This window comes from Hippopotamus amphibius, chromosome 4 (assembly GCF_030028045.1).
Source record: "Hippopotamus amphibius kiboko isolate mHipAmp2 chromosome 4, mHipAmp2.hap2, whole genome shotgun sequence".
In the NCBI taxonomy this organism is placed as follows: domain Eukaryota; kingdom Metazoa; phylum Chordata; class Mammalia; order Artiodactyla; family Hippopotamidae; genus Hippopotamus; species Hippopotamus amphibius.
In genome coordinates, this window is record NC_080189.1 from 61,453,271 (window position 1) to 61,597,449 (window position 144,179).

General features: G+C 37.9%; 1 protein-coding gene and 1 pseudogene across 4 annotated transcripts in view; one reads left to right on the forward strand and one right to left on the reverse strand.

Annotated features, from left to right (window-relative positions):
• Window positions 1–13,261: 13,261 nt before the first annotated feature.
• On the reverse strand, window positions 13,262–60,148 carry LOC130851879 (ATM interactor-like; annotated as a pseudogene).
• An 82,818-nt stretch (window positions 60,149–142,966) lies between these two features.
• The window catches only part of TAC1 (tachykinin precursor 1), an 8,888-nt gene continuing 7,675 nt past the window's right edge, over window positions 142,967–144,179 (forward strand). The window contains exons 1-2 of one of the 4 annotated variants that reach the window (XM_057732148.1): window positions 142,967–143,249; window positions 143,706–143,837. In XM_057732148.1, the coding sequence (XP_057588131.1) occupies window positions 143,715–143,837 (123 nt within the window). In that variant the 5' untranslated portion in view covers window positions 142,967–143,249; window positions 143,706–143,714. The remainder of the gene's footprint in view (window positions 143,250–143,705; window positions 143,838–144,179) is intronic. The other 3 variants (XM_057732146.1, XM_057732147.1, XM_057732149.1) reach the window with 3 other exon arrangements.

The following is a 144,179-nucleotide window of genomic DNA, read 5'->3' on the forward strand; positions in this document are numbered from 1 at the left end:
CAAGTTCCAGTATGACATATCTATACTGATAATGATATATTATAAATGATCTATACATCTACATTATACCAGAGCTTGTAGACTATATAACTAAATTATATATACATAAAATTGCATAGTCATGATATATATATCTTGCAATGATGATTACCTTCTTTTATAGTTATAATTATGATTAAGAATTTGTGATATATGTCTTAACACTGACATATCTTATAATTTACAGTATCTTTTAAATTTTATATATGTAATTTCATAGTCATACCTTATATATCACAATCATATATGTACAAGGGTGAGTCAAAAATTATCCAGTTATATTAAGATGTCTATAAATTCTGCAGCCAGAGTGCGGATAATTTTTGGCTCACCCTGGTAATTTTGTTTGTGTGTGTGTATATATATATATATCTTTTTTTTTTTGAATATTTCTGTCTGACCTTATTTTTGGCTCAAACCTCTCATTTGTCTAATGCAGAAAATTTAATGTGGCTGTTTCTAAGTGAGCTCTGTCAATTTCTGTGTTTTCTCAGGCAATGGAGTTCTAAAATTCAGTCCTTCCAGACTGCACCACTCCTTTCCACCAGCGTTGATGCCTGGCTCAAGGTTTATTGAATGCCTCCACACAGCTTCTGCTGCTCTTGTATGCCTCCTCCTCCAGAGGAGCCAGCCTCCTCTGTGTTCCCTTCTGAGCTGACCAGCAGCTGCAGTGAGGCCAGGTGAGCAGTCTACCCTGCCTCAGCTTTTCAGTCACCCCCCCAGGGTGCCAAGCACACTGACCCAGAATGTTCTCTCTGCTCCGGGTTATATCCATGGCCAATTTAGGGGGCATGTGGAAGACTGTTCTTCCCTCTGGGGGCACCGGAGGACTGCAAGACATCACACTGTCCTCACATCCCTGGCAACCGTTGCTACACTGAGATCCCCCCCACCTCACTGGGGCATCAGAAATGAGCCTGAGAACCCACCAAAAGGCAGCCCAAGCTCATCTCGGGGGCTGTATTGCCATCTCCCATGCCCTCAGCTCTGCCCCTTGGACCACAGTTAGGTGGTGGCAGTAGGGGAGGCAGGTTACCAAAGGGGAAAGATGGAGGAGAGGGATAAACTGGGAGTTTGGGATTGACATATACACACTACTATATATACAAATATAAAATAGAAGATCAATAAGGACCTACTGTATAGCACAGGTAACTCTGTTCAATATTGTGTAAAAACCTAAATGGGAAAAGAATTTGAAAAAGAATAGATATATGTATATGTATACCTGAATCACGTTACTGTACACCTGAAACTAACACAACACTGTAAATCAAGATAAAATAAAAATTAAAATAAAAAAATAAAAATTTTTAAGTGATATTAAAAAATTTGCTGTGTTGGACACAGAAATAGGCTGCTATATCTACATACCGTGGCATTCCATCACATTTATAATACAAATTAGAAGAAAATAATTAAGTAATAAAAATGTAGGGATAGATGCAGCAACTGTTTCCAGAAAAACCTATTACTTTCTAACATAGCAAACAAAAACTTCTCAGATTACAAACACATTGTTTTTACATAATATTTTGAGATATTCATTAAGCAGGCTTGCATTGCAATTCTATTTGGCAATTCAGGGAAATTAGCTAAATTATTACAATTTGTTTTATTTCATAGAGTACTTTTTGAAATCAGTAATTGTCTTGTTCCCGTAAAAGAGAGCCTTCAAATTAGATTTGGCTTTGTAAGTTCTGCTCCACTCTTTACTGTCTATGCACAGAAAGGGCAGTCAGGAAACCCTCTCGGCCAGGAGAGGAACTGGCTACAGATGGAACACTGGAGGCTGGGAGGAGTTAGGCTGCCCAGGAAGAGCTGTGGGGACGTGGCCGTGGGGACTGGGTGCCTTCTGCTTCTCCACCCACCCACCTTTCATGCCTTTGTTCATATTGTTTTTGGTAAATATTTGAGAGACAATAAAAGCTGTTACATTGAAAAGACAAATTTCCTGGTAGGCTGGAGTTTGAAAACAAAACAGAACTAAACAGCAATGCTTAAGTAGTTTTGCATGAAATTGGGGAAACTTTTGAATTTATTCTAGGAAGCATAACTGTATCCAAAAGACCAATTAACTACCAATCACTAGTAGTGAATGAATCCACTTTAGTCCAGTGCCTCCAAAGACCTTCTGACAGGGGAAGAATAAGGAGTTTATATCCTGTTCCAGACCAGGTCTCTGACAGGGCTTCTGACTATAGAAGGAAATCTTCCTTTTCAGGTTTTACTGTTGATCTTGGTACACGAAACCCATGATATTTTTGGTGGCAGAACATCAAGTAAAGTTCCTAGTGTCTTGGTCCATTCGGGCTGCTATAAACAAAACACCACAGATGGGTAGCTTGTAAACAACAGCAACTTATTCTCTAGGTTCTTGAGGGTGGCAAGTCCAAGGTCATGGCACCGGCAGATCCAGTGTCTGGTGAGGAGCTGCTCCCGCACTGATGGCTGTCTTCTCACTGTAACCTCACATGGCAGAAGGGGCAAGCAAGCTCTCTGGGGTCTCTTTTATAAGGGCATTAATTCCATGCAGAGGGCTCTGTCCTCATGACCTAATCACACCCATCACGTAAAACCATTATGCTGGAGGTTAGGATTTCAACATATGCATTTGGAAGGGACACAGACACTCAGAGCATAGCACAGGCAAGTTAAGAGGAAAAAAGGACCATGCTAGCAGGATAGCCTTTAGCCTCTGTGGGATAAAGCAGACAGACAAATTGCACTGGGCATGAGTGCAACATTATAAGAGTGTCCTGCAGGTGGTCCCAACAGAGGAGGAGATACTTTGAGGCAAATGCTGAAATTACATATTTATCTAAAAGCAACTCTAAATCCTGCTAAAACTCTCTTATCGTGTTAATATATTGGATATAACTTGCTTAAAACCACTCCAGCATAAACAGCCTGATATCTTTGTGAACAAGGAACTTACGTTGTTGTGGACAGTTAGCCTTTAAGGTGTTCTAATCACAAATATACCCACCAGAGTGGTTAACAAGCCTTCGAAATGCCCTTGTCAGAAGTCCTGACCCAACTACCGTTAAGTGCTTCTAATCTTTCTATCTGGATCCTCATTACCAAGTCTGTAAATCAGTCTAAATGTGAGAATTAGTGTTTCATTGGTTCCATAAACTGTGTTTAAGGCATATGGGTTGACTTAAAATTCTGTACTGAATACTTTCACCACTGCATGAAGATAGCATAAGAAATTGAAGAGTCCACCAGCCTCCTACCTTAGGAGTAATTCTTTATGTCTTAAGTTCCATGTGGCCCCACGTCCATCCCTTAATGAAGTGTCTGTTTCCTGAGCCAATCAAAAGTTCACTTCAGCCTTCTTAAAATATCACCTTTTCCATTGGAGAGAACCTCTTAGCAACTGTTTAATGAAGTACTTAAAGGGACATGGAACAGAAATTCAGAGTCTGCAGAAAATGTTGATTTTTGCTCTGGGCCTGTTAGCCTCACTGATAGCAAATGTTTGTGCTGTAATAGAATTTGGTTGAGGACCTGCCTTCACTGTAACATGCCATCTAGTAGGAAAACTGTGGGAGGAGAGACCTATAGCATTTCCTACTTCACTTGATAGAGGGTACCTACAATTTATAAACAAACACAAATCGGGACAATTGCGAAGAGCTAAAAAATACATGATTTGGTTCTTTTCAAAGCACGTGTTCTCATCTCAAAAATAGTGGGAGAACACTATGACCCATGCTAAATTTTGGATTGTCCCCACACAAATTATATGATTTCCCCCTTGAAGACTTATTTTGTACAAATTTCTGACAACTACCCTAGTAGCACCGTCCTTGCAAATTGCTAAACCCAAATTCAATTGAGCATAACAATGAATAATTAAACCAGAAATTATAGAAGAAATTAACTCTGATGATGACCTGGCACCCTCAGTAACGATGTTCATGTTCTCTTTAAAGCAAAGAATATGAATCACCTTTTTGAAGACTTTTATATCATTTCCATCTTATAGACACATTAACACAACACTGATTTTTCCCATATCAGGTGCTGCCTTGCAAGCCTAATTAAGACCATATTTAAAGTTTTATTGAGTTTTCTCATTAGATTACCCAGAGGCAAAGGCAGTAATGATCTAGTTATTTTCCATCGCATGAGGCTGAAACGCTGTAAAGAGAATCAAAGTTGATTTAGAAACTGGGGGAATAGAGGTGAGATGGGACCATGTCCACGCTTACTTTTATTCCATTACAGGTGCTTGAATTTTACTTATTTGTTTCAAAATTACAAAACTGCCTTAGAATGTTGTGATGGGATGTTTAAAAAGAGGGTGGTAGAAGAACACAATCAGCAATTTTTTTTAAGCTCTTTAGTGGAGGATAATTGCTTTACACTGTTGTACCAGTTTCTGCTGTACAACAAAGTGAGTCAGCTGTATTTATACATATATCCCTGTATCCCCTCCCTCCCGCAACTGCTTCCCATGCTCCCTATTCTACCCCTCTAAGTCATCACCAATCATTGAGTTGATCTCCCTGTGTCATGCAGCTAACATATAGACCAATATATACATTTTTTAAGCCCTTTATTGGAATATAATTGCTTTATACTTTTGTACCAGCTTTCGAGGTACACCAAAGTGAATCAGCTGTATTTACACATATATCCCCATATCCCCTCCCTCCCACGACTCCTTCCCATCCCTCCAAGTCATCACCACAGGGATAGCAAATTTTTGATGTATCTATCTGGAGCGCCTTTTTTTAGAACTGGCCCCAGACAAATTATGGATTAAAGTTTGTTTGGAGGTGGCTTTCCAACTTCCCGTTAAGTAGCCTATAAGGGTGAGATGACAGATGCTCTCATCATAATTTTGGTTGATAGAGATTAGTCGAGATACATAAGCTGATATCTGTGAAATACCATATGCACCTCAACACAAGATCCTGAGGGCTATTTCCGGTAATTCTCTGAGTAAAGCAAGTTTCAAGCTTTTGGGCTTACTAACTTAAAAGCAAAAGCAAAAATTATCTATCCATATTGACCTCAGATTTGATGGCTGCATTCAACGAACACTTAAAACACTTACTGGGTAATAACTATGTTTGAGGAATCTTGTTAAGGGCTAAAAGTATAAATGTTTCAAATGTACCAGATGTACGATTAAATCTTAAAGGAAAGTATAAGAAAAGAGAAAGATCTAATTCAAAGAAGGACAAATGCAGGTAACTGTCCAAAAAATAACCCCGAGTGTGTATGTCTCCCTTTCTGTGAACCTAACATGTAGTTCTTCACTTTGGCTGCTCAAGACGACTGCCTGTAAAGTGTTTGTCATAGTGCTCACAGTCATCTCTTCTCCCTCTTCCAGAGCTACCTAGACAGAATTTCAGGAGTAGGGAGCAGGTTTCTATACGTAAGAAAGCTCTACAAGTACTCATGGTATGCGCTGGGGGTTGAGAACCACTGGTCCAGCCAAGCAGTTGGGAAAGGAACCTTAATTTGCCCGCTTCCCCTCCCATCTTCTGAGGCTTCATTACTAAGTTCAGTGTAAGGATGGCAGAAGAGCTACTTGTCAAACCATCCTTCTTACTTGGAAGATGGGGCATGTTCCCCAAATCTTACTCTCCCTCAAATGCTAATAACAACCATGGCAGTCAAGAAGAGCAGAAGACAAGAATTTGGACTACAGTACAAGCTACCCAGAGAAATCTGATTAAAGGACAAACATTATAACCCCAGATCATAATTTGCTTTTGCTCTGTCTTAAAGTGACAACAGGATCTCCAATCACTCCCACGGTAGAAATCGCAGGAAGCACTGTACTTTCTATGAAATCTTTTATGACATCTACATTTATGAAATCTACATTCAAATTCTTTGGAGCATCATTTTTTCCACAGTCTGTTCTTATCCTGGGAATTGGTTTTCCCAATTTATGCCTTTTTTGAAATCCATTAATACTTTGTGTTTTATTTGCTGTTATTTTAAATTTTAAAATGGCTAAAGTATTAGTATTTACTTATATTGTATGATTGGAGGGAAACACACCTGGCCTAATTGCTTATTCCCCTTACCACAAGAAATTTCCCTTTGAAAAGCCTCCAGGTCACAATAATCACCTCCCCTGGCCCTTCCTAGCTCTTCATGGTCTTCTTTGTTTTCCATAGATTAACACTTCCTGTGTTCTCAGTCCATTGGGTGCAGTTTAGAATTTGCCATAAGAGCATGTGATTCTGAATGTATAATAAATGCTGCCATTGTTATCAATTTTTGTACATGTTTATGCTTTGTTTCCACAGGCAGATGTTAAACTCCTTTTCTGCAAGTTCAAGAAGAGACTGTATCTGTGTAAATTTTTACTTATCAAAAACCCTGAAGTTGAATTGCCCTTGCCCATTGATACTTAATTACCATTGGTTTTGCAAGAAAATAAGGAAAAAGAAATCACTTTCTGAAATTTCTACTTAACAGCACAAAATTTTCAGCTTTTTTCCAGGCATAAAATGCTGCTGCATGCACTATTTACAATAGCCAGGACATGGAAGCAACCTAAATGCCCATCAACAAATGAATGGATACAGAAGATGTGGCATATATATACAATGGAATATTACTCAGCTATAAAAAGGGATGAGATGGAGCTATATGTAATGAGGTGGATAGAACTACAATCTGTCATACAGAGTGAAGTAAGTCAGAAAGAGAAGGACAAATATTGTATGCTAACTCACATATACGGAATCTAAAAATGGTACTGATGAACTCAGTGACAAGAACAAGGATGCAGATACAGAGAATGGACTGGAGAACTCGAGGTATGGGAGGGGGCGGGGGGTGAAGGGGAAACTGAGACGAAGCAAGAGAGTAGCACAGACATATACATACTACCAACTGTGAAATAGTCAGTGGGAAGTTGTATAACAAAGGGAGTCCAACTCGAGGATGGAAGATGCCTTAGAGGACTGGGGCGGGGAGGGTGGGGGGGACTCGAGTGGGGGGAGTCAAGGAAGGGAGGGAATACGGGGATATGTGTATAAAAACAGATGATTGAACCTGGTGTACCCCCAAAAAAATTAAAAAAAAAATAAAAATTAAAAAAAAAAAGCTGCTGCATGAATCCTATCATGTCCAAAAAGCATGTTCAAAAAAGTACAGCAGACTTATTCTGTACCCATTTAAAATAAAATAAAATCTCCCAATATTGCACTATTTTTTTAGTACGTTTTCGTAAGTCACAGGAAAACTCGGCTTTAAAGAGATCTCTAAAATCCCTTAGTTGGACATTCTGAAAAGTGCTTTTTCAAGAAGATGATTCCATTATGGACTCCGTGACTTGGTTTCTTGTGTGGTTAATCACAAACAAGCAATGTAACATGAATCAAGAACTTGATAGATTTATGATGCTTCCTTTCCTTGGGATGTTTCAAAGGCATTTTATTGCCTCATGTGAGGCCTCTATCTGAAAGTTTACCTTAGGAAAAAGATCATATAATAGTATATGTCTGGAAAGAATTTTCTGAATCCAATGACTCAAGCATTTTGTCTTATTTTTACCCCTAGTTCCAAGTATTCGTTTATTCATTAAGTACTCTAACCTACTGTGTTATAGACACTTATAAATAAGGATGAACCAGAAGTAAATTCTCCCCTACAAGGACTATGGCCCGATGCCAAGTCATCAAGTTTGATAAAATTCTGATATTGGATTAAAGTAATATTTAGGCTAGAGATTACAGTGCCACAAGTGCATGGCAGAAGTAAACAAAAATATTTTTTGAGACAAAGATATCATTACTCAGATCTCCAATTATTTCTACAAGCAATGTTTCAAATGAAGTGTCTGGAATGCAAACAAAGATAACCAGGCAATGATAATGCAACCAACGATAACACAGAGAGACAGAAAAATATGCATATGAACCAGGAGAAATAATACAGTTAATGAGACTCATTGAAACTGGTCCATATAGCTGAACTAATAGACACACTTTAAATGGACCTTAACATAACTATATTGGTTATATTCAATGAGATAGTAATGTGATTGAGAATTTCAAGAGAAAACTGGAATCCAAAAAGAAAACTTACATAGCATATTTGAAAAAGAACAAAACAGAAATATTAGGGCTAAAAATTCTAACAATTAAAATTGAAAACCCAATGGATGAGTGTAACAACAGATTAAGTATAGCTGAAAAAAGAATCAGTTAGCTGGAGAGGTAGGCCAAAGAAATTATGCAGAGAAAGAACACAGACGAATGTAATGTAATTAAGAAGGGTAAGAGACATGGATAATACAGTGAAAAGAGCAAACATATATTTAATTCCTTTTGCAGATGAAAAGGAAAGAATGTGGAAGAAGCAATTTTTAAAAAGATAATAACTATGAATTTCCTAAAAGCAATGAAAGACATCATCCACAAACTAAAGACATCATCCACAAATTTGACATCCAAGCGTGAAAAATGCTACATATGCCACACCTATACATATCACAGCAAAACTTCAGAAAACCAAATAGAGAAACTCTTAAAAGCAGCCAGAGAAAAATAGATACTATTTTCAAATGAGTAACAATTAGAATGAGATGACCCCTTATCAGAAAAAATAAATATAGTGATATCTTCAATGGACTGAAAGAAAATAATTGATTTCTATGCCATGGAAAATATCGCTCAGCATTATTCTGGAGTGATCCATAGGTCAGAACCTGCCTCACCAGTTATCCTTAAGAGAAATCTACTAAAGACCGAAGGCAGAAGTGTTTTATTTTGAAGCTTAGGAAGCTTGTTGCTAAAATGTATCTTTCCTCACTCCACATTACCCACACCTCCACAAGAAACAGGACCAAAGCAGTCAAGAGGACTGGCATGTCTCATTCTTCCAAAGACATGTATAAAGGTAAAATCCTGGGAAATGGGCTATGAGTACTAACCCCATTTCCCTAGCCCAGCGGCAGTAAGCCACAGTGGGAAAGCTGGCTGGCAAAGAGAGGTTGTGGGCAGGGGAACCCCTCAAAGTTTCCTGAATTCTGTATTGACAGTCCAGGTTGGTCAAGACCCATCTCTTACACAGATATGCAGGTGTCTTAAAGCCCCAGAAAAAGAGAACATAGCATTGTCTTTTAACATTTAAAAGCAGAAGTATAAATGATTACCTGGAAGTGTTTACCAGTTTTAGAAGAGGAAATATACATATCTACATTTAAGTTTATAAAATTTTCTTTGTGAGAACACCAAAATGATATTGGTTTTTTAACCATAGTTTATATGCCTCAAGCAGAAATATAAATCTTCAATGTTGCAATTTGTGTATCATAAAACAGCCCTATAGTCCATTTGCAAAGAAATAATGGTTATAATTGGGCTTATATTACTTTCTCCTCTCAGAAATTTCATTTTTCAAAATAAAATACTATAATTATTATAGTGAAAACATAAAAAGAAAAATATAAACACATACTTGAACCTACAACTTTCTACCATCTTTCTGATTAATGTCTCCCTTTCTAAAATTGGGCTGATATGATCATTTTTAAAGAGACATGATGGGAAATACTCAAAGTTAGAAGAAATATCATAATTGTTTAATAGGAGTTTATAGATGTCGAATACTAAATCATAGGTGACACAACAAACATAACTTTTCAGAAACATTTCAAAATAATTTTGGCCTAACGCATTCTTTCAGTTGAATTAATTAAAAAGTTTTCACGTAAAGAGAAATATAGTTGGACTAATCATATGAAAGTTGATTGCGTTTTTAAATTTGTTAAACACCCAGGTAGATAAACTTCATTGAAGTCTACATAATAAGTAGAGAAAGCACCTGTTATCTAAGAAATATTTATATATAAAAGCTAAGGGGATAAATTGGTTAACTGTGCACAGAATGCACTATTTCAGTGAATGCTACATTTTTGTAAAGAATATTAGGGTTTAAAATAATGATAACTGGGTATTAATTGAAATCCCATGGGAAATATTTACTGAAATATATAATGTTTTCTGAAGGACAGCACAAAAATTTGGTACTTGCTAAAGAGAACCAATAGAGACAATTTCATTCTCAAACTACGGAATTGTATACCTCTCTTGATCATCTGACAACTTCATAATCACTCTAAGAAAACTGAATTAGACACTTTGAAATAGACATAAACTTCCTTCTGCAGAGTTATCAATGACAGGGATAGTGTTAGAGATTGCAGAAAAGCGCTCATCAACTAAAATGTATCACAATTTAAAATTCCAGCTCTGACATATTGTAACCATGGCAGCAGAGAAACCCTCCTCCAGTTGTACAATAAAAAGAGGACCTTTCAGCATGATAACCATCTAAAAGATTAAGTAATGACACAGGACATATTTCTGTCACTTCAACATCTGCCTGCTGTGCAAGTACACAAAGAGAGAAAGAAGCCGTCAGTTTGAGTAGCATCTTCCAATCTGGAAGCTTTTAGGAAAATTACAGGGCACTGAAGAATTACAGTTCACATTAGAACTGATTGGTGTCACAGTCAAAAGAGGGAAAGATTCCTTGTCCTTTTGCAATAGGGATTTTCCTTCCATGAGCAAAGATAATCACCTCCTGTAGTGACAAAACTAAAGTTATAGCTTATCAGAAGAAATCATCCATTGAGGTAAAGCCTTCATTGGCTCTTGATTTAGTACTAAACTGATTTTGATCTTCATAAAGGCCAGGCAGCTTTGACCGTGTTGTCAAGAAATAATGTTGCTGAACCAAGGTTTCTCCAAGGTTCTATCCTAGAAAGATGCTTGGCTCTTGATAATATTGGTAGTGGCTCTGATTCCAAATAAAGTATAATTTTTCAATATCCAGGGTAGCATAATTAGGGTGATCATATTAAACAGGACTGGCTTCCTGTCTTTCCCTGTCAAGGAAGAAATGTTTGACAATAGCAGCCTCTTCACTTGGAATCACTAATCACAGCTCTTGGCCCTGCTTCCTTCTGAATTTTAGCTTAGAGCTAACAGAGAACAACAAACATATAGCTGTGTTATTCAGCAAAGGAAGGGGAAGAGAAAGTAAATGGGCAATTTAATGTTTTTAACAATATCTAAATCAATTGTTTACTGAGTACAAGATGTTTTAGCAGCAAAATCATTCAAAAAAGCCTTGAGGAAATCTGACAAAGCTAGGTAAGGCACGTTTATACCTAATAAACACACTTAAAACTGATTGCCATCTGTTTTCTGAAATAAATAAAAACGGTGGTGCACTTAGCAAGCTATCCAGTCTAAATTTTATGAAAGTGCTAAAGATAAGCACATAAACCTACAGGGATTCATGGGCCACAGAACTGAATTCTCTATTATTCTTGGTAAAAGAAGAGAAAGAAATCATAGAAAAGTCAAAGTCACAATTAAAACAGGCCAAAAAGGGACTTCCTAGGTGGCGCAGTGATTAAGAATCCGCCTGCCAATGCTGGGGACACAGGTATGATCCCTGCTCCAAGAAGATCCCACATGCAGCAGAGCAACAAAACCCATGTGCCACAACAACTGAGCCTGTGTGCGGCAACTACTGAAACACAAGTGCCTAGAACCTGTGCTCCGCAACAAGAGAAGCCACCACAATGAGGGGCCTGTGCACCACAATGAAGAGTAGCCCCCGCATACTGCAACTAGAGAAAAGCCTGCGTGCAGCATAAAAGACCCAACACAGCTGATAAATTAATTAATCTTTAAAAATTAAAAAAAATAAAGGAGATGGAGGCAAAGCAATATTTTTTAAAATAAATAAATAAATAAATAAATAAATAAATAAATAAATAAATAAATAAAACAGGCCATCTAAGGCATCACCCATCATCGAGTTGATCTCCCTTTGTTATACAGCAACTTCCCACTAGCTATTTTACACTTGGTAGTGTAAATATGTCTGTGCTACTCTCTCACTTCCAGGGCCAGGACAGGGAGGGTGGGAGGGAGTCACGGGAGGGAGGGGATATGGGGATGTATGTATAAATACAGCTGATTCACTTTGGTGTACCTCAAAAGCTGGTACAAGAGTGTAAAGAAATTATATCCCAATAAAGAGCTTAAAAACAAACAAACAAACAAAACAGACCAAAAAGCTGCACAAAATATACATTTGAATGTCTAAGTTAAATTTCATTCAGTATTAGAAATACATTTAGCATTCTGAAGATATCCCCCAAAAGAGTAAAAATAAAATGTCTAAAGCAACTCTGTGTATGTTGCTTGATGGAAAATGGTTAAATGACAGCAACTGAAAAATACGTTCTCAGATGTTTTAGCCTAATTCATTTTGTTTGGTTTTAATCTTAGCAAGGCAGAAGTGTTGTACGCAATGGGGAATATTGCACAAAGATCAAGGTGGATTTGTCTTGGCAGGAAACAGAATTTCATTAAAATGGAGCAATTTAAGAGACCTTAGCAAAGGAACTATTTACAGAGTGCGTACAGAGTTAATGAAAACAGTAAGAGATGTTGAAGTACCCAGAGATAGCAGAGCAGGAAGCTGTTATCACCCTAAGCTGGAAAGAAATAAAAGAGTAAATAACATTATCAGAGCTGGAGCTTTGGAAGAGAGGTTGCCCAACAAAAGAAGCCATAGTCTTGAGTACCCAGAGCCACAACCAGAACACTGAAGCAAAGCAGGGAAGAAATACCACTACCTCTTCTTCTTTTCTCATTTCAATGTTATGTTAATGGCTTTCATTGGCTAAACTCAACAAGTTTATCCAGCTGACAAGGGAATCTGGGCAATCAGTGCTAGCCCTAAGGGTTAGACATGAGGGGCAACAAGGAAAGAACAGAAGGCTAGAGAATGAGGATAAGGGAAGCAAATGTGGAATAACCAGCGCACAGTGTATGTGTGTATGTCTATTGGTTGTTAATGGCCTCATTTTGAGCTGTGAACTAACAAGGAAATACTTTTGCTGATTTGTAGTAATTTCAATTATTCCTTCCTCTGATCTTTTATGGCTGTGGTGTATTTAACTCTTCCCATACTATTAGATTATTTATTTCTAATTTTTCTTTTTTTTTAGATCAACATCTTACAGTTTATAATATACTCACAAATTTTTACACAGATTTCATGTTTACAAGTACAAAAGGCAAAGACCTCAAAGAATCGAAGTAACTGTATCATCAACTACATTCAATAGAGTTAACACTGTTGTCCCCACTCTCCATCTTCTAAATCCAGAAGGGAACCTCAAATGCCATCCCCCATGTGGACTCCACTTTCAGAAGCTGGAGACTGGGTGTAGTTCTGCACACGTCTGGGTTTCAACAGAGCTGAATTGAGATTCCATTGTGTTCCAGGCCAAATCAGCCAGAATAAAGTCATCCATTGCTGTCTGAGTTTCATTGCTGGTGAAGAATAAGCTCCCCAAAGTCTCAAAGCCAGAATTCATGGTCTGTGTTTCTGCACTGTTCAACTGAACTTTGCTTTCTAGAGCAGGTAGGTTTTTAGCAGCAGAGATTCCTTCAGTTTGGGTCTCTGTGTCAGATGAACCAGTACTCATGGAAAAGCTGGAGTGTTTCAGAATACTCCCAAGAGACAGATGAGGGCTACTGTCTAAAAAGAAGTTCAAGTCCATCTGTGTCTGCGTGTCAAACATTTCAAGGCCTAAGAAGTTAGAATTTCCCCTACAACCATAGGACTGGGCAGAGGTATCTGCAAGTAGGAAGTCAGTTTGGGTCTCTATGTCCAGTGATTCCAAGACTGGCTCAGTGGTCATGGTGCTAAGCTCACTCTCTTCAGTCTGAGTCTGGATATTTGAGGCCGAAAAGAACTCTTCAATATCAAAATCAATTGCAGGGTTCTGGGTTGGGCCAGATGGGAGCTAGGTGTCAGGTCCAGTATTTGTGTCAGACAAAAGACTATGATTGTCTAGTGTCTGACCAGGCAGATTACTTGACAAGATGTTTTCTAGATCACTTAATAAATCTATGGTTTGGGTCTGATTATCTGTCATGTTCTGTGAAGAAAGCACACTATTCTGTGCACTGAAATTTATAATTGGTGGAGATTTCTCAATATCCGGATTTAAAGTTTTAGGGTGGTTCTGAGGTAACAAACCATGAGTCACAGTCTCTGCTACTAAACTGCTGCTTATAATACTGTCTGTAGAAACACCGTATGACGAATGCACGCTCTCAAAAATGTCTCCACACATTACAGCTTGGTCCACCTATACTCGATCATCTGCTGGACTCTGCATTCCACTGGTCTGAGTTTCTCTGGAGACCCCACCTGACTGAAAACTGGTATCTATAAACGCATCCGTCTGAGCAGCTATAGAGGAGGTTACCTTAGAATTGGGCAAAAAGGTTTGAGTATGAACACTAATGGGAAGGGAAACTTGAGAGCCAAATGTCAAATCAGTTTGAGAACAAGACGAAACAGAGGAATCAGGGCTAGTCCACTGTGCGGACGGTATAAAGTGTTGTGTGGTGTAAGACAGGTCTGTCTGTACATTGATTGAAGAAATGCTGTTCTTTTGACATGTGTCCCCTAGTTCTTGTAATGGGTTCGATGGACTTTTACCCAGGTTCACTTGAACACCTGTGCGAGCTGGCTCAACAGCAACAGGATTTACAATCTTTGAAAGAGGGAGGCTCTCCTTGAGAGAGCAAGCCTCTGAATCTAGGCCGAGGATCAGGGTTCCGATGGACAAGGGCAGTAAGTGCACAGCACCCGGGGCAGAGCCCTGATGATCGGCACCCAACGCCACAGGCTGGGCTGAGGCGTCTGCTGTAGGCACAAAGACAGGCACAGGAGAAAACTGCATAACAGGGAGTTTAACCAAAGCCACTTTGGGCTTTCGTAAAAGTAACTTCTGAGGATACCTTGGAGGTGCTGGAAGAGTCTGCTTTCTGGCATTTGAGCTGCAAGAGTCTTCAAAAGAAGCCACTAGCTTTATTTCTGAAGCTTCTAGTTCTTGAGCGTCTGGTCTTGGGGTTGGTTGGTTGCTCAGTGATTCAACAGTCTTACCGGACAACTTCTGGTTGTGCAGGCAGTTTTCCATTTTCCTTTTCTTACGAGGGGGATCCCTGTGTTCTGCAGGGATCTCATGGCCAGTTCGGTATATGTGGGACTGCAATGCAGTCCTGCTGGCATGGGGTAGCCACAAGTGCACTGGAAGGTCTTGCCACAATCCTCTGCGTGTCTTTTCAAGTCCCACTCAGTGCCACACGAATTGCTGCCCTTCCTACATTGATGCTTCTTTTCGGCATGCATTTTCCTAAAGTGCTGCTTCACAAGAGAAAACTGAGAAAATGGTCTGTCAGGGCCTCTAGGGCATCCTTCCACTGGACAGCAGTAGAATGTCGGTACAGTTTTCAAATCTTTTCTTATTGTTGGATTCACTATGCCATCCTGCAGGCGGTGGCTCTTGACCAGGTGCATGTTGAGCGCGGGGCTGTTGGCCAGGATCTTGCCGCAGCCGCGCACCGTGCACAGGATGTTGGTCCGCACGGCCCGGGACAGCTCGCTCACCGAGGGCTGGATGAGCTCCCGGGCTGGCGGCGCCGCGCCCGCGGGCTGCTGCCTCGCCCCCATGGGTCGCGGCCGGCTGCCCCTCAGCCGCCCGGGGGGCCCCCGCGGGCCCGAGGCGGCGGTGGCTCCCCTCGTGGCCGCCGGGACGGCCGGGGCGCCGCCGCCTCAGAGGCCGCCATGGCTCCCGCACCGCAGCCGGGACCCTATTTCTAATTTTTTACTCTTGTAAACAACATTGCAATAAACATTCATCACTGAGAGATGATAGAGTTATAGAAAAGTTGTTTTTACTATTATATATAGAATGGACAAACAACAAGGTCCTACTGTATAGCACAGGAAACTATATTCAATATCCTGTGATAAATCATAATGGAAAAGAATATAAAAAAGAATGTATATATGTCTGAATCAGTTTGCTGTACAGTAAAAATTAACACAATATTGTAAATCAACTATACTTCAATAAAATAATTTTTTAAGTTGTTTTTAAAATAAATTTGATTGAGGTTATAATATACTTACAATAAAAACCACATATTAAGTGTACAGCTTGCTGACATTTGACAAGCGACACCCTGTGAACACTATACCAATCAAGATATAGAACGTTTACATCCTCCCAAAAAATGTTTCCTTGTGTCCCTTTGTACTCAATCTTCCCCAACTATTACTCACTCTAGGCAACAGCTGATCTGATTTATATATATTTCTATATATAAATCTATAAACTAGACTTGCCTATTCTAGAAGTTTATATAATTGCTCAAATGTCGATGAATGCAGCCTTTTGTTGCATATGCCAGTAGATTTCTCTTTTTTATTGCTGAGAAGTGTTCCATCACAGGAATAAATCATAATTTGTTCATCCAGTCATCTATCAATGTTTTCAGTTTGGGGTTATCATGAATGAAGGTGTTATAGATATTTATGTTTAGAAGTATTTCTGCTACAATATAGGCATACATTTTTATTTCATATGGATAAGTACCTAGGAGAGGAATGACTGAGTTACATGGTAAGAATAAACCCTAAAATAGATAAACTGTTTTCAAAAATGTACCATTTTACACACTCACTGGGGATGTGTGATAGTTTCAGTTGCTTTACATCCTCACCAATACTTAGTCTTGCCAATCTTTTCAATTTAGCTGTTCTAGTGAGTAAGTAGTGGTACTTTATTTTAATTTGCATTTCCCTAATGACTAATGACGGTGAGCATCTTTTCATGCACTTTTTGGCCATTTATATATCTTCTTTAATGAAAGGTCAGTTCAAATTTTTGTCTTTTTAAAAAATATCAAGTTGTTTATCCTTATTATTGTAAGAGTTCTTTATATATCGGGATGAAGTCTTTTATCAAATGCAAGGTATCTTTACAGAAGCCTAAGTTTTCAATTTTGATGAAATACAACTTAATGGTTTTTGTTTTCCTTTATGGGTATTTTTTTTAATACATTGTCTTAAAACTCTTTGCCTACTTAAGTATCATGAAGATTTCATTCTACCTTTCCCTCTATATGTTTTATACTTTAGTTCTTATGGTTAGGTCTATGACCTATTTTAAATTAATTTTTATGTGGTCTGAGGTAGAAGTTGAAGTTTTAAAAAATTTTCCATACATTTCCCATACATTGAAAACACTATCTTCTCTGTCAAATTACCTTTGTGTCTTTGACAGAAATCAGTGTGTGTGTATAGCACTATTTTTGGACCCTCTACTCTGTGCCATTGACTTATATGTCTATTGTAAGACATACAGTTCTACACTGATTATTGTAGCTTTACAGTAAGTCTTAAAATCAATTTAATTTCTCCTTAGTTTTCTTTTCAAAAAATTATTTTGACTAGTCTCAGTCATTTGCATTTCTATGTAATTTTTGGTATTAGCTTGTCAATTTCTAAAAAACTCTGCTGAAACTTTAATTAGGATTACACTGCATTTATTTATTTATTTATTTATTTATTTATTTATTTATTTATTTTTATTTTGTGTTGGGTCTTTGTTGCTGTGTGCGAGCTTTCTCTAGTTGTGCCGAGCGGGAGCTACTCTTCATTACAGTGCATGGACTTTTCAGTGTGGTGACTTTTCTTGTTGCGCAGCATGGGCTCTAGGCACACGGTTCAGTAGTTGCAGCATGCAGGCTCTGTTGTTGTGGCACATAGGCCCTAGAGCACATGGGCTTCAGGGCTTCAGTACTTGTGGAATGTGGGCTCAGTAGTTGTGGCTCATGGGCTCTAGAGTGCAGGCTCTGTAGTTGTGGCACATGGGCTTGGTTGTTCTGTGGCATGTGGGATCTTCCCAAACCAGGGCTCAAACCCGTATTCCCTGCATTGGCAGGAGGATTCTTAACCACTGCCCTATCAGTGAAGTCCCCTACACTGCATTTATAGATAAATTTGGGAAGGATGTATATCTTAACATTACTTGCTCTTCTAATACATGAATACTGTATACCTTCCTAATGATTTAGATCATCTTTAATTTCTTTCAGCAATGTTTTGTAGCTTTCAATACACAACTCTTTTACAGGTCTTGTTAAATTTATTTTGAAATATTTTTGTTTATTTTGATACTATAACAAATTGTATTGTTTTAAACTCTTCATATTCTGATTTTTGCTGCATCCATATAAAAATACAAATGAAAGTTTGTAAATTGAGCATCCTGCAATTCATTTATTACTGTCACAAATTTATTTATTTTCCTAACAGTTTTTTAGCACCCTCAGGATTTTCTACCTAGCCATTTATGTTCTCTATGAATAAAAACAGTTTTATTTCTTCCTTTCCAATTTGTATATCTTTCATTTATTTCTCTTGCCTTATTGCAGTGGCTAGAATAGCCAGTAAAATGTTGAATAAAAATAGTGATAAGGGGCAGACTCTCATTGTTCCTGATCTTAAAGAGAAAGAATTCAGAATGTCACCATTAAGTATGAAGTTAGCTATAGAATTTTCATCAATACCTTTTATCAACATGAGGCATTTTCCTTTCAGTCCTATTTTTGGAGAATTTTTACCATACATGAGTCTTAAATTTTGTCAAATGCTTCTTTTGCATCAACTGAGATGATATGTTCCTCCTTTACTTGCTCAATATATATTAAGTGAGTTTTGAATGATGAACCACCATGAGTGGTTTGAGCCACACACTGGGTGCCCCAGCCATGGGGTCTGACACTGGGAAGATGAGTCCCTTCAGTGGTTAGAAAATCAGTGAAACTAACAGGAGGGCTGTAATAAACTGAGACCCTGCTCATGAAGAGCACACATACACTTGCTTATTCCAGGAACAAGGTGGAAAAAACAGAGTGAAACAGCACAGGTTTCTGTGGCTCTGCTGTTTCCCGCAACCACCTGAAAACAAACAAACAAACAAACAAAAAACAACTAAGAAAACCAAAATATATTACCAGATAAAGAGTTCAAAGCATTAGTAATGAGAATGCTAACTAAATTATGGGGGAAAAAACAGATGAACATAGTGAGAATTTTAATAAGGAACTAGAATATATTAAAAAAAAATCAGTCAAAATTGAGGAGTAGACTGAAATGAAAAACACATCAGAAGGAATTAACAGCTGACTGCTTGATATAGAAGAACACAAAGTCATCTGGAAAACAGAATAAAGAAAATCATTCAATGAGAACAGCAAAAAGAAAAACATATACAGTAAAAATGAGAACAGTTTAAGGTACATCTAATACAAAATTAAGCATACTGACATCTGCACTATAGGGGTCACAGAAGAAGAAGAGAGAGAGAAAGGAGTTGAAAATGCATTTGACAAAATTATGGCTGAAAACTCCCCAAACTAGAAGGAAATAGATATCTAAATACAGGGAGCACAGAGGGTCCCAAAGATGATGAACCCCAAAAGATGCATACCAAGACATATGATAATTAAAATAGCAAAAGTTAAAGATAAAGATAAAATTCTAAAGATAGCAGAAGAAAAACAAAGAGTCATATACTAGGGAGTCCCCATAAAGCCATCAGATGATTTCTCTGCAGAAAATTTGCAGGCCAGAAAGGAGTGGCATGATATATAAAAAGATCTGAAAGAGGAAAACCTACAATTTAGGATACTCTACCCAGCAAGATTATAATTTAGAATCGAAGGATATATAAGGACCTTCTCAATCAAAAACTAAAAGAGTTCATCAATGCTAAACCTAACCTAAATAAAAAGTTACAGGGTCTTCTCTAAGTGGAAAAGAAAAGGCCACAACAATAAGTAAGCATCTATAGGAAGGGAAAAAATCTCACTAGTAAAGGCAAATGTATGTAAAAGCTGAGGATCAACCACTTACATAATCTGGTACAAAAATCAAAAAACAAACAAAAAAATGTAAAATGAAATATAACCACAACAGCAGTTAAGGTATAAACATGAAGATGTAAAATATGACATCAAAAATGAAATATGGGGGGAGGGAGTAAAAAATGTAGATCTATGAGAATGCATTTGAACTTAAATAACTACAGTTTAAAACAAGTACATATAGTGATATGTCTACAGATAAGAACCTCATGGTAATCACAAAGCAAAAACCTACAATAGATACACAAAAGCTAGAGAGTAAGGAACACAAGAATAAAGTCACCAAACCACAAAGGAAGAAACTAAAAGAAGAAAAGAACAGAGAAGAATGACAAAAACAACCAGAAAACAAGTAACAAAATGGGAGTAATCAATAATCACTTTAAATGTCAATGGATTGGGGGGAAATGAACTGGGAGATTGGGATTGCCATATATACATTACTAATAAGGAAAAAAAAAATACCAAATTGTACACTCTAAATATATGCAGTTTATTGCATGTTAACTGTATCTCAATAAAAGTTCTTAAAAAAAAAAGTCAATGGATTAAGTGTTCTAATCAAAAGATATAGGGTAGCTGACTGGATAAAAAACAAGACCCATCTATACACTGCTTACAAGAGACTCACTTCAGAGCTAAACACACACACACAAACTGATAGTGAGGGGATGGAAAAAGGTATTTCATGCAAATGGAAACAAGAAAGCAGGAGTAGCAATACTCATATCATAAAAACATAAACTTTAAAATAAAGTGTGTAACAGAAGACAAAGGAGAGCATTATATAATGATAAAGCAATCAATAGGGGAAGACAAAATAATACTCATTGACATATATACACCAAATATGGGAGCACTTAATACAATTATGAATGGATATAAAGGGAGAAATTGACAATAATACAATAATAGTACAAGACTTAAATGGCCCACTTACATCCATGGACAGATCATCCAGATGGAAAATCAGTAAGAAAACATAGTCTTAAATGACACATTAGACCAGTTGGATTTGATAGATATCTGCAGGACATTCCATCCAAAAACAGCAGAATAACATTCAAGTGCACATAGAATGTTCTCCAGGATAAATCACATACCAGGCCACAAAACAAGTCTCAGCAAATTTAATAGGACAGAAATTATATCAAATAGCATTTCCAACTACGATTGTATGAAACTAGAAATTTCAGAAAGAAAAATGGTGAAAACACCAACACATGGAGACTAAACAACATGCTACTAAAAAAAACAATGGATCGAGAGATAGGATCAAGATGGCAGAGTAGGAGGACGTGTGCTCACTCCCTCTTGCAGGAGCATCAGAATTACAACTAACTGCTGAACAATCATCCACAGAAAGACACTGGAACACCTAAAAAGACACCCCACATCCAGAGACAAAGGAGAAGCCACAATGAGATGGTAGGAGGGGCGCAATCACATTAAAATCAAATCCCATAAATGCTGGGTGGGTGACTCACAAACTGGAGAACAGTTATACTGCAGAAGTCCACCCACTAAACGGAGGGTTCTGAGCTCCACGTCAGGCTTCCCTACCTGGGAGTCCAGCAACAGGAGGAGGAATTCCCAGAGAATCAGACTTTGAAAGCCAGCAGGATTTGATTGCAGGACCTCCACAGGACTGGGGGAAACAGAGACTTCACTCTTGGAGGGCACACAAAAAAGTGTGCTCACCAGAACCCAGGGGGAAGGAGCAGTGACTCCATAGAAGACTGAACCAGACTTGCCTGCTGGTGTTGGAGGGTTGCCTGCAGAGGTGGGGGGCAGCTGTGGCTCACCAAGGAGACAGGGGCACTGGCAGTAGGGGTTCTGGAAAGTACTCATTGGCATGAGCCCTCCCAGAGTCTGCCATTAGCCCAACCAAAGAGCCTGTAAGCTCCAGTGCTAGGTAGCCTCAGGCCAAATAACAAACAAGATGGGAACACAGCCCCACCCACTGGCAGACAAGCAGATTAAAGTTTTACTGAGCTCTGCCCACCAAATCGGATTAAAGTCTTACTGAGCTCCACCCACCCAGCCCTACCCACCATCAGTCCCTCCCATCAGGAAGCATGCATGAGCCTCCTAGATAGCTTCCTCCACAAGAGGGCAGACAGAAGTATCAAGCAGTATCAGCAGTATTTTGTCTTGTGGAACTGAAAACCACAGCCACAGAAAGATAAAGAAAATGAAAGAGCAGAGGACTTTGTACCAGATGAAGGGACAGGATAAAACCCCAGAAAAACAACTAAATGAAGAGAAGATAGGCACCCTTCCAGAAAAAGAATTCAGAATAATGATGGTGAAGATGATCCAGGACTTTGTAAAGATTGGATGCAAAGATCGAAAAGTTGCAAGAAAAGTTTACCAAAGACCTAGAAGAATTAAAGAGCAAACAGAGATATGCAACACAATAACTGAAATGAAAAAAACACTAGAAGGAACCAATAGCAGATTAACTGAGGCAGAAGGGCGGATAAGTGACCTGGAAGACAGAATGGTGGTAATCACTGATGTGGAAAAGAATAAAGAAAAAAGAATGAAAAGAACTGAAAGAAAACAATGGATCAATGAAGAAATTTAAAAATCAGAAAATATCTTGAGACAAATGAAAATGGAAATATAACTTTCCAAAATCTAAGGGATACAGTTCTCAGAGGGAAATTTAGAGTGATACAGACCTATATCAAGAAACAAGGAAAAATCTCAAATAAATAACCTAACGAACTATTTAAAGAAATTAGAAAACTAAGAACAAATAAAGCCCAAAGTCAGCAGAAGGAAGGAAATAATGAAAACCAGAGAAGATATAAATAAAAGAGAAACCAAAAAACAATAGAAAAGACCAATGAAACCAAGTCTGGGTTTTTGAAGAGATAAACAAAAAAACAATAAAACTTTTTGCCAGGCTCACCAAGAAAAGAAGAGAAAGGACCCAAACAAACAAAATAAGAAGTGAAAGTGGTGAACTAACAACCAACATCATAGAGATACAAAAAAATCATAAGAGAATACTACAAACAATTATATGCTAACAAATTGAACAACCTAGAAGAAATAGACAAATTTCTAGAAACATACAGCCTTCCAAGACTAAATTAGGAAGTAGTAATGAGATCAAATCTGTAATCAAAAAACTCCCAGCAAAAAAGACTAGGAGTACATGGTTTCACAGGGGAATTCTACCAACTATATAAAGAAGAGCTAATACCTATCCTTCTCAAACTATTCCAAAAAAAATTGGAGGAAGAAATACTCCCAAATTCATTCTACAATGCCACCATTATCCTGATATCAAAACCAAGAAAAAGACATTATAAAAAAAGAAAATTACAGGCCAATATCTTTGATGAATATAGATGCAAAAATCCTTAACAAAATATTTGCAAACCAAATTCAACAATACACAAAAAGGATCATACACCATCATCAAGAAGGATTTATTTTAGGGATGCAAGGATGGTTCAATATTTGCAAATTAATCATAGTGATACACCATATTAACAAAAGGAAGGATAAATATCACGATAATCTCAATAGATGGAGAAAAATCATTTGACAAAATTCAACATCCATTCATGAGAAAAACTTTCATCAATGTTTTTATACAGGGAACATATCTTGACATAATAAAGGACATTTATGACAAACCCACAGCTAATATCATACTCAATTGTGAAACGCTGAAGGCTTTTCCTCTAAAACCAGGAACAAGACAATGATGCCAACTCTTATGAGTTCTGTTTAACACAGTCATGTCCTAGACAAAGCAATCAGACAAGAAAAAGAAATAAAAGGCATTTAAACTGGAAGGAAAGAAAAGTCTGTCACTATTCACAGACGACATGATACTATATATGGTACTATATATACATACACATACATATATATATAAAAACTTAAAGTCTTCATGCACAAAAATTATTGAACTAATAAATGAATTCAGTAACATTACAGTATACAAGATTAATATACTGAAATCTGTTTTTTTTTTCCTACAACACTAACAATGAACTATCAGAAAGAGAAAGCAAGAAAACAATCCCACTTAAAATTGCATCAAAAAGAGTAAAATACCTAGGAATAAACTTAACCAAGAAGGAGAAAGACCTCTACTCTGAAAACTATAAAACACTGATAAAGGAAATTGAAGATGACACAAATAAATGGAAAGATATCCCATGTTCATGGATGGAACAAATTAGTATTGTTAAAATGTCCATATTACCCAAAACAACCTATAGGTTTAATGCAATCCCTGTAAAAATACTGATGGCATTTTTCAACAATTTAGAACAATTTAGAACAAACAATCCTAAAATTTATAGGAAACCACAAAAGACCCTTCCTTAATTGCCAAAGAAATCTTGAGCAAAAACAACAAAGCTGGAGGTATCACACTCCTTGATTTCAAACTATACTACAAAGCTACAGTAATCAAAACAGTATGGTACTGACATTAAAAACAGACACAGCTCATTGGAATAGAATAGAGGACCCTGAAATAAACCCATGGACTTATAGCCAATTAATCTATGACCAAGGAGGCAAGAATATACAATGGAGAAAAGAAGTCACTTCAATAAGTGGTGGTGGGACAAACTGGACAGCCACATGTATAAGAAACAGATTAAAACATTTCCTCACATAATATACAAAAATAAACTCAAGATGGATTAAAGACCTAAATGTAAGACCTTAAGCCATAAAACTCCTAGAAGAGAACATAAGCAGAACACTCTTTAGATCTGTCTACTAAGAGACAAAAGCAAAAATAAACAAATGGGACCTAATTAGACTTAACAGCTTTTACACAGCAAAGGAAACCATCAACAAAACAAAGAGACAACTTACTGATTGGGAGAAAATATTTGCAAATTATATGACTGATAAGGAGTTAATATCCAAAATACATTATAAACAGCTCATAAAACTCAATATGAAAAAACAAACAACCTCATTACAAATGGGTAGAAGATTTAAATAGACATTGTTCTAAAGAAGACAGACACATAGCTAACAGACACATGAAAAGATGCTCAACACTGCTAATTATCAGAGAAATGCAAATCAAAACCACAATGTGACATTACCTCACAAATCTCAGAATGGCTCTCATCAAAAACTTTACAAATAGCGAATTCTGGTAGGATGTAGAATAAAGGGAATGCTAGTACACTGTTTGTAGAGTAAAGGGAATGCTAGTACACTGTTTGTAGCAATGTAAATTGGTGTAGCCACTATGGAAAACAGTATAGCGGTTTTTCAAAAAACCGAAAATAGAACTACCATACAATGAAGCAATTCCACTCCTGGGAATACATCTGAAGAAAACGAAAACAGTAATCTGAAAAGATACATGAACCCCAGTATTCATAACAGCATTATTCACAATAGCCAAGATATGGAAACAATCTAAGTGTTCATCAACAGAAGAATGAATAAAGATGTGAGATTATATATTTAAAATGAAATATTACTCAGTCATAAAAAAAAATGAAATTCTGCCATTTGCAACAAAGTGGATGGACCTAGAGGGTATTATGCCCAGTGAAATGTTAGAGAAAGACAAATACTGTATGTTATCACTTATATATGGAATCTAAAAAATAAAACAAATGAATGAGTATAACAAAACAGAAACAAAGACACCGATAAAGAGAACAAACCACTGGTTACCAGTAGAAAGAGGGAAGAGGTGAGGGGCAAGGTAGGGGTATGGGATTAAGATCTACAAACTGCTATATATAAAATAAGCAACTAGGATATATTGTACAGCACAAGGAAATATAGCCATTATTTTGTAATAATATTAAGTGGGTATAATGTGTAAAAATTCTGATTCACTAGGTTATACACCTGATACTAAAATAATATTGTAAATCAACTAACTTCAATTTAAAAATGCAAATTAACACTACATGGGGATATCTTTTTCTCACTTGTCAGTCTGATTAAAATCCATATTTCATAAATATCTGTTAGCAATGCTGTGGAGGAAAGGCACTCTTGAATTGCTGATTGGGATTGTAAATTAATACAACTATTATAGAATAGAGTTTAACTACATGTACCAAATTATGTCTGCCTTTACCTTCCTAAAAATACTGTGTCTATGAATCTATCCTAAAGATGCATGACAAAAAGACAAAAAGGTATATACAAAAAAGTTACACAAATATATGTTTATCTATTCTTTGTAACAGTATTTTGCAGTTTTGAAAACAACCCAAATGTCTATTTAGCAGAGCTGGCTAACTGAACTGTAGTACATGCACCCAGTAGAATGCTATGGAGTAGTAAAAGGAATAGAGAATATGTCTATGTATGTCCTTGGAGTAATTTCCAGAAAGTATATCTGAGTAAAAAAGTAAAGTGGAGCAAAGTACATAGTAGTATATTGTACTACTGTTTATGAAAGAAAGGGAAAGGAACACATGCATTTGCTTACACATATATTTTTTAACTGAAATGTAATAAAATAAACATAAATAGTTACTTCTAGGAAGAGGGATGAAATATGGTAAAGAAGGTAGGGTAGAAGCCACATTTTTGCAGGAGGCAGACATCCTACCCTTTGTGCACATTCTTATTCTACCAACACTGTGGGTTCAACAAAGAAGAGGGTATTTGAGACCCAATTCTTAAAGAAGGCATAGGAGGGGAAGGTCATGTACTTTAGTCATTGACATCAGGGTTGGGATGCTGGTTTTTCCTTTATTGGCCAGTGGGACTTTGGGCAAGTTACTTAACTTCTCTCAGCTTCACATTTCTCATGTATAAAATGAAGATAAAATTAGTACCTACCATAGAAGATTGTGCAAGGGATTAAATCAAATTGAAGTGACTTCACTAAGCAACACTTACCAATGGGAATATCAATGCCCAGTCATGATCAGTTTGGAGGTGAGGCTAGAAATAGTTTCAAGTATAAAAAATGTGAATGATTTAATTTAAATTTTTTTTTAGTAGATTTAAGATTTTCTCTGTGAAAGATGTCACTGTTGTAGTCAGTTGCCTTCTTGAGTAGAAGGGAAAGCAGTGCAGTTACCCATTGGGAATGTGAGCCCATGACCAGAAATATGTCATGTATATGAAAACTTACATGCATACTGGGTCTTTGTGGAGCAGGGGCTCCTCATTGCAGGCTTCTCTCTAGTTGCGGCATGTGGGTTTAGTTGCCCCATGGCATGTGAGATCTTAGTTCCCCAACCAGGGATTGAACCCGAGTCCCCTGCACTGAAAGGCAGGTTCTTAACCACTGGACCACCAGGGAAGTCCTGCATACTGATGTTTATCAGAGAAAAAATGTTGAGAATAGATGCTGTAGGCTAGAATTCAGTGGTAAAGAATGTGTGAATGCTGAACACTGGTTAGCAATCAGAATGGGCCTGTAGGTATGCTGTGATTACCTCATTATTTTACCCTAATCAAGGTAGTCTCCAAAGAAAAGGAAATTCAGTGAAGAAGGAGGGAGAGACACAAGGGTTATCATAAAAACAATTAAAACATATTAAGGAACTGTTTTGTAATTAGAAAATTGGCTTTCCATGTGACCTAAGAATTTCCTAAGTTTTCTCTCATTTCTCTCCCTCTCTGATGTTCCTCTTCCAAGAAAAAGAAAAAAAAGTTGTTAAAGGAAGTTGAATTAGAGGTTCATTAAAGACTTTCTCAGTTCTGACATCTTGTGCATTGATGATGCAATAATCCCAAACTTTTAAATTCCCATCTAGCATAGTCCTCAGAATGACAGAGGAACAGGCATTACTTATTGATGCAGTAATATGCTTGTCATATGAAAATGAGGCTGTGTGATTTGCCATCTGGTATGAAATCCTATGAGTTTGGTTGTTACATAAGTATAATCTGTGCAGAATTGTCATTTATGTTCCTGACATGTCGTTACCTTTCCTTGGCCTTTAAATTTGAGATCATTGGGTTTTTGCCGTGTTTTTCTCTAAATGAAAGAGTCAGATCAATCATCTCTTCACAGTTTTACGTACATATAAGTAGAAGACAATATAAGCACTTAACGTTCTTACTGAAAAAGAAATAACCTAAAAACAAATTAATTTCTCAGTGGTGGCATTCCATATCATCAACTATCAACTTTGTTTTAGAATAAAAGGATGGGATACATTAAAACATTTTTGATGTAGTTTCATTTAAAATTTTTATACTTTTATTAGTCAACCAAATTTCACTTCCATTTAACAGTAGTTCAAATTACATATAAACATGGTTTGGGTCTTCCTGAACACTCAATGACAAAGACATTTTTCCTTTAATATCCAAGATAGTGTTTCAGAAATATAGGCCAAAGAGCTCCAGAGGAAATCAGCTGTGTAATAGTCTGTATAGTTCAATCTCTCTTTAAGATTGGGTTCAATAGTCTCTATGTTGATTTTCAAATGACTAGAATATTCTGTCCTCTATAGAGACAACAATCTACTTACAACAGGACTTGGTCAAAACATAATCCGCATTAGCCCAGGTACGGGGGAGTGCTTCTGCACACAGGCTGAAGAAGCTTGAAAGATTCTCTCTACCAGACTAATCACCCCAAATTTGATGGCTCTTCATGCCTTCAGTATGATTGCTTTCATCCCAGAGTTCTACTTTGCAAGGATATCACTGGAAAGGTATTAAATTGTAACTTCTCCCATATCATTCTCCTTGTAACACCTCCTTCAATTTTGCAAAGCTAACCTAACCATGGTTTATACTGCTTAATTTTTAAGACTTATGATGTCACTAAAAAGACGTGCATAGGATTAAGCATATTAAATGAAATTACGTTGCCATTGATAAAGCAAATATTTTACTTAGATAATCCACCAAGCACCCTTCTGTTCCAGTTTAAGGTGCTATTCCATTAGTGCTTAAAATATGAAAAATTTTGTGGGAAATTATTCTAAACACCTTCACTGTCAACATTCTCTATACTAAATTGCATCAGCAGTCCTTACTGGCAGAGTTTTGTTTCTGCACATATAAAACATTTTTCTTTTGACTATAAAAGTGATACACGCTTATTGTAGGACCTTTGGAAAACACAAAAAACACGAGAAAATAATACACAGTGCTTATAATCCCTCTGCCCAGAGATCATAAATTTTGATATTTGGTGTTTTTCTTACTTTAACTGCCTATCACTTCACACGGTTTCAAATACATTCTTTAGAGCAATCATGGTTTCCAAAACCTCCCTTGTCAGCTCTTGAATTTGTCAGGAGATCAGTACATTTTCCTTGGCTAAAGTGGACTCGAGAGTTGAAGCTTCAAGAGTGAGAGGAGAGAGAGAAAATAGAGCTCAGAATCTGTTTCAGTTATGAACTTCTCACAGTAAGGAATTAAATGGCCCCCTTCAAAGTTATTCCCTGAAGCCTCTGCTCTCAAGACCTCATTATTGCCTTAATCTGCTCTTTTATCATGAGAGTTCAAATATTAATATCATTGTCATGTTCTTTTTTATTTTTCATTTGGATAAAATGCCACCGCCCAGTTTATTTTCTGATACCCAGGCTGACCCTTCATTATTTTGCCTCATTCTGAGCCCTCTGGGCATCCTCTTGGTGCTACTCTAATCTCCTCCTACACTGCTGATTAGCTAATATAGTTATACACACAGCATAATATGATCCAAGAGAGCCTGCTAAATACACTTTAATAAACAGAATAACATGTGTTTGGTATAGTAATAGTTGTATACTAATAGAAGTTATATCAATGGAATCCATGTTTCCGAGAAGAATTTAAAAACAAACTGTATAAGAAATATCATGGTAAATTTTACTATACTAAGCAAACTTGTCCCGGTTGTCTTTATTTTTAAACTTAGTGAGTTGCCAGTGATTTGCCCATGGTGAGTTTCCTATCATCTGAGAAATTTGACCACTGAATGAATTTTCACCGGGCAATGGGCATAGACATAGCAATTGGCCATTGTACCATGACAAATATTCAATGGTCTGACAAAAAAATAGAAAATATAAACTATGCAATTAGATATCTTTCTTTATAAAGATTTGGTATTAAAATATCTTTTAAGAACTCAATTTAATGATGGATGTAGTAGTTATTTGATATTTTTATCTTCTAACAGGAATAAATGAAAATTTGACAATCCTTTGTCAGTCTCTCATTTTTATTTCTTTTTTCTGAAAATTTACTGGTCTGTGAAATCCTCAAGTCTGGGAGCCACTGGTATGGCTGACTTCTATGATTTCTCTGAATTCTCAAAGTATACAATTATATATATGTAGATATTAAATGTAATTGAGATAACACTTTAATTTTTCTGTAAAATCCAACACTATTAAAGTGGTCTTAATATTTCTTAAAAGTTGTTTCCCAAATGGCCAACAGGTACATGAAAGGTGCTCAACATTATTAAACATCAGTAAATGAGCAAATTAAAACCACAATAAGATATCACTCATACCTGTTAGGATGGCTTTTATCAAAATAATAAGTAATAAGTGCTGCATAGGATGTAGAAAAAAAGGAACCCTTGTATCCTGTGGGTGGGAATGTAAATTGGTACAGCCATCATGGAAAACAGTATGGAGCTTCCTCAAGAAGTTAAAAATAGAACTGCCATACAGTCCAGCAATCCTACTTCTTAAAAGAAATGAAACCACTATCTCGAAGAGCGATCTTCACTCCCATGTTCACTGCAGCATTATTCACAATAGCCAAGATACAGAAACAACCTGCATCCATCAATAGACAAATGGATAAAGAAGTCACACACACACACACACACACACGCGCACGCGCACTAGATTATTCAGCCACAATGAAGAAGGTAATCCTCCATTTGCAACAATATGGATAAATCTGGAGGACATTATGCGAAGTGAAATGTCAGAGAAAGATACATACTGTATGATCTCACTTATATGTGAAATCTTTTTTAAAAAAAAAAAGTCAAACTCATAGAAATAGTGACTAGAATGGTAGTTACTAGGGGTTGGGGTGGGTAGGGGAAATGGGGAGATGCCCATCAAAGGGTACCAGGCTTCAATGATAAGATGACCAAGTTCAGGGGATCTAGTGTATTACTACAGCATGATGACTATAGCTAGTAATACTGTATTGTGCACTTGACATTTGCTAAGAGGGTAAATCTTAAGCGTTGTCACCACACACATACGCCAAAGGCTGTGGGGTAATTTGGATATGTTAGCTAATCTGACAGTAGTAATCATTTCACAGAGGATACATATATCAAATCATCACATTTCACACTTTAAATATATACAATTTTATTTGTCAATTATACCCCAACCAAGCTGGAAAAAGAAAGCTGTTTGCTGAATTTCATTGGTAGTCAAAATTTTTAGCCTGCAATCTGGTTTATCCTACTAATTCAATTAAAAGACTAATTGTATTAAAATTGGCTTTATAATTAGTTTAAATTTTGGGGACCACACCTCTGAAAAGTAATACTTCCATTTATATAGCAGACTATGAAATCTGTTTTATACACTATTTAATCTTACACTATGAGCATTATTACAGCTTAGGAATCAGGGGCTTGGAGAGGTTAAATACTTTCTGAAGTTCATTGCCGCCTCCCTAGATGATTCTCATGGTTCCCTCACATATAAGATTGTGTTAATTTAAACATTTCTTAATCCATTCCTTTTCAATTAATTTTTACATAATGGATTCAAGTTACAATACTTAATAGAGGAATTGTTTCAATGTTTCATGAAATATTCATTGATTGTCTTGTTTCTATTTATATATTACTTTCATTTGTTTTTGTGTACTCTGTATTTAATATTGGGCTTTCCCTTGTGGCTCATTTATCCACAAAATATTTCCAATAAAATATACTGTAAAACAATTAAAATTATTATAATGCAATGCATCTTCTGATTCATAAACAATATGAACCTAATATTATTCCCCCTTTAATAGCTTTCAAATACCAAATATTACAAATAACTACAATTAAGGCAGGGATACACTTTATGCCATTAACTTTGGTGTAGTTTTATAGTCTAATAATTTAAATTAAGCTCTCTTCAAGTTGGTGAAAAAAAGTTTTTATTTTCTTTATAAAATAATCTATTCTTCAAACTACATAATCATCTCTTCCGTGAAGACTGCTAGGGCTTCTGACTATCCTTGAGACTCTTTTCCCCACACTTCCAACATCCACCCCTGCTACTCTACATCCAAAATACATCCCAGATTTATCCCTTTTTTACTATCTCCAATGCAACCATCCTGACCTAAGGATCATCATTACTCATCTACATTAATGCACAGGCTTCCTAACTGGTCTTCCCCAATTTCCAGGCCATAATGAACACTGCACCTAGAGTGAGCTTACCATAACATGTGTTACAGCCTATTCTTCCTCTATTTAAACATCTCCAATATTTTCCTACCATGTTCAACACTGAATCTGATACCCTTACACGGATGGCCTCAAGCCTTCCCACACTAGCTCCCTCCTACTATTTTAACCTCTTCTGCCCCCCACCCCCCCCACACTTCCCTCCACCAAGCTCATTTCTGACTTCTGCCCATGATCTTCCTTCTGTCTGGAAAGCTCTTCCTTCAGATCTGTATTTTGGACTAACTTTTTCTCATCATTCAGAGCTCAACTTCCCCAGAAAGCCCATTTTTGGAATATCCTCACCCCATGACTCTCTATCAAGTTACATTTTCCTTTCTTGTAGCTTTTCCTTCATTGCTGGCTAGAACGATCTTGCTCCCTTATTTGGTTATGGGCTTGCTAATGGTATCTCCCTTTAAGAGAATGCAAGCGTCACAAAGTTAGGGCCTGTCTGCCTTTTTCACCACTTTATCTTTCCCCAGTGCCTAGAAGAGTCAGAACCTTATCATGACTTCCACCGACCAGAGATGCTTTTGCCTTCCTGAGCCCTTTCATCCATAAAAAATATTAAAAATTATATTTTAAGACTAAATTGGTATAAAGACAAATATACTAATATTTTTTATTAAAACTTTTATTTGATGTAAAATTTCTTTTTTTTCCTTCTGCCCTAAAAGAAATTAAAACTTGTTTGTGGGCCCTCCTAATGCACTGAGAACAGTGCCAGAGGATGGGAACAGTGCCAGGGGATGCTAGCTGCTCAATTATTGAGTGGATTGAGTGGATATCCTGGAATTTACAACAGTTTGACTCTGTCTTACTTCCACTCAACTGGTTAATAATCACTTGTGTTAACCATCATTGGGAATCCTGTATTTGTAAACCAAAAGAGTAAAATCAAATGCCATTCCTTTGGTTTTCTCAGCTCCTTCTCTCCAGTTCAATGACACTTATGTTCTGTGCCATATCACTTAGTCTTTCATTACATACATCTACAGGTACTACCTTTGATTGCATTTGTGAGTGTCTGAAGTGTTATTCTTAACTCTGTGACTAGTTTATAGATTCCTTCAGGACGGGAATTATATTTCACTCTTCCTTACAATGTTCCCAGAGTCTATAGCACAGGATATATAATTAGTATTTGCTGGTTATTCATCTGATTGCACGTTTAGATTATTATATACACTTAAAAATATAGAAAAAGATAAGCTTCAGGCAATATGTGGCTGGACACTGGCTCAAGAAAGAGATTGCTTGAAAGGAGGTAGTGGGTATTGTAGAGCAGAGCTCCTCAGTCTTTTTCATGTCACGTCATGTCATGGTACAACAGGAAGTGGTCCCATTTGCACAGCAGATGAATGAATGCATGAATGAATGAGTGGAGCTGCTTGAAGCCAGCAATGACTGGTTGAGGACCATACCACATCATGTAGGAGAGCAATATCTCACCACATTTGTGGTGTTGGGAAGGAAAACTACTTTTACCTCTACCTTTCTAGGTTCTTAGCTGATTCCCCTCTATAATAAAGAACAAATTAACAAGAGAAAAACAAACAGAAGTTTAATAATATGTATATTATACCTCCTGTGTACATGAGAGATATCCAGGAAAACTGAGTAACTCTCCAAAATGGCACAGGCTACCACTTTACATATCATCTCCAGCTAAAGGCAAAAACTAGGCTGAGGAAAAAAGATGGCGGCGAAGTAGAGGGACGTGGAATGCATCCCTCTCCACAGATGCATTGGGAATGCACAGAAGGACGCAATAATTCCCACAGAGAACCAGCTGAACACCAGCAGACGGCCTCGTACATCAGAAAGGACCGCACGGAGCCCGACATAACCGGTAGGGAGGCATCTATGACGGCTCAAAGAGGGTGAAGCGGCAGAGCTGTGGCAGACAGGAGGGAGTGAGAAACACACGGAGGGTCCGCACCAGAGCTCAGCGTTCCCAGACTGAGACGTCGATTCACAGCTGAACAGAGGGTCCGGGAGCGGGAGCATGGGAACCGGAGAGCTGGTTCAGGGTGAGAAAAATTGTTGCCAGTAAGGTGACGGACCGAGAGGACAGGAGGGAAGAGGTCCGCGGCGAGGAGTGCCTGCCCATGAGAGCTGCCCGGCCATGATGGCAGCTGCAGTCTGCAGGCTCACGGGCAGGGGGGAGGAGCTGCGCGCATAGCCTCTCTCTCTCTTTCCGCACCTCTACAACAGGCAGTGGAGAGACCCCCTGTGGGCCACCTAAGGCACTCAGGGATAACAAGTGCCCTCAGGCACTCAGGTGGGGCTAGATTAAAACCCCTCGGAACGCCAGCAGCAGGGAGGCTGCCGAGAAAAAGAAAAAAAAACAACCTGAGAGAGGCCCAACTCTGAGACTTTCTGTTTACACCTGAGCCACCGGCATCTCTCTGCAACAGGCACCTCCAAGCCCAATTGAAACAACAGTGTGCCACTGCTCACTCACTCCTAGGGAAAGGAGCCACTGTTGTACCCTCTACATCCCTACACACCGACGCTTACAGACAAACAATAAAGGAAGCTCTGCTGGCCACAGAATAATGCAAAAAAACCCAAGGCGAGTAGAAGGACACTTACAGCTGAGACTCTAAGGAAACAGAAATATTAGTATCAATCCTATTGAACTGGTCCATTCTGGGATCAGTTCTGGATTTTTTTTTTTCCTTTAATAATTACGATCTTAGTCCTAAGGGATCTACAAGTTTTATAACATAATTTTTTAATGCTATTTTTTATGCTATTCTTATTTTTTTGCCTTTGTATATACTTCTATATCTAGCTAAGTTTTTGGTAGTACGGACAATATATCTCTCATACTTTCCTTTCATCCCTATCTTTTATACATTTCTATTCCTTTCTTTTTATTTGCAGATTTCCAACCACACTATGCTCTTCTGTTCCCCTTGCTTCCAGCCATTTTAAGTTTATTTTATCTTAACATACTTATAAGCAACACTATCGGTCTGCTCAGACTCCTTGCTCTATTCTCCAGATGACACACCGCCTTGGTATTTAATATTAGGTTTTTGTCTTTATCTTAGTTCTTAGTACAGTTGTCTAATTACATTCTGAGAATCTCCATTCAGTCTGGTGGTACTCTAGCTCTTTCCTATATTTGATTCTAGCTTACAAAATCTCCCTGGATTACTGTTTGTACGTGTAAGGTGTTATTTGTTTGTTAGTTTGCTTTTGCTTTTGCCTCTGATTTGTACTGTTTCAGTTGTCAATTTCTGTTGGGTTTCCCTTTGAATATCTAATAGCATACTGGGGTTCTGTCAAGTCTTTCCAGAGGCTTATGTCCTAATGGATTCAATAATTGTGTGTCTTATACATGTATGTGTTTCCTAGACTTAGTATTTCTTTAACCCAACACTTGGACATTAGTCTGAGGCATGGACAGTCTTCTATAAATACCTCTATCACCAGGACAAGCAACCCCAAAAGTTTGGACAACCATAAGGAAACAAAGAAACACCATGCAGGCAAAGGAGCAGGAAAAAAACCCACAAGACCAAATAAATGAGGAGGAAATAGGAAAAATGCCTGAAAAAGAATTCAGAGTAATGATAGTAAAAATGATACAAAATCTCAATAACAAAATACAGAAAGTACAAGAAACAGTTCATAAGGACTCAGAAAAACAAACAGCAATGGATAACAAAATAACTGAAATTAAAAAAACTATAGATGCTATAACCAGCAGAATGACTGAGGCAGAAGAACAAATAAGTGAGTTGGAAGATAGAATGGGAGAAATAACTGCCACAGAGCAGGAAAAAGAAAAAAGAATAAAAAGAATAGAAGACAGTCTCAGAGACCTCAGTGATAACATTAAACATACCAACATTCGAATTATAGGCATCCCAGAAGAAGAAGAAAACAAGAAAGGGTCTGAGAAAATATTTGAAGAGGTTCTAGTGGAAAACTTCCCCAACATGGGAAAGGAAATAATTCACCAAGTCCAAGAAGCACAGAGAGTCTCATACAGAATAAACCCAAGGAGAAATACACCAAGGCACATATTAATCAAACTAACCACAATTAAACACAAAGAGAAAATATTAAAAGCTGCAAGAGAAAAGCAACAAATAACATATAAGGGAAAACCCATCAGGATAACAGCTGACCTTTCTATAGAAACTCTGCAGGCCAGAAGGGAATGGCAGGATATACTGAAAGTCCTGAAAGAGAGAAACCTACAGCCAAGAATACTCTACCCAGCAAGAATGTCATTCAGATTTGAGGGAGAAATCAAAAGCTTTCCAGACAAGCAAAAGTTAAGAGAATTCAGCACCACCAAACCAGCCTTACAACAAGTGCTAAAGGAACTTCTCTAAGTAGGACACACAAGAAAAGCAAAACACCTACAAAAACAAACACAAAACAATTAAGAAAATGGTAATAGAAACACACATGTCAATAATCACCTTACATGTAAATGGATTAAATGCCCCAACCAAAAGACACAGAATGGCTGAATGGATACAAAAACAAGACCCTTCTACATGCTGCCTACAAGAAACCCACTTCAGACCAAGGGATACATAGAGACTGAAAGTAAAGGGATGGAAAAAGATATTCCATGCAAATGGAAATCAAAAGAAAGCTGGAGTAGCAATACTCATATCAGACAAATTAGACTTGAAAGTAAAGACTATTACAAGAGACAAGGAAGGACACTACCTAATGATCAAGGGATCCATCCAAGAAGAACATATCACAATGGTAAATATCTATGCCCCCAACATAGGAGCACCTCAATACAGAAGGCAAATGCTAACAGCCATAAAAGGGGACATCGACAGGAACACAATAATAGTGGGAGACGTGAACACCCCACTTACATCAATGGACAGATTATCCAAACAGAAAATAAATAAGGACACACAAGCTTTAAATGACACATTAGACCATCTTGACTTCATTGATATTTATGGGACATTCCATCCAAAAACGACAGAATGCACTTTCTTCTCAAGTGCACATGGAACATTTTCCAGGATAGATCATATCTTGGGTCACAAATCAAACTTCAGCAAATTCAAGAAAATTGAAATCATATCAAGCATCTTCTCAGACCACAACACCATGAGACTAGATATCAATTACAGGAAAAAAAACTGCAAAAAATACAAACACATGGAGGCTAAACAATTCACTCTTAAACAACCAAGAAATCACTAAAGAAATCAAGAGGAAATCAAAAAAATCTGGAAACAAATGACAATGAAAACACAACAACCCAAAACCTATGGGACACAGCAAAAGCAGTTCTAAGAGGGACGTTTATAGCAATACAGTCCTACCTTAAGAAACAAGAAAAATATCGAATAAACAACCTAACCTTATACCTAAAACAATTAGAAAAAGAAGAACAAAGGAACCCCAAAGTGAGCAGAAGGAAAGAAATCATAAAGATCAGAGCAGAAATAAATGAAAAAGAAAGGAAGGAAGCCATAGCAAAAATTAATAAAACTAAAAGCTGGTTCATTCAGAAGATTAACAAAATTGATAAACCATTAGCCAGACTCATCAAGAAAAAAAGGGAGAAGATGCAAATCAACAGAATTAGAAATGAAAAAGGAGAAGTAACAACGGACACCTCAGAAATACAAAAGATCATGAGAGACTACTACAAACAACCATATGCCAATAAATTGGATAACCTGGAAGAAATGGATAAATTCTTAGAAAAATACAATCTTCCAAGAATGAACCAGGAAGAGATAGAAACTATGAACAGACCAATCACAAGTAATGAAATTGAGGCAGTGATTAAAAATCTCCCAACAAACAAAAGCTCAGGACCAGATGGATTCACAGGCTAATTCTATCAAACATTTCGAGAAGAGCTAACACCTATCCTTCTCAAACTCTTCCAAAATATTGCAGAAGAAGGAACACTCCCAAACTGATTCTACGAGGCCACCATCACCCTGATACCAAAACCAGGCAAAGATGTCACAAAAAAAGAAAATTACAGACCAATATCACTGATGAATATAGATGCAAAAATCCTCAACAAAATACTAGCCAACAGAATCCAACAGCACATTAAAAAAATCATACACCATGATCAAGTGGGGTTTATCCCTGGGATGCAAGGATTCTTCAATATATGCAAATCAATCAATGTGATACATCATATCAACAAATTGAAGGATAAAAACCATATGATCATCTCAAGAGATGCAGAAAAAGCTTTTGACAAAGTTCAACATTCATTTATGATAAAAGCTCTCCAGAAAATGGGCATAGAAGGAAATTACCTCAACATAATAAAAGCCATATATGAGAAACCAAAAGCCAACATCGTTCTAAATGGGGAAAAACTGAAAGAATTCCCTCTTAGAACAGGAACAAGACAAGGGTGTCCACTCTCACCATTGTTATTCAACATAGTTTTGGAAGTTTTAGCCACAGCAATCAGAGAAGAAAAAGAAATAAAAGGAATACAAATTGGAAAAGAAGAAGTAAAGTTGTCACTCTTTGCAGATGACATGATATTTTATATAGAAAACTCTAAAGACTCTACCAGAAAACTGCTAGCACTAATTGATGAGTTTAGTAAAGTAGCAGGATACAAAATTAATGCACAGAAATCTCTTGCATTCCTATACACTAACAATGGAAGAGCAGAAAGAGAAATTAAGCAAACTCTCCCATTCACCATTGCAACCAAAAGAATAAAATACCTAGGAATAAACCTGCCTAAGGAGGCAAAAATCTGTATGCAGAAAACTTTAAGACATTGATGAAAGAACTCAAAGACGACACAAACAGATGGAGGGATATACCATGTTCCTGGATTGGAAGAATCAATATAGTGAAAATGACTGTACTACCCAAAGCAATTTACAGATTCAATGCAATCCCGATCAAATTACCAATGGCATTTTTTACAGAACTAGAGCAAGAAATCTTACGATTTGTATGGAAACGCAAAAGACCACGAATAGCCAAAGCAATCTTGAGAAGGAAAAATGGAGTTGGTGGAATCAGGCTTCCTGATTTCAAACTATACTACAAGGCCATAGTGATCAAGATTGTATGGTACTGGCACAAAAATAGAAAGGAAGATCAATGGAATAGAATAGAGAACTCAGAGGTAAGCCCAAACACATATGGGCAACTTATCTTTGACAAAGAACGCACGAGTATACAATGGAAAAAAGACAGTCTCTTCAATAAGTGGTGCTGGGAAAATTGGACAGCTACATGTAAAAGAATGAAATTAGAGCACTTCCTAACACCATACACAAAAATAAACTCCAAATGGATTAAAGACCTACATGTAAGGCCAGACACTATAAAACTCCTAAAGGAAAACATAGGCAGAACACTCTATGACATCCAGCAAAGCAAGATCCTTTTTGACCCACCTCCTAGAATCATGGAAATAAAATCAAGAATAAACAAACGGGACCTCATGAAACTGAAAAGCTTTTGCACAGCAAAAGAAACCATAAACAAGACAAGAAGTCAACCCTCAGAATGGGAAAAAATAGTTGCCTATGAAACAACAGACAAAGGATTAACCTCCAAAATATACAAGCAGCTCATGAAGCTTCATACCAAAAAAGCAAATAATCCAATCCACAAATGGGCAGAAGACCTAAATAGACATTTCTCCAAAGACATACAGATGGCCAACAAACACATGAAAAGATGCTCAACATCACTAATCATCAGAGAAATGCAAGTCAAAGCCACAATGAGGTATCACCTCACACTGATCAGAATGGCCATCATCATAAAATCTGGAAACAACAAATGTTGGAGAGGGTGTGGAGAAAAGGGAAGTCTCCTGCACTGTTGGTGGGACTGTAAGTTGGTACAGCCACTATGGAAAACAGTTTGGAGGTTCCTTAAAAAACTAAAAAGAGAACTACCATATGATCCAGTAATCCCACTCCTGGGCATATACCCAGAGAAAACCATAATCCCAAAAGAAACATGTACCATAATGTTCATTGCAGCACTATTTACAATAGCCAGGACATGGAAGCAACCTAAATGCCCATCAACAAATGAATGGATAAAGAAGATGTGGCATATATATAGAATGGAATATTATTCAGCTATAAAGGGATGAGATGGAGCTATATGTCATGAGGTGGCTAGACCTAGAGTCTGTCATACAGAGTGAAGTAAGTCAGAAAGAGAAAGACAAATATTGTATGCTAACTCACATATACGGAATCTAAAAATGGTACTGATGAACTCAGAGACAAGAACAAGCATGCAGATGCAGAGAATGGACTGGAGAACTCGAGGTTTGGGAGGGGGCGGGGGGTGAAGGGGAAGCTGAGACAAAGCGAGAGAGTAGCACAGACATATATATACTGTAATATAGATAGTCAGTGGGAAGTTGTTGTATAACAAAGGGAGTTCAACTCAAGGATGGAAGATGCCTTAGAGGACTGGGACGGAGAGGGTGGAGGGGACTCCAGGGAGGGTGGGGGTGGGGAGTCGAGGGAGGGAGGGAATATGGGGATATGTGTATAAAAACAGATGATTGAACTTGGTGTACCCCCCAAAAAATAATAAATAAACAAAATTTTTAAAAAATGCAAAAAAAAATGCAAATTAAATAAATAAATAAAGGCAAAAACTATGTTGAGGGTGGTGGGAGCCAATTATGGGAGGTTATCAGGCAAAGCTGAGTAAACAAGGATAAGGTTGTTATGCAGATTTAAGTCAGTTGCTTTCTCCATTGATAAGAGTTTCTGTAGATTTAGTCATCCTCCTCTTCCTGGTACAGAGAGGGAGACACTCCTACAAATGGAGATTTCTAAGTGTTAACACCTCTTACAAAAGGATAACTTCTACCTGCTTATCAGCTTCTCCTCTGTCTGCTCTTTCTCAAAAAAAGAAAAAAAAAATCAGCCTAAAATAATCTTTATGCCAAAGAGACATATTTTGAGGTAAAATTCTGCTCCCCTTTGGTGACATAACTGCTGGAAAGCCTTTTCTGAGGTCTGCTGTAATTGCTGATGTGGAATTACTAACCAACCTCCAGTGATGCACTAGATATGTCTCCTATGGGCTGGTGAGAGCCAATTGCTAAAAAAATTAGTAATTTTACCAGAGCATTGTTAAACATGGCCGTTATTAAAAATCAGATTATGTAAACTTATAGATAAATAAATAATATTAAAAATAAAGGCAATAAATTTTCAACACACATTCTACTGCTCTATATCTCATATTCTATTATTATCTATGCTTTTGAGGCTAGTTACGCCCATTGTGCTGGAAACACAATATAATGTGCTACTACCAAGCTCTTCCCAACTCTGTGCTCAATGATGTCACATTGGTAGCTTTAAATTGGCTAAGGAGAGAGTACTTGCCCCATGGAAATCAGAAAATGCTGAATATTAGGGCTTTTTTTTTTAATCCCTCTAAAGAGCCAGATGTTCAATACCCATCACCACCCTACTTCCTCTATTCTTCCTTCTTATACACAGACACAGAAACACACATACAGTCAGCAGGTCACACCGTGAGGACCTTCTGTGGGGCTGTGGACACTGACAGCCAACAGGAAATTTTATGTGACAAACGGGTGGCCTCCATAAGTCTGCTTCCTCCTCTGGATAACAGAGGTAATAAACAGTGCTTGTCTAATAGGGCCGCTGTGGAGATTATGACACGTGCACACTGCACAACATGCGTTAGTGCATGACACATACACGCTCATCAAATGGTAATTATTATCATCGACATTATTTTTATTAGCTTATCTCTAGGAAAGTGGCTCTCAATGGGGGCAATTTTGTCCCCTAGGGGACACATGGCAGTGTCTGGAGACACTTTTGGTTTTTACAAGTGGAGGGTAGAGTACCATCATCTGCTGGGTGGGGACCTTGCTAAACCTCCAGCGGTATACAGGACAGACCCTTACCCACACAGCAGAGAACTATTGGGCCTGAAATGTCAGTAGTGCCAAGGTTGAGAAATCCTAAACTAGAACAGCGCCATCCAAAAGAACTTCCAGTGATGGTGCAAAGGCCCTACATCCACACTGCCAATATAGCAGCCACCAGCCATGTGGCTATTGAGCACTTGAAATATGGCCAGTACAGCCAAAGAAATGGACATTTCATTTTGTGTAATTTTAATTCATTTAAACTTAAACAGCTACAAAATGGTAACTAGTTTGTATTGGACAGCCTACCTCTAGATGACCATCTCTAGGTCAGGATGAAAAATAGCTCTATGACCAAAGAGTCCATTTAAACTGTCCAAATAATAACCGTTCAATTTGTTCTTAGAATAAGTTCCAGGAAAATATGAGAAGTGTAAATAAGCTTTAAAAAAATATGCACAGGAAGAGGAAATATATGTATAACATGGAAAGGAAAAGGAAAAGATTGGAAATAAAAGCAACACTATCACAGTACTTGTCTTTGGTTAGTGGGACTACTCGTTGAGGTTTTTTTCCTATCTAATTACATGTATTTCCATTTTCTTAAAAAATTATGATGAAAAAGTAAACTTTAAAAATGCAGTTCAGGGACTTCCTAGGTGGCACAGTAGTTAATAATCTGCCTGCCATTGCAGCAGACATGGATTCGATCCCTGCTCCGGGAAGATCCTACATGCTGCGGAGCAACAGCTAGTGAGCCTGTGCTCTAGAGCTTGTGAGCCACAACTATTGAGTCCGTGTGCCACAACTACTGAAGCCCTCGCACCTAGAGCCCATGCTCTGCAACAATAGAAGCCATCAAAATGAGGAGCCCGCACACTACAGTGAAGGGTGGCCCCCGCTAACTGCAACTAGAGAGATTCCATGTGCAGCAACTAAGACCCAACACACCCAATAAATAAATAAATAAATAAATAAATAAATAAATAAATAAATGTAAAAAAAATGCAGCACACTAAAAAAGCAGTAATACATGTTGGATCACTTGCTATGAATGATCTGTGAAATACAAATTTGGTTTTGTATGAAGAGACATGTCTGTAATGATAGATGAGATGTGGTGCCTTTATGAATAAGAAGGGAACTAAGATATGGTCTATCTCATAACAGTCTGAGGGGCTGTGCACATTGGTAGTCAAAAGGGAATTTTGGTAACTGCAGTGGGATATATGAAACTGGAGGAATCCACTGGGCAAACAAGTGGAGGAGAAGAGGGCACAGAAATTCATCCTTTTCACTGACCCGCCTGCAGCAATTTGGCAGCATCCCACTGCTGGTCTATGTCTGATCCCTACCTTCAATCCATTACACCTCCAACAAGAACTGCTGTATTGTTATTAGGGCCTTGGAAGCCTGTTTGGTGACTAACTCATTGATTAACTTATTGATTAGCAGTGCTTCAATGTATTATATCTCCTAGATAATATATTTTCATATCCATAAGACACTTTCACACCATACTCATGGATATAGGCCATTTCCGTGTCACGGCTCCTCTCTGAGAACCAGTGAGAAGATGCCTGTTTAACTTCACATAGTGTTTCGTCTAGTAATTTCAAAATGTACAAAAGTTTTAAGGTCTTGTCATTGTGCCAATAATAGAAGGGAGTGCTTGCTTATGGGGAAGTGAGGAGAGCTGGGAAGTAGCACATCCACACACGGGGGTGGGTCTTGCTATTCACAGTACTTCATCAGGTGAGCTTGAATAATACTTACCCTCTTTGTTTTATTTATCATTTATTTATTTAGTTAGTTAGTTAGTTAGTTAATTAGTTAGTTAGTTAGTTATTTTTGGCTGTGCCCTGTGGCATGCAGGATCTTAGTTCCCTGACCGAGGATGGAACCCGTGCCCCCTGCACTGGAAGTGCGGAGTCTTAACCGCTGGACCACCAGGCAAGTCCCAATACTCACTCTTCAGTTGTTGTTGCTACCCCTATCTTACAGGTAAGGAAGTTGAGATCTGTAGAAATTAAGCAACTTGCTCAAGGTCACAAGATGCTGATCCTAAATTATTACTGCATTGTAACAATTCACCTCATAACTCAGTGGCAGTCATATTATTAGGTTCCCAGATTCTGTGGACTTGATATTTGAGAAGGGTTCAGCTGGGCCTTCTGTCTTGGGGTCTCTCATGAGGTTGTGGTTATACATTAGCTACATGGGGTCTCTGTATTAGATATAGGGAGAGGGAGAGATTCATGGTGCTTCCGGTGTTCAGCACAAGTGTCCTACAAGCAAGGCGGGAGACACATCACCTTTTCTGACCTAGCTTCTGAAGTCACACAGTGTCACCTCTGTCACATTCTCTTGGTTACAAGAAAGTCACAAGTTCACCTGTTCTCAAGTAGAGGGTAATTTGACTCCACCTCTTGATGTGAGAGTGGTGAGGTTCTGGATGGACATGTTGGGGTGTGAAATATCGTTGTGGTCATCCTTGAAAACACTATTAGACACAAATGGCTTATGACCAATTCAGATTTCAAACCCTGGGCTCTTTTGTATCAAACTCTGTTTGCTCTGCTACACCATATACCATTCTCAAGGCTCCATGTCTGTGATAATAGAACTGTACAAGAAGGCAGGCTTCTCCGAAAAGGGTAAATCACTCACAACACGTTAGATATTAGTGTCAAATTTCAATTTCTCCTCCCTAGTGAACTGGTAAAAATTCTGAGTCTAATACGCAAAAGATAATAGTTTCTTTTTTTGTTTCCTTGATGGATTTTTCTTGTTTGTGTCCTCAGCTAGTCTTAGTCAAACCTATTCTGTGCTAGGATACTGTTTTCATTGCAGAAAATTCTAAGTTTTTTCAATGCGCTTGTTCAAGGTTCACCTCTGGTATTGCAGAGAAGGTGTATCTTCCCTGAAAACACTTTGCAAGATGTCTGCTACGGGTATTTATTACTGGAGAATTGTAACTATCTCTGTATGCTCGATCATCCATTTTGGTTCCCTGTCTCTGTCTCTGTGTCTGTGACTTACTTGACACTTATATTCTTTCTCTTTGCAAATAGGAGGTTTTATAGTATGAGTGAGCCATTATTGGGTAAAGTAAACTCCTGATAGAAACCTAAGCTGAACACAGAACTGCACTGAACAGAAACTCAGATGCCACGTCATTTCCTGTTAATACTGCAAACACCCCACCCCTATTATGCACAATAGCTAAATGACAGTTTAATAACTTCTTGCCCAAATACATGTGAGATGCAGAAGGCTGATACCTAGTCTTAGAACACTTAGAATCCCAAGTTAAACACTAATAAAAGAGTATAAAACTGACTACCAAATAGAGACACTCTTAGGTCAGGGGAGGGGCTCCAATTCACAAAATCCAATGGTCACCTGGATCCCATTCACAGTGAGTGGGACCCAGTGCCTATACCACCACAGCAGTGACAAAGGGGGAGAAAAAAGACCTTGAGACTAAGTACTTAGAACAAAACAAACCTGAATTTCAAGCCTCAGTTCCACCCCTATTAGCCTGGATAAGTTCATCTCTGTGGGCAGTGTTTACTACCTATGAAATGTAGGTAATAATAACTACTCTTTATAATCGCTTTTCAGACTGCTGTGTCTGGCAATAATTGGAGCAAAATCAACATTCCTTTCTTCTTTCCCCTCTACTCTCCTTTTGCCTTCACTCAGGATAGATCTAAGGAATGGGTGGTAACTAGCCTGTGTTCAGGGACTTAGCAAGCTTTGCTGTGAGACACGGGGGAAGGCAGAAGCAGGGGCTGACACCTTCAGCTATTACGGGAGGGTAAACGGGGAAACAGTGCCAATAACAGCCAGCTGTTGCCGAGAAATCTGTCCGGGGGGGTGCGGATTCATCACCTCTGGAAGAAAAGAATTTCTCCTGGGGTCAATAACAAGCCGCTGCTCAGGATTAAGTAGCAGAGGAACCGTTTATTAAGGAGAGAAAGTACAATAGCTTCTGGCACAGACACCAGGAGGGGGTGGGGAGACCCACGATGGAGTTGTACATGTGTCTTATATACCCTAAAAATAGAGGAGTTAATCATAACCCCCACCTAGTTACCTCTAACTATAGGAATTTACAACAGTAGTAGACTGATTACTAAAAACAATGACTTTAGCCCGAGGATTCAGGATTGATCGTTCCCGGAAGGGTCATGATATTCATCAGAGTTTAGGAATTTCTTAACTCAGTGATCTGGGACGTCCCAAGCAATCACTGCCCTAGCTTATAATTAAGATTATGAAGGGGTGTTGTAAGAATCAATCCTAAAGAAAGAAGGAGCTTTAAATCACATTCTCAAGTTTTTCCACTCTTCCCCCAGCTGGTGGGGCCCTGAAGCTCTCACAGTGAAAGTAGAAGCTGGACAATTACACATAAAATAATTCTTTAATAGATATAGTGCCAAAATTATGTAAAGACCTGTGCAAGGATGATCACTGCAGTGTTGATTTCAACACACTCCATAAAAACTGTATGAAACACTGTATATATGCCTTAATAAGGATCTGGTTGAAATAATTACCAAACATTCATGTGATGGAATGATATGTATCCTTTAAAATGTGCTAGTTAGAATATCTCCGGGATATGTTGCTGGATGAAAAAGCAAATTGCCAACATAATATGGTGTAATTGAATTTGTGTGTGTGTGTTTGGTGCAATCACATAAGGATATATGTGATGGTATATGCATGGAAAAGTTTCGGAAACAAAAACTGGCAGTGGAGGTGATTTTGTGGAATGGAGTAGGAATGAAGAATGTTCAGAGAGGAAGGTTTTTTACTTGAATTTCTTTACCCTTTTGTATTGCTTGATTTTCAAAAAAAAAAAAACAAAACAAAAAACTGGTAAGCATGCATTACTTCTGTAATGAAAATAAAATAATTTAAAATATTCCTTAAAAGCTACTTAGCAGAGAGAAAGGGAAACAAGGAAAACCTAGGATGGCAAGAGATAATTAAGAAATTAAAATCCCCCTGGGACATTATATGCTCAGCATTTGCAGCAGTGGTTTTAGAACATGATTAACATTCGTGCATCCTAGGAGTGCATCCTATAAATATGAAGTGATTAAAAAACATTTAGAAATGGGCAAGGGAACTGAATAGACATTTTTCCAAAGAAGATATACAAATAGCCAACAAGTACATGAAAAGATGCTCAATGTTACTAATCATCAGGAATATGCAAATCAAATGCAATGAGATACCTCAGATCTCTTACAATGGCTATCATCAAAAAGATGAGAAACAACAGGTATTGGTGAGGATGTGGGGAAGAGGGAACCCTTGTGTGCTGCTGGTGGGAATGTAAATTGGTATAGCCACTGTGGAAAACATTATGGATGTTCCTCAAAAAAGTAAAAATAGTATCATATACTCCAGCAATTCCACACCTGGGTATACATCCAAAGGAAAAGAAACCACTATCTCAAAGAGATATCTGTACCCACATGTTAATTTGCAGCATTATTCCCAATAGCCAAGATGGAGACAGCCTAAGTGTCTGTCAAAAGAAGAATGGATAAAGAAAGTGTAGTAAAAATATACAGTGGAATAAAATTCAGCCTTGAGAAAGAAGGAAATCTTGCCACTTACGACAATGTGGATGGACATCAAAGGCATTATGCTAAGGGAAATAAATCAGACAGAGAAAAACAAATACTATATGATCTCACTAATATGTGGAATCTAAAAAAGCCAAACTCACAGAGGCAGAGTGGAATGGTGGTTAGACTACAATGGGCTGGGGAGTGAGGAAAATGGGGAGGTATTGATGGAAGGGTACAAACTTCCAGCTATAAGACAAATAAGTTCTGGGGATGTAATGTATAGCAGAGTGACCATAGTTAATACAGAATAATAACATGTTATAATACATAACAATAACATACTTGCTAAGAGAGTATATCTAAAATGTTCTCACCACAAAAAAGAAATGGTAATTATATGACAAGATCGAAGCCCTTAGCTAATGCTAACAGTGATCATTTTGCAATATGTAAGCGTATTAAACTGACACTGTGCATCTCAAACTTATACAATGTTATGTCAATTATGTTTCAATAAAGCTGGATAAATAAATAAAGGACCAAAAAAATTTCAGCCAGTTCACAAGTACATTTGGATTTGATATATTTTAATCTGTCTGTAACTGTGCAATTTGTGGATGACAAGTAGAAAAATAATTTTTAAATAGAGTGGCATAAAAAACAATACATTCTGTTTTCAATAGTAGATAACTAAATAAAAAGGGGTTCAGTAGTACCTGTACCAACTTAAAAAGAAACTTTTTATGTGATAACAAGTATCCCAAGAGCTTACCTGTTACCTGAACCATTTTACTCCAAGTGTGGTCCACGAGCCAGCAACATTTTCATAATCACCAGGCACTTGCTTGAAAAGCAGAATCACCAGCCCCAGGAAAACCTGCTAAGTCAGAATCAGCATCAAACAAAATCTCCAGATGATTCATAGACACAATAAAGTTTGAGAAGCACTGTATTAGTTCTTAGAAGCACTTAAAATTTAGACCTCCTTGGCCCAATCCCATTTTACTGAATTAACTAGAGATTTGGTTATCCTGAAATTGAATGGCTTACATCCCAATGACAAATTTAACAAACAACAATAAAGTCCACTTTTTTTTTTTTAGCAGTTACTATATGCATGGCACAATAGATACTTTATAAATATTTTCACAAAAACTCTAAAGAAGTATGTATTATTGTTCTTCCCATTTTTTAAGGAGTCAAATGAGATTTAGAGAGATTAAAGTCTCACAGCTGATAAATGAAAAAACTAAAATTTAAATTCAGATCTGATTAAAAATTCAGTTGTTTCACTATACTCCATGGGCTTTTCAGATATTATAGCTTTGATGCTATGGTAGAGCATTTATTACACTTTCGACAAATCATTAAACAGGAGATTTAAATTATAATTAATTAATTTAAAGTTATAGTCATTGCAGAACATAGAATAACAACAATAAAAAGGGGGGAAAAGTTAGATCATAACATATGAGCCAGCCAATCATGTATTGTATTTTATTGCAAATACACACACACACACACACACACGGTTTTAGTTTGCATAGTACTTTGATTTATCAGTGTATTCAGAAACCTTACAGTGAAGATTTTCAGGCCTTGAAATGCAGCCAAATGAAACATTTTGTTCAAATTTCAATTAAGCATAAATAAAAAATAGGTTTATACAAAAATAAGGGTAGAGTTTTTCAATATAGAAAGTGTGCAAATGTATATAAACTAACTTCTTTTTTTTAAATTTTTATTGAAGCATAGTTGATTTACAATGTTGTGTTAGTTTTAGGTGTACAGCAAAGTGAATCAGTTCTACATATATCCACTCTTTTTTTAGATTCTTTTCCCATATAGGGCACTACAGAGTATTCAGTAGAGTTCCCTGTGCTCTACAGCAGGTTATTACTGGTTATCTATTTTATATACAGTAGTGTGTATATGTTAACCCAATCTTCCAATTTATCCCTCCCTTCCTAAACTATCTTCTAAGTGGATCTTGTCTTTCCTGAAAGAAATGCTAAAGTAGAAAATCAGTCTGAATGGGAAAAATATTTTTTCATTTATCATAAGAAAATGACATTTAATTTATTCCCTTACTTTGAAGACTAATTAAACTTCAGGTGGAATTCAGTTTGTAAATGCATATTAGCACAATCATCCCCAATGCACACCTCTCCCAATTATAAGGCTTTTACCCACTGATCTGTGTTAGCTCCTACCTTGGACCTTGGACTTGAACTCAAACAATTTTTGTTGGAAACAAGTGTTGTTCTGGCCAGATAAAATCAGTCTTTTCTTATTGCTACTACAAGAAGCAATAGAAGGCTGTCTACTGACCCCAGAAATTATGTATTTTCAGCATGACTGGACTTATGTGGGTATGCATATGTCCAGTCATGCTGAAAATGTTAAAATAGGGAACTACGCCAAGGTGAATATAAAGGATTTAATTCACTACTAGGTCTCTAGAGCCTATCCTAGACTGTGCTTCTATGATTCATGGTACCTGTTGAAAAGTTGATTGAATTTGGCATTTGTGTTCAATCAGCCACTATATCCTTTTAGTTCTGTGTGTGGCTGAGAGGGCACCTAATTAAAAACTGAATAATAAGAAAGTATAAAAATAAGAAATAGATCTACCTGACAAGGGAGGCTTAAAGAAAGAAAGAAAGAAAGAAAGAAGGAAAGAAAGAAAGAAAGAAAGAAAGAAAGAAAGAAAGAAAGAAAGAAAGAAAGAAAGAAAGAAAGAAAGAAGAAAGAAAGAAAGAAAGAAAGAAAGAAAGAAAGAAAGAAAGAAAGAAAGAAAGAAAGAAAGAAAGAAAGAAAAAGGTCAAATGCATGACAATTCTCATTGAGTATCAAAAACATTACTTATCCTAAGTGTCTAAGTTGTCAAAAATTCATCCAATATTAACACTCCAACACAAACAGAGTAAACTTAAATTTCAGGTATCAGAGAAATACTTGATTTTCCATTATAAAAGAAGGTGAAATTAGTGAGTATCTAACATGGGTATACTGGGGAAATACAATTAAACAAAACCTCTCCACAAAGGTTGTGGGAAAAAACGTTTATTATTGGAGAAGCATTATACCAGAATGTGAGGTTCTTTGAAGGCAATAGACTAAGAGATTGCAAGAACAGAAAGGAATCTCACCCTTTTCTATAGCCAAGCATATACAGCCCATCACTTACATGTTCAAGATAAACAAAAACTAACTAGTCCTCAAATAAGAGGACTTGATAGCACCGTTTATCATACACAGTTTATCCTAAGGTTACCTGGTAATTGGGGTGACTATCTGTGTTAGCTCATTGGCTTTATCCAGAGGAAGAACAAACTCATATATTTAGGATGGGACATAGTTTTGCAACATGGAGCAAGGGGCCCACTGAAGTTAGATTCCCACAATCCCCAGAAACTGGGAGACAGGGATGCTATATCCCTTGATGTTTTCATTTCAAAGAAATGTCTCCCAAGCCCTTGAGAAATACAGGTCATAAAGCTAACGAAAGGCCTATTTAGTCTTCAAAAGCATGTATCTATGTTTCAGAGAGAGGAGAATGTACATACAAATCACAAGTTTTCTAACGCATTTCTAAAGTAAATGCTGTGAGAAAAAGTAGGGGCAGGTCTCTGCCCTCATTTTCAACAGGGAGAATTAAGCCTCTTATTTTTCATTTGTATTTGTCCTCAGAGGTGGCAAAACACACTCAGAGAGTCTACTTTTCCCACAAGCACTAAAGAAATGGATAAGAACACCTGATCAGGACATGAAAAGCCTTCATGAGGTCACAGAAAAGCTTTGGCTTTGAAACTTGGATCAAGCCACATGAATTTTCTGGACCTCAGTTTCCTCATCTGTGAAGGGAGGATATGAATGCTTCCCTTGTTACCGAGTCCAAGCTTGCTCTGCTCGCCGCACGACAGGCCCATGAATCGGCGACACGGTGTTGAGGCAAGGAAGACGACTTTATTCAGAAAGCCGGCAGACCGAGAAGATGGCAGACTAGTGTCTTCAATAAACCATCTTATTGGGGTCTGGATGTCAGCTTGTTTTATAGAATCAGAGAGGGAGAGGCCATGAGGAAGTAAAGTTAAAGGGCCATCAGTCTTACAAAAGATCTCCAGGAATGGCTGGGCTTAAATTTCAGCCATTCACACGGGTGGGCAGGGCAGACTGTCTGCTGGTGAGCTGAACAGAAGCACTTTAGTTCAGCATTCAGGTAGAAGGGCAGTGTTCCCCGAGGCAGGCCACCATATATGAGTATAATAACAAAAGCAGCAAAAAGCAAAGGCCAAAGTCAAAGAAACAGATCCAACATGGAGTCCAATTTAGCTCTATGCGGTTACAACCTCACAGGATTGTTAGAAATTAAATGAAATATAAAAAATTAAATGCATCTGAAGTGCTTCCTAAACCATAAAGCGCTGTCTCAATAAGCAGTGCTCTTTACCATGTGCTTTCAGTGAGCCTGGGAATGCTTCCTTGCAAAGAACTCCTGCTATTCCCTGTTGTGCAAAACCCCACTACCAGGGACTCGTTCTTTCTCTCCTGAAAAGGCAGATGCTCTCAGACAACTAACACACTAGCATCATGTCCAAGTCAGTGAGAATATGTTTACCCTCTGTAGGCTCCAGAGAGCAGGGTGGAGGTCAAAGCCACAATGGGCTGCTGGACTCTCTAGGGGGAGAGAGGTAGAAGGAGTTGCGTCAAAAAAAGCACAAGGACTACTGCTCAATTCTTTTCAGAGCTAGCCCTGCCCCAAGGTCATGTAGAAAAGACACGATGGAAGTTCTTAACCCCCAATCATTCTGGAGGCAGATTACTTCCTGTTCTTAGGAGACATAGGACATTCGTTTCTAAACATTCCCATTGTGCAAATTTTCTCTATCTAAATTATGAAGTGGCCTAATTCCACTGTTTCTAAATTTTGAAATTAGAGTTCATTAAGGAGGGGCATAATTATATCATGTATGAAAGGGGAACCAGAAGATTATCCAATGTTCAGGAAGTGATATTATTGCTATTTTAATAGGCTCAGGAAGAACATACATTGTCTTCACAGATCTGTGGCTCAACAAAGGTCTATTTCCCAGAAAGGCTCTGTGCATCCCAGCTTGCATTTCCTTTTACAATCCTGACTACACCCCATAAAAGGACAGCCCAGCCTGAAGCTGAGCATCTCAAGGTAGAAGGTAAATTTAGAACAAGGCGGTTCTGGCATAGAGCTCTGTTCTAAAACACACTGAAAGGTTTGCCAACATGTGGAAAACTTGCTGTCATAAGGAAACTGAGGCAACTACTCAATGACATCATAATCCAGTTTCTGCAAGTTTTATTGTATAGGGTACTGTCAGAATCAGGCTCTGCCTAACATGGAGCATGTTATATGTACATATGTGCTCCCACATACTAATTCCTAAGGCGGAAAAGAGAAAACTGTAAACAGTTGTGGTTGGAGAGGGATGTACTTAAATTTAAGAATAGTAAGCCAATAATAGCTGACATTTGTAGATACCCAAGGGACCAGGCACTATTCCATTGGCTTAGCATCTATTAATTCATTCAATCCTTACAGCATTCCTATGAGGCAGGTACTATTATAACCTCATTTTAAAGAGAAGGAAACTCAGAAAGCTCGAGTACTTTCCTAAGGTCACACAACAAGTAGAGGTAGAGTTGGGATTCAAATTCACCCAGTCTGGCTCCAGAATCCAGGGTTCTCACCATTCTGATATGTTTCTTTTCAGGGGTCTTAAAGCAGAACTTTTGTTACAAATCTAGTACTTACATTCCAATCTGCTGCTTTATTTTCTGCTCTAGGTGGTTCAGAGCATAAACTTTTTCTGCTCTGCAATATTTAAAGATTTGTTTTTCCCAGTTCACAGTAGGGAAGCTTGTTCATACAGGTAGGACTATTTACACAATCAGTAAGTTACTTTATTTGCAAGTGGAATACAAGAGAAATTTGATCTTTTGTCACCAAACTAAAGTTATTAATTTACCCTATGATAGTTTCTGTAACTTTGTCTTCATGTGCTTTTGATACGGCCGACATATCACCACAGTGATTTAAACAAATTAATGAGATTAACAATTGTTCAAGGCAGTTATTTCTCTCCTATCAGATTAGCTAAATTCCAAATGATGCTAAGAATAAGTAATAAACTTGCAGTGATTGCAGCATCATTAATATCATACTTATTTTTTTGTACTTATTATAATTTTTTATATTAAACAAAATCATTTAGAGTAATACACATATGTTGCAATTTATTCCACCCTGACTCTCAATCCCCTAATTTATTCTCAGGCCAAAACAGTACTGTTTTAACAGTTTAAAAGAGAAAAACCATATAATCTTCTAAATGAAGATTTGTAAATATCCATTTTATAAATTTCAACACTTGTTCATGGTTAAAAATAATGCGTAAGTCAGGAACATAAGGAGTCATCTTCAGCCAGATAAGGAGAATTTACCATTCAAGTCAGGAACTAAGCAAGGATGCCTGTTATTACTACCACTCAAGGTAGTAATAACAAAGAAATTGGGTAAGACAAGAAAAACTAATAAGAGAAATCATTTTTGGAAAGAAAAAGATAAAAATCATCACTTTCAAAAGACAGGACTTTCTGCACAATCCAAGAGTATCAAATTTCCTATTTTTTTATAACTTGGTGGTGTTACTGTTTCTATTTTCTTGGAGATTTCCTCAATTTTATCTCCCATCACAGTTTTAATTTCCAAGAGTTTTTCCTCTCCTCTGAATGCTCCCTTTTTTTTAATCTTATCCTGCTCCTTTATCATAACTGAAATCTCTCCTTTTCTCTTTGGCAATATTAGGGTTTTATTTTTCCAATGTTTTATTATACTATTTGCTTTTTCTATTTCTTGAGAAATTCTCTCTCCCTTGCCCCTCCCACTTTGTTTGGCTTGTGTTTTTCTTGCCAGAGGCTTTTCTCAAATGTCTGGTGATTCTTGGTGGTTCCATGTGTATTTAAAGGTCATGATTGGAAGTTCCCTGGGTCAGGACAGTTTGCTGACTTGTAAGAAATTAACCATTTCTCTGGGTCACCCACAAGTCTCTGAAGATCTTTCTCTTGGATTCATTTCTTTCTCACAAATTCTGTTTAAGAACTATTAATCTGACTTCTAGAGATATTGATACTAAGCAGGAGAGAGGAACTAAGGTGTTCCTCCTTCCATATGCAGACCTTCACTCAATCGTCTGTTTTCTGGATGTGCCCGTACACTGTCCTCTGTTGTGCCACATTACCCTGAACTGTATTCTGCCTGGTTCAACTTCTCCAGAGAGAGAAGGAGTTATCTTGCAGCACACGGTGAGAGAGTTTCTCTATATAATCTCCATCTTCCAAAATTCTCTCTACTTTCTCTCACTTGCTATTTTCTTCTCTCCATTTTAATCATGTGTGGGTTTAAGGAGGCAGTGGAGATAAATGCCTTTGTCGATCTGCCATGTTTGTCCAGCAGCCCATGCTTGAATATTAGTCCAAGGAGCCAATTTCCAGCAATAACCTTGCAGCAGTAGCTCGGTATGAATGGATTATTAGTTTTGCAATATCAGAAGCTCAAATCTAGAATATTGTGAAGTGACTAGAAACAAAAGATGTAACATCAGAAAGTGTTAGGACTTCCCTGGTGGTCCAGTGGCTAAGACTCCACACTCCCAATGCAGCGGGGCCAGGTTCGATCCCTGATCAGGGAACTAGATCCCACATGCCACAACTAAGATTTCACATGCAGCGACTAAAGATCCTGCATGCTGCGACTGAAAAAAAGATCCTACACTTGGCAACAAAGATCCTACCTGCCACAACGAAGACCCGGCACAGCCAAATTAATTAATTAATTATTTAGAAAGTATTAAATTCTGAGAAGCCACTGTAGCCACTGCAAAAACTCTGGCAAGTTCTCAACTTGAGCAGTAACAAGATTGTTCAAAAGCCCTGGGAAGCAAGCCAAGAAAGAGAATTTCAAGGTCAGGTGTTCTTGAACTCTTGCACCTAAACAGCATGGGCCACTTCTAAGAAATCTCCTTACTTTATCCCTACTTCGTTAAATTATGGATCCTTACCCCAAAGATTAGAAGCCAGGCAGGGTCATCTGTAAGATGAAGGAAAGAGTCTACAGCTTTTCTTTAAAACCATTAAAGTATCAGATCTGTGAGATGACCCGCAAGGCCCTATGCTTAATCTGTGTGTTTTGGACAAAAGTAAATATCTTAAAACTTTAAAGCTTTTAAAATAGAGGCTCAGAGGTGACCCTAATTCCAGGCAATCACAATTGGATGAGAGGAACTGCCTTAATTATGGGAGAACAGGAAAGAGGAAGTAGCTGAGGTTACTCGGTAGTATAAAACTTAGAAATTAGACACAGAGAATCAAAGACATTCCCTGTGGTCATTTTCCATCCTCCCTGAGTGTGTTATTGGAACTGATGGATGGCCTTCAGCTTTCACAGTGGAAGAATGGCTGGGCCCCCAGCCAGCTATCCCTAGATCTCTAGAAGTAAGGGGAAAGGATTCAGATAATTTATAGTTTGCCCTAAATCAATATTTGTTTTTGCAGCATATCTAAAATCAAGTTTCCTGGTTGATGAAATTCAGAGGGTACAAAAAAGACAACTGAAAGCCATGGAAGCAACTTCAGATACTATGCAGGCACCAGCAGCAGCCACACAGACCAATTTTAAATAAATAACTGGCAAGGTATATAGAGCTTATTCTGTCAAAAATCAACAGATGTGACAATGACATTATTCACTTGAGGGGAAAGTCTATCTATCTCCTGAGCTCTCTTGTTTTCAACTTAACATAAACTGGAAAAACCCAACGTGATGTTTAATCAATAAGATGGGAGGTTGGATATAGATGTTCTCTAAAGTCCTGCTTCAAAAACATTGTAACCAATTCCCACTATGCTTTTAGTTCCAATAGAATGATAGTGCTATCATTCTTTTCATTTATTTTCATAGAGTAGCAGACATAAGCAGAATTATAATTCTGACATTCATAGCAGCACATCTTGGTAACAGATGAATTCTCTCTTCTTTTTCTTTCTTGCAAACAAAGGGTGTGAAGGGTTTTTCCCCATTTACATGGTGATACTAGCTTAAATCAGGTTCTCCCTGAACCAAGGATTTGGATACAGGTGATCTATTAAAGATGTGCTATCTAAGGAGACCAGTGAGGGACAGAAGAAGCAGGATTGGAAAAAGGTCCAAGTCAGGCGAGAGTGTAGTTCAAGAAGAAATTCCTAGGCCAGCCTGACCCTGAGGGGAGCTTGAGAAGAGAAACTACATCTCACAGTTTCTCCATCTGGAGGCAAGGAAACTGAGCTTGTTGGTTCCATTGCTCTGCTGTTGGTTACAGAATACCTCGCAGGGAGGGGAAGGCACTCTCCCAGTTCCTCCAGCTCTCCATTCTGGCTCCATGGGCAAACCTCTGAAGGTCACAGGAGTGGGTAATTAGCAGCAACAAATCAAGAGGCTGGAGGATGGATCCAAAGGGCATCTAGGCAGGGCACCATTGTATCTGCTAGGAAAGGCATTCACGCTGTGTTACTGGATCAGAAAGTTTCCCTTCTTCTTATAACACTGCCCATGAGCCACATCCTGTTTATAATCTCCTTTTGAGGCCCCCACTTTTGAGATCTGCTGCCTGACAGCCTCTAAACTCCAAGTCTTTTTCCCACACTGCACCATCTCTGACCCTATAGCATGTACAGCATTAAGCATTTTTATTACCAGCCTGTGAAAAGGATACCAGCAAAGGGATTCCCCAATCCAAGGGTGAAGGCCTGGTTGTGCAACCTAAGGATGAAAGCTCTTTACATGTTTTACTGGAAGGACTGAGAGGGATGAAGACTGAGTTCTTAGAGACATGTACGTGGTCTTTAAACTGGCCATAGGGCAGATGCACCAAGCCTGTGCACAGCCGAGTTTGGAGAATATCCAGATAGTTTTATGAAGCTCTCCCAGAGACTTCCCTGCATGACCCCCAGAGCTCTAGCTTCCAACCTGTGCTGGCTCAGGCCTGAGCGGGAAGACAGGGCAGAAGCTCCTACCAAGAACCACAATTGCATCATGAATGGAAAATGTCCAGGGTTGTTGGATTCCACTCCGGGATATAATTTGACATTTCATGTCCATGTGGCACTCTTTGTTTTCTTCTTTTGAATAATGAGTCAGCTTATAAGGACCAAATTATACAGTTTCTTTCTCTTATACTAAGCAGACCGATCATCCCAACTTGCCTTATGAAAATTCTTAAAAGAAAGTAGTGGCTATTGTTCTATTATGTGTTTACAAAATCTAGGAAGAGCTTACAGAAGAAGATAACATTTAGAAATAATGAATTATTTATTAGATCTTTGTTTGAACTCTGAAATCTGATCAAAGAGAAACTTCTGATACTTATTCTATTAATTATGAATGGCAAACCTTCATGCTTCCCGCTGAGAGTATTATTTCTTACAAATCAGCCCAATTCCCTTTGATCCTTTCCTCTGCATAGCAGTGGGCAGGAAATCTCTCCCTCCTTTGAGTTTGGCTCATGCAGTTCACAACCCTACCTGTGACCTTCCACCTGCCCAAATCTGCCCCACCCCTCAAGGCCAGTTGAAATGCATCTCCTTGAAGAACTTCTCCCAGGTTTCTCCCATTGAAGTTGATCTTTTCCTCCAATGATTCTTTGGCATTTCCATGATCTCACTTTTGTACTCCTGTAGTATAAAAGTACTCTGATAGTTGTTTTCCTATCTCTAAAAATAGATTTTATGTTCTCACTCATTTTGGCATTTCCATTGCATCTAGAGAGAAGCTGTACATAAAGATCTCCTAGATGTTAAGTTGAATTTACTTAAAACAATGTTTTGAGTCTCTACAATATGTTGCACTATACTAGGCACTGGAGGAAAAAAAAGATGTAGAAAAAGATGAGAACAACAGTTCTTGAACTACTAGCCAATATTTAAAAACTACCACATGTAAAAAAAGTTACAACAGATTTTGCTAAATATGGTAAAAGAGATGAATACAAAGTACCATGGGAGTACCACAACTGCCTATGGGTTGGGCAGTAGGTATCATCTCCATTAAAATGATAAGGAAGATGAGGCTGATGGATGTCACATGGTAGCCATGGTGGGTCAGGACTTGAAAGACACTGGTCAGGCTCCCAGACCAGTGCTTCTTCTACCCTTTGTGGGAGCTCCATCCTAGGCAAGGTCGGGGGCTTGCCCCTGGAAGAGAAGACACAACATGATCAAAGATTCGTGTAGTTTGCCCAGCGAGTCTGTCAGAAAATAGGAACCAAGTCTCTGGATGTAGACAAGTTTAACCTTGAATGTGGGCGGAGCATTCATTCCTTAAAGATCCCACAAAAAAAATTCAAGGATCAAAATACATGAAATGCTCCCCATATAGATTGCTGTGAGTTCCTTTTAGTGTGGTTTCCTTTAAAAAGGCAAATACTCATAATATTTTAACATATAAGCTAATTCATATTCTAGGGCTCTAAGATGCTTTTCTTCCTGTGGAGGAACCATGATCCTGGTAAAAATACTGGGCATAAAGAAATTTGTGTGTTTCAAGACCTGTGTGAGCAATAAAAAGGAGTGAAAAAAGGAAGAAAAGAGTGATGTGAGCCAGAGAGAATAACAAAATACAGGCCCTAGAGATGTGAAGGCAACGCTGGAGTTTTTTTTAGAAATCAGACAGACATGAGTTAACTTTGGGAAGTCCACAGAGAAGGAAATCACAGGAAATTATAGTGGAAGAAGAAAAATAACACAAAAATTAAGATTTTCCCTCTTAACTCTAGATTTGAGAAAAGCGAATGGTGGGAGAATAAACATGTAGGAAAAGACAGGTTTGTTCACCATCCCAGACTAATCTGCATGAATTCACCTTCAGCAGATGAAGTCCTGTTATCTCTCCTCAGACCTGCTACGGAGCTCATAGCACCAAAGGACCGCAGTCATTCTCCCTATAAACCCCCTCGCCGCGCTTCATTCTACAAACTTTAACAGGGCTCCTCCTGATATTTAAGTGACAGGTTGTGATTCTATACCACTCCAGTGGCAGCTGGAGAGAGAACACTGTTCCACACTACAGCCCCATGCCAGCCCTGACATATCTCAACCTCCTGGTGAGCCCCAAGAATTAGTCACTGTGGAATCTTCAGTACAACGCAGCTAATGAGTAAATAAAATCAAGAGGGAGAAAGATAATTGGGTTAAATATGCACTAGGGATGGAAAAACAGATGGGAGCATTAATCCTACTTATAAGATTTGGCTTCAAATCAAGTCACATCGTGACTAGTTAGGAGCAGCTGTTAGACATACCCATCAAAGGTTTCACTAGAAAACTCCTCGGCTTGATAAGATGCTAAGAGAGCCAAACCATAAGGGTATTTCTGTATCATCCATGCCAGTTTTGGGTAAAATTTATATTAGAGGCAAGTCCTTTATAGGTTTCTCTATAGGCTTTAATTTTATTTTTTATTTTATTTTATTTTTTAATTTATTTAATTTATTTATTTTATTGGTTTTGTTGGGTCTTCATTGCTGCACACAGGCTTTCTCTAGCTGTGGCGAGCCGGGGTTACTCTTCATTGTGGTTCACGGGCTCCTCATTGTAGTGGCCTCTCTTATTATGGAGCATGGGCTCTAGGCACATAGGCTTCAGTAGTTGTGGCATATGGGCTCAATAGTTGTGGCACAAGGGCTTAGTAGCTCCGCGGCATGTGGTATCTTCCTGGCACAGGGATCAAACCCCTGTCCCCTGCATTGTCAGGTGGACTCTTAACCACTGCGTCACCTAGGAAGTCCATCTATAGGCTTTAATTTTAAATGGAAATCCAACCATTACAGTCAGCAAACATGGGTTGACCCGACTGCCTATTTCAAAGCCTTCCATGTGTTTCCTGCAGGGACTCCCTCTCGCTTGGTCTAAACTCAAAGGCCACTCTTTCAGGGCAGTTGTGTTCCTCAAGAAAAGAACTATACGGCACACTCTGAATGGACAATTAATTCTCAGCAGCATAAAATGCAGTGCTTTATAACCCTGAAGTGTCACTGAAGGTGTTCTAAACAGTGAAGAAACAGTATATTTGGCATTTCTTGTAGAAATATGAGAACACTAGACCAAAGCAACATGTACTTTTCAGATCCTTCTGTAAAAGTGTTGTTTATAGACATCAGCTGTCTCAGTGCTGGGCTGGCCCCAGGAGAACCGGCAGCCGTCCGGGAAAAGGCAGAATGGGAGTGTTGGCATGTGGCCCCAAAGCACTACATTTCGGCCCTCTCTTCTGATCTCAAACCTCTGATCTTACTTCCATCTTCCTTGCTGGCAGCCGATGACCCTGTCTCTGACATCACAGAGAGAAGAGAAGCTATTAAATGGCCCTGAACTTCCCACCAACAAAATAAAAAAATCCCTCTAAATCGACCTGCATCTACATATATTGTCCCCCTCTTTCCTCTGTCATGTTGGCAAAAATGTCCTTCTCCTCTCCAAGGCCAGTCCCTCCCTGTGTTCTCCGGATCCCCCTTCTCAGCAACATATCTAAAGGCTTCCCCACCTCTACTCACTTCCAAGATGAATCTATCTAATCCTGTGACTCCAGTAAATTTGTGTCTCTCTGCATGACACTTTTCTGGAGTCCTAGATTACTTACTTGACAGCTCTGCTTGGAAGACCCACTCTCCCCCAGAGCTAACCGTGTGAGCTCCCTACATAAAAACTGATCCCACACTGGTGTTTCCAACCTCAGTTAGATTAGACAGCTCTCCACCCAATTGCTCGAGCCAGTCACCTGGAAAACTGTCACACTTTCCTGGCTCTTGCCTGTATGTCTAATAAATTACCACATTCCACACTATGTCTCAGGTCTACTCTCTCCAATTCCATCATCATCACCATAGACCCATCCACAACCATTGCTTACTTGGACTACTGCAATGGCTTCCCAACTCATCTCCTGCATTCATTTCTGCTGCTCTCTCCCTGCTAATCCATTCTCCATACAGCAGCTTATGTATCCTTCCTGAAAGAAAACACCATCTCATCATTCTCACCTTAAACCTGCTCAGTGGGGATTCACTGCACAGGAGTGTGGACATAATGCACATGGCTGTGCTGAACTGTCCCCCCATGCACCACTGCAGCCTCTTCTTTTGACTGCTCCCAATTCCCTCAGTGGCCTTCCTCACTCTGGTCCTTGAGCAGGCCTGGCTTCTTCTCCTATCAAGCACTCAAGGAAAGATTTCACCCTCACTGTTAGCCTAACTGCTATTGACTCTCAAGATCAAAGCTTAAATGTCTCTTCAATAGGGAATCCTTCAAAAATACTTCCGGGTCCTCATTTGTCCACTCTATGCCCATCCTCTAAATTAGATCCTACTCTTGGAATGCTTGCTGATTTTCATTCCTGTGGCTATCAGAATTACCTTGTCATTTTTGTTCATGGCTACATCTCCTTTGTTTATCTAGCACATTGTTTGGCAATGAATAAATGCTCAATAAATATTTCAATGATAAATGAATGAGTGAGAAGTATTATATTCCTAAGTATCATTTTTTGTAATCAACAAGTTGGAAGACATTCAAAAAAACCTCAAACAATAATCTGAAATTGGAGCTAAACAAAAAAACTACCAGTCTTCTTAAGAAACTTTCCTTTTATTATGCACCAAGCCAAATTCCACCAGGAATTAGTGGTGTGAACAGCAAGGTAAAAAGTTTATTTCCTGCTGAGGACAATGAGATTGGGCAACAGGTGATAAACCCATTGGGAGTTTCCCTTACTCAGTAACTCAATGTCTGCATTGTACATCTGTCTGTACAAGATATCAAACAATGCCTAGTATGGCTGTGGAAGGCTGCTCTTTTCCTCCCATGATCAGCCTTTTCATCAGTCAAAAATAGAGACAGTCTCAATCATGTATTTTTCGGCCTTAAACACCAGAAAGAGCTTTGGTAGATTCCTCTAATTCATCATGGGAATTTATCTTATTATGTGGACCCCAGACCACCAGCATCAAAGTAGCAAGAAAAGCTTCTATGAAAGACCTCACACTCCACCCAAAACCTACAGCTGTCTGTTGTGGGAGCACGGGATGTCAACAAAAACTCGAGTGATCCTCGTGACCTCGGAAACTTGAGAGCAAGTGACCCAGAGGTTGTTAGTCTCTGCAGAAGAGGATATAAAACATTTTGTTTCCATGGAGAAGCTTCTCGATTTGATTTCTTTTGATCCATCAAAAGAAAATGAATTAAGAGCCACAGAGCTACAAAAGGCAGCTAATGTGGGTTATATTTCAAGTTTTTTAGAAAGAAAAAAATAATATTTTTACCAATCATGATTAAGCCTAATCCCATTAATTACAGTTGAAATGAAAGATTGGGAGAGGCTGGGATATGGGGCTGGACACGTACCTGGAAGGAGGACACCCAGTGAACGAGCAGTAAGGACGTGCAGCTCAGCAGGCAGGATGGGGAACCATTCGGGAAGGCAGAATTCATGGCCTCAGTGGGCAGTAAAGCACAGTGATGGAAAGGGCGAGCAGGAATTATTTGGAGATGCAGATAGACAAACATGCACGGAGTTCAACGCAGAAGGGCATGGTGTCACATTATATTTACTAGAGAATCTGCTGCAGACCCTTTATCTCAAGCAGTCCTCAAGAAGCCCTGACCAAAAGTATTTAAAAGCTCTGCCTAACAAGCTAACCTACGAGACCTTTATAGAGTAGCGGGCTAATCAACTCACACAAAACAGGTGAGTTCATCCATGGAGTTGTGGATTAATTATCACCAGCTGGTTTATTTATAGCATGAGTAAGCACATTTATTTACCTATAATATAGTCTATAGATTGTGCAAGTATATACAATCTCTTGCAACAGATGTGTTTACAAGACTCATGTTTATAACAAGCCTCATGGTTAAATGCGACATTCCTATGGGATTAAATATTAATGAATCAACATTAAAGAGAAGAAATAATTCATGATAACAGAAACAGACCATGCATAGACTTAAATGTGAATAAGACCCCTCTCTTAAGATGCTATTTGATGATGTGCTTTAGAGGCCACCAGACATACATATGTCACACCTGTCTATTCAATATTTTAATAAAAGTGGTAATAACTAGATTTCTTTCCCCCAAAGATCTCTCATCAAATGCAATTGTGACTTACAGCTGTTTACTTCTTTGTTTTGTTTGTTTTTGACCAAGCTTGAACCTCAGTTTTAGGCTCAAAATCTTTATTTCTATGTCAGTTTTTAGCATGCACTCAGCTTGTAAAGGAATTTACAAGAGCAAGGCAACGCCCCAGTTCCAGAAGGACCAGAGAATTACATAGACTAATTAGAAGAGAAGCCGAGCATGGGGACAAGACATGAAATGCAGTTACCATAACAGGGATGTAAAAGGCAAAACCACAACCCAATAAAAGGCAAAAGTCCACTCACCCAGAGCTAGAGCCAAAGGTCACAGTAGGGCTATACAAAGAATTTAATGCCGAGCCCAGAGTGTTAAAGTAAAATTTAAAAGACTCTCTCTTGCCTAATGTCAAGACTAGTCCTAGAACTTGAGACAGAGATTGATCTTAACAGAAGCAGGCAGACCCAAGCACGGTTCATCTGCCTTTTATCATTTCAAACAAAAGCAGGAAATACAAAACAGTATTTAATAAATCGAGTATGCATGCCATGCACACACACACGCTCACACACATATGTGTACACGCATGAACCCGGGCACAAAATTCAGGTCATTATGACCAGCTGAGATAGATGCCCAGCACACCCTGTTCCTTTAAGCCAGTAGAGAACACCCATTAACCAAATACATAAAGCCAATAAAGGCAAGCCCTAGACACTGAAGACAATTGCCTAAGTCCCTCAGTTTCCATTCAAATCTCTGCCTTGTTCCTGATACCTTTTAACTTGTACAGCTAGTTTTCAACACGGGACCTGCCTAACCTCTGGACTTGTTTGACCTGATTCCCCGACATGGACCTGCCGTTCTCCCCATCTCCTCTTACTTCCTGCAGGTAAGACATTTGACCTTTTGAAATAGAACTGCTCAGTTAGGCCAGCTCTAGCCTGCCACAAAGGAGGTCCAGAGAGAGGGGGAGGGAATACATATGAAGGAACAGATACGAGATAGCAGATCCAAGTGGACACAAGACCAAGTAGGATCAAAGAACCAGAGAGACAATAACTTCATGCAGCAGAAGTCAGGCGAAGCTATGGTCTGTAACGGGGCTAGCACTCAGCAGCCGCGGAGTACACAGGCACCAAATAGCTTCACAAAAGGAGGCACCAGGAACTGTCAGCTGGAAGAGCAGGTGTAAGAAAAAGAAGTAAAAAAAGTATGAAATGGTGCTTTGTATACATTAGCCGCATAACAGACACCTGCTCTTTCGGAGGCCCAGGCCCAGCACCCTTCCACGAAACTGACTCTGGGGAATCCATCCCGCTCCCATATACATCTTGTGATTTGGGTGGGATGAGCATGACTCCAATTTCCATGGATGAACCCAGGTCTGTTTAATCCAATTATCACATCTCATCCTCCTAGTCACATTGATTGAATTATGGATGTGTGTTTAATAAAATCAAAGTCAATGAGAGTCAACCATCTATATGCTGCCGCTTCTGGGAAACAGACGCAGTCTAGAAGAAACCCTGGACAACCTGGACCGTGACGTGTGAGACTGTGTTGTCTGAAGCTGCTAAGACCTTTGTTTTCCTCCCGTAGAGTGAAAGCCTGGAAGAACAAGGGGACAATCATCTGGAGCTGATGCATGAAAACAAGACTATAGAAAGAAGAGCAGAGACATGGATAAAATAGACTCTTGTCAATATTACCTGAATCTCTGGTTCAAAAGTACCCAAAACCAACATTACTTCTCGACTTTTTAGTGACGTAAGCCAGTGAATTCCCCTTTCAGCTTATCCTAGTTTGAGTTGGGTTTTTCTGTCTTTTGTAAATGAAGCATATAACTGATACAGGAATCTGATAATTTATTAGTGAAGACTTCCTGGGTGACAGGCACTGCACTAAATAGTGTAGGTTGTGTGATAGAGCAAACAGATTTGGCTCTGGCCCTCACGGATTTATCATGTATAGTGAAGGAGACGGTACACAAATAAGCACCCCAGTAAACATGTAAGTATAAATTGTGATAAGTCCTAGGAAAGTAAGGAACTGAGTGATATTACTAAGAATAATGCGTGGATGAGAAACGATGATTAGAAAGAAAGAGGTACTGCAGTCAAGTACTTCCCTTGGGTCGGCCAGGCGAAATGCAAAGAACGAGCACCCCAGGCAAAAGGCATGTTTTCCTTCCTCTTACCTACCCTAACTGCTTTAGTTACAGCAACAAAACTATCACTGGGCTAGGAATCCAACCTAATGAACAAAAGTTACCACATCAGACTGGCAAATTATGCCATTTCCGAGTCCTAAGATTACCACCTACCAGCAATGCCACGATTAGAACCAGTTAGGCAATACAGAGATCCCAGCAACTGGTTTACTCACCTTGATGCCCACTACGTCAATAAAAGGTCCTACAGTTTTTTTAATATTATTGTGTTTGTATGTTATGTGTTTTTATTTATTTTTTATTTTATGTTTTTATTGAAGGATATATATATATATGTTTGTGTATATATATATGTTTGTATATATATTCTTTCCCAGATTCTTTTCCCTTATAGATTATCACAAACTATTGAGTATAGTTCCCTTTGCTATACAGTAAGTCCTTGTTGGTTATCTATTTAATATACAGGAGTGTGTATATGTTAACCCCAAATTCATAATTTATCCTACAGTTTTTGAAGTTACGTCTCAGGCGCGTAAGTTTGTTGTTCAATTGCTGGTTTCCTCATTTGCATATGGTTTTTCTAATTATGATGTCACTAACATAAGGAGAGGGTAATAACTCAGGACAGCAGAAGTAGCCTCTGAGCTGTTCGCTCTAAGTCAACTCACTGCTCCATTGGGTTGAACACCAGCTATTGTCCTGGCTCTTCTCACTCCAGTGAGAAACCTCCCCCCACCCCCCAAAAAATTAATATCCTGCAGTATCCTTTTCCTCATTTTAACTATTTTTTGTTCTTTTTCCTAGCATGTTCCTTGAGTTCAGTAAACATAGCCTATATTTCCCTCTTCCAATATGATGAATGACCTTCCAGTCTGTACTTATCAACAGATAGCACACGTGGAAGCCCCAAGGTAAGATAAAGTTTGGCTTTCCAGGAACCGGAAAGGTCAATGTGTCCAGTGGGTGATGAGGCTGGAGAGAGGCCAGATACTGTCCAGTCTCAGAGGCCACATTCAGGATTCCATGTCTTATCCTAATGCCAATAGGAAGCCAGTGAAGGGTGTTAAACAGGACATGAGGTAAGCAATCTTGCCTTTAAAAAAAAAAATCACTGATACAGTCTTTCTGCTAAATTGAAAACCGACCAGGGTGTTTGCTGCTGTAAGCTACTTTGAGAGATGATGAATAGATTGTACAAACTGAAGTGAGAAGTAAAAAGACCAGAAACTGGAAGATATTTCTTACAGCTCTAAAGAGTTGAAAAGTGCTTCCATCTCTCTCTCCACCTGCAAGCTTGCTGTGTGGTCCCAGGCATGCCACAGAATATCCAGGTCCTGTAAGTAATAAACCTCCTCCCACCAAAAAAAGAAAAAAAGAAAAAAAAAAAAAAAAAGAAGCCAAAAAACAAACCATTGAAGAGTGGAGAATATATCTTACAAGGAAAAAAATTATTGTCTTGGAGCTTTGGGAGAACATTGCTGCAAAAGACAAATTCCAGCTGCAGTTTTACAACTGTAAACTGTAGGCATCAATCTTTCTTTTCCTGGTACTTGTCATGTGAGGAATGAAAATAAGTTGAAAATAAGATCAAATGTATGAATTGGAACTTGTCACATGTCTCAAAGAAAATATCAGGCGAATGTCATTTTCCATAGGTAGCATTCTTCTGGACTTTAGGAAGTTAAATTTAATCCAAGCATTATTTTGTAAATGTCACTTATTGTCCAGTCCATTTTATTACTATAAGCACAAATCATTTTTAATAATGAGTAATATGCAGGGTGAAGGACAATTATAGTCCAGAGGTCTTACAAATCAACAGAATTACACAAAGTCCCTGAAGCAAGTCCATGAAGCCATAAGTTATGAAATTCAATTTGCTTAAAATGTCACCAATTCATCATCTCCAGTTTCTGTGCTCAGTAAGAGCAGTTCTAGAGCATAATGCTGATCCCAGGCACAGCTTCACCCAGCATTTAGTAATTCTGAGAACTTCCCCCCGCCCCCAAATCAGTTTTCCCTGTTCTTTAAAGTTCCCCACGTGCTGTATAAATGCATTAGTAACAAGCCAACAGCTTCCCCAACAAAGCCTTGTTTGAAGTACGAAAGAGTTTGCTGCTTCAAAGTCTTAAGCCAATTTTATTTAATTTCCGGGGCAAAACATAGAAAGTAGCAAACTGATTGAGGCACTTTTTTATTGAGTAGCAGCCCTTTTCAAGGAGGCTAATGTATCTAACCACAGCCCTTTAGCTTCACATAGTTCCATTACTGTACTTTCAGAATAACACTGTGATGGCCCACAGAACCATTAAAATGCCCTCTTTTGAAGCAGGTTACTGAAATCCATTACTGTAATGTGTTTTTTCCCACCACCCTCCCCGTACAGATTGCAGTCCCTTGGGCCAGGATTTAAGATTATTGCATGCACACACAAATAATCCATTGAAAATTCTGACAATTAATGAAGTGGTCTTCCACTTTAAAGGAAAAGTACTAGTGCCAGTTTTTCAAAAGGAACTAAATTTTATGTCTTACAATCATATAACTAATTGCTATGGGGGTTTTAGAGGTGACTATTTTCCTATTTCCTAGAACAAGGGATATCCAAAAACCCATCCAGGACTACAGCCAATTTTTACTGTCGTACTCCCCCCTCCCCACCCCACCCCCCCCGCCCCACACACACTGGTCTAGAGCCTAACAGGGTGCCAAGGAGAATCTGCCAGCAAGAGTCTTATCCGTTCAGGGAAAACATATGCCTATTTGGTGTCCTGAGAGTTATTTCCCTGTTTAAGGTACATGGACCTCATTAATTACCTGATGTAAATCTACAGAGTACATCCTAGGATCTGTGTGTCCTAAGCAAGTGCCACATATTTCGCTTCTCCCACTCGCATACTGCCTTCTGCACAAGGTAGCAGACCTCCTCTTACAGATACCAGCGTCTCTTCCACTCACCCAAAGGGTGAATCCTTTAAAACTCCCATGAAGTTAGGATTTCTAATCGTGTCTCTCAAAAATACACAATAATCATAAACTTAATCATACATCAATTTTGACTTCTAGTGTTAGCCAAGAATGTTCCTAAGTGTCTAAAGTGTTTGGATTCTGTTTTTATTTTAGCTTTTTAATTAAAAGACATTGTGATTCAGGATTCTGAGTCCCTTGTAGAAGAAAGGGAATAGACCTGTATAGAGGCACACAAGGAGGTTTCAAAGATAATGATAAAATGCTATTTCTTAAACTGGATACACGATTCTTTCTTATATCATTAATCTTTATAAAGATTATAAATAGTATTATTATTTTGTGTCTACTCAGTATTTTATAAAACCAGTTTTGCGAACAAAGTACATGGAAATAGCCCCTGTTTCCCTGTTTTCAATTTCCACACTTAAATTATTGCAATCTAATTGAAGCATATCAAAGGCGTCTGTGAAATTTGACAAGGTTACTAACACTTTCAGGAAAACCCTATGGGATAATTTTGTCTCTGAAAAGACTTTTATCCAAAGTTGCTTTAAGATGCTATTCTAATAATACTATGATATGTTACCATTAACATTAGAAGGAAAAAAATAGGAAGCTTTATCCCAAAAAACAACTTCAAAAACAAGTCGGCAATGGAAAACAGTATGGAGGTTCCTTAAAAAACTAAAAATAGAACTACCATATGACCCAGAAACTCCACTACTGGGCATATACCCTGAGAAAACCATAATACAAAAAGAAACATGTGCCACAATGTTCTCTGCAGCACTATTTACAATAGCCAGGACATGGAAGCAACCTAAATGGCCATCAACAGATGAATGGATAAAGAAGATGTGGCACATAAATACAATGGAATATTACTCAGCCATAAAAAGGAATGAAATGAAGCTATTTGCAGTAAGGTGGATGGACCTAGAGTCCGTCATACAGAGTGAAGAAAGCCAGAAAGAGAAAAACAAATACCGTATGCTAACTCATATATACGGAATCTAAAAAAATGGTATTGATGAACCCAGTGACAAGGCAAGAATAAAGATGCAGATGTAGAGAATGGACTTGAGGACACAGGGGCGGGGTGGGGTGCAAAGGGGAAGCCAGGACGAAGTGAGAGAGTAGCTTTGACATATATACACTACCAAATGTAAATTAGATAGCTAGGGGGAAGCTGTTGCATAACACAGGGAGGTCAACTCAGTGATGGGTGATGACTTAGAGGGCTGGGATAGGAGTGGAAAGGAGTGGAGTAGGAAGGTGGGAAGAGGTCACGGGAGGGAGGGGATATGGGGATATATGTATAAACACAGCTGATTCACTTTGTTGTAAGCAAAAACTGGCACAACAGTGTAAAGCACTTATATTCCAATAAAGAGCTTAAAAAAAAAAACAAGTAGGCACCATCTATCCCACAAATGTGTTTGTTGCACTTGTACTATTGCAAATACAGAGACAAATACACAGTCTCTGTCTTCAGGGAGCTAACAGAGAAGGTAGACAGATACATAAACAATTAATCTAATGCAAGATAACATCAAATAATTGCTCAACAAGGGTGTACACAGCATGCTATGAAGTTGAGTTAAAGAAGTGAGCCAAGGCTTCCCTTGGCAAACAGCATTTACATGATTAATTTACAATGGTCTAGGGTCAGCCGTTCACCCTTGCAGCTCCAGAATTTGATTTTATCAATGCCCCATAGTTGATCAGATTCAGAGACAATGACTCACACTCACCACCTCCCAAACATCTAAAGAATATAAATCAAAAGGCCAATTTATAAATTTACAATGAGAATTATAACTGTGGTAAGAGCAGATGTCCATGCTGTCTGACACATACCTCTCTCCCCATAGACAAGTTAAATGGAAAAGCCCTATTGTGAGAAAGGTGTTTGGGATACAAGAAGTCCCAAAAAGGTCAGCTAGTAATATGGTTATGTTTTTTAAAACTCATTTTGGTAGCTTGTTGTGTCCAGCTGCACAAAAGTGACATGCTTCAGGAGAGACCACACATTCCTGGAGTCCTAATAGGAAACCTTATCCTCTACATTGGACCAGATGAGCATGGTCAAAGTCTGCCTTTCAGCTCCTTGTTTTTGTATGTTTCTAGGGCTGACCACATGCCCTTAGGTCATGTTCGAAAGTTGTGTTCTTTCTTTGGTTACATTAAAAATTTTAACCAGGTTAGAGTCAAGTCTTCCAGTGGGGGACTACTTAGCACCTTTGCATACCTGTGCACTTTTCCAAAACTTAGTTTACAAGGTAATTCTCAAAGTGCTCTCTCACATGCACATGAAGAGCGGCTGGCTTTAGGGTCCATGCAGAGGTGCAGCCGGAGATGAGGCTGGCTAGGGACGTCTGGGGAAGACCACAAATTTCTTCAATTCCTTGAATACTGTTCTAGAGAATGGCAAGTCATTGAAGATTTTCAGGAAGAAGAGTGACCTATTTCGCTCTAGAATAAAACAATCTTTACAAACTCCTTTGGAAAGCTATTCTGTGCAGGAAATATTTTGTAATATCTATGACATATCAGATGTACTTCATTCAAAGTGTTCATCTTTTAACAAGAACAAGCTCAAAGGATATTTAGATATGATATCCATATCATTTCTTCTCAGAGAGGAGGTAAAACTTACAAAGAACCACAACCAAATTATGTTAAACAGCACTTAGAAAATTAATGCATCAATTGTTAATTAGATTTTTCTCATTGTTTTGGGTTTGGTGACTGAACCTTAGTTTCTAGATCAGTGGACAAGCCACACGTGTAACTTAAAATTTTTTAGTAGCCACATTAAAAATACAAAAAGAAACTGGTGAAATTAATTTAAACTATAAATTTTGTTTAATCCAATGTATCCAAAATATTATTTCCATATTGTGGGAAGACATTCGGAAACCTTTTTGAAACCTTAAAAATGTTGAAGTATGTGGGCCGAGCGATGGGATTCAGAATGTCCTGCTTGAGCAGTGGAGGAGCTGAGGGTGTGGGGCATGGAGACTAATATCACCCTGTTTCGTCCTGAAGGATGGCTGGTTAGCCAAAGACGGGTAAGATTCCTCAGAGGAGGAACAACCTAAGACAGGCACAGCCGCAGAGGGGCCAACAGGGGTGGTGCTGAGAGAGGTCTCCTGCCCCCAGGGCTGTTTTGCTCTCCACACCCAGCTCAAATCCACACCTGCTCAGCTCGGACCCAGGAGGCAAACAAGGATCATTGCCCCAGTCATGTGAGGCCTTTGATTGTTTATGAGTGTAACCTGAGAATGTTAGCCCACGAACTCAATAAAAGCAACCTGGGATGAGTCAGCAGGGCTCTTGATCCTAGAGGTCTTGAGTCCCCCGGTCCCATCTTTCTCTTCAGTCTGTGTCTGTGTCTTCTTCAAGCTTGCGGCACCCGTCACTCACCTCGAGTCGCCGAGCTGGTCTCGGCACCATATCAAGTTTTTGAAATCCAAGTGCATTCTGTACTTACAGAACATCTCTATCCAGACTAGTCCTATTTCAAGTGCTCAGTAGCCACATGTGGCTAGTGGCTAACATTAGCATAGCCTTATACTACCTACTGTCAGCTCCAGGGTGTTCCATATTATCAGATAGAGCTGACTTTCAGAGAGATCAAATTATTCATGGCTATAGAGAAGAACTGAAGGATTATAACATTTAATATGAATCTGTTGTCTCCTGCAGGATGGGGGGGGGGTGTGTGAGAGAGAGACACAAAGAGAGAGAGAGAGAGGGAAAATATGAGATTAGCTTTGAGAAGCTAACTGGTTCACTTGGAGGTAATTAGGAAAGCCAGATCTTTAGAAATTCTTTTTATCCCCCCTCTCTGGAAGGGTTTTTAAAAACACAAAGCACCAGAGCTTTCTTCTTTGTCTGGGTTTCCATAACTTACTTGTGACATTCAGGTTCAAAAGGTAACCTATGCATGTTGAATTATCCTCACATTGCTAACTGAAAAACGCCCAGTGTGAAAACAAAACAAAACAAACAAAAAAAATCATTCTTCTATATCCTCTTGACTTTTAACTCTGATCAGAGATAAGAGAAATAATGTTTAAGGCTCACCGATTCCCCCCATGTTTCAGTTATTTTAGACAATCTGATTACATGTATATCTTCCTATACCTCCATGTAGTAGCTCCATTTCTTTTAAGCTGCAAAGAAAACTAGCATCTAGGTAGTTCCATTCTCCTAGGAGAGAAGAGATGAAATGAAAGGGGACTCACCTCACTGTTTCTCTAACTGGATCATCATCTGTGAGTAGATAGTCCAGGCCCACCACAGAGGTCCTGCCAGTATTCACTGTCCATGGAAAGAAGGTCCGATCCTTGGATATCACTTTGCTGGCTTTTACTGAAGAAATTTAAGTATCAGCCTGCAACAACAAAACAGCCTGTTATTGTACCAAAAAAATGGGTTTATTCTGGAGCAGCAAAGAATTGCAATTCAGGACATGCAACTATGCTAAACCACATGCAAGTCACATAAAGCAAAGAGGAAACTCTTTTATAGAGAAGAAGGGAAAGTTGGGAGGCGCTGATATAAACAAAAAATCAACTGGAGGAAACTGGGAGTTAGAAGTATAGTGGCTTTTCATTGGCTGAATTGTGACAAACTTCTCATTGGCTGAGCTGTTGCCAAGCAAAGAGAATATTTTCTTCCTTGGCTGGTGGTAGGAAAGTAGTGTCACTCCCTGTTGGAGATGCAAAGTATGTCTCCTCCTGTTGAGATATATGTTGAGGTGGAGTGGTAGGTGCATGACAGCTCCCTCTTCTGGCCCCCTTACCTCACTTTAGTGAGGTTTCCTTTTATTCATTTTCACAAGGTAACCGTTCTGAAGTCATACAGGGCATATGATTTGGGGGAAGGAAGGAAGAAGGGAGAGAAGAATAGAGAATCTACTATTTTCCCTTAATCCTTGACTCTGTAGGAGAGGGAAATAATTTTCCTTCTATCCTTCTAGGCTCTTGATTTAGACCCCCTGTAATAAAAGATAGATTAACAGAAGAAAACCAAACAGAGGTTTAATAACTTACATAACTCCTGCATACATGGGAGATACCCAGGAAAACTGAGTAATTCTCCCAAATGACCCAAGCCATCACCTTCAATACCATCTCTAGCTAAAGACAAAATATGAGAGGAGAAAAGATGGCGGCAAAGTAGAGGGACGTGGAATGCATCCCTCTCCACAGATGCATTGGGAATGCACCAAAAGATGCAATAATTCCCACAGAGAACCAGCTGAACACCAGCAGACGACCTTGGACACCAGAAAGGACCGCAAGGATCCCGACATAACTGGTAGGGAGGCAACTACGATGGCTCAAAGAGGGTGAAGCGGCTGAGCTGTGGCAGACGGGAGGGAGTAAGAAACACACAGAGGGTCCGCACCACAGCTCAGTGTTCCCAGACTGAGACGTCGATTCACAGCTGAACAGAGGGTCTGGGAGCAGGAGCATGGGAACCAGAGAACTGGTTCAGGGTGAGACACGTTGCCAATAAGGAGACATACTGAGAGGACAGGAGGGAAGAGGTCTGCAGCGAGGAGTTCCTGCCTCTGAGAGCTGCCCGGCCATGATGGCAGTTGGATGCTGCTGGCTTACGGGTGGAGGGGAGGAGCCACGGGCATAGCCTCTTTCTCTCTCTCTTTTGGCGCCTGCAACGGGCAGAGTAGGGACCCCTGTGGGCCACCTAAGGCACTCAGGGATAACAAGGACCCTCAGGCCCTCGGGCTGGGCTAGCTTAAACCCCCGGCAGGCAGCCAAGAGCAGGCTTGGAGTACTGGTAGCAGTGAGGCAGCAGAGAACAAAAAAACCCAGAGAGAGGCCCAACTCTGAGACATTCTGTTTACACCTGAGCCACTGGTGTCCCTCTGCAACAGGCACCTCCAAGCCTGACTGAAATGACAGTGCGCCACTGCTCACTCACTCCCAGGGGAAGGAGTCACTATTGTACCCTCTCCCTTCCCACACACTGATGCTTACAGACAAACAATAAAGGAAGCTCTGCTGGTCACAGAATAATACAAAAAACCCAAGGCGAATAGAAGGACACTTACAGCTGAGACTCTAAGGAAACAGAAATGTTAGTATCAATTCTATTGAACTGCTCCATTCTGGGATGAGTTCTAGTTTTTTGTTTTGTTTTTTTTTTCTTTATTAATTATGATCATAGTCCTAAGGGATCTACAAGTTTTATAACATATTTTTTATTCTATTTTTATTTTTAGCCTTTTTAAATACTTCTATTTCTAGCTAAATTTTTTGTAGTACGGAATATATATCTCTCCTACCTTCTTTTCATCTCTATCTTTTATACATTTCTATTCCTTTCTTTTTATTTGCATATTTCCAGTCACACTATGTTCTCTATTGCCCTGTCTTCCATCCTTTTTTAGTTTATTTTATCTTAACATACTTATAAGCAACACTATGGATCTGCTCAGACTCCTTGCTCTATTCTCCAGATGACACACCACCTTGGTATTTAATATTAGGTTTCTGTCTTTAACTTAGTTCTTAGTATAATTGTCTAATTTCATTCTGAGAATCTCCATTCTGTCTGGTGGTACTCGCTCCTTTTTATATTTGATCCTAGCTTTCAATATCTCCCTGGATTTGTGTTTGTACGTGTAAGGGGTTATTTGTTTGTTTGTTTTTGCTTTTGTTTCTGTTTTGTTCTGTTTTGGTTTCCAATTTCTGTTGGTTTTCTCTTTGAGTATCTGATAGCATACTGGGGTTCTTCTGTCAGGTCTTTCTAGGGCCTTATGTTCTATTGAATTCAGTAATTGTGTGTCTTACACATGTATGTGTTTCCTAGACTTAGTATTTGTTTGACCCAACACTCTGCCATTAGTCTGGGGCTTGGACAGTCTTTTTTAAACCCCTTTATTGCCAGGACAAGCAACCCCTGAAGTATGGACTACCATGAGGAAACAAAGAAACACCATGTAGGCAAAGGAGCAGGAAAAAACCCCGCAAGACCAAATAAATGAAGAGGAAATAGGAAAAATGCCTGAAAAAGAATTCAGAGTAATGATAGTAAAAATGATACAAAATCTCAATAACAAAATACAGAAAGTACAAAAAACAGTTCATAAGAACTCAGAAGAACTAAAGAACAAACAAATAGCAATGGATAACAAAATAACTGAAATTAAAAAAACTATAGATGCTATAACCAGCAGAATGACTGAGGCAGAAGAACGAATAAGTGAGTTGGAAGATCGAATGGGGGAAATCACTGTCACAGAGCAGGAAAGAGAAAAAAGAATAAAAACAATAGAAGACAGTCTCAGAGACCTCAGTGAGAATATTAAGCGTACCAACATTCGAATCATAGGCATCCCAGAAGAAGAAGAAAACAAGAAAGGGTCTGAGAAAATATTTGAAGAGGTTATAGTGGAAAACTTCCCCAACATGGGAAAGGAAATAATTCACCAAGTCCAAGAAGCACAGAGAGTCCCATACAGAATAAACCCAAGGAGAAATACATTGAGGCACATAGTAATCAAACTAACCACAATTAAACACAAAGAAAAAATATTAAAAGCAGCAAGAGAAAAGCAACAAGTAACAAATAAGGGTAAACCCATAAGGACAACAGCTGACCTTTCTACAGAGACTCTGCAGGCCAGAAGGGAATGGCAGGATATACTGAAAGTCCTGAAAGAGAGAAACCTACAACCAAGAATACTCTACCCAGCAAGAATCTCATTCAGATTTGAGGGAGAAATCAAAAGCTTTCCAGACAAGCAAAAGTTAAGAGAATTCAGCACCACCAAACCAGCCTTACAACAAGTGCTAAAGGAACTTCTCTAAGTAGGACACACAAGAAAAGGAAAACACCTACAAATACAAACCCAAAACAATTAAGAAAATGGTAATAGGAACACATATGTCAATAATCACCTTACATGTAAATGGATTAAATGCTCCAACCAAAAGACACAGAATGGCTGAATGGATACAAAAACAAGACCCTTCTACATGCTACCTACAAGAAACCCACTTCAGACCAAGGGATACATAGAGACTGAAAGTAAAGGGATGGAAAAAGATATTCCATGCAAATGGAAATCAAGAGAAAGCTGGAGTAGCAATACTCATATCAGACAAATTAGACATTAAAGTAAAGACTATTACAAGAGACAAGGAAGGACACTACATAATGATCAAGGGATCCATCCAAGAAGAACATATCACAATGGTAAATATCTATGCCCCCAACATAGGAGCACCTCAATACAGAAGGCAAATGCTAACAGCCATAAAAGGGGACATCGACAGGAACACAATAATAGTGGGAGACGTGAACACCCCACTTACATCAATGGACAGATTACCCAAACAGAAAATAAATAAGGACACACAAGCTTTAAATGACACATTAGACCATCTTGACTTAATTGATATTTATGGGACATTCCATCCAAAAATGACAGAATGCACTTTCTTCACAAGTGCACACGGAACATTTTCCAGGACAGATCATATCTTGGGTCACAAATCAAACTTCAGCAAATTCAAGAAAATTGAAATCATATCAAGCATCTTCTCAGACCACAACACCATGAGACGAGATATCAATTACAGGGAAAAAACTGCAAAAAATACAAACACATGGAGGCTAAACAATATGTTATTAAACAACCAAGAAATCATTAAAGAAATCAAAGAGGAAATCAAAAAATATCTGGAAACAAATGACAATGAAAACACAACAACCCAAAACGTATGGGACGCAGCAAAAGCAGTTCTAAGAGGGAAGTTTATAGCAATGCAGTCCTACCTTAAGAAACAAGAAAAATACCAAATAAACAACTTAACCTTACACCTAAAACAATTAGAGAAAGAAGAACAAAAAAACCCCAAAGTGAGCAGAAGGAAAGAAATCATAAAGATCAGAGCAGAAATAAATGAAAAAGAAAGGAAGGAAGCCATAGCAAAAATTAATGAAACTAAAAGCTGGTTCTTTCAGAAGATAAAATTGATAAACCATTAGCCAGACTCATCAGGAAAGAAAGGGAGAAAATGCAAATCAACGGAATTAGAAATGAAAAAGGAGAAGTCACAACGGACACCTCAGAAATACAAAAGGTCATGAGAGACTACTACAAGCAACTATATGCCAATAAATTGGATAACCTGGAAGAAATGGATAAATTCTTAGAAAAATACAATCTTCTAAGACTGAACCAGGAAGAAATAGAAACTATGAACAGACCAATCACAAGTAATGAAATTGAGGCAGTGATTAAAAATCTCCCAACACACAAAAGCCCAGGGCCAGATGGATTCATGGGTGAATTCTATCAAACTTTTAGAGAAGAGCTAACACCTATCCTTCTCAAACTCTTCCAAAATGTAGCAGAAGGAGGAACACTCCCTAACTCATTCTACAAGGCCAGCATCACCCTGATACCAAAACCAGGCTAAGATGTCACAAAAAAAGAAAATTACAGACCAATATCACTGATGAATATAGATGCAAAAATCCTCAACAAAATACTAGCTAACAGACTCCAACAGCACATTAAAAAAATCACACACCATGATCAAGTGGGGTTTATCCCTGACATGCAAAGATTCTTCAATATATGCAAATCAATCAATATGATACATCATATCAACAAATTGAAGGATAAAAACCATATGATAATGTCAATAGATGCAGAAAAAGCTTTTGACAAAACTCAACATCCATTTATGATAAAAGCTCTCCAGAAAATGGGCATAGAAGGAAATTACCTCAACATAATAAAAGCCATGTGTGAGAAAACAAAAGTCAATATCGTTCTAAATGGTGAAAAACTGAAAGAATTTCCTCTAAGAACAGGAACAAGACAAGGGTGTCCACTCTCACTATTATTATTCAACATAGTTTTGGAAGTTTTAGCCACAGCAATCAGAGAAGAAAAAGAAATAAAAGGAATCCAAATTGGAAAAGAAGTAAAATTGTCACTCTTTGCAGATGACATGATATTATACATAGGAAACCCTAAAGACTCTACCAGAAAACTGCTAGCACTCATTGATGAGTTTAGTAAAGTAGCAGGATACAAAATTAATGCACAGAAATCTCTTGCATTCCTATACACTAACAACAGAAGAGCAGAAAGAGAAATTAAGGAAACTCTCCCATTCACCACTGCAACAAAAAGAATCAAATACCTAGGAATAAACCTGCCTAAGGAGGCAAAAGATCTGTATGCAGAAAACTTTAAGACATTGATGAAAGAAATCAAAGATGACACAAACAGATGGAGGGACATACCATGTTCCTGGATTGGAAGAATCAATATAGTGAAAATGACTGTACTACCCAAAGCAATTTACAGATTCAATGCAATCCCGATCAAATTACCAATGGCATTTTTCACAGAACTAGACCAAGAAATCTTATGATTTGTATGGAAACGCAAAAGACCGCGAATAGCCAAAGCAATCTTCAGAAGGAAAAATGGGTTTGGTGGAATCAGGCTTCCTGACTTCAAACTATACTACAAGGCCACAGTGATCAAGACTGTATGGTACTGGCACAAAAATAGAAAGGAAGATCAATGGAACAGAATAGAGAACTCAGAGGTAAGCCCAAACACATATGGGCAACTTATCTTTGACAAAGGAGGCAAGACTATACAGTGGAAAAAAGACAGCCTCTTCAATAAGCGGTGCTGGGAAAATTGGACAGCAACATGTAAAAGAATGAAATTAGAACACTTCCTAACACCATACACAAAAATAAACTCCAAATGGATTAAAGACCTACATGTAAGGCCAGACACTATAAAACTCCTGGAGGAAAACATAGGCAGAACACTCTATGACATCCATCAAAGCAAGATCCTTTTTGACCCAACTCCTGAATCATGGAAATAAAATCAAGAATAAACAAATGGGACCTCATGAAACTTGAAAGCGAGAGAAACCATAAGCAAGACAAGAAGGCAACCCTCACAATGGGAAAAAATAGTTGCCAATGAAACAACGGACAAGGATTAACCTCCAAAATATACAAGCAGCTCATGTAGCTTAATACCAAAAAAGCAAATAACCCAATCCACAAATGGGCAGAAGACCTAAATAGACATTTCTCCAAAGAAGACATACAGATGGCCAACAAACACATGAAAAGATGCTCAACATCACTAATTATCAGAGAAATGCAAGTCAAAGCCACAATGAGGTATCACCTCACACCAGTCAGAATGGCCATCATAAAAAAATCTAGAAACAACAAATGTTGGAGAGGCTGTGGAGAAAAAGGAACCCTCCTGCACTGTTGGTGGGAATGTGAGTTGGTACAGCCACTATGGAAAACAGTTTGGAGGTTCCTTAAAAAACTAAAAAGAGAACTACCATATGATCCAGTAATCCCACTACTGGGCAGATACCCAGAGAAAACCATAATCCCAAAAGAAACATGTACCATAATGTTCATTGCAGCACTATCTACAATAGCCAGGACATGGAAGCAACCTAAATGCCCATCAACAGATGAATGGATAAAGAAGATGTGGCACATATATATACAATGGAATATTACTCAGCTATAAAAAGGAATGAGATGGAGCTATATGTAATGAGGTGGATAGACCTAGAGTCTGTCATACAGAGTGAAGTAAGTCAGAAAGAGAAAGACAAATATTGTATGCTAACTCATATATATGGAATCTAAAAATGGTACTGATGAACTCAGTGACAAGATAAGAATAAGGATGCAGATGCAGAGAATGGACTGGAGATCTCAAGGTTTGGGGGGATGGAGGGTGAAGGGATAGCTGAGACTAAGTGAGAGAGTAGCATAGACATATATATACTATGAAGTGTAAAATAGATAGCCAGTGGGAAGTTGCTGTATAGCAAAGGGAGTTCAACTCAAGGGTGGATGATGCCTTGGAAGACTGAGATGGGGAGGGTGGGGGAGAGTCAAGGGAGGGAATACGGGGATATGTGTATACATTCAGATGATTGACCTTGGTTTACTTCAAAAAAAAAAAAAAAAAAGATGGGGCAAGAATTAAGTTTTCCAAGAAATGAGGGTAGGAGGAAATCTAACCACATTCCATAGACAAGAATATATTTTGATTATTTTGATTTATTAAAAAGAATTCCTGCTGTCACAGTTCTCTGGCTTTTTTAGGATTTCCTTTCCTAATATGATGAATTCATTGATAAAAATTAAATCTCTCTTCTCTAACTCCTGATGTAAATGCAAAAAAAAAAAAAAAAAAAAAAGACAAAATATGATGTTGGGGTTGGGGAGGCCAGTTACAAGAGATTACCAGGCAAAGCATAGTAAATAAGAGTAAGGTTGTTGTGCAGATTTAAGTCATTGCCTTCTCTATTGATAAGAGTTTCTAGAGTTTTAGAGTCACTTTTCTCTTCCTAGTATAGAAAGGAAGTCACCCTTGCAAATGGAGATTTCCTTTATAAACGTAAATATCCTTTTCAAAAGGTTCATTTCTATTCTGTTTTCAGAGCTTTTCCTGTGTCTGCTGTTTCTTAAAAAATAACTATACCTTAGTCAAAGAAGAGATATATTTTGGGGTGGCAAATTCTGCTCCCCTTCAACTCTTTGTCCCTTATTTCCTAAAACTCTCTTCCTTGATCTTTTCCCTTTCTTGCCTCCTGACCCCACTTTATGTCCTCTGGGATTTTCCCTATTGAACTGTCTCTATCTCAGAGTCATCTTAAGGCTTGAAAACTTCATAACCTTAGGAGCCCCCTAAGTCACTGGCTTTTCTCTTCTTGTTGGTGACCACTATCCTTTCTCAATGTCTACTGGCTCTCCTTGGGTGGTAGAAAGTAGGAGAGAACTCTGACCTCATGGATGTGATGATGAAGAAGGGGGGTGTTCCACTCTAGACTGGAGCTGTGTGCCAAAGCAGCATTAAAGTCAGCAGGATTTTACTGTCATGAGGATTTATTTTCCCCATGTCTCCTGATGGCACACGTGAGAAATGTTTCTTCTTTCTATTAACACACTTGACTTCTTGCAAAGTAAAACCTGGCTCTTATTATGTTAACAGTATTCACCTCTTTCCTGCCCTGAATTATACAACACACTTGTCCACTTCTCTTTTAATCCATATTGCCAAGTGACTTTTCTCTAGTCGCTACATTTCTCCCCTCACCTTGCTCTGAAAAGCTTAGAGATTTTCAGCTCTCTCTGTCATGCATCCAAAAAAGCAAAACAAAAAAGACCCTTTCTTTTTAACTGAGATCGTTTTAGTATAGGTATATTTCTTATATTTAGCGTATAGCAGATTTCCTGTAATTGAAAGACACTTGACTAGAATAATCTATCTTAAAACCCACTTGTTTTTCTTCCTTCTAGGAAATATCCATTACAATCTAATGATTGACTTTCTAAGCCACATGATAAAATAACAGAAGAATAAAGTAAGACCTTTTGAAATTTTCACAAGCACAGTGTCATGGCCAAATAATGAACAGTTATAGTTGGTTTGTCCAATATTATCATGGAATTAATTTTTTGGGTAGCTGGACTTTAACCCTAACTACTAAAACCTTTCTCCTTAAACCAAAAATCTATATTGAGCTCTAATCCAGTAAGGCCCTAAAGAACGAGAAAAGTGAGGGGGTTTTGGTTTTTGGTTTTTTTTTTTTTTTTTTTTTTTTTTTTTGACAGCCTTGAATCTGACTTTTTAAAGTGTTCCTATTCTATTGCCAAGTTATCCTATCTTGTACTTACCATCCTTTTCGACTCTACATATATCTTGTAGCCTCTAATTTGTGCCAGATGTGAAACTGAGCAGGACCCTGTGGGGCCTTCCCAGAGACAGACCCCCATGTCCCCTTCCTCTTGTTTGTAGAAAAGCTTTAGCCTCCTAGACCTCCCCCAAGTTCCAAGAGCAAATTTAATCAGAGAAATGAGAAAGTTCAGAAACAAAGGAAAACAGTCAAGCAAGACAAAATAATAATTTAGCCATAAAGCAAAATCAAGAACCTTTAGTTCCTCCTCAAAGGCTATAGATAATATCCTAAGCCATATCCTTGAGTTGTTTTACAGATACTAAAAACCCCCACCAGGTGAAGAAAGTTAATTGCATGCTGATCCCCATCAAGAAGACCACATACTGATTGGAACTAGAAGGTTGATGATAAAGTTTCCCAAAACATCACCCTGTTACCTTACCATCAACCAATCAGAGAATTGTGCATGAGTTACTCATGCACCCTGTGATGCTCTCCCTCACACTGTCTTTAAAAATCCTTTCCTGAAAGCCATCAGGGAGTTTGGGTCTTTTGAGCACAAGCTGCCCATTCTCCTTGCTCAGCCCCATGTTTGGTGCCTTGCAATAAACATTCTACTTTTCCTCACCACAAGCCAGTGACCGTAGATTGGCTTTGTTGTGCATCAGGCAAGTGGACCCAACTTTGGTTCTGTAATAGGTGGAAGAGTTTCACAACCAAATTGGTTAGAATTCTACATAAATTAACAGGACTAGTATATAAAATTGAGGGGCTCAACTGTGAATAAGCAGCATGAGCTTAGGGAGTGGGAACTTCTTGTGGTATCAGAACTTTGTGGCACCAATTTGGCCTATAGGGAGTTTTTACTTTGTTTTTAACTTTTTCTAGATGGTGAAAATTGCTATTGTATATAGAAGGTGTTAAATAAATGACATGTTGCTATTATTATTCACCAAAATGACCTTTGTTATTTTACCATCTATTTTATTATAGCATCTTAAGATGCTAAGTCTCTCACCCTTTGTAAACTGCAGAAAATACTTTGGGGATGTACGTGGGGTTTGTATATCAATGAGAGTTAGTCTTTCACATTTCTGAGTAATATATCCCAATAAGCAAAAAGAAAATTGTTAAACATGATACTCATGAAGTGGTTTGTCCCAGTAAATTTATTTTTATTTATATAATGTACTAAGCATTTTCTTACTATGATAAATAGAGCAGACTGGGGATAACAACTTTTGATGACTAAAGATGGTTTATTGGAAACATCTGTTTTCATGACGAAGGTCAGTTGCCATAGATAAAAGAGGATTAGGAGGTGGGGCTGGATGTGTATTGGCATCATATCTCTGGAGGCTATAAAGAAATGTTAAAATAAGCCCCTTCCAATAGCTGACTTCTTAACTGTATCTTTTTCATCAGAGGAATATGCTCATTAAGAGTTTTCTTTCCTGTTTTTTTGGTCCAGACAAATCAAAGTTTTACTGTGACAGAAAACAAGCCTGTATATTCTCTAGGTACCATGAAAGGCAGGGTGAATCTTGTTGCTAGATACAAACTAAAGTTAGATAAGGTCTACTTTTATGCACAATCTGAGAGAGAAAATTGGTGTGAAGAAGTAGGGGAAGTTAATCACACTACCAGTAAATTCTCTAATATCTACACAATGAGTTGATAGAATCTAATTATATCAGTGTCCCCAGATTTTATCAGCTAAAGAAACAAAGTTAAGAAAAATTTTAAAAATAAAAATATAGGGTTGACCCAAAAGTTTGTTCGGGTTTCAAGACAGTAAGACGGCACAGAAAAACCTGAAAGAACTTTTTTGGCCAACCCAATAGCTTCCTTTCTAATTACAAAAGTAAAATGTGATGATTATAAAAGATTCACAGAAGACAAAATGGTAAAAAGAAAAGGTAAAACCACCTACCTCTTAGCAAAACAACTGCTAACATTAATATTAGCTACTATTAACTGTTAACATTTAATGTAAGTAGAAATAAGGCTTCCATAAAAAGGAGTGAAATTGAATTATTTGTAGTGAGGTGGATGGACCTAGAGACTGTCATACAGAGCAAATTAAGCCAGAAAGAGTATGCTAATTCATCTATATGGAATCTAAAAAAATGGTACTGATGAACCCAGTGACAGGGCAAGAATAAAGATGCAGATATAGAGAATGGACTTGAGGACACGGGGTGGGGGTGGGGGGCGAAGGGGGAAGCTGGGACTAAGTTGAGAGAGTAGCACTGACATATATACACTACCAAATGTAAAATAGATAGCTAGTGGGAAGCTGCTGCATAACACAGGGAGATCAACTCAATGATGGGTGATGACTTAGAGGGCTGGGATAGGGAAGGTGGGAGGGAGTTGCGGGAGGGAGGGGATATGGATATATATACATAAATACAGCTGATTTACTTTGCTGTACAGCAAAAACTGGCACAACAATGTAAAGCAATTACATTCCAATAAAGAGCTTAAAAGAGAAAAAAAGGCTTATGTGTTTGTACATGAAATTTCATACTTTCTCAAATGTCACCTAATTCTACAATATGGACAACATTCCATTTCAGGAAATAAAGATTCATATCTCATGGGATTTATTGTGATTGTAGAGAAATTAAGATAGATCTTTAATCTCTTATAGATTGACATTCTGGGCATTTCCAATATTTTGTGTTATAAGTAACTCTGGAAAGAACATGCTTATGCATATCTATTGATCACATCTCAAATTATTCCTTAGGGTAAATGAAAGGAGAGAAATAACTAAATGAAGGTATATATATCTTCACATTTTTTTCATTTTTTTACTATTTTTAAAATATATGAAACAATACATTGTTTTTGAAGTATAGAATTTGATATACACCTGTTGGACATTTGATTATGACCAATATGTCCTACAACCTATCCCATACTCTAGCTTCAATATTTAGGACTTAGTATTACAATGACAAATTCTACTTCCCTCATACCATGCTATGTGCTGACTCATGTTTTCATATTTGGTTGAAATAGGACTGTATCTAACAGTTTTGTGGATTTCTCCTTAGTTTAATCACTGATATAGTTTTCTTGCTTGCATATGCTTTCTTTCCTTCTTTTTTGATAAGATTAGAGTAGGACTTATGCTGTCATCCTTTTTAGAAGAATTGAGCTATCTTGTCTGTCTTATTCAGTCATAATAAATAAATGGGATTTATAACAAGAGGAAAATTATATTGCCTGAATTTTAAAGTTAATACAACATAAATATTGTTGCTATATGCAGAAAGGATTTGACTGTTAAATTTCCACTGAAACAAAAGTGAAAGAAGAAAATCAACTTTTCCCAAGTTGAATGAAAAAAATGAAAAGGAAAAATAACACTTTGTATTAACAGTTGGAATCTTTTATTCTGTTGCATCCTAGCTTTTCACCTACTATAAAAAAGTACTGGCTTAGTAATATTTGATCTCAAATGTTTGTGCATTCAAGAATAATAACTATTGTGTTGATTTATTTGCTATCTATTTTGTACCACCAAGTGTTCTATCCACAAAGATTGATTTACACTTAGATGCTGCAATTGATGAACCAAATAGCAGAGTATGTCAAATTGTTTTTTATGTTATCAATACATACATTATGTATCAATACAGCATTTCGTTTACTTAACTACCAATCATTAAAAAGAAGTTGATTTTTAGTTAAGATGCCTGATTTGGGGTGAGGATGGAGGATTGTGCAATAGATTGTATTTTCCAAAAATGATTGCAATAATATTTCCAGTTTCAAAGGCTCTTATCCAAGCTTGTTACTTCCTCATCAAGAAGTACAGCCTATTTCTTCTCATCACCTTGAAACTGATTGAGCCTTTGTAATTTTCTCAGAAAATAGAATGTTGTGGAAATGACATGTATGACTTCTAAGGCTAGTGTAGAAAAGGTGATACAGCTTCTGCCTGGCTTGCTTTCTTGAGACTCTTATCCTTGGAAACTAGCCACCATGTTGTGAGGAAGCCTAAGCTACAAAAGAAGCCACATGTAGGTGTCCTGGCTGAAATCCCAGCCAACAGCCAGCATCAACCATGTAAGTATGAACAAATCTTCAGATGAGTCAAATGATTCCCAACTAAGGAGTCGCCATCAGCCTTTGAGTCTTCCAGCTGAGTCCACAGATATTAGGGAGCAGAGACAAACCATCCCTGCTTGTCTTGCCCAAATTCCTGACCCTGATAAATGGTTGATACATGCTACAAAGTTTTGAAATACTTTGTTATTCAGCAGTAGACAATTAGAAGAACAGAGAAGGAGAAAACCAAATCTGTGCATTATAACTAAGAGTGAATACTCAGGATCCCAATATAGTCACATTTTCTTCCTCTACATTAAATTAAAAGTAGCTCAAACTCCCACCATCAGATGAACAGGAAGTACAGTATCTCTCTTGTGGAGCTCCCCACTCCCTTGATTTTTCTAAACAACCTTGTTTGTCTAGGATAATCTGAATTCCAAACCTAAGAAGAAAGTGCTGGTGTCTCATATATTCCTTGCTGCTTTCCTTTCTTTACTTCTCATTGCCAAATAATATTGCTGTCCAAATCTGTAGGCTACTTCATGTGATGGCCTAGCTCTCAGCACAAGCAGACACAATCTTTAAGAGATATCATAGATAACTCCACTCCCTGGGGGCCATATTCAAACAGAGAGCCTCATGTAATTTTCAGAGTTGCACAGTCCCATATACCACTGTTTCTCCCCAAGCTCCTGCTGCCCTAGAGGTTCTGGATCCTGATTGTGTCAGGATCCATAAGTGTATCACTTATAAAACCACGCAAGAATTATCACTGGTTCTAGTTCTAGGAATGCATTCAAAGGTCAGGTTGCTTTTTCCTAGCCTCAAAATGAAAGGGTTTATTCCCCCTCCTATGCAGGCAATGAAGGTCTCTACACACATTGACTTAGGACACTGTCTTCAAGGCCCCTGATTCACTGGAAGTTTCTCCTTTTTCCACTCGACTACAAAAACCGATTACTGCCCTCAGTCAGTAGAGAGCCTCAAAAAAGCCCAGATTTTTCACAATAAAATAGCCATTCATGCCTTGGAGGTGATTTACATTTCTAAAGGTTCTCTGACCATCTCTCTCATTAGAGTTACAGAACAGATCAGCTATCAATTAAATCTTTAGTGGGGCACCCTGCAATACTGTATATTGCAATTATAAGTTTTAATGAAAAATAATACAATTTAATGAATATTCATTGTGCCCTAGCTTCCATCCTGGGCAAATGCTCCTGAAATCTCACTGATACTCAAGGCTAGGGGTCAGCAAATTATAGCCTGCAGACCAAATCCAGTCTGCTGCCTGTTTTTGTAAATAAAGTTTTATTGGAACACAGATATAACACATTCGTTTATTGTCCATAATTGCTTTCCTGTTACCGGGTAAATAGTGACAGAGACATTTTGGCCCTTTAATCCTAAAATATTTACTGTCTGGCCCTTTACAGAGAAAGACTGCCAACTTCTTCTCTAGATCAAGGAAATTCCAAGCGAAGTAACTGAGAAAAGGAAAACCTGTCTGCAGAGGACACTACTGAACTTTGTCATAAGCACATTTGTTTCTAAGAACTTGCCTTCCCTCTCCACATGTATCCACATAGTTACAAAGAGTACATCAGTCAGGATACTTGGGCAGCAAATTTTGGAACTTGGATTAATAGAAACTCAGTTACAGTCTGACCATGCTTTTAAAAAAGAGAGATATAAACATATAAGATTTTGACAAAGTCAGCCTACAATCCAAAATTCAAAAAAACTAAATTTCCCAAAATACCTCAAAAGAATTGATAAATTATTGAGTGATACTGACAAATTCATCTAGAATGAAGTACATAATGACTTTTATTTAAGGAAGGATTAGTTTGAACATATGGAAGATAGAATAAGAGACTAACATACTCTAGTAGGAGTTTCAGAAGAATGAAGGGAATTGTGAAAAACCACACCTGAAACAATGGTAGCTGAGACTTTTCCAAAATTCTAGGTCAAATTTGCACACTGAATATGAGCAGAATAAATAAAAATAAATTCAAATCTGTACAATTCGAGAACAAGGCAGATTTTTTTAAGGAAATAAAATGTAGATCTATAGAAGGATCCATCAGCAACCAAGGCACAACAAGAGACTAGAGTATTATCAAAGTGCTGTGTGAAAATAACTGTCAACCTAGAATTTTACACTCAGCTAAACTAATATTCAACAGTGAAGGCAAAATAGAGACATTTTAGACTTAGAAAGACTAAGAAAGTTTACCACTCTTAGGACTCCCTAAAAGAATATATTTCAGCAAAAAGAAAAGTAACCAAGAGGAATGCCACAAACAAAGTTGGATAAAATACTTTTAAAAAATGTGTTTGAAGACATTATAAATTGGTCAGTGACAATGTGAAGGGTTAGGGTCCTGGAGAGAAGGGAAATGCTGAAAAAAGAGCTCCAGATGAGGTCTGCTCTTGCTCTGGAGGCATTGGCAAGATCTGAATCACGTGACACTGTCTGCTGCTGAGTGGAGGAAATCCAATGAGAAGGAGGTTAAGAATGGCTTTTGAGTAATTGCTCCATGGTCTCTGTCACTCCTCAACCGACTTGACTTTATTAAAATCCACAGCCTTGAGACTGAGGATAATTTTGCCTTCCTTGAGTTCCTGATTAGAAGGAAGAGTGCTGAAACCTGCTACAAAGTGAGGCTGGGCCAGCAAGGGTGGGGTGGATTTTGGAAAGAAAACCAACAGATACACAAAGGGTTTCAACTCAAATCTGAATACAAACATACATAATATACATCTGCTTCAGAAATGATAAAACGTTATTAAGATTTATTAAAGTGAGTGGTGGGCATGGGTTTTTAAAAGTTCTTTATATATGTGGTACATATATACAATGGAATATTACTCAGCCATAAAAAGGAATGAAATTGGGGCATTTGTAGAGACATGGATGGACCTAAAGACTGTCATACACAGTGAAGTAAGTCAGAAAGAGAAAAACAAATATCATATAGTAACGCATGTATGTGGAATCTAGAAAAATGGTACAGATCAACCGGTTTGCAAGGCAGAAATAGAGACACAGATATAGAGAACAAACATATGGACACCAAGTGGGGAAAGCTGGGGGGGGGGTTGGGGTGTGATGAATTGGGAGATTGGGATTGCCATATACACATTAATAATAAGAAAAAATATATATCAAATTGTACACTTTAAATATATGCAGTTTATTGTATGTCAAAAAAATAAAGATAAAACAAAAATAAAATAAAAATAAAAATTCTGTACCTGTTTTTGTGTTTAAAATATTTCATACTGATTAAATGTAATATGATGAAATCATATATAGTTTGTTCTGATTCTTGCTTATTTCTTGAACCCATCCTCTTCTCAATTTACCTTGCCAAAAGTAGTTCAAACTGTGTCTCTGTTTTGGGTAAACTCACTGGATATCCTGCATCATATCAAATTCAAACCAAAAAGATGTTAGCTCTTTAACTACACTTGTTTGTTCTATCTAATTCATCATGTCAATTCTAGGTTTTAAAGCCCCAATTATTTTAAAGATCTTGTTTTCTTAACACAGAAAAATCAGAATTCCTTATAGGTGTTAGATCAGTAATCCAAAATGTAAGCATTGTTATAAAAATCAAGACACCTGAAATGAATTTTATAATAATCAATATAACAACAAGCAGAAGTTTTCTGCTCAAAAAAATTAATTTTATTAGTTATCTTACATTTGGCAAAGAAAATCTATGTATTTCTCCTCTTAACTCTCAACTAAAGTGTTATGGACTATTTGAAGTACATCTTGTCTTCAAGCTCAAATAACAAAATTAAACAAGATATAAACACAATTGTCATAAGATTGTTTTATCTTATTTATTTATTTCCCAAAGCACAAGTCTTTTGAGTCTAAACACTTAACTCCAAGAAGGTTTAGAAATAAATAGCTGTCTTACAGCTGACATTTGAAATTGCTGCCTTAAAAAAGATATTTTACAAATTCAGTTAGGCAATAGCAACAAATATCAAAAGCAAATCATCACACCTACACAGGGATGCTATTTTGCAGGTGATTCATGGGGCACAGCAGTGTGCCTCATGGCTCAAAATAAGATGACCCACATAGAGACACTATTGAGGAATTTCTTTCTCTCTCATGGGCACAATGGCTTGGAGAGTCTTCCAAAACCAAACCATTGTTTCATAGTGTAGGACTCCACAAATTTATCAAATATTTGACAAAGTACTAAAGCACATTCAAAGATGTTTCTTAACATTCCTACTTCTATCTGCTGGGTCCTCTGCAGCACAATTCTGGAGGTTGGGTTGTCTTTTACATGGTAAAAGCATTGGTTTCTTAACTCCCAAAACAGAATGCCCACTGATTTTTTTCATGTAGGTTATGTTAGCAAAAAGCGGGGTGAGAGGAGGAGTGGTCCCTGGGTAAACAGGCCACATGCTGTAGACATCCATTGACTCTACAATCTTACATTTTTAGCTGCTAACCAAAATACTTGGCAAAGGAAAGTCGTTTTTTGTGCTATGCATTCTTCCTAAGGTATATACTTGGATTAAATTGTACTGCCAATGAGGTATATAAATTGACTACTTTGAGTGAATTGTACTCTTGACTTTTGACAAGAATACTTAGAAAAAGCAGGAAAAAATTTCTCAGTAAACTTTACATAGTAACATGACCATAGTGTCATCAAGTCAAGGTGTACAATTTTATGACCAGAATATAAAAGGAGGTATGGTACTTACCAAGGATGGTAAGTACATCTATCATTATGCCTCCCTCTAACTAAAAAAATAGAGGCTATAATATTTTTGTTAATATAATTGCTTATCAACCAGGAAACCAAAAAGTAAACAGTCCAGTTGATCATTTGAAGATGACGCTCAAATAATCTTATAACCTAATCAGTCTGACACATTCTATTATAACTTAGCAATCATTAAGCTCTATGCACATGTCAGTACTGGAAGTGCCACAAAACAGAGACAGCTAGGACATAAAGGGGCCTGCATTAAAAATAGAAAAGCTACACTTTTCCACTGCAAACCAGTACTCTGTACAATTATCAGTAAATAAAAATTAAAATATAAAAATAAAATTTTACCCAGAGTCCAACATAAAAAGAAAAAAGATAACCTATGGCCTTTAAAAAACATTTTCCTTTCTTATTTGGAAACTGCCATAATATCAAAAATATATACAAAAAGAAGGTCCTAGGCAAGAATATGACCAAAAAAACAATTGTTCTGTTTCAAATGATGAAACACCAGCAGTAACCAAAAAATATTTTATTTCAGTTCTACTTAGCCCTAACACTCAATAAATTAGTTTTTTAAAAAATGCAAGCCCTTCACATCCCTGGCTCTACTCAGCCCTGTGGTTCCCAGACAACAGCCAGTAGACTTTCTTCTGTTTAAAAGTCAACTTGATATAAAGACAGTGTAGACGGCTTTAAAATAAGCCTCCCATCTCCATGCCACCACACCATACCAAACCTAAATCTTTTTAAATAATCTGTAAGTGATTATTTGAATACTGCAGTCTATACACAGTTGTGTTTCTACCTTTATTTTTTTACAATATGTTAACATGTCATATCCTTAAACATTTAATGAAATGGGTCATTATTTGTTTTCTAGTTTAACATTTTAGTCTAGTAACATTCTTGCGTGCATACTGTGTCAGATGTGAGGTCAGTGCTAGAACAGAAAGACAAACTAGGATGAAGATGCTTACAAACAAGTGAGAGAAGCAGACAAATACCTGGACAATTTTAATATAATACAGGAAATGCTGTGAAGAAGTTGTCCTACTGTCTTGAAGGAAAATAGAGGAGACATTTGGCCCAGTTTGATATTAAGAGAAGACTCTCTGTATGAGGTAAATATTAAATTGTGTCTTGAAGAAAGAGCAGAAGTCAACCAAGAAAAGAAAGTTTCACAGGACATTTGAGCAGTGGAAGCTATTATCATGGAATAATAAGGATAATTATTGAAACCCATTCTCTGCTAAACATAGAAATATCACTTTTAAGTAAGATGAGAAAGATATGAAAGTACAGAAGACATAAACAGATAATGTGTTCTAGCCACTTTACATACATTTTTTTCTAATCCAACTACCCTGCCTTCAAGATAGGACTGTTTACCCGCAATCAAAGCTCAGAGAGACTAAGGAACTAACCTGTGGTCATTCAACCAGACTTTGAAATGAAATCTACTGGATGGCAAAACCCCACTGGTACCTCTTCTGCAAAACAATACAGTGGAAGAACTCAGCAGTACTTTGTTTTCCATAAACATGGTCTGGGTGTTGGGAGAGGTAGGAAAAGAGACAAGCAGGTGACAGAAGGTCTTGTATGTTATGCTAAGGAATTTAAATTTTATTTAAAGCCATTATTTTTATTTTTTAATGCAAGAGAGTAAAATGGTGTGATGCTTGTTTAGAAAAATCATTCTCATAGCAGTATAGAAGATTTTCATTTATGGGCAAAAGACCTGAATAGATATTTTTCCAAAAAAGACTTACAGATGGCCAATAGGCACATGTAAAGATGCTCTACATCGCTCATCATCAGAGAAATGCAAATTAAAACCACAATGAGATATCACCTCACACCTGTCAGAATGTCTATTATCAAAAAGACCAGAAATAACAAATATAGGGGAGATTGTGGAGAAAAGAGAATCCTAGTACACTATTGGTAGGAATGTAAATCGGTGCCACCACTATGGAAAACAGCATGGAGGTTCCTCAAAAAAATAAAAATAGAACTACCATCGGATACAAAAATTCTGCTCCTGGGTATATATCACAGAAAACAAAAACACTAATCTGAAAAGTTACATGAACCACAATGTTCATAGCTGTATTATTTACAATAGACAAGATATGGAAGCAACCAATGTGTCCATCAACAGATGAATGGATAAAGAAGATGTGGTACATACATACAATCAAATATTACTCAACCATAAGAAAGAATGAAATTTTGCCATTTCTGACAACATGGGTGAAGCTTCAGGGTATCATGCTCAGTGAAATAAGTCAGAGGAAGACAAATACTGTGTGTTATCACATATGTGGAAGCTAAAAAATAAAATGAATGACTATAACAAAACAGAAACAGAGACACAGATACAGAGAACAAACTAGTGGTTACCAGTGGGGAAAGGGAAGGGGGGGAGCTAGGAGGAGGGGATTAAGAGATATAAACTACTTGTGTAAAATAAATAAGCTATGAGGATATATTGCACAGCACAGGGAATAGAGCCAATATTTTATAATAACTTTAAATGGAGCATAATCTATAAAAATACTGAATCACTCTGCTGTACACCTGAAGCTATCAATAATATAATATTGTAAATCAACTATACTTCCATTTAAACAAAGAAATATATGTTCTCTTCCCTTAAGGAGATTGCAATCTAGCTAGGCTGTTATTTACACTCTCACTTCCATAAGAATCATGGATATGAATAAATTTTGTATAAAACTGAAAAAACTGTAGGAGAAGAGAGAAAACAATGAGATTTATAAGTTATGTGTGGTTTTATTGAGAAAGAGGGTGATTTCAGTTTGATTGGGATCTGAATTATCTATGCGAGTGAAGAGGTCAGAAAAGAGACTAAAAAATCCAATATCTTTGTTTTAATTTAGAGTAATCTTCTTTAGCTAATAAAAGGATTTTATATTCACAGAAGGCTCTCACTCAGCATGACCACAGCCATAGCATTCAGATCTGCAAGCCCACTGTGTTCTTTTCTGCAATGGTTAGCCAGGAAGAAGTGAGCCTAGATGCGGCTGAGGTAAAAAGTCAACCTGGCATCTTCCATCCTCGAGTTGGCAGGGAGGGTGGGGGGGACTCGAGGTGGGGGAGTCAAGAAAGGGAGGGAATACGGGGATATGTGTATAAAAACAGATGATTGAACCTGGTGTACCCCCCAAAAAATAAAAAAATAAAAAAATAAAAAAAGTCAACCTGGTAGGTGAAAACAGTGAAAATTACTGCTTATGTATCTTTTAAAATATTCACTCTAAATCATTTGATAATGAAGTGCAAATCAAACAAATTTTATGGTCACGAAATTTTTCCATGAAAACAATACAAATCAGGTTATTGCCATACAATGGAAATTTTATCCTATTAGTACAAATTAATATGTCTATTTGAATAGACTCATTATAGAATGTGAGGGATACTGAAAAAAATCAGATCTATCTACTTGCTATCGGAACTCTCCTACTTTCACATACTTGCTCAGGAAAACAGTGTTTTTGAAGAATTGCCTTTTAGAAACACAACATATATTAGTCCATCTTGGTAATGAAGCAACGTATTCTTTCAAGGTTGGGAATTGTTCTAGTAAATGGTAGAGCATTCAAATATACCACCACATATAATCTTCTCATTAGCTAAATGATTGATTACTACAAGCCAATGTGCACATTAGAAATAAGACAAAATAATGTTAACAAGCCACATATGTAAGTTGTTTAATTTTCTTACAAATGCTACTTTAAATGAAAGGTTTTCTTTTCAAGATCTGTTAGAGAAAATATATGGATTAAATTCCACTGGATGGCAAGGATCTTAAGGGCAAAGACTGTCTTATTTATATTTTTACTATGTGACTTAGAGTAGATATTCAACAAATGACAAATGAACAATTTACTAGTTTCTTGTGTCAGTTTTGACCATTCCTTCTTGGTTTCCTTTATAATATTCTCTTAGAATGCTTCTAATATCTCAAGACTGAGATTATTTACCCAACACTGTTGTTGGATATGTTTATCAACTAAAGGAAAGTCCCTCCCAGTTCCAAAACTGTTTTCTTTGTAACTGTTTATATCATAAATGATGCTGAATTGTATCAAATAATGCTTTATCTTCCATTGAGATGGCTATATAGTTTTTCCACGTTAATCTGTTAATGTGGGAAATTGCATACACAGATATTCTGATATAAATCACCTTTGTCTTCCTTGATCATGAGGCATTTTAAAAATACATTGCTAGTTTCTATGTGATAATATGTGGATTAAGACTTCTGCAATTATGTTCGTTAAGTAAGATTGACATGATATTCTTGTATTGTTTTTCCCTGTTTCAACATTAAGGTTCTAGCTTCATAAAATTAGTTGGGAGTTAACACACTTTTGTCATTCTTTGTATTAGTTGCAGAAGATAGGAATTATCTGTTTCTTGAATCACCTGTAAAACTATCTAAACTAATTTTTGCTTTGGTGAGATGTACATTTTAACTCCCAATTTTATTTCTTTAATGGTTAGAGGTCTAAAATGGTGTCTTAGTTCATTTAGAGTCAGTTTTGTTATGGTAGATTTTGCTGAGAAAAAGTTCATTTTGTCTAAGTTTTCAAATCTTTTTGCATAAAGTTTTCTATAGTATTCTTTTATTATTTTTCTGTGACTGCTATATTTGTGATTACTTGCCTTTTTTCTTTTTTAATAATGTTTAAATTTTCTTTACTTTGTCTTGATTAATTTTGCCAGTTTTGATGATAATTTATCCTTTCAGAGAATCAACTTTTGGCTATTTCTTGACTTTTATGTTGTTCTCAATTTCCTTTTTGTTGGCATTATCTTTATTAAATCTTTATTTTTGCTTTAAATTTTTCAGATACTAATATAACTGCATCAACCTTTTCTGGTTATTGTGTACCTGGCTTATCCTTTCTCATTCTTTAAAAAAAAAATTAACTCTTCGTCCTTATATTTGGGGATTTTTCTACAGTTTTTTGTTTGATTTCTGTTTACAATGATTTTTCTTTATTTTAACCTTTCCAAAATTCTTCTAGATTGATCAAAACTTTATGTCTCTTGTGCCTCTATATACTGGCTAATATAATAGATTCTATTTTTATTTTTTAGTGATTATTCTTAAAATTTCTCATGTATAATTGCTTAGGGTCTAAATTTTATCAATAGCTTTACTCATTCAAAAACATACACGGTCTTTAGAGCTTTAACACAGACCATCTCTTTGCCTATTATATTATTATTGTTCAGGGTTTAGCTCTACCTTGTTGGTATTTCTATAATTAGTCACTACTGCTATTGCTATTTTATTCAATCAGTGCTGTCTTACTCACAGATATACCAGTTTATTTTCTTAGCATTCTTTCTTGCAATTTAATCCTCCTTTTAGGGATTTTATTTTCTTCTTTATTTTTTCCCTTTAGTAAAGGTATATAATTGATAAACCCTTTCCCTCTTTGCTTTGTTTTGTCTGGAAATACATTTGTTTTGTCTATATTCTATAATATTTTAGCTGCATATAGAATTTTAGCTTCACACTTATTTTCTGATTGCTATTTTTGTGATAAATCTACTACAGTCACAAAACATTAGAAATACTTCCTTTGAAATTGGGGAGGGGGGAGGACACCTGCTACACAACTTCTATTTAACATTTTTCTGGTTTAGTATCATAATAAAAAGAAATAAAAGATTTATGAATTAAAAAAGAGCCTAAATTTTATTACTCATAGATTAGATAATTATTTGTGTAGAATATCCAAGAGAATTTATAGAAAAAAAAAGTTAGAAAAAATTTTTAAATTCTAAGCAAAACACAGACCTAAATGTAAAAAAGTAAACTTTAATACTTTTAGAAGAAAACATTGGAAAATATATTAATGACTTCAGTGTAGAGATTATTTTTCTACAACAAAACACAATGTGCACAAACCATAAAGATGAAGGTTGATAAATGTTTAGATTATAGTAAAATTTTAAACTTCTTTACAAGAAAAATATCATAAAGTGAAAATATGAGCCACACACTAAAAGCAGATTTTTATAATCTTATAATTGATAAAAATTAGAATCCGCATTATAGAGTATCAGCAGATGTAAACGAGTATATATAGGATGGATAAACAACAAAGTCCTAGTGTTTAGCACAGGGAACTATAGCAATATCCTATACTAAACCATAATGCAAAAGAATATGAAAAAGAATATATATAACTGAGTCATTTTGCTGTACACTAGAAACTAACACAGTACTGTAAACCAACTATACGTCAATAAAATCGAGACCAAAAAAAAAGTATCTATGAAACAATAAATAAAATGTAAGCAACCCAAGAAAAAATGAGCAGACTATGAGCCAGCAATTTATATAAGATGAAACCAAATGGCCAACCAATGTGGTAATTAAATTAGCGGTGAAAATTCTTCCCTCCCCTGTAGGAGTTAATAAGCCCATGCTGATGCCACAGTCTCGCAGGGGTGGAGTATTCCCCACTTTATGGCTGTCAGGCTCAGCTAAGTGCCTCGCTTTGGTCTGTGGGACATACGCAGAAGTGTCACAAGCAGGGACTTGAAATGTCCTTGAGTAATGGGGCTTGCATCCTTGTGCTCCTGCCTTTGCTGCAAGAAGAGGCTCACCAGCTGACTAGGATAAGAGATGCCCGGAACAGATGTGCATCCACAGACCTGCATCCTAAAGCAAAGCCTCACCAGGTGGTCTGCAAACCCATAAAAAGAGATGATTGCCTCTAAGTTTTGGGGTGGTTGGTTACCAAATATTATTGCAGCAATAGCTAACTGTTTTGAACATATGAAAAGGTAATTAACATTATTATCAATAAGGGAAATATAGATGAAGCCACAGGGTTGAACCATTTTCTATCCATGGGATTACGTAATACTGCATTACGTAATACTGCTGTACAACACTTTGGAGAGTAATCTGACAATAAAGTGCAATGTTGAAGTATTACAACTTCTAGGTATTCAGCAGGACAAGAATAAGGATGCAGATGCAGAGAATGGACTGCAGCCAAGAAATTCTTGCACTTGTACACAGACACATAAAAAGAATGTTTATTGCAGCAGTTTGTAACAGCAAATTTGTTAAAAAAAATCCAAATATGTATCAACAGAAAAATGGATAAATGCACTGTTGTGTTCACAATATGGAAAGCAGTAAAAATGAATGAACCATAACTATGCATTTCAGCTTAGAAAAATCTCAAAAACAATGGTGAGCAATAAAAGTAAGTTTCAGAAGAGTCCATCCAATTCTACTTATACGCGGTTCTAACCCATGTAAACCAATGCCACATACTGTACCGAAGTATACTATTTATGCGTCTTCATATAACAATAGCAAATTTGGAAAGCAGTGTGGGAAGTACTATCAGTAAAAATTATACAGGCAATATATTGAATCTGTTTCTATTTCTTTAAAAGGAAGAAACATAGATAGCAAAATCATAAGATCTGACAAAGCTGGGTGGTGGATACAGCTATTAGACATGTTATTCTCTGCACTTTTCACGGTGCCTTAACATTTCATAATTTCAAAATGAAAGAGCTTTCAATTATGAGGAAAAGACCTTTTCTGATACCAGTTCTTCCATTAACTGGCTCTGTGACCCTAAGCAAAATCTTAGGGCTCTCTGGACTTTTGTCTTTTCATCTGCAAAATAAATGTGTTGAACTAAGAGACCTTGAAATTTCCTTGCACCATTAAAATTGCAGATTATATTAATTTTTTAAGCCTTGAATTAACTGCCTATTTGATCCATCACTCTGGGCAGAATTCAGAATATCCACTTGTACGTGCAGAACCAATCAATAGAGTCCTGTGGCCTCAGACAATTAGCTCAGCTCAAGGAATAAAAACTAAACTGTGGGTAGAAGAGTGCCTCATCCCAAGACTATGAAAGCTCTGAAAGTAAGAATGTTCTCAAAGATCTTCGTGACTAAAAGAACGGTTTCTATTGTTCTAAAAGTTAAAGACCCATAAACCAAAAAAAAAAAAAAAAAGTCATCATCCTTCAGAAAAGAATGAGAGCAGTATCCTCATGAATGTTTTATAGAAATCTGTGTAGATCCTTAACAGCACCCAACCCACAGCCCAATTTTCTATTCTGTCCTGACACAATTGATGCACAACTGTGATCATTCAAAAAATGTGACAAGGGAGGGTTGGCAAAGTACACGGCTAAATTGGTGTCATTTTTCTACTGTAGACACAAAGAAAAGTCTCACTCTTGATAAAAAGAACACATTAAACCTAAAGATTAAGATGTCTCCCATAATAGATTCATGAATTCAGCAGCAATAAAATAGCATTCTTCTTTCTAAGTGCATGTTGTGTTCTTAACTTTGTTTCAAGTTATTGGGAGAAAATAGAGTTGCTTGGCTACAGAATATATTACGTCTAAATGTTTTCATACACAGCATGTGAATAACAAAGCTATGTATACTAATATCTCTGCTTTTCAGACTTCCTGACATATAGGACTCCTGTTCTAAAATGTATTTTATGCTCCAGATATCCTGCAAATTAACCTATGAGGCCAAGGAAACAGAGTTGTTTGGAATTAACATCTAGTGGTTTCCTGGAGACAATAATCAGGAAATACCTGTGCAGGGGCACCTGACGAAAGCAGCACCACATGCTGTGGCCATATAATAAAATTTTTTCATGGTTAATAAATACGTTTTTAAAAGATTCCACACTTAAAACATTGTTCAATGAGAGCAGAGTTTATGCCTATTTTGGTCACAGTACTGAAAAGCTTGAGAATTCGATGAGCGCTCCCTCCCTCTGTGTTTAAGAGTTGAAGTTCCTCTGGCTCTGAGAGATCTTATCTGTGATGTTCAACTTGGGAACTGACTTCTGCGAGAAACAGCCTGTGGTGAGGACCACTGCGCTCTCCCATTCACGGCAGTGCCATCCTGTTCCACTAAACATTTACTCCGTGGGTGATACAAATACACGGCATCATGCAGCACCTGACAGGAGTGCGAGGGGGACACACCAGACGAAACAGCTGACGTGCCCAGCTTCTGCACTCATTTATAATTGTCTGCCTAACATTCTGTATGCTGAAAGTAAAGCATTTATAGTACAGTAGTTAAAAGCCTGGGCTGTACAGTGTGCTACCTGGGCTGAAATCTGACCTTCACTACTTACTAGCTCTGGGGCTGACCCTGGATATTTTCTGTGCTTCTTTAAAGCCGCAGTTTCCTCAACTGTCTCTTCAACATTTTCCCAACCCTAAGTTCTCACTGCACAACTGGTATCATCACTTGTTTCTACAGCTGATGATATATTTTAAATCGATCTTTATTTTTTTTTCTATAATTGCACTTGAAAATTGGCTGTACCTATTATTTCCATTGGGATTCCAAAGATAACCTATATCCTCTCTCCAAGATGCTGACTGGCTCCCCAGGCCAAACTCCTCACGCTTCCACTATGGGAAAGGTCAAAGGAGAAAGTTTCCACCACCACCACCACCACCACCACCACCACTTTGCTCTGATTGGTAGCACAGCTGAGGGTAGAGTTTTAGAAAAGAGAAATGCCTAAGGTGGATTCAAGTTTTTCTCTGATGGTATAATATAATAGCTTTATTTCCTTTGTAGATTCTTGGTAAATTCTTTTAAAAATTAATGAATTCTCTTTTTGATTAATTCTTTTTATTGGTTTTATATATATATACATATATATATAAAACTTACCATCTTAATCATTTTAAGTACACAGTCCCGTAGCGTTAGCTATATTTGCATTGTTGTGAAACATATCACCAGAATTTTTTCACCTTGCAGAACTAAAACTCTGTACCCATTAATCAACAGCTCTCTTTTGCTTGTTTTGTTCAGCCCCTGGTAAGCACATTTTGCTTTTATTTCTATGAATTTGACTACTTTAGATACCACATATAAGTGGAAGCATGGAATCATACAGTATTTGTCCTTTTGTGACTCAATTCTCTCTCTTTTTTTAACTGTCAAGAGCTTTCATAGCTGCTATTTTTAAAAGAGGTATATGATGTCATTCAGAATCTAAATAAATCAACCTGAAATACCAAGATTATCATTAATGCATGACCAATTAAAATATATAATTTGAAGTTTATCCATATAGAAAAATATAACTAAACAATTTAGTCTTTTTGTTAGGTTGGATGGTACAGAAATAACCTACGTTACACATCTAAGATTGAACTGTTTCTTTGCCTTGGCAAATTCTATACTGCTGTCCTTTACTTTGTACAAGAAGTTTTAAGGGAAAGTGAGAGAAGGATATTGCTTAAGCAGGAAAATGAATAGATGAATAGGCACTGGATATTTACATTATATAATAGAAGGAAGGTACACACTTTATACCACTTTTCTACAGCGCTTTTCCCCATATTACCTATTGCAATGCCTATCTTCACAAATATCTTTCAAATAAAAGGCAAAGATCATGAGAGGAAGAAGAACAGAAAAATAAATGTGATGGTGGTGGCAGAAATAATGGTAGCAGAAGACAAGAAGACAAGGCCATAATAAATTAAAGAGGGGCACAAGATCAACCTTTTACTATAAACCAAAGGAAAGCAGACTTCCACATACAGAAGTCCCTTACACCTTTGATTATAGCAGGTGCAGGTGTTGATTTAGCTCAAGTCATGAGGGGATCAAATATATTCTTTGTTCATCCTCTTTCTTTCAGCAGCCCCCCTCTCCATTCAGTTCAGCTCCACTCCCCTGCTGGATCTTGTACCCTGGCAACAACACTCTGACTCCTCAGAGATTTTTTGAAGCTTCCCACCCTTTATCACATCCCTCAGCCCAGAGGAGGATGGCAGACCTTCAGAGCACAGCCACAGAGGCCACCTCTCTCATTCACAAAATTGCTCTGAATAAAGGAATGCCCTGATCCCATATTTGTCACCAAAACATTTTATCTTTTTCTAGAAAGTTTCGCTGGGCATCTGAATAGTGTTAAAGAAGAGATGAGGTGGATGGTTATGAAAGGTTGCGAAAGGTAAACAGGCAAATCTTTCCCGCTGTTGCCACCTACCCCCCTCACCAGACATTGAACCTACGCTCCCTTCAAATACTGTTATGCTTCCTGGAGAAGGTAAGATACAGCTCAGCAAAGAGATTTCTACTCTTATTTGTTGGAAGTGTGAGTAAGAAGCTCAGGAGAGAGACCAAGGATAAAAATATAAATCAGGAGTCATCTAACTGGAGATTATCACTGAAGCTCTTAGAGGAGAAAAGCATCCCTTTCACTCACGTATCAATAAAACATTAATATCAGGCATTGTGTTGGTTCACAGGGCTGAAGGATGCACCAGTTGGTGGTTCATAGTTTAGGTCAGTGCAAATTCTATCAAAGAAGAAAATACACGTGACTGATCCTTGCCTTACAACGGATCATAACACATGGTTAAATGTCTTCAGATATACGTCAGAAATGAAAGTGAAGTCTTAGCATTTCAGGGGCCTCTGCCTGAGAAGGCCCCTAGATTCCATGGCCTCTAGGTTCTTTCAGCTTGTTGGGTGAAATAGAGAAAGCTGCTAGCTCTGCTCCTGCTGATCAACTTGAGGTCCAGATTCCTGCCTGGGTGCTGCTGTGAGTCCTTTTCATCCGGCCTTATTTACTCAGTGTGCGGTTGACCCAGCGCCTGGGGTACACAAGGTACTGAATCAATAATGAACCTGACGCATTTCTAATGGTCTTTGACAGTCTTTGCCATAATCTAATGAATTTTAAAAGTGCAATTGAATGGTAAATAAAATAGTGGCTTATCTTCATACTTTTATTATGAAACACAATTTTAATCTACGTGAAGACAACAAGAATAATAGAATGTATTGGAAAGACATTGCTTATACCAAGTACGGTCTTTTATCCTTACCACTTGAATATTTGATAGCTTGACATGATCATAAGGAAGGTTATTAAAGTGAACTATAATAGTTCTGCTATAGTGAGCTTTTTAAAGAACATTCTAATTCCCTTAAACCTTCATTGTAAATGTATTTCTATGCACCATATGTCCAACTGTATTTATACAAGCGAAATATTCATCACAACAATGAGTATGTAAACATAACTGTTAAAGAAGTAATACAGAAACAATGTTATTGATTAAAAGTTGTCTTCCCCTCCAAGGATATATTCATTACCATAATTATGCCTATTTAAATGGCCATCATCACTTCTGAAACTGCAAAATACAATTTTAAATTTTGAAAATATGTCTATACCCTGACCAACTGGCTGTGGATGAAGTTACAGCTTCTGATTTAGTATGAACATACTTGTGGGCTTGTTTTGTCATTCAATTTGATTTTAGTTTATTTTTTAATACTTCCCCATTGCCGTCTGCTTTACAAAGGCAGCTCTCCTCCCAAATGGGTTTGACCCCAAAGTATGTTGTAAGTCAGTCTAAGAAAAAAAAAAGGTGTAAATAAAACATAGAAAAAAAATTCTGATAAAAAAAAATTGAATGGCATAAAAATGCTGTTCACCTAAATATTTGCATGAAAATACTAATGTGAATTTTGAGTACTTTTCAAGCCCCAGAGAACAAAGTGCATTATCAATAATGGAACTAATATAATTATTTTTTATGACTTATAACTAGATAGAAGTTGAATAAGTAAAAATAACTAGAAAACTAAGCCAAGATATGAATACTATTAAAATATTGACATTCTCACTATTGTTTATAATTGAACACTTGTATATTTGTATGTAACATTTATATAATCAATTTTAAGTGAAAATTAATAAATATAAATTATAAAACTAAACACTAGTCTTATCAACAAGCATTGTAATCTGGAGCAAATTAATTAATTTCTGCTTTATCACCTATAAAAGGGGGATAATAAAGTCTACCTCATACAGTAGTTATAAAGATTAGAGATGATGCATGAAAGTACCCATGTCATAGGATTCTTAGTCATTAAAAAAAGCCAACTCTAAGTAGTTTAAACAGAAAAACAATTTGTTAAATGTTTTTAAGTAACTACACGAGCTATAGGAAGACAAGATCAGCAAGTGTACAGGCCACATAATTAGAAGCGGGGCTGCAAGTCAGACTGTACACAGCTGAAGACAGAATTTTGGAGGCAATGTTGTCACATCCACTGAGAGGGATACAGTGGTTGACAATGGCATCAGTATCACTGGGCACACGATGGTGCCATACAACCTCTGCCTCTGCTGCCTCTGGGAAGCTGGATCTATCTTTTGTCAGCCAAACCAGCACAGATTTTTTCATGGCAACTTTCTGTAGCAGAGAGTTGTCTTCAAAGACTGGCATGGGTGTATACACCTGGCAGAGGCTGGGTCACATATTTGTACTTAGAGCTAAATGAAGTTGGAGAAATGGGTTTCCGGTTTCCATAATGAGAGATCTACTCATTGGGTAGAAATTCCCCTAAATTTAAAAAGGATTAAAAAGGAGAAGCCATCCTTAGAGAAATGCAAGTCAAAGCCACAATGAGGTATCACCTCACACCAGTCAGAATGGCCATCATAAAAAAATCTAGAAACAATAAATGTTGGAGAGGATGTAGAGAAAAGGGAACCCTCCTGCACTGTTGGTGGGAATGTAAGATGGTACAGCCACTATGGAAAACAGTTTGGAGGTTCCTTAAAAAACTAAAAAGAGAACTACCATATGATCCAGTAATCCCACTCCTGGGCAGATACCCAGAGAAAACCATAATCCAAAAAGAAACATGTACCATAATGTTCATTGCAGCACTGTTTACAATAGCCAGGACATGGAAGCAACCTAAAATGCCCATCAACAGATGAATGGATAAAGAAGATGTGGCACATATATACAATGGAATATTACTCAGCCATAAAAAGGAATGAGATGGAGCTATATGTAATGAGGTGGATAGACCTACAGTCTGTCATACAGAGTGAAGTAAGCCAGAAAGAGAAAGACAAATACTGTATGCTAACTCATATATATGGAATCTAAAAAAAAAAAAAAATGGTACTGATGAACCCAGTGACAGGGCAAGAATAAGGATGCAGATGCAGAGAATGGACTGGGGGACATGGGGTAGGGGGGCGGGGGGCAAAGGGGAAGCTGGGATGAAATGAGAGAGTAGCATTGATATATATACACTACCAACTGTAAAATAGTTAGCTAGTGGGAAGTTGCTGTATAACAAAGGGAGATCAACTCGATGATGGGTGATGCCTTAGAAGGCCAGAACAGAGAGGGTGGGAGGGAGTCGTGGGAGGGAGGGGATATGGGGATATATGTATAAATACAGTTGATTCACTTTGGTGTACCTCAAAATCTGGTACAAGAGTGTAAAGCAATTATATTCCAATAAAGGGCTTAAAAAATAAAAATAAAATAGGAGAAGGCAAAAAGAATGGAAAACATCCATTACAGTCCACTCCTTTGGCATTCCAACTTCCTCATACACTCTTTTTCCTGACACAAACTTTTAAGCATATGTGTGTATTATTATACCCAGCTCTAACTGGGGTAAATTCACTCCTTCTTCACTTCACAGTACCACCTTGAATAACATGAAACCTATGGATTATAAAAATCCACAGCAGCATACTCTACATAAAATTATAAGAGACAAGGAGAGAATAAAAAGAGGAAAATATGTATTTAATTACATATATACACAAGTATGTATTTAAGTACATCCATTTCTTATCAGTGCATGTTTCTTCACGTCACAGAGATTTATTTATAATTTTTTTTACAATGTATATTATTGTCCTTAAACCAGAAACACAGGTTTTCTTCCCCTGATGAGGTGACACCAAACTTTATCCCTGAGGGATCTGAATCTATGGCAGTCTTGCCTAAATGAAGCTGCTCTCCAGTTATCCATTAACATTCACCACTGTGCATGGAAGTCCTTCAAGGCCCTCCAGAGACCCTTGGTTACATCATACTCTGTCCTTTCCTCTCTGCCTTCATTGAGTAATAGCAGCCCTATTTCCCTTAGATAATCTAAACCAATTTCCCTACTAAAATATAATGTAACAGTTTGTCTGTTAGTACACTAGCAGGAAAATCTAGGAGCTGTGTTGGTTTTCTTCAAGTAAAGAAACCGTATCTGGAGCAGCAGCTGCAGCAGGAATCATTACCTGATTAAGTGTATGGTAATCGACTCACATTCTTAAAGTCTGCCAGTCTTTCATGTAGGCCACATAGGTGGATCAAATGGGAATGTGGCAGAACGATTGCTTGATTAGCTACAGGTTGTTAATGAGGGCACTCATCTCTGTCATCTTTCCAGAAATGTGAAATTACTTTGGTTTTCTGTCATGATATGAAGAGGCAACTCTAGGGCCTCCTACTTGCTCTTTCTTACAATAATAGACCTCACTCCAGAGGTCAATAAATAAGGGGATTCTGCTAATTGCTGAATATGTCTATCCCAGTTCTGGATTCTGAAACTGGGAAAGCAACCAAGAGGTAGATTTATGGACTCACTGGACCCACTCTGAGATGGACCGGACCTAAAACTTCATTAATCATCTGACTTCCATAAGCCACTACTCTGACTGGTGAACCACAGGGGTAGAGAAAAGACAAAAAACCTTCCGAGGATCCTGGTTTTCCCCACATGGATGTATTTTCAAATCCTTGGTGAAAGGCATATTCCCTGCTTCAACCTGGGAGTTGTCGCCAAGCAGTTTGTACATAGTAATTCCTCTCTCCCTAAGCTTTTGCACACTTTTCTCTACAGTCCACCAGCGGTGTTCTGGAATCTCATCTTCATTTAATGTATGAAAGTGTCAGGTCTAGATTTCAGTCAAACAACCAAGCAAATTGTTAGAGCCCCTCCCAGCTGCTTGAGTTAACACATTGATACCAGAATCTCTGGTTGACACATTCACATCAATAAATTCAATCTACTCCAACATAATATTCTTTCCACCCTGGTCTAACACAGCTAGGATCTATTCCCATACATATTACCTATGTTTCTGCTAACGCAAATTGGCAAAGTCTTGAAGTTTTTGACATTTATGGTGCTTCTCTCAGATCATCTTTTGAACCTGCCTCTTTGAAACCTGTTTGAGTTCTGTTATAGATCTAGAAACTATGAGAGACAGCAAAGGTGAGTTGAGTAAGCTCAGCATTTCTCTATAAGACCTCAGGAGAGTTTATTACAGGCTCTTCAGGTAAGGGAAAGCTAATTTCTGCAGACAAGAGAAGAGGATATTTCTCCTAGGAAGGGGAGCCCAGAAGAATTTCAGCCCAGATGTCCTCATCTCAATCTATGAGGTTCCACTCTTTCACAATTAATGCCCAAACTTTAAAATTCAGTACCTTATGAGGCTTTGGATTCAATTCATGTTGTCATTCAGCTACCTGCAGGATCTAGACTATGAGATAAATATTTCTTTCAAGAAAGTCATGAAAGCTTTCTGGGTCTTTACCTAATCCTAACCCTATAAGGCTCTGATCCCATCATTTTTTTGGAAGCTCTCCAGCATACTGAGAAGGAACAAAGTCACCCACAAATCCTAGTCTCTTTATTCCCAGTATAATTCTCTGTTGAAGCAACTACTTTGTCATCCTAGCCTTCTATCAACATTTAACTCTAGGTGACCACTGATTGATCATTTAAGCATCTATTTGGCCACGACATGTCATGGATTACCATGAAGTCCACAACCACTGGGATGTTAGAGTTTGGGAGGATGTCCGTGACATCCCCCACGACTGTGATTTGTGCAGAGTCCATGAAAGCTGCAGTGTCTGTGAAAACAAATGCACTGACCAAGCTGCAGCATCTCATTATCTCCTAGCCTTCTAATAATAACAATTTCCACCTCATCCCTATCCAAAACGTTTCTACATTATTCTCATTGGTAAAGTTTAATTTGGAATTTAAAAGGGATTGGTGACAGTGGTGCCAAGCTGACAACAACCAGTCTGGCACAGCAAAGAAATGATCCTGTTTCAACAGTGGTGCTGGGAGAATTTATAACCGCAAGCCAAGCCTCACAGAAATCACAGAATGTATGATACTTGCATTGGCTAAAACTCTTGTAGCTGGAAATCTGATTTAATATGAACCCAAGGTGGTAATATGCACAGAAATCTACAGAAGTAGACACAAGTCTTCTCCAAACTCAAGCTATAATTCTTCATGACTCCTCTGCCTCCTGTAGTGGCCAAAAAAGTGAGATGAATGGAGATATTATGGGCATCGCCATCCCTCCATCTTTCAAGTCTTTACGGCTCAACAACTTCTGCAGTTCTCCCTAGAGATATGCTATTGCTTAGGGATTTCTATTTCTGTAGGATGGGGGAATTCTAATGATGTCCATTTGGCCTTGAATAGTCTCCTTATTCTATATCATGGTGCCAGTCTGAGGATTCTGCTTGTTGCTAAAAATGTAACTGAGACGTTCCCAAACTTTCTTGGTGTATAGTATCTTTGTTATCACAGTGATTTTTATACAGTGTCTTTACACCAAAAGAAACACCTCACCATTCTGTTGATTAGGTAGTTACACTTAAACAACTTAATAAGTATTTACACCCTAACAAGTTGGTAGCTGTTTGAAAAAATAGTATAGTTTATTGAAAGAGAAACATTTTTATTTTATTCTTGAATAGACGAAACCATATACTAATGGGATATGTGCATGTGTAGGGCACTGCACAACTTCTCAGATCTTAGCATCAGATGAAAAAGTGCCACTCTCATTTCCTGTTCCACATTAATTTTTCACACAGGACTTGCTTTTTATCACAGCAACTGCAAAAAATCCATCTTTGCAAAGAATTATATCAAAAAATATACACAAAGTAATGAAACTTTGAATTACCTGAGCTAATACTTCTTATGGTGTGTAACAAATGTCAGATATCACTGTGTTTCCCTCAAAAACGTAAACTATCTGCCACACCCCTGTGACTCAGGATGCCTCAGCACACAGTTTAGGAACTACAGATACAACTAGCATGTAGAATAAGCCAGTCTCAGCGGTGTAAACATAAATCAATCTTATTTTCTCTCACTGACTCTGAAATTTACTTACTTGGAGCTTTTTTCCTCTATTGCCTAGAGTATTTACTATGTTCTGAGTATGTTACAAATATTAACTGATTTAATCTTCATAACCCAAAGTAGCCACCACTATTGTTATTCCCAATTTACAGATGATGAGACTGAAGCACAGAGAGGTTAAATAACTGGCCTAGGATCAACACAGCTGTTAAGTGGTCAATCTGGAATTCAATCCCAAATAACCCTTTGGTTCCAAAATCCAACATTTGTAACCACCACATTGTGCTGCCCCTTTACTGTGAAGTCACCACGTCTACCCCACCGAGCAGAGACAGCAATAGCACCCACACTGGACACGGGGTGTCACCCCTGAAACCTCTGCCACCACTGCCTTGGGAGATTGCAGAGGCAGCAATACCCACTGCCTTGTGAACAGAATGGGTTTTGTTTGGCACCTGTTTCTTTCAACACTTGATGTGACTGGCAGAGCCTAAGTCAATGGTCAAATCCCTACACGCTAATAAAATGCAAGATGGGAAAGATTTATATGTCTGTAGTGGGAGGTAGAGGCTCATCGGAGTTTGAATTTGCCAGATACAAAAAGGGTGTGAACATCCAGAAAGAATGGCAAATGCCTTCTACAGCACATAATACTATATCTTACACAGAAGTCAAGATATGGATGAAGTATTAGCAGTAACCATTATTGCCAATAATTATATTAAAAAAGCAATGCGTGTTCTTATGTGGTGTCTAGACCTTATTGTGATGAATCTACACTTATTTATGTCTTAACTTCACAAACTGAGTTTTCTATCCATACTTTTCACTAACACCTAGGAATATGTGCTATATTGTTCCTTTCATTAACATTCACCAAGCTTACATGGTCAAAGACAAAAAAAAAGGTATAAAAATATATCAAACCACATGCTTTTGAAAAAGAAAAAAAGTTTCTCTCTTCTCCCCATGGGATATGGATTTAAATGATTTCTCAGGGTATAATATATTATATTCCGAGACATTATCAACCTGCTTATGTTCTCCTCGAAACTATAAATTAATGAAAACTGGCCCCAAATAAAGGTTATTAGTCATAGGAGCTAATTTTAAGTTTTAGCATATCTTATAATTGGTGACTCAAGTATTAGAGGAAAATCATACTCCATCAGAAATAACAGAAGAACTAAAATGTTTAGGTGTGTTTATATGTAAATATATGCACACTAAGTAGAGAAAGAGAGAGACTAAGTAGAGAAAGAGAGAGACTAAAAACATGAAAATGGAAAAATGCACATTTTATTACAGGGCTTCATGAAGCATGTTGCTGAATCAGACCAAAAGTTCAACCACCTTGGTCTCCTGTCTCAACTGCAGCACAACAGTTCCCCTCTACGATGTGGTCAATTGGCCAGACTAACTTGAATTTTATAGATCTTACATTTAAAAGCAGGTAGATTATTATCTATAGGAAAATGTTTTCACATCTGTTCAAATACAATTAATTAAAAATTAATTAAAAATCAAAAGGTTATCAACATTAAAAAATGACTCTAAAAGTCACTGATAGCATCTTGATTCTTATAAAACACTTGAATACCCTAAAAAGTCTTAATCACTGCTTCCTGTAGGATGGATGAGATAGCAGCCTAAATAATTTAAAGAGATTATATAAAGAGGCACATTCATTTGCTTTTCTCCAAGGAAAAGCAACACTATACATAGCTTCTTACCACTCACAGTTGCATTGCTTGTACAGAAATGATGACCTGGCCAGAACCAGTATGCCCCAACTATCCTGTTCACATCCTGCTTCTCACCACTCTCTTCCATCTCCCTTCCCTTCTCCTCCCTGACCCATCGCACATGATACCCTTGATCTACCCAGATCCCTCCTCCACAGTGTCACCCCAGATAATGACTCACTTGCTTCCTTGCCAATTCCTCTATCAATATCCTTCTCTTCCTCATCCCCACCATAAAAAGCTTTTCTGTCTTTAGACTGCTCTCTTAGGAGTTTACTCTCTGCTCTTCTAGAACAGGTAAGTAACACGTTAATGAGGGCTAAATTGTTAGTGGCAAATAATGCTCTGGTCAATTGCTCCTCCAGAATAGCTGCATCCTAAAAATGAAAGCCTGAGTCTCCATAAGACCTCCCCTGATTCCCCTGGGTGAACCTCATCATCTATTATCTCTATTATATCGCTTAAATGTGACATTTTTTCCATCTTACACTACAAAGTGTATGAGCATATTCATCTCCATTCTTAATTATAAGATACAAGCGGTCACCCACAACAGAGTTTATACCCCTAAAACATCCAGCAATGACCTCATTAAATTGTATTGACCCTATGGGGCTTCCTAGGTGGCGCAGTGGTTGAGAATCCACCTGCCAATGCAGGGGACCCAGGTTTGATCCTTGCTCCAAGAAGATCCCACATGCTGCAGAGCAACTAAGCCCACGTGCCACAACTATTGAGCCTGCACTCTAGAGCCCGTGAGCCACAACTATTGAGCCCATGTGTGGCAACTACTGAAGCTCACGTGCCTGGAGCCTGTGCTCCACAAGAGAAGCCACAGCAATGAGGAGCCCGCACACCACAACAAAGAGTAGCCCCCACTCACAGCAACTAGGGAAAGCCTACTCACAGCGAAAAAGACCCCACACAGCCAATAAAATAAATAAATAAATTTATATATATATAAAAAAATTGTATTGACCCTATTAATAAAGCCTGATGGAGGAAGCAGGTTTTTCAGAGCACCTCAATTCACACCACTATTCTAGCCCTGCATAAAACCCACTCCGGAATTAGGCAATGGGTGGAATTCAGTTGGACTCTATTGCCTGTGTCTTTCCTCCACAAGCAGTGTTTACATCTACAGATGTGAAGCTTCTCTCCTCTACCCGGCAATAGAAAGGTCCCAAAAGGACCTACAAGAGAAGATTTCAGGAGAAAGAAGACAGAGAAAATGGACGATGTCCTACAACATTTCTACTTCTAGGAAACTATTGAAAATGACAAAGTGGGAAAATGAGTGCTAAAAAAAGTACCAAATATTCCTCATCACTTGTTTAGCAAAACCATGTCCAAGAGGCTATTGAGTCATGGTTTCCTGGTTGTGAAAAATGATGTGATAAGAAATCACTCCCACAGAACTGGTCAGACACTTAACTCGGGCAAATAAAATTCACAAGATTATCAGGGCATGACACATTGCATCGTATTCATGCAGAAGGGGCTGCTGAAATGAAATCATTTGCTGGTTACATTTGAGGAAATCCTATTATTACAAGACATATTTCTTTCCATTCACACAAGTGCCTTCAGAGGAAATATTCACAGCCTAAATTTAAAGCTGCCAGATCCAACTGACAAGATCTAGGTAATTAACTGGACACAGATGAAGGGAGAGAATGAGCAGGAAGAAGAGGATGAGAAGAAAACTGGAGAGGAGGAGAGGAGAAAGGAAAAAACCTAAAGTATCTTTAAGCATCTAAAATATTCTAGGAGCAAGAATTCTTATGTTTTAGACATGTGTCTGTCATACTAATAATTATTTTGTAGTGACAATTCTTTGTAAATGCTGCAAAGAATATAATCTGCACCTGTGGTGAAGGCAAATCTGCTGCTTTGAAAACACTGAGAAGGTGGTCAGCTTTCCTACTTGGCTACTAGATGCATCAAAGATATGCTGAAAAGATACCACTCTGCCCATAGAGGGCTGGCATTCCAGAAAACCTGGAAATAGGAGATGGGATGGGAGGGGAGGGGAGGGGAGGGAAAAGCTCTGTAGTGTTAGGAAAGCTCTGTAGTGAAAGGCAATGAATACAACATGATGTTCTAAATAAGCAAATCTATGTGGAGGTGCAGGGAGAGCCAATTATCAGGGAATTTATTCATTCATCCTTTTATTCATTCATCCACTAATACATATACCCATCTATTCACTCATTCAACAAGTATTTTTTGAAAGCCCTCTACATGCCAGGTCCTGGAAATACTGTACTGAGTAAAGCAAACACAGCCATGGAATATGTATTTTTCATCAGATAGCAGGTTTGGTTTCTGCTCCAAGAGAAATTATGGAGAAATAATATATTTTGGTCTTGTCATTAAATGGCAGGGTATAGCACACATTTGATGAACCCCTTGGGGATGTTAATTGGATTTCATGTCACTATAAATGTGATAAATTGATATTGTAACAGAATATACTGCCATTAATTATAACTGGCCTCCCTCATAAATATTTCAGAAACCATTCTGTAGCTGAAAAGGAGAAAAAACATGGAATTTGAGAAAACATTTCTTAAACTGAAAGATACATAAAAGGGATTCATTTCCTATTTACTCTCAAGCAATCATTCATGTGAATGTCAATGGTAAAGAAATACCAAACTTTGTTCTCTGTCTCTAAGGACTTTACATTTTAAATGTTGAGTTTCAAAATAAGTGGAAAAAAAAAATAAGTGGAAACCTGAGAAACTCTTTTAAAATGCATAAGTAAGCAAAAACAAGACTATGCTTGACGAATCTTCATGACACCCTTCACATAATATTTTCCAACCACACTACCTCTCAAACTGATTTTAAATCTCATATGCAAATCAATCAATGTGATACATCATATTAACAAATTGAAGGATAAAAACCACATGATCATCTCAATAGATGCAGAAAAAGCTTTTGACAAAATTCAACACCCATTTATGATAAAAATTCCCCAGAAGGTGGGCACAGAGGGAACCTACCTCAACATAATAAAGGCCATATACGACAAACCCACAGCAAACATCATTCTCAATGGTGAAAAACTGAAAGCATTCCCTCTAAGATCAGGAACAAGACAAGGATGTCCACTCTCGCCACTACTATTCAACATAGTTTTGGAAGTCCTTGCCACAGCAATCAGAGAAGAAAAAGAAATAAAAGGAATTCAAATTGGAAAAGAAGAAGTAAAACTGTTCACTGTTTGCAGATGACATAATATTATACATAGAAAATCCTAAAGATGCCCCAGAAAACTACTTGAGCTAATCAATGAATTTGGTAAAGTTGCAGGATACAAAATTAACACACAGAAATCTCTTGCATTTCTATACACTAACAATGAAAGGTCAGAAAGAGAAATTAAGGAAATAATCCCATTCACCATTGCAACAAAAAGAATAAAATACCTAGGAATAAACCTAACCAAGGAGGCAAAAACGTACTCAGAAAACTATAAGACACTAATGAAAGAAATCAAAGACAACACAAACAGATGGAGGGACATACCATGTTCTTGGATTGGAAGAATCAACATTGTGAAAATGACTGTACTACCCAAAGCAATTTACAGATTCAATGCAATCCTATCAAATTACAATGGCATTTTTCACAGAACTAGAACAAGAAATTTTACGATTTGTATGGAAACGCAAAAGACCCCGAATAGCCAAAGCAATCTTGAGAAGGAAAGATGGAGTTGGTGGAATCAGGCTTCCTGACTTCACGCTATACTACAAGGCTACAGTGATCAAGACAGTATGGTACTGGCACAAAAACAGAAATATAGATCAATGGAACAGGATAGAAAGCCCAGAGATAAACTATGGTCAACTCATCTATGACAAAGGAGGCAAGGATATACATTGGAGAAAAGGCAGCCTCTTCAATAAGTGGTGCTGGGAAAACTGGACAGCTACATGTAAAAGAATGAGATTAGAACACATCCTAACACCATACACAAAAATAAACTCAAAATTGATTAGAGACCTAAATGTAAGGCCAGACACTATAAAACTCCTGGAGGAAAACATAGGAAGAACACTCTTTGACATAAATAACAGCAAGATCTCTTTTGACCCACCCCCTAGAATAATGGAAATAAAAACAAAAATAAATAAGTGGGACCTAATGAAACTTCAAAGCTTCTGCACAGCAAAGGAAACTATAAGCAAGATGAAAAGACAACCCTCAGAATAGGAGAAAATATTTGCAAATGAATCAACAGACAAAGGATTAATCTCCGAAATATATAAACAGTTCATCCAGCTCAATATTAAAAAACAAGCAACCCAATCAAAAAATGGGCAGAAGACCTAAACAGGCATTTCTCCAAAGGAGATATACAGATGGCCAAGAGGCACATGAAAAGCTGCTCAACATCACTAATTATTAGAGAAATGCAAATCAAAACTACAATGAGGTATCACCTCACACGGGTTAGAATGGGAATCATCAGAAAGTCTGCAAACAGTAAATGCTGGAGAGGATGTGGAGAAAAGGGAATGCTCTTGTACTGTTGGTGGGAATGTAAATTGATACAGCCACTATGCAGAACAGTATGGAGGTTCCTTGCAAAACTAAAAATAGAGTTACCATATGACCCACTGCTGGGCATATACCCAGACAACACCATCATTCAAAAAGACACATGCACTCCAACGTTCACTGCAGCACTATTTACAATAGCCAGGACATGGAAGCAACCGAAATGTCCATCAACAGATGAATGGATAAAGAAGATGTGGTACATATATACAATGGAATATTACTCAGCTGTAAAAAGCAACGAAACTGGGACATTCTTAGAGACATGGATGGACCTAGAGACTGTCATACAGAGTTAAGTGAGTCAGAAAGAGAAAAGCAAATACTGTATATTAACACATATATGTGGACTATAGAAAAATGGTACAAATCAACCAGTTTTCAAGGCGGAAATAGAGACCCAGATACAGAGAACAAACATATAGACACCAAGTGGGGAAAGTGGGGAGGGTTGGGGTGGGGATGAGCTGGGAGATTGGGATACCAAATTGTATACTCTAAATATATGCAGTTTATTATATGTTAAAAAAATGTTTCTATACAAGGAAAAAAAATCTCATATGCCTCTTTTAATTTCTTTGAGAATTTATTGCCATAAAATTCAATATATTTAACCCTCAGATCATGTCTGTCTACTAAGTTAAGCTTAAAATCTAAGGCCAGAGAGTGCTCAGTGGTCCATCTCTAACCTGCAATTCTAGCAGTGTAAACAAACGTGGTATCTCTATAAATACCCTACCTCCTAGGTTTAGTTGCTTTTCAGTCACCTACCCAACCATGCTTTTCATAGCCCTAAGATGGTACCTGCCATCCCTTATTAGGGGCTTCACCCTATTCCCAGCTATCCGTCTCTTCCTATGCTCCTCTCAGCATTTGGAGTAACCTATCCCTCCCTCTCCACACCTTCAGTTTCACAACCCATTTTTCCTTCAAGGTCAAACTCAAATACTACAGACCATGAACCCAAGGTCTGGCCTGATCTGGTTAACAATGATTCCTCCATTTTTGTCTGTACTCTACACTTGGATACTTGGCCAAATATCGACAGCCTCTGTTCTTTGAGGAAAAGGAACTATTTCAATTAATTAAAGAAATATAGCATAGAAATACTTGACCCAATACTTACACCTACATTTTAGGAGGAGAGTGAAAGTCATATTTAGAGTAAATGCCTGACTTTTCTCTATCCTCCCTCTTTTTAAAAATCTGACTCTAGCACACAACAGGAAATACTGAACTTAAAAGAGGAAGGGTCCACTATCCTTCCTTACTGCAAGTAATTTGTCCTTGTCCCAAGTATGATCTAACTTAATCATTGAATTACTCAAACTAAACTTGCCTTTAGAAATTATGAAATAAGTGAAGTTTGCCCACGATGCATCTCACACTTTCTTTAAACCTAGATTCCAAGTCAATCTTTCTTACCAGGGATCTGAAAATCAGACAAGTACTTGCTGTCAGGTAAACTAATCCACTCTAGTGAATGTAGTCTTGAGCAAACATCAGGTGAGATTCCCTTCTCTTTGCCAGGTCTCAATTACATTAACTAGTAATTCTTTCCTTGTTAACAGTGGGTAAACGTCCCTATAAACTTTTTCCTGGTTAACAGTGAGTAAATGTCCCTATAAATTTTTTACTGGTTAACAGTGAGTAAATCTCTACTAGAATGGCACTAAGCAGAAAGAGTTTTTAATAAAATCACTCTCTTTGCTACCGAAGGCAGCATTAAGGAACAATAATAGCTAAAATTGAACACTTGCACACGTTAGCTCATTTAATCCTCTCTCAACCCTTTCATGCAGATCCTACTTTTAATGCCCCGCCACCCTGGCCCCACATAGCCCCAGCCTACTGACAACACAGCAGTCAGAGTGACTTTTAAAAACCCAGATATGTCACTGCTCTGTTCATAAACCCTCAGTGGTGCTCAGTCTCTCTGAGAGTAAAAGCCAAAACCTTACAATGGCCTATAATTTCCTCCAGCATCTGTCCCTCCTCTCTCTCTGACTTCACTCCCACCACCCTGGCCTCCTTGATGTCCTTCAAACACAGCAGATATCCACCACCTCCAAGGCCTTTGCACTAGCACTTCATATATTCCAATGGTATCTTCTCAATGATACCACACTTTTGAAAGTTGCAGCACCCATTCCTGCCTCCACAGTATTCCCTGTTTCCTTTGTTCTATTTTTTTCCCTAACAATGATCATCTTTCTAGATACTATATTATTTATTTGTTTGTGGGCTTGTTCCTTTATCAGGTTTCTCAATTAAAGTTTTTATTTTGAGATAATTATAGATTCACATGTAGTTGTTAGAAATAATACAGAGATCCTATATACACTTCACACAGTTTCTCCAGTGGTAACATATTATAGAAGTATAGTACAATATCACAACCAGAATACTGATGTTGATACAGTCAAGATACAGAAGAGTTCCATCACCAGAAGGATCCCTCAGGTTGCTTTTTTATATTCACACCCTCTTCCCTTCTGCCCCCACTTTCTCCCTAACCCCTGGAAACCACTAATATGTTCTCCATTTATTAGGTTTTGTTTTTTTTCCCCATTCTAGGATGTAAGTTCCACAAGGACCAAGGTGAACGATTGTATTGAATGTATGGAAGAAACTGAGATACTGAAAGGTTAAGAAATTTGTCCAGGGACACAGAGCTGATAAGAGGCTGAAGTGGTATTTAAACCATCTCTGCACAATCCAACCTTTAAGTAACAACAGAATGACTATCTAAGGCTGAATTCCTCAGGAGCAGATGCTGACACCAGGATTCATGTACAGGTGGTTTACTAGGGAAATGTTCCCAGGAAGAAACTACAAACAGGCAGGGAAGAGGAAGTAGTCAAGAAGAGTGAGATCTCAGGCAAAATCCTGCAAAGTATAACTTCTGCCTGATCCCGCAGTGGATCTCTGGAGTCACACCTGAACTCAGAGTAGTCCTAGTCAATCCCAAAGCAAGGGAGCTGGGTTTTAGCAGCCCCTCATTTGATAGACATTGGTCAAGGGCTGGGGATGGATGAGGTGCACATTCTCAAGCACTTTCCTCCAACACTCTGTTCTTAAGGAGAAAGCTGCTCCAGTACCCTGACAGCAATTAGGGTTAGAAGATGGGTGTTAGAAAGGAAAGTACACAACAGGGCAAGAAGATTGGGTGGGGATAGGGGAGCGCTAATATGTCTAATAAGTGGTCCTTCAATGTCTCTCTTAATACCTAGAATCATGCCCTAACTCCATGTCATGGCCTAAGATCCCACATAATCTAGCCCATACTGATCATTCAATCCACAACAAGCACCACTATTCTGCAGATCAGCGACTACAGGACATTTACACCTGTTTTCCTCATCCAGAACACTCCTTATCTAACTCTGTACATTATAGTTGGCTTTTGATTTTTCACAGGCCAGTTAAAATATCATCAAAGAAACCTTCCTTAAACACTGCACCATCACAACACTTTGTATTTATAAAATGTACTTATTTATATTTGTAAAAAAAGTACTTATAATATGCAATCATTTTGTTTCATCGGTTTATTTATTTTTGTTTGTTTTCTGTTTCCCCACTAAAATATAAGCCCCATCAAGGTAAGGGCAATGTCTATTTATCCAGTTGCAATATCCCTAGTGCCTGGCACATTATAGGGGATCAAAATATCTCTTGAGTGAAAAGAAACACTAGGAGAGAAGTCATTAACCATGCAGAATCACAGCTGCTTTGAGTAGATCTTCAAAAAGTTAAATTCATCCAAATAACAGATGAGGCTGGACATGCTAGTTTGGTTAGTATTGTTACTTTTTACCTGGTAATTTTAGCATCAGATAAACCTAGCCTCTCTTCACTCTTAGAGAAGACGTCACTATAGATACCCTAAGTAAGACAACAGGCTAAGATTGAGAGCTAACAAGAGAAAGGCTTCATTAGTCCACAATTTTGCTAAATTAAATAACTCAGGGACCTCAAGCACAGGCAGCCTAGAAGAAAGTATAGAAAACCTCTATTCTCCAGCATCCATTAACTTTCTCATCTCTCTCTTTTGTGAATTGGAAGATTGCATACCAAATGGAATGTAGAAGTAGTATTTTTATCATTTCTTGTCTCAACAGTAGAATAAAAACAACTCTTCCCCCACCAAATAAGTAGTAATTTTCTTCTCTTTAAAAAATAGACTGCTTTATAACCTCTGAAGTTTGGACTACTATGAGAAAACAAAGAAACACCGTGCAGGCAAAGAAGTAGGAAAAAAACCCACAAGACCAAATAAATGAAGAGGAAATACGAAAATTGCCTGAAAAAGAATTCAGAGTAATGATAGTAAAGATGATCCAAAATCTCAAGAACAAAATACAGAAAATGCAAGAAACAGTTAATAAGTACCTAGAAGAACTAAGGAGCAAACAAACAGTAATGGACAACACAATAACTGAAATTAAAAATACTCTAGATGGTATAAACATCAGAATAACTGAGGCAGAAGAACAAATAAGTGAGTTGGAAGATAGAATGGGGGAAATAACTGCCACAGAGCAGGAAAGAGAAAAAAGAATGAAAAGAATGGAAGACAGTCTCAGAGACCTCAGTGAGAACATTAAGTGCACCAACATTCAAATCATAGGCATCCCAGAAGAAGAAGAAGAAAAGAAAGGGTCTGAGAAAATATTTGAAGAGGTTATAGTGCAAAACTTCCGCAACATAGGAAAGGGAATCATTAATCAAGTCCAAGAAGCACAGAGAGTCCCATACAGAATAAACCCAAGGAGAAATACACTGAGGCACATAGTAATCAAACTAATGAAAATTAAACACAAAGAAAAAATATTAAAAGCAGCAAGAGAAAAGCAACAAATAACATATAAGGGAAAACCCATAAAGATAACAGCTGATCTTTCAGCAGAAACTCTGCAGGCCAGAAGGGAATGGCAGGATATACTGAAAGTCCTCAAAGAGAAAAACCTACAGTCAAGAATACTCTACCCAACAAGAAGCTCATTCAGATTCAATGGAGAAATCAAAAGCTTTACAGACAAGCAAAAGTTAAGAGAATTCAGCACCACCAAACCAGCCTTACAACAAGTGCTAAAGGAACTTTTCTAAGTAGGAAACACAAGAGAAGGAAAACAGCTACAAAAACAAACCCAAAACAATTAAGAAAATGGTAATAGGAACACACACGTCAATAATCACCTTACATGTAAATGGATTAAAGGCTCCAACCAAAAGACGCAGACTGGCTGAATGGATACAAAAACAAGACCCTTCTACATGCTGCCTACAAGAAACCCACTTCAGACCAAGGGATACATAGAGACTGAAAGTAAAGGGATGGAAAAAGATATTCCACGCAAATGGAAGTCAAAAGAAAGCAGGAGCAGCAATACTCATATCAGACAAATTAGACTTTAAAGTAAAGAATATTACAAGAGACAAGGAAGGACACTACATAATGATCAAGGGATCCATCCAAGAAGAACATATCACAATGGTAAATATCTATGCCCCCAACATAGGAGCACCTCAATACATAAGGCAAATGCTAACAGCCATGAAAGGGGAAATTGACAGGAACACAATAACAGTAGGAGACTTGAACACCCCACTTACATCAATGGACAGATCATCCAAACAGAAAATAAATAAGGACACACAAGCTTTAAATGACACATTAGACCATCTCAATTAAATTGATATTTATGGGACATTCCACCCAAAAACTACAGAATACACTTTCTTCTCAAGTGCACACGGAACATTTTCCATGATAGATCATATCTTGGGTCACAAATCAAGTCTCGGTAAATTCAAGAAAATTGAAATCATATCAAGCATCGTCTCTGACCACAATGCCATGAGACTAGATATCAATTACAGGAAAAAAACTATAAAAAATACAAACACATGGAGGCTAAACAATATACTATTAAACAACCAAGAAATCACTAAAGAAATCAAAGAGGAAATCAAAAAATATCTAGAAACAAATGACAATGAAAACACAACAACCCAAAACCTATGGGACGCAGCAAAAGCAGTTCTAAGAAGGAAGTTTATAGCAATACAGTCATACCTTAAGAAACAAGAAAAATATCGAATAAACAACCTAACCTTACACCTAAAACAATTAGAGAAAGAAGAACAAAGAAACCCCAAAGTGAGCAGAAGGAAAGAAATCATAAAGATCAGAGCAGAAATAAATGAAAATGAAAGGAAGGAAACAATAGCAAAAATTAATGAAACGAAAAGCTGGTTCTTTGAGAAGATAAACAAAATTGATAAACCATTAGCCAGACTCATCAAGAAAAAAAGGGAGAAGACACAAATCAACAGAATTAGAAATGAAAAAGAAGTAACAATGGACACCACAGAAATACAAAAGATCATGAAAGACTACTACAAGCAACTATATGCCAATAAATTGGTTAACCTGGAAGAAATGGATACATTCTTAGAAAAGTACAATCTTCCAAGAATGAACCAGGAAGAAATAGAAACTATGAACAGACCAATCACAAGTACGGAAATTGAGACTGTGATTAAAAATCTCCCAACAAACAAAAGCCCAGGGCCAGTTGGACTCACAGGCGAATTCTATCAAACATTTAGAGAAGAGCTAATACCTAGCCTTCTCAAACTCTTCCACAATACAGCAGAAGGAGGAACATTCCCAAACTCATTCTACAAGGCCACCATCACCCTGATACCAAAACCAGGCAAAGATGTCACTAAAAAAGAAAATTACAGGCCAATATCCCTGATGAATATAGATGCAAAAATCCTCAACAAAATACTAGCTAACAGACTCCAACAGCACATTAAAAAGATCATACACTATGATCAAAAGGGGTTTATCCCAGGGATGCAAGCATTCTTCATTATATGCAAATCAATCAACGTGACACATTCTATCAACAAATTGAAGGATAAAAATCATATCATAATCTCAATAGATGCAGAAAAAGCTTTTGACAAAAATTCAACATCCATTTATGATAAAAACTCTCCACAAAATGGGCATAGAAGGAAATTACCTCAACACAATAAAAGCCATATTTGAGAAATCAAAAGCCAACATCATTCTAAATGGCCACAAACTGAAATAATTCCCTCTAAGAACAGGAAGAAGACAAGGGTGCCCATTCTCACCATTATTATTCAACATAGTTTTGGAAGTTTTAGCCACAAAAATCAGAGAAGAAAATGAAATAAAAGGAATCCAAATTGGAAAAGAAGTAAAACTGTCACTCTTTGCAGATGATATGACACTATACATAGAAAACCCTAAAGACTCTACCAGAAAACTGCTAGCACTAATCGATGAATTTAGTAAAGTAGCAGGATACAAAATTAATGCACAGAAATCTCTTTCATTCCTATACACTAAAAACAAAAAAGCAGAAAGAGAAATTAAGCAAACTCTCCCATTTACCATTGCAACAAAAAGAATAAAATACTTAGGAATAAACCTGCCTAAGGAGGCAAAAGATCTGTTTGCAGAAAACCATAAGACACTGATGAAAGAAATCAAAGACGATACAAACAGATGGAGAGACATACCCTGTTCCCGGATTGGAAGAATCAATATAGTGAAAATGACAGTACTACCCAAAGCAATTTACAGATTCAACGCAATCCCTATCAAATTACCAACGGCATTTTTCACAGAACTAGAACAAGAAATCTTAGGATTTGTATGGAAACGCAAAAGACCCCGAATAGCCAAAGCAATCTTGAGAAGGAAAGACGGAGTTGGTGAAATTAGGCTTCCTGACTTCAAACTATCCTATAAGGCCACAGTGATCAAGACAGTATGGTACTGGCACAAAAATAGAAAGGAAGATCAATGGAACAGAATGGAGAACTCAGAGGTAAGCCCAAGCACATATGGGGACCTTATCTTTCCTTATTTTTGACAAAGGAGGCAAGAATATACAATGGAAAAAAGACAGCCTCTTCAATAAGTGGTGCTGGGAAAATTGGACAGCAACATGTAAAAGACTGAACTTAGAACACTTCCTAACACCATACACAAAAATAAACTCCAAATGGATTAAAGACCTACATGTAAGGCCAGACACTATAAAACTCCTAGAGGAAAACATAGGCAGAACACTCTATGACATCCAGCAAAGCAAGATCCTTTTGGACCCACCTCCTAGAATCACGGAAATAAAATCAAGAATAAACAAATGGAACCTAATGAAACTTTAAAACTTTTGCACAGTGAAAGAAACCATAAACAAGACAAGAAGGCAACCCTCAGAATGGGAGAAAATACTTGCCAACAAAGCAACTGATAAAGGATTAACCTCCAAAATATACAAGCAGCTCATGCAGCTTAACACCAAAAAAGCAAATAACCCAATCCACAAATGGGCAGAAGACCTAAATACACATTTCTCCAAAGAAGACGTACAGATGGCCAACAAACACATGAAAAGATGCTCAGCATCACTAATCATCAGAGAAATGCAAATCAAAGCCACAATGAGGTATCACTTCACACTGGTCAGAATGGCCATCATCAAAAAATCTAGAAACAACAAATGTTGGAGAGGCTGTGGAGAAAAGGGAACCCTCCTGCACTGTTGGTGGGAATGTAAGATGGTACAGCCACTATGGAAAACAGTTTGGAGGTTCCTTAAAAAACTAAAAAGAGAACTACCATATGATCCAGTAATCCCACTACTGGGCATATACCCAGAGAAAACCAGAATCCAAAAAGAAACATGTACCCTAATGTTCATTGCAGCACTATTTACAATAGCCAGGACATGGAAGCAACCTAAAATGCCCATCAGCAGATGATTGGATAAAGAAGATGTGGTACATATATACAATGGAATATTACTCAGCCATAAAAAGGAATGAAATGGAGCTATATGTAATGAGGTGGATAGACCTAGAGTCTGTCATACAGAGTGAAGTAAGCCAGAAAAAGAAAAACAAATACTGTATGCTAACTCATATATACGAAATCTAAAAAGACAATGGTACTGATGAACCCAGTGGCAGGGCAAGCATAAGGATGCAGGTGCAAAGAATGGACTGGAGAACTCGAGGTATGGGAGGGGGCGGGGGGTAAAGGGGAAACTGAGAAGAAGCGAGAGAGTAGCACAGACATATATGTATACTACCAACTGTAAAATAGTCAGTGGGAAGTTGTTGTATAACAAAGGGAGTCCAACTCGAGGATGGAAGATGCCTTAGAGGACTGGGGCAGGGAGGGTGGGGGGGACTCGAGGGGGGGGCGTCAAGGAAGGGAGGGAATATGGGGATATGTGTATAAAAACAGTTGATTGAACCTGGTGTACCCCCAAAAAAAATAAAAATAAAAATAAAATAAAAAAAAAGAATGGACTGGAGGACACAGGGTTGGGGGGGGGTGGAGGGGGGCAAAGGGGAAGCTGGGATGAAGTGAGAGAGTAGCACAGACATATATACAGTACCAACTCTAAAATAGATAGCTAGTGGGAAGTTGCTGTATAACAAAAGGAGAGCGACTCGATGATGGGTGATGCCTTAGAGGGCCAGGACAGGGAGGGTGGGAGGGAGTCATGGCAGGGAGGGGATATGGGGATATGTGTATAAATACAGGTGATTCACTTTGGTGTATCTCATAAGCTGGTACAAGACTGTAAAGCAATTATATTCCAATAAAGAGCTTAAAAAAAATAGACTGCTTTGACAAACACAAGTTTTATAACACATACAAACAGAGACATAGAACATGAATTTTATTTTAAGAATTGTTTAAAGTCAAAACAAACTCCCAGTTTGTTGTTTTGACTATAGAGGCTTCAAAGACTTATTAATGTATTTACTAATTTGCTGCAAAAGACAAAAGATCCCAATTTATGTAGTCTGTGAACACCTCCAATTTTCCAATTTTAAATATTTCTGGTAAGGACTATCTTACTAATTTCTTTGGAAGAACATGTACTATCTAATAACATAACCAGTTACTGACTCTGAAGAGTCAGGAAAAAAGACGACTCAGAAAACAAGAGTGTCCCTGGGAAAATAGGAAATTCTCTTTCAAGGAGAAGCCACTACTCAGCAGTGGACCTGAAGAGGCTGCTGCCACCAAAAGCAGTGGCTCCAAGAAAAAAAAAGCTCTGAAAGTTATCACAGGAAAATTAGAATGGACATTTCCCTAGTGGGGCATAATTTGCAGAGCTATTTCCCAACCCATTCCCTACAGCCCAATAAAAATAAGAACAACAACAACAACAAAAGAATTCTTACTTGTACTTAAATTCTAATTTTTATCTTTTAAATCCCAATAATGGGATATACAAGCACACATCCACCAGGCTTCTGTGTATGTATAATAAAACCTAGAATAAGTTTTCCCTCTCTTTAAGCACAAGTTCAACTGATATATCTTCTAGCTAAATCTTCCCATTCCCTCCGTTCTAAGTAATTCAGGATACGTTTCTTAAAATTCCCAAAATGCTTTTCCGTCTGTCTTTAGGTACGTACCTCTTCCAGCCATCTAGGTTAATAATTCTTTAAGCAAATCAGCCTCTGTCGTCCCCAGGGCAGAATTGTGGTGTTCGGTTATAAGCAGTACTCTAGAGCCATGCTGCCTGGCCCCAGCTCCTCCCTCCCCAAATAATTAGCATCACATGGATGTATGACTCTTCCCATTGGTAGAATAAGGAATGCAATTTTCTTTAACTCAATCTCAATTTCAATTCCTCATTCCACCTGATGATAGAGCATGTTATTTAATTGATTCCAGGTTTTCTCAATCAATTCAGGGTTCTCTCCCTCCCCTATCAGGGAAAACTGTTTCCTGGTGTTGCCTCTGTGCCAGGAGGCTGGGGAGGGTTGTCTGAGTTCTAACTCATCTGTGTCCCACTCCTGGTGCCCATTCTCCCTGGCCTGCGCTGAGCTGTCTGCACTCCCGCTGTCAGCCACTCCTGTTTCTAATCACCACCCCTCTAGATACGGTGGCCCTCAGGGTTGTTTGTTGCTTGTCCCTTTGCCTATCTATAGTCAGAGTGACATTTTCTTGGTCATTTTTGTATCATAATAAGAAAATGACAACCTTGTTCTTCCTACACCTACTTAGAAATACACTGTCTCGGGACTTCCCTGGTGGCGCAATGGTTAAGAATACACCTGCCAATGCAGGGGACACAGATTCGATCCCTGGGCCAGAAAGATCCCACGTGCCATGGAGCAACTAAGCCTGTTCACCACCACTACTGAGCCCACGTGCCACAACTACTGAAGCCCAAGTGCCTAGAGCCCATGCTCTGCAACAAGAGAAGCCACTGCAATGAAAAGCCCATGCATCGCAGCGAAGACTAGCCCGCACTCACCACAACTAGAGAAAGCCTGTGAGCAGCAACGAAGACCCAACGCAGTCAATAAATAAATAAATAAATATTTTTAAAAATTTATTAAAAAAAAGAAATACACTGTTTCTCCAAACCCATATAAGCACGTAAGAAGCTGAATAACTCCATGCTTCCAATTCCCTGTTATAAAAAAAAAAAAAAAAAAGGATCAGGGGGACTTAAAGGAATATATTAGAAAAATATCTTCCTATAACATTTCTTTTTCAATGTTAACTTTTAATATTTGTTTATCAACGTCATTAACGTGCATGCAGGTTACAAGCAGCAGTCCCCCATCCACCCCTTCCTGCCACCAGGTTCAGCCCATTCGCTCTGGTACTCCTGAAATCTCCCTAAACACTGTGCTTCCTGAGCTCTTTGTTTTATCAGTTCCCAATATTTCCCATTAACTTCCTGCTAGGATAGATATAGATTTATGACACTCAGCAATCACCCACCTGCCTCCCCTTCTGTCATTGCCCCAAATTGTATGGCTTTCTTTTCCCTTTATTGGCTAACTTGGCATTCTACATGGGTTCCTTGTTCTATCCAGTACAGATAGCATTTTTCAACTTGCCATTTAGTATATTAGCTACTGGCTTTCTTAGTCTTCCCTCTAGCTCTCCTTCACCCCACCTTTATCTCTTTACTTAGGTCATCCTTACTCTTAATTTTGTACCGTCAAGATGGATAACGTGTATATCGCTTGGTAACCATCCTTCAGTCTTCTGTATTCTGTCAATACATTGTTCTAGATGTTAAAATTTTTTTTTAAACTTTAGATTATTATGGTTGTGTATATATTTTCCACTGCAGACCAATCATTAAGATAACATTTCTTTTCTTGTCCTTTTCTTTGGTTTTTCAGAGTTTAAAGGCCTTATTGCCTGCTCTTTTTAAGAAAAATATCTTCATTTGCCATGTGGGATTTTCAATGTCCCAAGATGTTTTTTTTCTTTTACAGAAAAGAGTATTTAGAGGTTTATTTTGGTTTTAATAATTACTAACTCTATATAGCTTTGTCAAAGAGTGTTGTTTTTTAATCATAATCAAACCCCAGGAGATTAGAATGTAATGCTGCCATTGTGACCCTTCCTCTATTTCTTCTGCCTGTTCAACTAGGAACAAATCAAGTGGGCCGCTGAGGCTCGGCCATGAGGAAGACTTGTTAGCTACATTTCCATTAGTCATACTCCCCAGTGAGAACAAGAGTACATGTTCTTGACTTCATGGCTGTCAGTTGAGTTTAAAACCCAACTATGAATTTGAAGGTGAAGAGATGTGCAATTGTTAAGAAAAACAAAAGAAAACAAAAGAAAACAAAAAAACTGAGATAATCATCCAGCTATGCATACCTGCTTTCCCATGTGCAGATCAGTACATAACAGTAAGGAAGGCAGGAAATATATCTCACTGTCTTAAACGCTGAAAATTGTTTATATCTGTTCTCTCCAACTGTTCAGCTGAACAGCAAGTACTTAAAAGTCAAGCAAGATGCACAACCTTAACTCTGCTGGCTTGTCCTCTTCCCTCCACTTTCTCTGCAACCACATCTGACAAACCCAATACGGCCGAGATTGAGAAATTCAGTTAGCCAAAGTTGGTGAAGGTAGAAATGAAAGAGAAAACACTACTGTCTTCAAAAGAAGAGATCAAACTGGAGAAGGAAACAGGCAAATGCTAATGAGCTGTGCCACTGAGAGGCACATTCACATGTTACGCCTGTTCATTCCATAAGCAACGTCCTCTTGTTTTACTTCTCTTAGCTGTTTAAGTTTGTGAGATGCAGAGGTTGGATCAGACTGAAATGACTATGCTGCTCCTTTACACACCAAAGAATCCAGAACTACTGACCGAGGGACTTCCTAGGTGGCACAGTAGTTAAGAATCCGCCTGCTAATGCAGAGGACTCAGGTTCGATCCCTGCTCCAGGAAGATCCCACATGCCACGGAGCAACTAAACCTGGGTGCCACAACTACTGAGCCTGCACTCTAGAGCCCATGAGTCACAACTATTGAGCCCATGTGCCACAACTACTGAAGCCCACATGCCTAGAGTCCATGCTCCACAAGAGAAGCCACCGAAATGAGGAGCCCACGCACCACAACGAAGAGTCGCCCCTCTCCCCCACTCACCACAACTACAGAAGGCCCGTGAGCAGCAACTAAGACCCAACACAGCCAATAAAACTAATTAATTAATTAATTAATTTCTTAAAAAAAGAAAATAGTCAACTCTCTAAAAACAAAAAAAAAGAACTACTGACCGGGAAGGCCTGTCTCTCCCAGGCAGGTCTGGCTGGCGGGGAAGGAAAAGTACTTGGATGTTGATGACAGAGCTGTTGGGTTGGACCAAGGTGAATCTCAGTGAAAATTATGCTGCTGGTCCAAGATGTCCCACAGGCTGTAAAATGCAGTTTCGTCAGAGTGCCATTTTGTTGTTGTTGTTGAAATGATTTTAGTTATTCGAATGCATCATTTTTAAAATATGCAAATAAAAAGTTTTCAAACATGAAGAAAAATAAAGTCAAACCACTTAGCTTCGCGTGGGTGCGTCACTACTTCACGCTTCAGCATCCCTCCGAGACGAGAGCTAATGCTGGTGCAGAGAAAAATCATTATTGACAATTTAATAGGACAGGTTTTGCTGTAGTTCCAAAGTCTGGGAAGATGGTGCCTTGGAGAGCATTAAATGATCTTAAATGGATCCTATTTCCTTCATCTACTCTGATTTGTGAGCTTAGGTCAAATTAATCTCTTAAAACCTCAGTTGCCCTGTCAATAAGACAGATAATAATTAGTATTCACATTAGAGGATTACTGCAATAATTAAATGAAATAAGGCACTTAGCACAAATCTGGCACTTGGTAAGCACTCAATAAAAAATATCATTATTCTCACTATTCTTTATAATCATACATGGCCCAGTGTCTTTGGGCAGTTGCTACTACTGCCTTGTGCTCATCTTAATGAAGGATTAAACACTTTAACGTATAAGACCTCCCCCCCAAACACACAGACCACCAAAAATAGGTCCAAATGCATTAATGAGAAGTGAGGATTTACTGAAGAGTTTGTGTTGTTAATGGGAAGAGGATTCTTCTTGCACACCATATGGGAAAGCTTCTCTATACCTCTTGCCGATGGTATAGACACAACACACCTGGTCCCCTGTGGCAGCCCAGGAACCCCGCAGTCATCCGAACCCTGAGAGGGATCCGTCTTCAATATGTCTGGGGGAGGGGATGGTTCATGCTGTCTCACCTATGTTTCCTTACCACCAATGTCAATGTTCCCCAAAAGTATAACAAGAAATAAATTTTTGTAAATAGAGGCATAATTTAAACATTTGGAAAAGCTTGCTATCCTGGGCCAATTCAAATATCACATCTCCTATGAAACTGTCCTAAATTAAGCAGAGCCAGCCATAGAAAGAGCTGATCAGAAGTCAGGAGTCCTGCGTTCTAATCCTGATTCTGCTGAAAACTGGCTATATGATCTTAGAAACATCTATTTGGTTGTCTGTTTCATCACGGGAGAAAAGTGCTTGGCAAGATGATTGCTAAGGAATCTTTCAATTCTAAGATTCCATTGCTACAGACTGAATATTTGTATCCCCCCAAAATTCATATGTTGAAATCCTAACCCAAATGTGAAATGCGCCCTTACGAAAGAGACCCCAAAAAGCTCCTTCACTCCTTCCACCTGTGAGGACACAATGAGAAGATAGTCTGTGAACCAAGAAAGGAGCCCTCACCAGGTGCTGAATCTGCAGGCACCTTGAGCTTAAACTTCCCAGCCTCCAGAACTATGAGAAATGTATTTCTATTGTTGATAAGCCACCCAGTCTATGGTATTCTGTTACAGCAGCTTAAACTAAGACATCCATCATGGATCTTTCTGTAAATACAAGAATCTAAAATTAAAACAAATCTTTCATCTCACTCTCAAGGTTATCTTAAATCCCAGTCCATTTAAAGTGAGTTATGAGTTAATTATGATATCTAAACTCATGAAGCCTGTATTCATAAAATACAGGCCAGTGCTGCAAGCTTAGATACATAATAAGAAAAGTAAAGATACATTGGCTATGGTTTCATTTACAGAAACGAATGTTGAGTAAGCTAATTTCATTTACGTATACAGAGCTAACTGCTCCCTGGAAATATTCTCCATACCAAGATAATGTCTCTCAGGGAATATTACATTTCCCCCGGAACACTCGAATTCTAAATTTAGAATAATAATGATATAGTCATGACTGCAATTTACTGTCTACCTGTTCCCAGGCACTATACTATGTGTTTTACAATATGATTTCATGTTATCATCACAGAAATCTTATGATGTAGGAGTATTAAACACAAACACATGCACACATACAGAATAAGATGTTAAGTTTGCTTAAGGTCCCCTAATATACGATAAAAAAACAGACACTAAACCGGGTCCATCTCATTGTGACATCTGTGTTTCATTCCATTATCTATCTTATAGCCTCTAAATGATTCAAAGTATGTGAAGTCATCTATGAATCCCAAAGTTTTAAAACAGCTATGCATTGTATAGCTTAAAGCAGCAAAATCCCATTACACTAGAATGGATGGAGTAATTGAAATGGTTTTTCTTTTGCATGCTTAGCATATTCTCAAGAAATATTGATAGAACAAAGCTGTAGTGAATCTACCACTGGAACAAATTTTTTAAATAAGAAATAACTGGACTTCCTTTCCCTACATGAAGCTTCTTCTAAGTGATAATTTACCCTAGAAAGATGATAGGGAATCCAAAATGAAGTAGACGGAAGCGACTGGCAATAAACTTTTAAAGGTTTCTCTGAATTCCTAGTTACTGGTATTGCTATTTGCTGCTTTTGAAAGAATCAGTCCCAAATCTCTTGAATTCAGTTGGCCAAAAGAAAGGAAGATAAATCATTGGATCTCTACTTAAATTACTTCCTTATAATTAAAAATCCATTTACCCATAATTCTATTGATTCTTCTTGTGGCTGACATAGATGTAGAATAATAAATTATTATTTTATATGTAATTCTTAATCCAAGTAATTATATCCAGGGTAACTGTATTACTGGGATGTCTTTATGACTGATTTTTACATATCACTAACAATGACTCATGGCCAATACAAGACAAGCAAAGTGGAAGGCTGTTGGCCTTTTTACTTTCTGTTTATAGAGTAAGCATCTAGGCTAAACTAGCAGGCTTCTCCACGGTTTAGGCAGTAGTGGCTTCAGGTTTCCCTTAAACTTCAACGATGAGCACAGCCATATAGTGCTAGATATTTCCCGAGACAAGAGCTTATGATTTCTTTTAAATTCTGTTTCAAGATATGAAAATCATTGCTAAAGTGTAGTAAAGTCTCCCAGGCTTTCTCTTAGCTTATGAGATCTCCCCCATATCCAAGGTCTCAGGCAAACTTTTTCCCACTAATAATGTTAACCATGCCTCACTGTCTCTGGATTCCCCTTTGCACTGAAATTTTCACCAGTTACTTTACCAGGATATCTTGGAATACTGTCCTTCATGTATTCCTTACTCATCATTCCTTTCAGACAAAGCTACTAAAAGCAACATGAAGCCTGACTCTGAGATTTCACAATTAATTAATTAATTAATTAGCCTTATGCATGGTTCTTAATACATCAAAACTATTAGTGTAAATAAGGACATATGATTACAGAACAATTAAACATCTCTGAAGTCTTCCTATGAACCTGTTCTGATAAAAATCCGTAATCAGTGGTAAAGCTTGTGTTTCCTTTTCTGTCTTAATGCTATGATCAAAGCTCAGGCAGTACTGATGATGAAATTTCACTATTAAGGACATATTACATTAGGTAATTTATATATATTAGGATATTTATCTATACTTGAGCATATTTATCTATATTTGAGTTTCTTATGGTTTCAAAGATTAGATGTTTCTGTACTTTTAATAAGAAAATTATTTGTAAGCAAATATGGTTGGATCTTATTGTATGGCTTTGACTAATGATTCTTCATAGTGTTCCTTTTTCATCTGTTACTCTGTTTTCATTTTGATATAATTATTTAATAAAGGAAGTGTTTCTCTGGGCCTCCACTTTATTCTCCTCAGGTAAATGTACTGTCACAACAACTTAAAGACTTAAGGACTATCGTCTGATCCCACCCATGAGAGTAGATTAAACTACAAAGAGAGGCCCACAGGGGCAGTACATAGGAAGGGTATTCTCAGTGAAAGATAAATTGGGAAAGGGGCTGCTTAAAAGATCTCAAAATATTCACCAAGCAGAAGAGAAATGATTTTCTAAAAATTGGAGGTGGGATATAGGACGTGTTCATTCATTTGTCCAGGTAACATTTATTATTTGCTATGATCAGGTATTATTTCAGGAACTGAGTATAAAGTGAAGAACAAAATTGGCATGTTCCCCGCTCTTGAGAAATGTATTTTCCATTAAAAATATAGTCACAAGTCAACAAACAATATACAAATACAACTTGCAGTGAATGTAATGGAATCACAAACTTGGTACAATGATAGAAAATTTAGGAACTAATCTGCTTAGATATGGTGAGCAGGAAAGCCTTTTTGAGATAGAGACATTTGACTTGAGGACTGTACAATGAGAAAAGACCAGCTCTGCAGGGAGCAGGGGGATGAATATTTTAGCCTGGAGGTCAACAAACATCCTATAATGGGACAAAAAGTATATACCTCATGTTTTGAGGGCATTTGTTCTCCGTTACAATTACTCAACACTGCCACTGGAGCATGAAAGCAGCCATTGACAATACCTAACCAAGTGGGCATTGATTGTGCGCCAACAAAACTTTATTGACAAAAGCAGACAGTGGACCAAATTTGGCCCACAGGCTATAGTTTGCCAACTCCTGGTCTAGCAAGATACATGATCTGGGCAAAGCCTGTAGACTGGGACTGCTGTGTTCAAGGGACCGATAGGACACTGGTGGGCTAAAGTAGGGTAAATGGGAGGAGAGGGGCAGGAAATGAGCGTGAAGAGGTAAACAGGGCTCAGATCATGCATGGCTTTGAAGGCCAGAGTTAAGGATTTTACTTAAGCCACTTTGAGTTTTAAACAGGGTAGTAACATGGTGCTTTTTGTGTTTGCAAGGCAGAAATAGAGACACAAATGTAGAGAACAAATATATGGACACCAAGTGGGGAAAGCGGGGAGGGTTGAAGGAGAATGAATTGGGATATTGGGATACCAAATTTTACGCTCTAAATATATGCAGTTTATTGTATGCTAAAAAAAGAAAAATACACTTCCGTGTTTTAGGGTGCCCAGTGAATCTAAATGTGCACATTCTCATTATTAATCTAGTTCAAAATGATTTATTTCCTCATTTTTACCTAGCATTCTTATGATGTGTTACAAACTGGCCATTTTGCTAAAACAATTGGGCTGGCTACCCCTAGTTTTCATTGAATTTTTGACCTTTAAGGATCCAGTTTACCAAAACTTATATCTGATTAGGAGTATTTTCAGTAGACTTAGTCTGGTTTATTGTTTTAACACTGCAGAGTCATGTTGAATAAGATAATCATCTTCAGTCTTTTGGCAAGTACATACAATGTGAATTTCTTAATTGCATCCAGAAGCAATGGAAGGAAAACACATTTGTTAAATATTTTCAAAAACTGTTATCCTTGACTATATGTAAGTAGTTCAAAAAAATCACCAAACGCCCAATCTTTTGATTCAAGAACAACCAGGGACTAGGCATTTACAAGGTGAAAAACAACAGCTGTGAGCTTTGCTCTTCTTCCAGAGCAAGTTATCTTTGCTCTCTAGTAGAATTTGTTCATGTTTAAACTGAACAAGGAGTTAATGTCAGTTGACTTCATCTTGTTCTCCCCCTCCCAATCCCTGCCCCCACCCCCCACAACATTTGCCACCTTGGTTCTGCTTCTCCAGTGGATGTCCAATGCATAGCCTTACCTCTCTGCCTTTGCTTAAGCTGTTCCCCTCCCTGGAATGCCTTCTATCCTACTCCCTCCCATCTAGGAAAATTTCCTTCCATGCTCCCTTAATACAATGCTGACTCTTCTGTTATAGTATCTGTTATGTGTCCTGCCCCCCTGACTTTCTTGAGCCCCGCTAGAGCAAAAACTGTGACTCATTCTTCTCTGTATTCTCAACTCCATACTTGCTTAGAAAATAGCAAACATTAAATAAATGTTTATTGATTTCATTCTTTTTGTGGCATGTGCAGGAGGTTGGAGAGTTGGAATACTGTATCCTTTTTCCAGTAGTGTGCCCACTTCTGAATTTCCTATACCAGGAACTAAAATCAGTTTCCCATAAGAAGTGGTTCTCTGGACAAAGGGACAGCAACACAACAACTAAACACTTGAAGCAGCATCGTGAAACATAGAAGGAAGTAATTAGATTTAATGTGAGGGATTAGTATTCCCTGATGAAATGATGATTATATTACTTGGTTTTGAGTAGAACTGCTTAAAATCCCCTCTAGCCTACCTCGGATGCTGCAGAAAGTGTAATCTTGCCTTTGCCTCTAGAGTAGTGTCTCTTCCCCTGCAGCGGCAAATGCTCACTAACTCAGAGCCTAGTAATAATGGAGACTGAAAGGATTTCAAAAAGTGATTGACGCGAGGGTGCTTAAAAAATTAATAAAGCATGTTAGAATTTCCATGAGGCAACAAGAAAAAAAGAAGTGATCATAGCAGCAAGATTTCCCAGGTAAATAACATGTAAAAGGTACGTCAATGTGTCAGGGAGGAGAGAAGGGGCTTTACCCTGCAGATAACGTACTCTTCTAACGTCTTATTTGCAGCAACAGCAACGCTCCAGAGGATTTTCTAAAGTTAGGGAGTCAGGAGCAACAAAGCAGTAAAGAATGGATGCATCCATGTGATATAGATGACATCCAACACCTCCACAAACATTTACTATTCAGATAATGTGAATATGGTACTATTTCAGGCCTTCTCCAATACCTACAAATTAAAGTAAAAATTGTTAATTCCAGGAAAAAAAATAAATCTACCATCAGCCACCACACAAAACAAGAGTCACAATCCAATTAACGCACTAATCTTCAAGAACTTGTAGCCAATGAAAGAAGCAGAAAATTCTGGAGCAAAGCAGAGAGAGAGGCCATCACTGCCTGGTTCCACAGAGCCCCAGTCTTCCTAACTTTGCCATCACCTTCCAAACGTTTTATTTGTAAATTGACAAAATTCGGAGAATTCTCAATGATGCCACACATGGAGAGAAGAAAATTGAGTGGGTAGATCATTATTTTCTTCCAAAACATTAAGGATACAGTGGCTGAGCTACTGGTGACACTAGGGAAGAGAACAGAGCTGACATCCAGGGAAGTGGAGGGAAGCTGTCAGGTGCATAGAACTCAAAGTCCAAGCGGGTCCCTCGCAAGAAGGGAACAGAGCCTCCAACCAGGGAATAGACATGGAACAAGAGTGCTCCAAAATCTCAGGGGAAAGAGTAGAGACCAGGTATTCAGACTGCATCACACCTCATCCAAGCTCCCCCTCCCCTGTCATTCCCTCAGGCTAGGAAAAGCAAACAGAAGGCAAAATTCCTAGTCTTCAGAGGGAAAAAAAAAATCTCCAGTATTATAGGAATGGAGTCAAACAGTCATGCCCAGAGCCACCCAAGCAACATCTAGATGGAGAGAATGGTCCAGAAACTGTGCAAATATATTACACACTGTTTAGGATTCTCCAGAGAAATAGAACCAATAGGATGTGTGTGTATACATGTGTGTAAAGAAGGAAGAGAGGGAGAGATTGCTTTTTTAAGGAATCAGTTAAAGGTTTTAAGGAATTAGCTCACATAATTATGGGGGCTGGCAAATCTGAAATCCACAGGGCAGTCTGGAAATTCAGCAAGAAGTTGATGTCTTGAGTCCAAAGGCAGTCTGGAGGCAGAATTCCTTCTTCCATAGGGAACCTCAGTGTTTTTCTCTTAACACCTTCAAGTGATTGGATGAAGCCCACCCATATAATGTAGAATAATGGCTTTACCCAAAGTCTACTGATTAAAATACTAATCGCATCTTTAAAAAAAAAAAGCAAAATAATACTTTCTGGCAACGTGTAGACTGGTGTTTAACCAAACAATTGAGCAACATAGCCTAGCCAAGGTGACACATAAAATTAATCATACACACACACACACACACACACACACACAGCCACCTAGAATAATGATAATAGGTAACTGTTCATTTCATGTGCTAAGCACTGTTCTTTACAGTTCACAGGTATTTACTCATTCAACCCCCACAACACCCTGATGAGGTAAGTGCTATTTGTTATCCCAGCTGACAGATTAGAAAATTGAGGCAGAGAGTACATGGCTAGCAAGTGACTAAGCCTGTATTAAATTGGTAGCACTTGCTCAAAACTCATGCATTTTACCACTGAACTTGAAGAAAACATAACTCAGGAAACAGAAGGAAATCCCTTAATTACTTCACACCAAGAACATCTTAATAAGAGCCTAAAGTCAATAAAATAAGATTATACCAATAAAATAATAAAGCAATTAAATGAGATGAAAAAGGCGATTACTAGTCTATGAGAACAAACTGGGGACTACACAACATGATTATAGAAATAATACATAATTTAGATACAGCAAGGTGAATTACCAACACAAAAGTCAATTACTGACACAGAGGAAAAGGTAAGATAATCTAAGTGAATGTGGATGAAAAGGGCAAAGAACTAAAGCAATTTGGAAAAATGCTATAGACATGAGATATACATATTACAATATTACATATATAATAAACATATTACAATCCAAAGAAGATCATAATATTCTTGAAGTAGAACTTCTATTCAAAAGATACATTCACAAAAGCATAATACAATAGAATTTCCTCAAAAATGAAGAGAGAGAATAATCTGCAAAACAAAAACAATTCACTACACTCTAAGAAAATTAGATGTGAGATGACCAACAACATGACACATCCTAATTGAACTACTGAATGTCAAGGATAAAGAATTCCTCAGATATTGAAGCAAAACAGCAAATCACATCCAACCAGGGGGAAAAACTATCCCACCTCAGAATTCTCCACAACTCTCAATTCAACAAGACAATGAAGCAGTGTCCACAAAATGCTAAGAAAAATGAAATTTAATTTTTAAATATTAAAACTATTCAAGATGTCATTCAAACACAGGAATCACTGAGAGACATTCACTAACATGAAAGAACTCAGGGAATGCGATATGTATGATTTCTTCTCGAGGAGGAAAAATTCGCCTGACAGTAACATCCACCCAAATAAAAGATGATTGAAAATAAACTTGAGAATGGCAAAGCTAGATTAAAGGGACTGGTGGTGAACATGAATCTGTTTAAATATAGAACAAATAGAAAACAACTAATGAAAGTGCAGTAGCAAAAATAATTGTGAATGTTATAAACCTGAATAATGTTAAAATAATAATATAACTACAAAAATTTGGAGGTGGGAGTAAGGGAGATGGGAGGAAGTTTGAGTGCTAATGTCCTCATCTTTCAAACCAGGAAATAAATCGATACTCTCCAAATATCTATTTTTAAAAATGTTACATACTAGACTCTTAATGTTTATTTCTAAATCTTGTTTTTGAACATTGCTGGGTTCTTTTATGGAAAAAGTGTCTTGTGGTGAAAAACATTTTTCACTTTTGTTTTTCTTCTCCTAAAGTCAAATAAAATATAAGCAACCATCTTTTATTAAAATACTTCCTAGGATCTCATCCTACTTTCATAATTTTTATTTATCTGTGACTATTGCTACATTCTTCAACATATTATATGCATAGAAATATATTCAAAATAATGTTAAGGGTGGCAATTTCTGAGGTTGGGGTAATTTTTTAAAAAAATACATTATTGTACTTTTATGTATTGCTTTATTTCTTATAAACAGTAGGTCTTATTCTACAAAAACAAATCAGGTGATTTTTTTTTTCCCTTTAAAAACTGTAAGCAGCAAAAAAAAAAAATTGTAAGCAGTATATCAAGATGTTAACTGTGGTTTATTCTGAGTTATGAGAAAATGGATGATAGTATTTTTTTCTTTGTGCTTTCCTGCATGTTTTTAATTTACAAACATAAAAATGATTTATTAACTATTTACTTTTTCACCATTCTACTTCTCATACATATGTATTTTACTGATATGTATATTCTCATAAATTTGATGTTTTGGGAAGTAAAACAACTAAAGAGTCTAAATATCCCAAATAAAAGAAATAAAGAATATAAATAGCCCAAACTCTGCAATGTTCAAGGAGAACGTGTGTCAGTAAGTGCATGACCTTACTAGGAGCACTAAGTTAGCAATTAATGAATGACATGCAAAAAGTGGGAAATGTATTCTTTGATTAATTTTTTACCTCATTATTGTTTATTACTCAATTCTATGAAACAGCCTTTGTTTTATGCACTGTGGCACATCTACAACATACAGCACCTGAACAGAGTTATACACCTGGTTACACTGAGCTAACAGGGAAGAATTTGTGAAATAGCTGTCTTTACTGTTACTTCATAAACCACATCAGCAACTAAGGAAAAAAGTAACCTAAAATGCTGCACTTTAGGTATGGAATTTTACAGGTGGCGAGGGATACGAATACATATTTGCTTATAACATAATAACAACAACAATAAAATAATAATAAAAGGTAAACTAAACCTAAAAGAAATAGTTATTAGAAGGAAGAGGGAGAGGGACAGGGATTGAAACTATACTTCTTTGAAGACATTATGTTTCGAATATTTGAGTTTGGAACTATGTGTTTTACATAATTCTAATAAAAGCAATTCCTAAAACTCAAAAGCAAAGTGAGCAAATGAACCTATGTGTATTAGAGTTGATAGCATACCCATACAGAGAACTTTTAAAATGACTTTAAAACACAGTTAGGTGACTGAACATACCTTGTGTGACATATATTAAAGATTAAAGAAATGCAAACAAAAACTCAGTCTATTTCTAATAATCACATTGTTGATCATATTGGCATTGTGTATCGGGAGAAAGCAAATGAGTAAAGATGTTGATATCACTGAGAAAAGGGATATTTTGGCATCAAAGAGAAGATGCAAAATAGAAGAGGTTAAGAAAAGACCCTATAATATCCTGATTTGAACAGAAAGTGTCAGAATATATTCATGATTTTAAACATACACATACATTTTCAGCTCTATTCATTGAAAAAGTCTTGAAACAATGAAGAACTTGGTAGCAATGTGGACCATAATACCCAGATTATGGTCTCTAATTATCACTTCTAATTCAAATGAAACAAGAGCTCCTTAAATGCAAATTGCAGGTTGGAGGCAGGAAATACACAATTTAAACCTAGAATATCTTGTCTTACCAAAAGCAAGAAAGCCATCAAAGCCTATTCAAGGCATAACAAATGTCTCAGGAGTCAATTTGAAAAGTCACCTTCTGGTTGCCTTTCTTCTTCTGGCCAAAAAATGGGATAATTTGAGCATTAATTAGAAGGGGGCCTGATTCTATCTTTCTTTGGAGAACTGAAATACTTCAATTGTGTTTAAATCCATGAGGTCATAATAATCCTAAATTTGGGGGTGAGGGCATATTTGAATGTGTTAATTTACCAATTCATTATTTTTAAATTGGTAAAGGGAATTAATCAAGCACTATTCCCATCTTTCCTATATTAGCCATGTCTTAGAGTAACTACATAGTTGTTGAGAAAAAAAAATTTCTCTTTATATAGAAGGAATTGGCCAGCTAATAAATAAAAAAATGAATGATAAAATCATAACACTATTTTGAAAGTACAATAAGTTAATGGATCCAAAATTACCAGCAACAGCTGCTAACTCTCAAAAGGAGAAACAACCAGATATCACGTGCGTCCTAACAGCACATGCAAAGTGTCTTTGTCAAAAAAAACAAATCAACATGGCATTAAACTTCTAGATACAACTACCAAGTAATCGGAAATAGAACAGAGGAACGAGTTAAAAGAATCCACCGGGAGGTAATCAGCAAACTCTTGAACATAGTACAGTCTACTGAGCAGTTTTATTCATAAACAGAGAGAGAGAGAGAAAGAGAAAACTATAGATTAGGGGAGATTTAAGAGATATACAAACCAATGGCAATTTATAGGTTTCATTACAATTCTGATTTTAACTAGTAAACTATGTGGGGGTGGGGCTTATGAAACAATGAGGAATATTTGAACACTGGATATTAAAGTAAGGAATTATTTTATGTTGTTTTTAGGTGGAATAATAGCATGGTTCTGTTTTTTTTATCCTTTCTACAGATATGCTGAAATATTTACAGTTGAAATTATGTCTGAGATTTGCTTTGAAATAATCTGAGTGGTGGGGAAATAGGAAGGGTTTGTAAGTGAAACTTGCAAATTGTTTCAAGTGGATGGTTCTCTCTACTTTTGTATATGTTTATAATTTCCCACATAAAAAGTTATAGAAACAAAGAATAGAATGCCTTGCATTGTGAGGCTAGGCCAAAGAAATGAGATAGACACAAGGGAATTTCAAAAATCAGGGTTATTTAAGAAAGAACAACAAATATTAGGGGAAAAAGTACTGATTTCAATGAGTTGCAGTAAATTATTTCCTTTATGCACTATATTAAGAACATCAGAATTGACTGGAAAGCATAGTACTTACTAACGAAAGAGGAGAAAACTCCACCCCAGATACAACAGTCATTTAGTCTGCAAGGCAAATCATGGGCTCAGGGAAAGCTGTGATATCTGTACGGATGTTACTTGTCGAATAGTTTCGTATTGATAATGCCTGCCCAATTAACATCTTCACTATATTTATTTTCATATACAGGAGAAATCTATGAGGGATCTTAAGGGTCCTTTAGTGACAACCAGGAAGGATCCTGTACACCTCTTGCGGGTTTCTTAGTCTTCAGTGAGATAGAGTAGGAGAGAAGAGAAAACATCCTCTTCCAACCCCTGCTCCTGCACGTAGCTAGCTAGCATGGAACAAAAGATATCCTAGAATGGCACTGATATAACAGTTCTACGTGCAATGCCACGTTTGAATTCCCCTGTCTGCAAAACGTAAAATAAATCTGCTTCCATAGTCTGAAATCCTATGGGACTGAAAAATCCTTTTTGTATTACTGAAGAAACGCCAGTATTCTAGTTGATTTGGGAGAAGAATGTTTCTGCTCATAGAAAGATGCTATTGATATATCTCAGAAACGCAAGATACTCTGCAGATGGAAATGGGGGGGGGGGGGAATGTCTGCCCACTCCACCCCCTCATTTTAAGTTCTTTCTTAGCCTGATTTCCGACGACAGTATCTTAATACCTGAAGTTATTTGGCAGTCCTTGGAAGTGAACTTATCTTCTCAAGGGACAAAAGTTGCCTAAGTCCGAGGAATGAGTCACTTTGCTCAATTTTGATGAGTAATCTCAGGTGTCATGGAACCCCATTCGGAAGAGAGGGGAGGGGGCGTCAGATCTGCAGACGGAAGAAGACAGACCGCTGGGGATTGGATGGCGAGATCTCGATTTTCCTATAATTGCGTCATTTCGAACCCAATTGGGTCCAGATGTTATGCGCACCGACGGATTACCGTCTTGGAAACTCTCAATCAGACGCAGGAGAAAGGAGAGGAGGCGGCTAATTAAATATTGAGCAGAAAGTCGCGTGGGGAGCGTGTCACGTGGGTCTCGAAGCTCAGCGATCCTGGGATAAATACCGCGCGGCAGCCAGCAGGCAAAAGAGCGCGCTGCTGACCACCTCCTCCATCGTTGCGGCGACCGAGAGTGCGGAGCGCCCGGCCCGCGTTCCCACCGGCGGAGGAACCCCAAGAGCGGGTCAGCAGCAGTAAGTGCCTGCGCCCTGCCGGGTGGGCTTTCGGCGCGGCACACCGCTCCGAGGCGGCGTCTAGCAGGGCTGGATGGGCCGCTGAGGCGGGGAACAGCGGGCAGACAGCGGAGGGACAGCGAGGGGGGACGGCGGGGAGATGGGGGGAGACGGGTATCCCAAGTACCTTGTCCCTCTTTGTCTTCTACCCGCAGAGCCTCCTGGCTTGAAGGTGTGGATTGGTGAGCTGGGGGCTGGGGGAGTTGGGATCTAGCAAGAGGAGGATCTGAGAAGCTTTGGAGCTTGGTTGTCTTTCCTAAAGGGTACCGGCAGGACTTTAGCCCTTAAGCGGTTTATCTTGTTTCAGTCGGCCCTGAGTTCCGTTGTGGAATCGAAAATTCTGCTGTCTGAACTCTTGGATAGCCACCTCCAATACATTTTTTTTTCTCCTCTGCCTCTTCTCCCCACTCTTCCCAGAAATCCAACATGAAAATCCTCGTGGCCTTGGCAGTCTTTTTTCTCGTCTCCACTCAACTGTTTGCAGATGAAATCGGAGCCAACGATGATCTGAATTATTGGTCAGACTGGTCCGACAGCGATCGGATCAAGGTGAGACTGATCCCAAGATGGCCCGCGCCGTTCCTTATGGGCTTAGGAGCCGTCACTTACCCCCCCCCCCCCCCCGCAATAGCATCCTAATTACCCCAGGGGGCAAATGGACCGCAACCAGAGGCGACGGAGGCGCGCCGTGCCCTGGGTCCCGCGCGAGATTTTGCACCCAAGAACCAAGTTTCCTCACGAGGGCTGCCTCGTCGGGTCTCGGGAACGCTCTGGAGGAATAATACCCTCCCAGGTGATCCCGGAATCCTCACAAGACTGGAAACCTCACATGGTTTCATCCCCTGGTAATGCGGATTTCGGAGACTCGGGTCCAGCTTCAAGGACCTGGCG